The 116118-nt window shown below is 41.0% G+C and overlaps 3 protein-coding genes across 6 annotated transcripts; all 3 read right to left on the bottom strand.

The window, feature by feature from the left end:
• Positions 1-8921: 8921 nt before the first annotated feature.
• REEP2 (receptor accessory protein 2) lies at positions 8922-29218 on the bottom strand. 4 transcript variants are annotated; one of them, XM_072347900.1, is made up of 8 exons: positions 29070-29218; positions 28652-28724; positions 24566-24642; positions 23153-23273; positions 22441-22554; positions 21897-22044; positions 21410-21567; positions 8922-20491 (listed from the first exon to the last, which is right to left on the bottom strand). In XM_072347900.1, exons 1-8 carry the CDS (start codon positions 29099-29101, stop codon positions 20417-20419), a joined length of 798 nt encoding a protein of 265 aa, XP_072204001.1. In that variant the 5' UTR covers positions 29102-29218; the 3' UTR covers positions 8922-20416. The 4 variants fall into 4 exon arrangements, with proteins under 4 accessions (XP_072204001.1, XP_072204002.1, XP_072204003.1 ...); XM_072347901.1 differs by lacking the exon at positions 29070-29218 and adding an exon at positions 28797-28927 and having other exon boundaries at positions 23153-23209; XM_072347902.1 differs by lacking the exons at positions 23153-23273; positions 29070-29218 and adding an exon at positions 28797-28927.
• An 8851-nt stretch (positions 29219-38069) lies between these two features.
• KDM3B (lysine demethylase 3B) lies at positions 38070-91082 on the bottom strand. The gene is made up of 24 exons (XM_072347889.1): positions 90790-91082; positions 78809-78976; positions 76456-76569; positions 75967-76072; positions 72505-72629; positions 71387-71455; positions 69890-70468; positions 64993-66220; positions 64220-64421; positions 61732-61946; positions 60556-60708; positions 59189-59296; positions 58528-58655; positions 57610-57889; positions 55528-55784; positions 54588-54854; positions 48916-49087; positions 45764-45854; positions 45527-45657; positions 42935-43054; positions 42309-42448; positions 41782-41958; positions 41111-41245; positions 38070-39412 (listed from the first exon to the last, which is right to left on the bottom strand). Exons 1-24 carry the CDS (start codon positions 90958-90960, stop codon positions 39332-39334), a joined length of 5217 nt encoding a protein of 1738 aa, XP_072203990.1. The 5' UTR covers positions 90961-91082; the 3' UTR covers positions 38070-39331.
• Positions 91083-94435: 3353 nt separating this feature from the next.
• LOC140258023 (C-terminal-binding protein 2) lies at positions 94436-106359 on the bottom strand. Its single transcript, XM_072347890.1, has 9 exons — positions 106062-106359; positions 105302-105456; positions 105069-105213; positions 101761-101967; positions 100951-101165; positions 100039-100169; positions 99764-99891; positions 99060-99180; positions 94436-98001 (listed from the first exon to the last, which is right to left on the bottom strand). Exons 1-9 carry the CDS (start codon positions 106108-106110, stop codon positions 97830-97832), a joined length of 1323 nt encoding a protein of 440 aa, XP_072203991.1. The 5' UTR covers positions 106111-106359; the 3' UTR covers positions 94436-97829.
• Between the last annotated feature and the right edge of the window lie 9759 nt (positions 106360-116118).

Below are 116118 nucleotides of genomic sequence, written 5' to 3' on the forward strand. Positions count from 1 at the left end.
TGAACGAAATAATGAAGCTAGCTAGTGCTATTTTATGTGAGTCTAGAGTGAAAGGGCTAACACGGTGAAACAATGAGGTAGCTAAAAAAAAATAAAAATAAAAAAATAAAAACCCACCAATTTTCTGTGTTAATGCTCACATAGTGCAATTTAAAGCTAGGTAATGCTATGGAAGCCACAAATATAAATTATTACAAAACAGGCTACCCAAACTAATGAAAAATTATCTATTGGTTGCTATTAAACAATGTTGAGAAGTAGCTCCTGGCTCAGGAATCATAGTCTTAAATGATACAATGGAGAACAGAAGAAAGTAAAATTACTCTCTGCTTGTTCCCTTTGTTCCCCATTGTCAGCATCTACTATGAAATCAGAGCCAGGAATTAGATGGGTTAAAGAGATCTGATCTGGCGATTTTTCCCACAGCAAAACTGTACAGAAGAATTCTCAAAACATTCCGAAGCCTTTCTTTTACAAAAGGAGTAATTAAGAAGCACCCTGATGATTTTAAGAAGTGTTGTAGGATGCAAATAAGAGATCTAAATATATCATCCTCAGAATCTAAGAATAGGAACATAAAGGAAATACATTCGCACAATATCTAACCCATGGAACTGCCACAAAATACCATAGAGACACACATCCAGCAGGTGAAGGAAACACTGAACACCACACCTAGTTAACAACATGTTTTAAACTGGGTTTGTTTTAAAGACAGACTTTTCCCTCTCTGACTGCGACTACTTCTATATGGCATAGTCCACTCTACTGATTTTAAGTATTTACAATTCCAAGATTTAAAAAGAAGCCATGTTATTCAAGTCAAGAGAGTTAACAGCCCCTGCGATTATCTACCTCTGAATCACATGGTACAACCAGAGATATGAACCTGGATTGGCTTAAACATGTATCTAGTTAATCCAGTAATTCTGAGTCAAAGAAACTATAACTTTGTTCACAAACTTTACGGAGGAACACAGAAACCACTGGAATGTGAGGTTCCTGTGAGGTTCCTCATGGTGAAGTCCATGAAGATAAGGCAGAGCTGACAATGGAATGGAGGGGCCAAGGAAGATAAGCAGAGTTGCTGTATGCAACTCAAATGAAGGTCCTGTGAAGATAAGGAGGCAGTTGCTGTTGCCTCCCAATGCAACCCCCTAAAGGTTTTGCAATAGCCTTCATCCAGCAACCACCAGATGGGCCCAAAGAACCTCCCCATATCTAAAGACACATGCTCGGGGGCCAGGATGGACACATACAGTGCACGTGCAATGAATTTCTTGGAAACATGATGAATACGTATACACTATGCCTACAGATTTGCAGTTGCTGCTTTCCTTGGTTTACAAGTGTCTTAAGTTTTCTGCAGAGGTTATTGCTTGCCATAGGAACAATACAAAATGGAAATGTTGTGGGCTTCAGATAAAAATTTAAAATCGATAACCTTTTATACAGTTGACCTTAAGGAGAAGAAAAGAAGAAATAGCTGTTCTGTTACAACAGAAATTTCAAACCCATGATTTCAAATCCAAAAAGCCCATGAGAAAATTTTGTTGCTACTAAATACTACCCACAGTGTTCTGGTGTGCCTCCTATAATAAGCCACACTTCCTGTAAGTGGATTAGGTGGTGTCATAACCACTTTTCTGCATTCATTTCCATTACTTTTTTTCTTTCATCCTTAACAGCTCAACAGAGGTTGATTCTCTAGAAGTTATCAACTAATTCTAACAGCGGGGCTCTGTTTGCCTGTATTTGTCTATTAGGCCAGACAACACCATCACTGGAGTTTCAGATTATAAGGTGAAAAAATACAAAAGATGGTAATAACACAAGAAGGATGGCGATAAATATCTAAGAAGTTATCCATAGGAAAAACTCACCAACATGGATACCTTCAGCCTGGCTAGAGAACACTGAAGCTAGCTATCCCATCTCCACAAAGGAATGATCTCAAAGAGATGCCACCTTAGTGGTGGTCAGCCCTTAAATGAAGTCTAGGAGAGGTGTAGCCAAGCTCCACCCCTTCCGGGAGTACAGCTGAATTACCCTCACCTGTGCTCCCACAGCTGACCCGACACTTGCCTCAGCTGATTAATCAGAGGTTCAGCTGTGATTACCAGTTTCCCATACACAGACCTTTTATAAACAATGTCTTAACTTTTAGTAGCTTTTACTTCTCTACAATGTTTTAGAACCACTGAAGGGCCAACCAGACTAACCAGTCAACAACCTAAACCAAGTCCCACTGTTTCTCATGTGCTCCCTCTTATTTCACCTTACTTTGTTTTTTTTTTTTTTGTTTTTTTGTTTGTTTGTTTGTTTGTTTGTTTTTAAATTTCATAATCTACCTCCTTTTCTGGAGAATCAAACATTGAGCATTTTCACTATTCTGCAAGTATTTAAAAAAAAAAAAAAAAAAAAAAAAAAAAAAAAAAAAAAAGTCTTTGGGTCTTTTGGTGCAGAAAGGACCCAAACTGATTCCAAATCTTCCAGAAGCAAAAAGAAGAGTACTGCCAAATTTCTTCTGCTTACTAATGCATTTTCTCCACTACAAAACTCCCATAAAAAGCCACTGAAGTGATGGGGGAAAAAAAAAATAAATTAAAAATTGCATTTTCCAGTTTATGGAGCACAGGATCTGTTTCTGTGGCTTGCTTGAAGGACAACTTAATCAGAGATTAGCACATTGGAGAATGAGAAGGTGTGAAGGAGTTTTTCTTGATAAATTACTTACTGGGAATAGAAGCTTCTGCTAATGAGGGGAACAGTGTAATCCTTAAAAGAAAAAAGAAAAGAAAAGGAAATTCAGAGCAGGTCAGCTTTGGTTTGTTATACCAGTTTCATTAAGGATAAAGCTGTAATCCAATGAAATCTGTCATATCTAGGATAAGTCCTCAAGGTTTCAATGAGTGTTTCAGAACATCCATGCTGGCACGCTCCTTTTGTCAGGCTACAAAGTTCACCCCAACCCATTATTTCACAAAATTAAGCATGCTCATAAAACAATCAGTGGCTTCTACTTTGGTTTTCGTATTGAGTAAAACCCCAAAGCATTTAAACAGAAGGGTTTACAGAATATAGAAGTACATCAATAGACAGCATCTAAAGCTTCAGAAATACAGCATATTTATCCTCATGGAGTCATGTCCCTGCCCCATTTTTGGTTACATGCAACATTTAACTGTCTTTTTTTTTTTTTTTTTTTTTTTTTTTTTTTTTTTTTTTTTCATGTAGATCTTCAAAGCATGCATATCTTTTCATATTTGCACTTGGCAATGGGACAGTCAGCTCCAGTTCAATTCTGAGAATGAAAAAGCAGGTAAAACTATTTCCAAGTAGGGCTGCTTTGAGTTAGACTGGAAACTGTAGTAGTCCTAAATGGTATTGCTAGTGTTACCTTCTGATTTTAACATATGCTAAATTCTTTAGTTATTTTACTTCATGAGAATTCATTTGTTAAATATTCTACAAGCCTATTTCTTGGAAATAAAGTATACTTCATTTACTATTTCATACAGCTGAATTAAAGTAATTCTATGAGATTAATATATGAGGGTTCGTATCAGTTTTGTCTCTTTACACAGCAGCAATATTACTCACAGACAGCGCAAGACTGTCAAGTTCATCTCTGAATTGATTAAACATTCAGTAAACAAAGAACACAACAGGTATCTCCAGTGTACAAGAATGAGGCTACTGTTGCCTAGTGCTTAAAGTAAGCTGTACAGAAAGTTTGCATCTATACTCTTTAATAGCATCAAGGATTTATTATAATAGACCAATGAGTCTTGCAGTTGGAAAGAGACATTCTACCTACTTTGTGTTGTATATGTACAGCACACAGAAGAGATAAGAGGACTGATTGGCCTGGCCACAGCTGACACAAAGGAGGCTGAGGTACTTAATGACATTACGTCAGCCTCCACCTGTGCACACTCCAGCCACAACACCCAAGTATCTGCTGGTTTACAGAGGACACCAAGCTGTGTTGTGCAATCAACACGCTGGAGGGAAGGGTTGCCATCCAGAGAGAGCTGGGCAGGCCTCAGAGCTGGGTCCTCACAAATGCCATAGCGTTCAACAAGGCCAAGCACAAGGTCCTGCATCTGGGCCAGGGCAATCCCAAACATGAATACAGGCTGGGCAGCAAGTGGATTGAGAGCAGCACTGTGGAGGATTTGGGGGGCACTGGTGGACAAAAAAAACCTGTTGCAGAAACCTGATACTTTTGATTAACAAGTTGATATCGTTTGAGGCAAGAATGGTATTTAATACAGTGTAGCTATATTGTATGAAGACAGTACTGAAACTTTCTACTCAACTTAGTTGTCACTGTGTTGGCTCCTCTGGGGCTGGGGGACAGAAATTGTTACCCTGCTTTTTTCCAGTCATCAGGAACAACTAGTGTGCTGACACCAGCTGTGGCCACACAGGTGTTTTACACTTTTTCTTGCTTGATACCATCAGCGCTTTCAGGCAAATGCTGTGTTAAGTACTTGCAGAGTACAAAGGTTACATTGGTATGTTCCTGTTGGTTATGCATCTGTGGTGTACTAAGCGCACAATGGGCCAGGTCTATTGCCTATTATGGGACTGCAGCAATAAGATAAAATTGCTTCTAGCAAATTCTACAAGTTGCTGAGGATGGAAAAGGAAGGAAAAAGGAGCAGCTGTAGTTTCCTTCATGATTTACCTAAATATTCTACCTCTGAATAATCACGTATGCCATAAAACAAATCAAATGTTTAACTTGAAAGCTCATTTTTAGATATTTTTCAGCAATGACTTCTACAGGTTAGCAATTATAATGTTAAAAACTCCTGTGTTTTGGAAACAACCTTCGGTTGTTGCAATGGAAATAGGTGTTAACTTTTTCTTATTCATGGTAATTTGCATATTATGTAAATTTAATTGTATCTTCCTTTGTTCGCTTTTGTTAACACAGAATTAAATGCAATGCGGCTCTTTCACAATCTGTTAACCTCCACATTTGCATTTCCCAAGACTTAATTTTAGCCATTCAATTTTTATTTTTAAACAGTATGTGAACAGAAGCTTTTTTCATTGCATTCAATAGCATCTTAAGCACTTTAAAAAATAAATGTCACAGACAATTTAGCTAGCTCTCCATCCATATTTCTCAACAGGTTATTGCTTATTTACTTTTTATTTCCCAAGATTAAGCTATGCTGAAGACTCCAAAAGAAAACACAGCTTTCCTTCAAGGAAAATCTGAAAGCAAAAAAATCAGCATCTAAGCCTAGAGTAAGTTAAAAACCATTATCTCTGGATAAAACAAGTCTTACAGATATGATACAGATATGAGACTAGAGGTAGACTTACAGGTTTCACTGAGTCCACCAAGTGCAAGAACACCCAAGACTGAAATAACCCAGTCCTGGATTGTATGCATAGAGATATTCAAGCTTCGCCTGATGCCTACTTGTGTGAGCTCCTGTAGGGTACCTTCTGTAGCAGAAGGGTTGGACTTGACCTCTTGAGGTCCCTTTCCAACCCCTGTGATTCTGTATCGTTATCTTAATCCTGAGTTCACTTAAACTGTCCTATTACTGAAGGCTGGACAGGAACTTTAGAATTAACCTGAGTGAAAGAGGGAGCTCATTGCTGTTTTCTGATTAATATGCCAGAAGGTGTGTGTGACATTTCTGTGGAATGCCTTTGTGCTCTTGGGACTTGATGATTCAGTGCAGAGCTGCCTGGAATTTCTACAAAACTTCAGCCCTTCTCACTTCTCAAAATGGTTTCCTATTACCAGCCTGTCAAGTTAAACTAAAAATAATTATTTTGTCTGCAATAATAAGGGGAACATCAGCATTTCACAGCACAATGTGTGCTGTGCAGCTTACTAGAAAGTGGCAACTATGTTTTCAAAGAGCAGCATGAAATGTTCCTTTTGCTTTTTTTCCTGGAGAAACAAACAAACAAACAAACAAACAAAAAAACAAAAAACAAAAACCCCACAAAGTTTCAGTTGTAAACTTGACAATGTAAATGGTTTTTAATGGGAAAGACCAACCTCAATATGAAACACCTCACTGGACCTCTTGGAGTCCAGAAACTGTCACTACCTGCCTAAAGATAGGTGGATGCTGATCTCTATTTTGTACATGTGCTATTCTGCAACACATTGTTCTTAACTTAGCAGCAAAACAGAATGAGGACAAAAACAAAATAAATTGTGTGATCTACAGGTAAACAGCAGTGAAAAACTTTACTAATATTCTTCCTATATGAAATTCTTTTGAAGCAGGAGATAGAAATGCAATTACAAAAGCAACTGGAGTAGGTGGGAACTGAAATCGTTTGCTTTTACTGAATGCAGGAGAAAACAAATGGAGAAAATGTAATGCATAGAAGAGACCAAGAGTACCTTCACAGACATAGAAGAAGACATGATACTGCTGTCTCCTAAAGTTCAGTCACAGAATAAGCACCTACCGCATTAAAGAAAATGCCTGGGAATACCAGTGTACGTGCATCATATGCATATTTAATACAACATCAAATTACATACTTTAGGAACCCTTAAAGGCTATTTCAGAGGGAAAGTAACAGATCATTACTTAAGTTTCTTGAGAGTTTTTAATCATATTCAATTATATCTTGGAAAATTAAAAATCTGGATATAACACTTTCATTGATAAAGACCTACAAACACAATAGGTTGAAAAGGTGCTAGCTTTTAAGTATTCTACTCAGTTTGTTGTGGAGTAACTAGTGAATCTTAAATCCACAAAATCTGCAAGTTGAGGTGCAGTGTAAAAGCTATTGGATACAGATATGATAAACAAAGGATTCTACTATATACGTAACACTTAAATTCCTTTTGATTTCAGGAATGCAGGATTGTATCAGAAAGCTGAAGGAAATTGCAATAAGAATTGAATTTAAAAAAAAAAAATAAATGTGAGGCTGCAGAGCAGAAGGGGAATAAAAGGTTGAAAGTACTATTCTAAGTAGAAATAGCATCTTTAATAACCTGAAAAGAACACTAGAAAACAAGATAGAAGAGAGCAGTAAGAAACTGCCAAATTCATATTGGGGATGCATCACAGCAGCAGCAAAAGATTACTGTATGCAGTTTTTTCTTCCTATAATCTCACACACAAGAAAGAAGGTCATTCCACTTTCAAAGAGTGTATTTTCTGCAAGAACTTTTAAAGGACTAAGTATGTAAGGTTTAGTACAATATTCCCAGTGTAGTCTAACCTGTGTATTCAGTGACATCTTCCTTCTCTGAAAAGTTCTATTTTGAACTTTTAGGTCACGATTTTCCAGATGTCATAGTTTCTGTCTATGCTTAACATCTTCAAGTTCACAGACTCAGAGAACTGCAGAAGTTGGCAGGGACCTCAATAAATCTTTGAGTTCAGCATCCCTGCTAAAGCAGGTTCTCCACAATAGGTTGCATGCAGCATGCAGACAGATTTTGAATATCTCCATAGAAAGAGACTCCACCACCTCTCTAAGCAACTGTACTGGTGCTCCATCACCCAGACTGTCAAGAAATTCTTCTGCATGTAGGTATGGAACTTCCTATGTTCAAGTTTTAGGCCATTGCTCCTGGTCCTAGTGCTGCACACTGTGGAGGAGAGCCTGGGCTCATCCATTTGCCTTCCACCTCCCTTTAGAGTTACAAACATTAATCAGATATCCTCACACTTCTTTTCCCCAGGCTGAACAGACCCAGATTACTCATCCTTTCCTCATACAGGAGATGTTCCACAGGCCCTTTATCATCTTCATTGCCCTTTGCTGGACTCATTCTAGGAAATCTCAGTTATTTATTTGTTTGTTTGTTTAAACAGGGGAGCCCAGAACGGGATATAGTGTTCTAAACGTGGCCTCAACCAGGCAGGGCAGAGGGAGGAGGATTGCCTCCCTCGACCTGCTGGCCCGGCTTTTTTAAAATGTACCCCAGGATACCACTGACTCTTGGCCACCAGGGCGCGCTGCTGGCTTGTGGCCAACCTGTTGTTCACCAGGACATCCAGGTCCTTCCCTGCAAAGCTCTCCTCCAGCTGTACTGAGATGCATGTGGTTATTCCTTCACAGGTGCAAGACTCTGCACTTGCTCCTGTTAAACGTCATCAGGTTCCTCCGTCTCCAACTCTCCAGTCTGTCCAGGTCTTGTTGGGTGGTAGCACAGCCTTCTGGTGTGTCAGCCACACCTCCCAGCTTTGTATCACCAGCAAACTTGTCGAGTGTGGACACTATCCATCCCTTCATCCAGATTGCCAATGGAGATGTTGAACATGACCATCCCTGGCACCGACCCCTGGGAATACTGTTAGTTACAGGTCTCCAACCAGACTCTGCACCTGTGATGACAACGTTATACCAGTCAGCCAGTTCACAAACCACAGAGTTACTTCAGAGTGGATGTTTTCTTCTACCACAGATGTGTACACCTGTGTACAACATGTACCTGCGTGCAATGACTTTGCTCACCCAGTGTACTTTCCTCTTAGTTATTTGCTTGGTTGCACCTCTGCTAATTATTACCAATTAGACTCTTCTTTCTCCACTTCCGGTTTTTGCTCTTTTGCTGCGTGGAAATTTACTGTAATCCCAGTGTATGAGTTAGCTCACTTTCTGAAAGTAATCTGAATTACTTTAGCAGGACTGTATCGCCGGCTTCACTTCTAGAACATAGATTTAATTAAGCCTGTAGAAATCAATTAAGGTTATGTCTGGTACCTTTTTTTTTTTTTTTTTCCTTCTGTAAGCTGAATACTGGTAGCTTTTGCAGTGTTCTACTGTGATGGTGGCAGAATCTCCATGGCAACAGCACGTTTGCATTCCTACAGACATCATATTGTGCCTATATGCTCTATCTGAAAAAGCTTTTTTTTTTTTTTTTTTTTAAATAAATATAATCACAGTTATTTAGTTTATGTGCTGAAGGATTTATTCTCATTAAGATAATAAAATTGTAACTAAAAAGCTTTGCTTATTTGCTTCACATTTTCACTGTTCCATCTTTATTGGGGTTTAGAATAACAATATTTCTTTGATGCTAAGTAATTGGAAGCTTTTACCTTCTTCCCCTGTAATTCACTAGCGCACAAACATGTACAAGAGCTGTCTGGACTGTTTAAACAAACTTTCTCTCAAATAATCCTTTGTTTCTTCTGAAGAATCTCCGATTCTTTTCTCCAGATGTACCATTTCAAGAAGGTCTTCACTCACTTAACATCATCCAAGAAAATATTCTCATGAAGTACACACAAGCAAAACAGAACAGATTAGAAAAAAAAAAAGCAGCCAAAGGGTGAGGTACAATTACATGAAATACAACAATTCACGCACGACACATATACATTTTGAGACTGAAATCAGAACATCATGGATACCACTTTACCCTAAATTCTACCACTTCTAGCAACTGGACTGAGACTTTAAAACAAAGCTACCTTATTTTTTCCTTTATCATCATCTGTAGCATGATCCAATAGAAAGCAGTTCTGGCTTCACATGTCAAATCCAGGACAGAAGCACAGAGACATTACATTCAAGTCATTTCATTGGTTGGTAGCCTCATTTTCATTTTGATCCCCTATGTGGCTAAATGACATCTGTGATTAGAAAAAACAACTCCAATAGTTTCTAGATATTTCAAGAACACAGATTATTTCCCTTTCCAACCGGTAGAAAAACAGCTCAGGATAGGCTGAATTTTAGCTAAGGATTTCAACTCGAATCAAACACAGAGACTCAGCCAGTTCATTACTGCAGTTACTAAGTTCAGACACAAACCACAGTCCTTCAGCTCAAGAACTCAGTACTGTTCAAAACACAAAGCAGAAAGACGCCAAGAGAACCCTGCAGATTGAATGCATCTCTTATCAGATTCACTATAACTGCTTGCCCTCATTATCCCTGATTACTGACTAGCAGGGCTGACAAAGAACCAACCATTGATGTCAACCACTGAAAGTTATTCCCATGGTCCTTCAAAACCCCTTCCCACCCTCCTCCCTGCCCCCATTAATTTCACATACCCTCTCTACCTATTTGTTAGTAACATGGGTATCTCAGAAAATTTGCTGAGTTCTTGCTACCTGTTCTGTGGTATGGCAGATTTTTTCACCAATCTTACACAAGTAAATATTCTAGCTATGTAACACTGACTAATAAATCGTCTCTGCATATGATATTCACCACTCTCCAACTCTGCATTATTAATCCTTTTATTCCTTTATACTCCCTCCTCCCCAAGATGTTATTTGTAGTTGTAGCTGAGGTGGGTCTCTCAGACATCTCAGTAATAGTACTTGATCTTACCATGATCCATACCCACACAAGCAAAAAGGCCATGTGGATTCAAAACACAACTACATATACAAGTCCTCATTTAACAGTTAGAAACTGGAAACAACCTAATTATCAAATGGCAGCATCTAAATGAGGAAACAAACCAGACTCTTTAGATTTGCCTTGATTTTTACATGGCAGAAATAGCAGGGCTTTGTATTAATTTTTATATCTTCATTCAACAATGGAGGAGAAAACATAGTAAACTAAACACAAATGAAGGACAAAGAGAAATTAAAACTATTTAAGATAATGCTTTGAGAAACTAATAAAACATTAGCTTTTTAAAGAAAAATACTCAGGCATAGAAGGAGGAACTTGGGGGAAGAGAGGGAGAGGAGGGCAAGGAAAAAAATAGGAAATACATAAGCTCAGTAGCAAAGAGCAGAGGGGACTGCAGTTATCTGTAAACTTTTTCTAACGACAGATGGAATTTTCAGTTTAAGTTATCCAAAACATTTAACTGACAAAATAAATTACAAGTGGAAAGAAAGTAAATCACTTCTAGAACCTCATCCTCTTCCCCTAAATCAAATAAATAACTTAGTCTCTTTCAAAGCAACATTTATTGACACAATGCCACCTTATACTTCTGCTTGAAGCACCACTTAGAAAAGAGACTCATTTAAAACAATAGCAATATGTAATATTCAAAATTTAGTCTTTGATGATTCCTCTTTGTCTTGTCTGCTTGTCCACCTTCAGCAAATTAATACAGCTTGAACAGTGTCACAAAGACTCTTTAACCCTAGCAGAAGGGCTGTATTTACAGATTCATAATCCTTATTGCCAGGGAGGAGGACCTGACCAGGAAAACTGCTTTTAAAAGTATATCTAACTGAATTAAGATTTAGTTAGTACCTTCTTGAATGAAAGCATACTCTCTCTCTCTCACACACACACGAAGTACAGTACTCTTGGAGAGAAAATGAAGGAAAACAAGTCCTTTGGAACAGGAGGGAAAAAAAGAGAGAGCAAAAGAACAAGACATTGAAGTGATAATATACAATTATCTTCCTTGAACGAGCCTGGGTATGAAAGCAAGTATGACACAAGACCTTGATTGCCTTAGGGTTTTGATATTTAATAAAATAATTGTAGAATCCAGCAATGGCTTGACTTGGAAGACACTGAAAGACCATTTAGTTCCAACCCTCCTACCCTCCTGCCATCATTACTTTGCAGCAATTGACCAAACATTTTATGACTCTGCAAAAAAAAAAAAAAAAAAAAAAAAATCTAGAGAATTAAAAACAAACAAACAAACAAAAAAAACCCCTCTGTCATAAAAACAAATCAAAACAGCAACCCAGTCCTTAAACATCACAATGATTTAGAGCACAAGTATAAAGATAACAGTGTCAGGAAGTAGCTTTCCCAAGATGTGTGTTACTTCCTTACTACCCACTGGTCATCACACGGAGCAAGCAGTACCAGAGAGAAGACTGGGCTATCTGAACCAATTCAGTTTGTCCTGGTGTTTTGTTTTTTTTTTCTCCCCAACCATTTTCTAACTTAATGGCCTGAGAGCACCTCAGTGACTCCACTGAGGAGCTGGTGCAACCCTGTGGCAAATGCAAGTCTAGTCAGAACAGCATCGCTTCTATTCAATTAAAGACATTCCCAATATTTATGGGTGAAAATAGCAATATCATAATTTCCAATCAGTTTTCAGACAAAGGCCTAGGAAAAAAAGGAGTAAGCTTAAAAATTCCTCAGTATGGCTTTGACCAAACTCATATCCAGCATATTTCCCTTCAAAAGTTAGGCTAAATGTTAGCAGTACAGAGATTTTACATTATGCTATCAGAGAGCCATTTGCTACATACAAGATTTAGTTGTGAGAGCCCACTTCCACCTCCTTTAATATTTAGTTACTGTAAATATCATTCTTAAAAATCATTATTTCTTCTTATAATGGCTTATAATGTCTCCTGGGGTCTCAACTGCTTCAGAGCAGCCAAAACTTAGCACTGATCTGAAAGTGCTACATTGTTTAACTCTCTGATCTCATGATGGAAAAGTGGAACAGAAACATATCAAACCTATGTTACACATTTAACAACAGCCTCTCTCTCTTCTAAACTATTCTTCCTGCAGCAGCTTCCTGATATGTCCTTCACCTGTTGTGAATTTAAGTTCCTATCTGTGACGTAGCAGATAAGGGAACTCTTCTTTCTCAAAATCACAAAGATTGCATGTAGTTTCACTCTGTACCTATTAAAATTCCAATGTATTTTGAAATTGAAATCCCTTCTATTCATGCAATCTTACACAGTTAAAACAAAGTCATTGTATTTCCTGAAATACTTGTGCTGTTAATTAGCTTGTTGACTGAGAACAAAACAAACATACAAGAAACCTTAATATCTATCAGTTTTTCAGTGCTATCTCTCTGTTGCCATGGTCACAAGTTACCATAGAAACTATTAGACTCATCTGTATTTTTAGATTAAACTTACTTTACTTTCACAAAACATCGATTCAATTGATAGAAATGGCCAATTCTGACCAGAACATACTACAAAATTCAAACATTACATTGGAGTGACACTGATGAGGCACAAAGACAGAACAAAATGGTTCAATTTCAGGAGAAACAAAAGGAGTTGCAAACACTAATGTTTACAGAGCTCCTTCATGAGCTAGGAAACAGGTTGAATGGACAGTTAAAAGATCTGAGGACAGTTACTGTCTAATACTGTTGTATCCATAAGCTTGGCTAGAAAATATTTAAATTAAAAATCTCAGCAAGTTTAAGCAGCCTTTTTAGATAGGAGATACCTGCAGCATTGCTTAGTATTTGTCTGCTAAAGCCTCTTTTTTTTTTTTTTTTAAATTAATTAATTAATTAATTTTTAAGGCCGATTTTACCTATTTATGTCATCTCTTTCTAAGCAGGAAGTTCACTCACAAGAAGCTCGATCAGTCACACTCAAGCTACTTTCAGGCAGGTCGTTGCTCTCGCGCGCTGAGATTTTATGCTGCATTGCGCCCTCTGGTGGACAAATAAATTCACAATCCTGCGGATTAAATACTGTTAGATCAGCACTACGCTAATGGAAACTATCACGAAGGTGTTATATCAGAAACAAGCATTACTACGTAATCTTCAATTTGTGCACTTCCAGGAAGGTTTTTCAGCGACCTTTTCCCGGCTAGATTCATCTCAGCTTTTTCATTTTCTCTCTGGACAATTCAAACGATGCTAACTCACACATAGCTCAGCACTCCTGAATTTAGGTGCAAATTTGGGGTCAAATGTCAAAATAAAAGTTTCATCTACCTGTGCCATTCACATTTGAGAAATAATACGTACAGGAAAGTCAGAAGGGAGGAGTCCATTAATGCAGTGATTTTGATGGCAGGCATAGCCATGAATACAAAATAAGGTTTGAGGATCTGTGTTGTTTAATTAAAGAAAGTCACCGAAAGAAATTCAGCTTGCTTTCTTGTTACTAAGTCACCAAGCTTTACTTAAGATAAAAAGCTTAGTTTCTGTGAGAAAACACCACCTAACTTGTAAAATCTGGAACTATGTGAAGCAGGTGATGGCACAGGCAATCCAACAACAAAATACATACATGATCGACTGCCAATTTCCCCATTTATTAATTGAATCCTGCTTCTCCTTAACATTTTATTGACTGTAAACAAACTTAATTCTCTATTTTAAATCCTTACTGCATATTGTTGTCATCATTCCTCAAGGTAACCTGCCACAGTTCTCCCAGTTGCATCTTCACACAACCACTTTACTGACTTTCTAATTTTCCAACAGAATCTTCTCTTTCTATACTTTATATCTCCACTGAGACGTAGTGACCAATAGTAACTCAAGATTGCAATTAAGGCTTGATAGGAGAGCATCCTGGGTGCTGACCTGTGTTCTGAGTAGAAGTTTGCCTTACAACACTTTGTGCGTGCAGCACTGTCTGCACTCTGGCTCCTGAAAGCTCTAAGGATCAGTTGGAATCAACAAGTAAATAATGCAAAACATTCTCTCAAATGAATCCTCTCAGGTCCCTTTTTGGCAAGGTTCCTCTGACACTCCATGCGGTTTTGTCTGGCTTTGACAGAATTAATTTTTGAAAATTTACAGTCAAACCCTCTTGCACTCTGGTGGAAAATGCTCTTTGATAGACTCACAGAATGATAGTATATTGCAAGTTGGGTGGGACCCACAAGTTGAGTCTAACTTCTGGCTCCACACAGGGCCAACCCCCCAAAAAAATCAAACACTGCATCTGAGCGTTGTCCCAGTACTTCTTGATCTCCAGTAGCCTGGGGCCATGACTATTGCCAGGGCACACTGCTGACTCATGTTCAACTTGCTGTCAGCCAGAACCCTCAGATCCCTTAGGACAGGCAGTCAAGTGCACAAGCAGAAGTGATAAGCTGTGTAAAAAGTGATATTCAGTAAAATACTGAATTAAGATGGTAAAATATTGTTGAATACCTTAAACACTGTCTATTTGAAGGAATTTGTCTTGCAGAGGCTATCGAACTGGCTTTTCATCCACACACAAAAGCTAATAATTTGTTTGGGAGTAACCATTCTGTTCTTACAGTCCCTGACATAGTTTTCTCTCTAGAAAACTATAACAGACTGAAAATGTTCATAGTTTAACTTACCTCTCATGAAATGCGCCAGCTGGGCAGTAGAAATGTATTTCTGATGTCCATTGCCATGAATACAGATATCACAATTCTGATATATGGTGAGTCAAAAATCTTCATTACCTCATGCAAATTATAAGCAAACAAGACAAACTACATACAAGTAGAAGTGCTTCTAACTCTCAATTTTAGAATATTTCTCAATGCATTTTAAACACACACATGATCTGTGTGCCAATGAGGCATTTCCAACAAAGCTTCAAGAGAAGCGTCTCCCACCCTTGACAGCATTACACTGTCATGCTTGAGACCCATCTCCTGTATGATGGAGAACGTCCAAACTCAGGATGTTAACCAGAAAACTTATTTTCTCCTGCTGTTACCAAAGCAATGAAAACTATAGGAAATCTCTGGGTTTTTGTTTTGTTTTGTTTTTTGTTTTGTTTGTTTTCATCATTTGTCTGAATGGGTGGAGAGGAAAAAAAAAGTTTCTTTAAGCACGTTGTATTGCCCATTGCTTAAATACATATAGTATAGACACTCATACATGGCTCATTCACATAAATGAGCCAGGCTAATCTTCCTTGTCAAGAAAGAAGGCAAATCAGCAGGTCAAATTTTGCTGCAAGCTGACTACTGCGTATTGATACCCACTTACACACACCCGAGCTGTTATCCCCACAATACTGCTATGAAACGCAGTCTGGCAGCACTGCCTATATTTATGTTTGCCATCTAGCAAAACTTCCCCTTTCTGACCTGCTGCAAAGACTGTAGCTAAATTTCTTACCTTTGATTAATCAGTCTAGCTCTGCATTTCAGCTGTAACAGCAAACATTTCTGATACAGTCTCAGAAAGTTGCAATTATAGGAGACTGCCTATAGGTCACTGAGAATGTGTTAAATTTTGTGTCTTCTTACAAATGTTACTTCTAGGGTGTTAGAGCTGAGAAACAGAGCAAGAGAATAATGGCTTGCTTGGTATGTGTTTACAGAACAGGTTTAGGAAAAGCAGCAGCTAAAACCTAATTACTAGGGGGGAAAAAAAACACACAAAAGAAAATGGCAAGCATGCCAATCACTATTTCTTTTCACTTTATGTTATTGCGATTCCAGTTTTTCTTTATAAACAGAACACTGACAATCATGACAAAGAAGATAGCTGGTACGTGACTGTAGCAAAATCCAGCATTTAGTAGGTACAAAATATATGTTTTGATTGTGCATTCAATTTCCCCTGGAGCTCCTTACTAGCATTTCCCCAGTATAAGATGTCTACTACAAAGCACTTGATATTTATCAGGTACTTTCCACAGCTCGACTGACCAGGGAGGAAAAATTCAAACTCTGTGGTTCTGAAGTGATGAAAGGTTCAAGAATCTAAATATACATAGGTCAGGCCCAGCTTAGAAGGGTGGATGGTTTCTGTATGAGAGAAATCAGATTCCAATCTGTAGTATGTAGAGCTGAAGTAAGGTCAGAGGTTCAGAAAAAAACTGTCAGTATTTCCTAGACAAATCTGTACTGCGCATAGCCCATTTTCCACCCTACCCTATCTCACAAGACAGGTTCTTTGCTGCTGTGAAAGCTTACTGTCTTCATTAGTCTTCATACTGCTTGTTCCCTCAAGTTACCCCACACGCTCCTTAAGATCTCTTCTCATCTGAAGCTGTTAGACTTTATAGCAGTACCCTAGGAACAACTGAGTTGTTTACAACATCTTGCAATAGTGCCAAATTCCAGATGGAAGGTGACCCTTCCCCAGTCCTTCTTCCTTGGTAACCTTAAAGAACATCTCCATGCTGCCTGTGCATTTGTGCATATACAAAAACATTAAATTTAACCATTAACAAAATTAAATTCAATAGGCTCCAGACCACATACAACATGAGAACTCTTGGGCAACCAGCTCTAGGTAGCCCTGCTCGAGCAGGCCAGTTAGACCAGACAACCTGCAGAGACCCCCTTCCAAACTCAACTACCCTCTGAATTTACAAAGCTTCAAGAATACTTTGCAGGTTCTCCACGTGTGTTTACAGGGCAATTCAGAGAGCAACACAAGATGTGTCAGCCTGGTGGCAGGTTACAAATGCCCAAAAGGAATCTAAGAAAACCTGTTATTTCCCAACAGATAGCAGAGTAGTACGTCAATGCAATGTCTCCATCAGGAAGAAGACTTTCATTCCTTTTCCTAGACTTCTCTCTTAGACAATAACCCATACTTTCTAAAATTGCATGCAAGTTTGGAAGACAGAAAGAAAAACTCAGTACAGCTCAACAGTTGCTCTCAGGCTCACTGACACTACAGTTAACACACAAGCTGCCTTCATACAACACTGTGCAGCCAGAGGACTTGCAGAACATCCCATAACCACCTCGCTTTCCTCCTCAGGCACATATTCCCTGCTGATTAAGATGGAGATAGAGAAATAAAATTCAAAAGTATAAATTTCTGGAAATTCAGGGTTCTCTAGAAATCTCTTCCTGTGCTTCTTTCTGTGTCCAGATGTTACGAGGGAAGAGGTATAAACACTCACTGAACTCAGTGGGTTCTACTGCTAGGTACAGATTTAACCATTTGCTTAACTGCACAATCAAGCTCAGAAGACACTGAATAGAAACTACATTCCAGCATTGCCTGCTGAAAACATCAAACAACAGCTGTTAAAAACATTTTGCCAAAACAGCACATTCAACGTTATTGTTAAGAAGAGAATTTCTATGCAAGACCATGTCATCCAATGCAGAACTGTATCTAGGAACTCACCAAGAATGGTGGCAGATCTGTAGAGGCTCTGAATCAAGCAGAGTGAAATCTAGCACTCACATTTGCACCAGAAATGTCCACAGCAAGACATCCTCTTGCTCTGGGTTAAGTTCCGTTGCCTAACATCATCAGCTTTGCATATCACACACTCCACACAGCCTGTAATGACTCCAGATTCTCAATTTAAAAAAGAAACCACTTAATTTCCCTATACAAGAAGTCAGGGTGATTGACTTACGGGTCAATCAATGATATTGATATCACTGATATCAAGCATCAATGTTAAGTAAAAGATACATGATATAACATCTAGTACAGGAGGACAAAAGCAAATCCAAATTTGAATCTTCAGAAATTCTTCTTGCAATTAAAAGCAGGAGAAGTTACTGCAGATAAACTGAATTTAGATAGCATTCTGGAAAGTCACAGTATGAAATTAATAGTAAGTAATCAGAAACTATCAAAGCATATGTACAAGAAGGCAGAAAGATTAGCATATGGACAGCCTAACTAATCCTTTGCTTCCAAATCAACTCCCTCACAATGATCTAGATAAACAATTTGCCATGGAGATTTCTAGTTGGAAAAGAAGAATACAGAAGTACGGTTATAGAGGTATTTTGAGTAAAGAGAATAGCAGTTTGTCTTGTGTCCTAGACTTTCTTGCACTGAACAATTCCTCACAACTTCATTTTCCTCATATTCAGTAAGGAGAGGTATTTCCACTGGGAACAGAGAGAATTCTTTCTGTAGTACTTGTTATTCCATGTACTAGTGAGGCATGTATACAATGTTCTCTAACAGAAATAAAAAATGAACAGTTTCTACTTCCCCCTTCCACCCTCTGCCTCTCAAACTCAAATCCCAAAGTCAAATCAGATTTTCTACTGATCCTAGGTAAGAATTTCTGCATACTTTGGGACAAATACTTATGACAAGATAGAAGTTTTTAACATGGTCAGATGGTCAGTCAAGGTTTAAAATCTTAAAAGTGACAAAAAAAAAAAAAAAAAAAAAAAAAAAAAGAAACAAAAACCAAAAAGTAAAAACCACTTAATTGTTTTCCCCAAACACCAGATAATTCATAACAATTTGCCACCAAGATGACACAAAATAAAGAATTCAGCCTCAATCTTCAACTTTACAAACTTCTGAAGGCCTACACTTTTGGACAAAAATATTGGTGGAATCTTACAGTATAGCTTCTATACATTGTCAATAACAAAATGCTGGGCTCTGTGACAAATCTACTGTAATTTGAGAAATACACAGCAAGAGACATAAGCAAACATGAATGTCTGTGTCATGAGCTCTCTGTGATGGTGCTCCCCCATTACAGATCTCAACAGCAGAAGAACTACTCATTTCTATTCATCCTTTCTCTGCAGTTTCACTCCCACAACATATATTCTACATACAATGTAATTATGCGATAAGCAGTGGATGCTGCTCAGGTCTCAGGACACTGATAAATGTGGTTAATGGTAAAAAAAAAAAAATTAAAAAAAAAATTAAAAAAAATCTGTGCAAGAGCTGAAGCAGGATAAAGCAAGAGGACTGATAAAGCAGAACAGTCCCCACTCTTTTACCCTCCACAAATTGAATTCTGCTATTAGACAAGGTTGTACATCAGCCGTTTGTCTGCTCTTGTACTCTGAGTACAGATCTCCTACAGCTGAAAGACAAAGACTTCTGGAATTCTCTAGTACATCTGCAGACTGCAACAAGTCAGACTTTCCTCAGAAATCTGCTAGAACGAAAAAATTGGTCTGTAGGAAAACATCATCATGACACGGAATTCAGTAAATGGCAAATTCAGTAAATGTCCCACTATACAGAAATCCTCTCACGCTGATGCTTTTCCCAGAATCCAAGTGAAGAACAGAAATAAAATTCAAGTACCTTTAAAGGACAAACAAAAACAAAACAAACAAACAAAAGTTGCAAAATTCTTACAGATGACCACCTTTCCTTCTCAGCAGTTACCTCCCAGGGATATCTGTATCTGCTCCTTTGTGCATGCAGACAATAGCACATTTTCTTCATAACTAAGCTTACTAATTTCCTCACTTAACCTTTTAGAAAAATAAAAACAAGCTTATCTTCCAGTACTAAAATGTATAATCTGGTTTACTCCTCCCATGAGTGAGTCCTTTACATTCAAAAGCACTCAGCATACATCGTTTAAGTCACCTTCTGGAAGGGGCCATCCCCTTCCACATGACAGTTGTGGTCCATTCTTAAGACAGATGAATCATTGTGGGCACACAGCTGCAGAAGGATACCCAGAGCAAAATAAGACAATCTGGGGAGCCACCCAACCCTGAGCAACTCCATTGTCTAACTATTTTTCCAGCATCTGTGCAATGGTTATCACTAACCCTAGTCAGTTCTCCCCATCGATATTCTCTCCAGCTAGGGTTATACAGAGGGAATTTCAAAGCAACAGGTTATGTACAAACACATTAGCACTTCCTCCAAGAGGGGGGTGAAAAGGAGAAAATTCCTAAGGATGTGCATCCTCTATTCCACGTTCTGAATCCCAGCTTCCCCCCTTGACCTTAGAATGAGCTCTACAAAGCAGTATCTGTTATGTACATTAATCTCAGCTCCCTTCCTTAGGAGAGTTCCCACTCAAAAGTTACAGGCAAATCCTGGGACAGAGATGGGTGTTGAGGAGAGGTCTCCTTAGGATGACTCTCCAGAAGTAAGAGAACCTGCAGTTTTCTTCTTAGGGCGGGCTTTCATGCTTTTTACAGGCAGCTGAGGAGAAAGAAAGAGGTATCTTACATTAGTTTACTACAACACCTAGATGCCTACTAGGAAGAGACAAAGATACAGAATGAAAGTAGGACAAAAGAGCTACAGCACAGTGACCTTATTCACATCATCTGTTATTTCAGACTATTTAAATATTCATTTTGTTTCTAATCAAATTACTCTGAGCATATCCTTGAGAAAACAGTAAGGAGAGGAAGACATTATAAAACAGGAAATGCAATAGCAAATTGAAGTCAGCTGTCTTGACAAAACTTCAGACATCACAAAAGCCGTAAGCAGTAACACTGATATAGCATTTCATTGCCATTAATTCTTCTGCTTTTTGATGACCATTCCTAACAGCCCAAATTGTAGAAACATCTTGAATTAGTAATTCAAACTAAAGAATAGGCCACGTATGAAAACCAATATGCTTACAATGGGCTTTGTTGGAATTTCTCTATTCACAGTGAATTGCACTGAGTCATTACAGCCTTTTCACAACTTTGGAGTCACTTCAACAATTCCTCACTAGAAACCATGGGAACAAATCTTTTTTCCCTGTTTCCCTGCCCATTTCCACTATACTATGGAAGAAAGTAGAAGGGTCAAAACAGAAGTAAGCCTCAGAGATTTAAAAAATATCCAGACCTATTTTAAATACTTTAAAAATATCTACTGCCTAAATATGAAAGCAAAGCTAGGTCCTGGCTTATGACAGAGGCAGGCAATAAAAATACAAAAATTATAGAGACCAAGACAACAAGCAGATGGCAAGTCCTCTGATGTAGGACTTCGGCAGCAAACTATCTGATAATGTTTATAGTGAACAGCTTTTAAACACAGAGACTATGAAGCCAGAGCCTTCTGACAAAACCCAGGAATTGATGTCCGCATTGAAACAATTTATCCCCTGCTCACCTCAGATTTTGTCATCTTCTTAGGAGCTTTGAGGCTCTGTACACGTTTTGGCAGTTTGTCCCCTGTATCTTCATCTGATGGGTCTGTTCTAATCTCTGATGGGGTTCCGTTGGGTCTCTGTGCAGTGCTGCTCTCCTCTCCTGAGGAGTAACAGGACACTAAGAAATAAGAAAAAGGTTTTTTCAAATATTTTTGAAAAAACATGTCCAGATGTGATTTTTAGACTTTATGTGCTGACATCTAGTCTAATATGGCCCATACTTAAGGACCACATGGAAGAGAGATGTCAAAAATCCTTAAGAAGGACAGGGATTTATTAGTAGTTGGGAAGGAACAAGGAGGAAGAACAGTTTCTCCCAGATAATTTGCAAACTTGTGGTCCTTCAGAGACCTGGTGCATGAAGTCCAGGTATTCTCTCCTCACCTGCTTGCTTACCAAGTGAGGCCTTGTGAGATCACATAGTGACCCAGCATGGATGTTCTGTACCTGAATCTTCAATAGTTTCAAGGAGGCTTCCTCCAGAGGGTCGAAGCTGTGACTCATGGCTTTGCAAATGCACAGCATCTTCGTCCCGGATCAGAGTGAGATCCTGCATGCTGAAACTTCGTAGCTTCTCAGACAAAACTCCTTGGCCCTAAGGACATAAAAATTAGGGTCAAAGACACTTCACCTTCACCAAAATCATCTCATTCAGAAAAAGGAAGGGGCCACACTCCCCACTACAATACTCTAAAACAAGCACAAATAAACCAACATCACCTGAAAAAGAAGGAAAAAAAAAACAACGCTCCCAAGGCCCATGGGGAAGTGGTTAGAGCAAAATCCATTCCACTCTACCTCTACTCCCCAAAAATCAAAGGATGAGATTTACTGCAAGGCAAATGGGTTTTAAGGTAAAACAGACCGTTGAGTAGTAGCACTCCTAACAGACTCACATAAGTAATTCCAGGCATACAAAGCTAAAGTATTATGGAATTCCAGAATGTCACAGAAGGTTAAACTGTGTTTGTAGTGCAAGTTGTTGCATTACCTTTGCAGCTGCAGTAACTGCTGCATTGGCAGCCAGGTTTAATCCTCTTTTACCAACTCTCATCATGGTTTCATAGCTTTTGTCACGTGCCTGAGTAATGTATTCATCGATTTCCTAAGAAGACAACATGAACCACATCATTTAGCTACCAATGAAAAGCAAACCAACCAACAAATACAAACACTTGATCAGTCTTCTCCATCATCATCTTTAAAACTCACGGCTCATCAGGGCACCTTTTTTTTTTTTTTTTTTTTTTTTCAAGCTGCCAGACTAATCTGTCATAGATCAAATAATTCTATTTTTTTCCCCCACTACTTACAGGAAGCTTGCAAATGCAACTGTAATTTAAAGAATGCAATCTCCAAATTATCACATCTGAAACAAAGCAATTACTTACAATGAGAATGTGAAGAAACAGCCAGGCTACAGAACATACGGCTACTAACATGACCAAAAAATGTAACTACCGATAGTGGCTATAAGGGCTAAAGATAATGGGATAGTCAAACATTAACTCTAAGCATTAGGCAAAGTACTGATTACATCATAGCCTTCAGTAGGCTGCAGAACGACAGCACTGACAATCATTCTATGCCTACACATGTCAGCAGAAGCTCAAATCGTGCATTTGAGTTTTCATTAAGATTCACGGCTGAACCAAAATTCAGTCAACTTCCAGACAGGTCAATATCTTCCAATGAGCAAGTACCTTCTCTTTATTGGAAAGCGTTGGGTGCACAAACTTCCTGTAGAGGACACTGGAGCCCTTGGTGTAAGGAGAGAGCAGCCAAATCACAAATGCGATTTTCAACTCGAAATAAAAGGGAAACCTGAGAGAAAGAGGGAAGGGAAGAAAAGGAGGAAAAAAAAAAACCAAAAAAACAGAAAAGAGGGAGAAAGATGGAGAATTGGAATCAAGATCATCACAGAGACAGAGGAGACAGCTGGTAGAGAGCAGCATGGGCAGAAAGAGTAAAGAGAAAGCAAGAACTCAAGCATAAAAGAATAATAATAATCAGTATAATAGATCAGAATAGCAAAATCCTCTCTGGAATCCTAGGGCACACCTCCTTGGAATTTCATTTAGTCTGGCACGCATACCCATGAAAACTCCATAAGCTGGGTACCTCTAGCCCTGATCTGATTGCTGCTCTCATCATTCTTAAGTTTGCTTGAAGACCATCTGACAGATGCTACTATTACAGCAGTTCCATTTATCGGAGTTTTCAGTTACATATCTCTAGAGCTCCCTGGTTGTTACTAATGCTGGTGGCTAAGAACAGGCAGCATATAAGCCTTTCATTGCTATTTCTTACTCAGTAAAGTCTCTGGAAAGATACAATAGCAGAGATTCAAATAAGCAAATGCAAAATTTCTCCTGTCTCTGCTAGTATTAAGAGACTTCTGTTATCAGCAGTTCATTTTTAAGCCAAAGCTTTTATACTTTTCAGATCTTTGCTTTCCAAAGTTTTATGCAGGAGGGGGCAAAACAGTGGAGCACAATCATAAAGCATACATAGCCACTTTTTATTTCTTTTAAAGACATAACTGACTAGACCGTATTCTTCCAGACCTGTGCAAGGTACAGACACTAAAGCAATTAAGAAAACGATGATACTCTGTTGTCATTGTTGAAGGCCTCTGTTTGAATAGTGCCATGAATGACACATAGTACTGAGGGATAAAAAACTGCCTCACTCCACCCCAGTAGTGGAAGACATTTTCATCATCTCAGAGCAAAGGCATGCATCCAATCTGCTCCTCTGTACAACAGGCTTGCAAAGCAAAACAGGTCCTTTCCTTCTACCATCCTCCCTCCCCACTCCCTTTATTTTTGTGCCTCTAACTTCATCACTTCATGTAACAGCATCTCAAAAATGTTTCTTGTTGTAAACGGATGAAACCCTCTTAAAGAGGATGCGTCTATCCTAGTTGTCTTAACTGTTTCATAATCTGTGATTTCAGACAGCATCTTAGACACAATGTTTACAAACCTGCATACTTCATAGGGATTGAAAACTCCTACACAAGAGAGAAACCTTATTCATAGCACTACCCTGAAAAAAAAACAAACAAAAACCCAAAAACAAGCAAAACCACCACATGCTACCAAAGAACTCACCAGGAAAGAACAATGTCTGTGAGCGTTTCTGCAGTGGTGAAAAAGGCAAAAACAATCCAGTACATCATCCATTTCACCTGCAAAATAGCAATCAGTCACATCAGAAAAGAAAAAAAAATAGCAAACTGTCCTCTCAGTAAAGATGACTCATCATTTCCACACACTAAGATGAAGTCAGCAGAAAAAAAACCCAACACACACATCAGCAGTATAGATGCCAAATGTTACATTTAGTACAGAAAGACATGTAATATGAATGTACACTAAACACATAAATATTATATAAACAATAATATAAAATAGCATTGGATATATAACAGAATAACGGCGGGTGGCTCTGCTCAGGGTCTGTATAAGGGATGGAACTATTTAACATTATTATCAGTGACACCAGTGAAGCAGCACTGAATGCACTCCCAGAATTTTTACAGAGGACACCAAGCTGTGTGGTGTAGTCAACACACTGCAGGGAATGGTTGTCATCCAGAGGGACCTGGACAGACCTCAGAGCTGGGTCATCGCAAATGCCACAGAGTTCAACAAGGCCAAGCACAAGGTCCTGCATCTGGGCCAGGGCAATCCCAAACATGAATACAGGCTGGGCAGCGAGTGGATTGAGAGCAGCACTGTGCATCACAAAAAGCTGATGATGAGCCAGCAGAGCACACTTGTAGCCTAGAAACCCAATCATGTCCTGAGCTGTGTCAAAGGGTGCACATAGGGTAGGCTGAGGGAGGTGATTCTCCCCTTCTCCACTCTCATGAGAACCTACGTAGGTGCTGCATTCATCTCCCAAGCCCCCAGCACAAGAGAGACAAACAACTTGTTTGAGCAGGCTCAGAGAGAGGTCTCAGTCTGTCTTTGTGGCCAAACAGTGGCCTTCCAGTACTTACAGGGGGTTGACAGGAAAGAATGGGAAATACTCTTTCTGGAGTGCAGTGGTAGGACATAGGGTCATGATTTTAAGCTACTTGACGGGTAGGTTGAGATTAGCAGTTAGGAGGAAACTCTCTGTGGTGAGGGTTGTGAAGCACTGGAACACGTTACCCAGAGGGATGCCGCATACCTGAAAGTGTTCAAAGCTGGGTTGGGTGGGTCTTTAGGCAGCCATATCTAGTATCAGGTGTCCTTCCCCACGGCAGGGGAGTTGGAACAATACAATCTTTAAGGTCTCTTCCATCCCAAGCTATTTTATCATTCAATGATCATACTTGTTCTTAAAGAGTCAAAGTTAATTTGCAGTTGATGCCCAAAGTATCAAACAGACTTACTGTGCTGCTAGAAAGACACAAATTATTTACTTATCCGCAAGCTCTTGCTACACTGCTTCCCTAATATGGGCTACAGAGTCACTACAAAGTTTCCAATAAGCTTATATAAACATTAAAATATACTGAAATGTTAAAGATGAAAGGTAAAAGGCTCTTGAGGATTAACAGTTGGCTCAAAGACGCAAAAGGAAGCATAAAAATAGAAGGAAAAAGACAAAAGAAAGAATTAAAAAAAAAATCATTTTCAGAATGAAAACAATATCGGGAAGAGATAAGTACCATGGTTACGTAAGTTGCTCATAACACCCAGAAATAGTCACAGTAGACAGCCTGATAAAACTAAGTTCCACCTTACACAGTCTTCTTAGTAGTAACGCACTGCTCAAGAGAGCTGAGTTAAAGCGTGAAGAAGTAAAAAACATTGCTATGTTACTGTTCAAATGTGTGGTACATTCAAATGTATGGCATATTCACATTTTCAGTAAGAGGCATGGATCTGGATCTTGCTGTCTCCTCTTCATTCATTCTAGCCCTCTACCCCAGATGAAAAAGAAATACAGTTAAATATGGCAGTGGGACTGAAGTTCTAGAAGGTCTAGAAGTCACTGAAGCGCAGATTCTCAGGAGCTAGAAAAGCAGAAAGCATGGGGAGTGCCAGAGGGGGAAGAATATTTTTTTCTTTTCCTTATAGTTCTAACTCACAGATCACTAACAGCTTCAAAAACTGACAGTCAAGCTAAGCTATATTTGTTCTTCAATAGATTAAAGAGAAGTCAGGTCCTTGTTGCTCAACAGATGAGCAAACACCTGTTTCATCACCATGTTCACATTTGCACATACATCATTTCCCCACTTTGCACCATGAACCTAAATAAAGTCACTAAGTACAACAGCGTAATTGAAACGTAGATTTATCAAAGTCACACACCGCATGTGAAAGGACAAAATATATACATTTAAAGTGGTGTAAGGTACTAGAGGCAGTCTGTCAAGGTTGGTTGATGACATGAATCTTTATCATGGTGGGCTAAGAGTGATTGCTCTGTACTCTAACGCTGTTGCTGAACTGCTTCTGGTGTCTCAATCTGTATCACGGTGGCCTTCAATACATCACACTCCAGCACAGACACACACCTGTAAGGTCTTCCCCTAGCACCTGTATTGGTTCTTCAGCACTATGAGCAAGCCGTAGTGCACAGACACAGCTGGCTCTGTAACCACGTATCACAGCAAACAAGTTTCCCACTGACATTTCACATGAGTAGTTTGAACAGATTCACTCTCCCCTTTACTATGTTTAAACAAAACTTCTTTGTTCTACTCTCTCTGCTTCTGTTGAAAAACACAAAGCACTCTGAAGGTTAATGAATTGGACAGCTGGAATCCATCATATACATGTTTAGTTCTTATATATTTCTCTTAAGAATAAATAATTTAAAGTGAGGATGAATTTTGGTACTTCAAATGCATTTTCTTGAATCAAAGATCAAGTTAATAACATGTAATTATCTGCCATTTTGACTCTAAAAGCTTAATGAGACTAGTACTGTATCTCATTTCTTCTTCATTGCCTGATTAAGAAAGACCTACTGCAATTTAGGTAACATCTACCAAAAGAAAATCAGATCAATACACGGTTTATATTCTGCAAGAATATAACCTCAGCAGCCAACCTACCTACAGCAAATAGGCAAGTTTTTACAGTAAAGTGTATCTACAAATTCAAAGACTGTTTGGACCACGAATTCTATAACCCTAACTCCAAGTTCAGTAAGGTTCAAAGTATTCCTGACTAATACCTTTTATACTTGCTCCTCTTTTGGTTATCAGTATACACTGAACACTGACATTTTTACTTCTCTGTGGAAGGAAAGCAAGGAAAAGTAAAAATCAGATGAGCTAACTGTTGTTTTTACAGCTTTGCTCTATGAGACAGTTTCACCTCAGCCACCGTCACATTCTAAACCCTGTGGGCTGAATTTTAAGCCAACGCACAGGAAGTGCCTAGGCAGTTCTACAGGACTGAAGCAGCATAAGATCCCGCAACATTTATCACTGACATGCTATTTTGTAAGCAGCAGAGTTGGCTGGATGAAGAGTCTCAGACTATACCACAAAGCAACAGCAGCAAATTACATCTCACTCAGCCACATTACCTCTTCTGTACCTGATTATTCATCACCCTAAACAGAAAGAAATTTGTCCTACCCCTAAGCCAAATAACTCACCTCCACTAATCAACTTCGAACAGCACTTCTCTAAAGGTGGCATATATCATCACTGAAAACTACCAGGTGCATTAAATAAGGCAACTGCAACAATAGCATAGGCAGAGAGAGGGAAATTATCTCAGGAAGGAATGAGAATGAAGTCTTGACCATTGCTGATAACAGCGAGGAAGATAAGAAAACACAAACCAAGCAAGATTGCTCAGGCTTTTAGAAGAAAACAGAAGCAGTACTAAAAGAGCTGTAAAACGATGCTGTGCGAGTTCAAGAAATAACTTGTCCTTGGACTTCCATGTGCTTCCAGACTGCAGTGTTTCCTCCCGCTTCTCCTTCTTCAGACACTTCCTGGGAAAACAAAAAATAAACCTACAACCCGCATTTAAAGCTTGAAGCCTCCCATTTCAGTACGCATCCTCCACCGCAACTTCTCCAAGGGCCGTCGGGGCTGCTCTTCAGGCAGCCTGGCCGACCCGACGGCACTGCGGGGCGGGCAGCTCCCGGCGCCACCGGGCCGAGCCGTGGATTCACAGGGCAGCCGCGAAGGAACGCGCAGGAGAGCGCTGGTCACACGGCGAACCCATACTCACATATTCCTTCACGTTTTTCGTCTTCACGGCCTTGTAGGAGGAGTAGGCGGGGTAGAGCGTGCCGAATATCAGCCTGCAAGAAGAGCCGACCCCTCAGCAATTCGCGGCTCCCCTGCGCCCTGCACCGCCGCTGTCCCCTGCCCACCTCCACGGCCGGGAGCCCCCGGCGGCTCCCACTCCTCCGCAGCCGCATCAGGGAGGGCTCGGCCGCCCGCATCGCCGCTGCGCTGCCCTTATAGAAGGCCGCCGCTCCCGGGCCGCGGAAGCTTACGCAGAGCCGTCAGGACGCGGGGTTCTTCGCCGGGCTGGAATCTGCGGCACGGCTGCAGCTCCGCTACGGGCGGCGGCCGCGCCCCAAGTGGGGCGACCCGGCCCGAGAAAGCCCCGCGCATCCCTCCTCCCAGGCTGCGCTACTCACACCACGAGACGGGAGATGATCCAGGAGACCATGGCGGCGCCGGGCAGGGTCGGGCGGCGACGCAGGGCTCCGCGGCGGCAGGAGGCGGCTCCTAAAGGGCGGGTTCCTGCAGCAAGCACCGTGCAGCCCCGCCCCGGCTTCTTACGGGGGAGGAGTCGACGGGCCGCATCGCACCCAGAACCTCACCGCCCCGTTCGGGCAGCACGCGGCACTGGGGCGGTTCCCGCAGCGGTTCGCTCCAGCCGCGAGAACGGTGCGCTCCGCGGGGTACGGAGCGGCCTCTCCCCCGGGCGGAGAAAGGTTATGGTAGCGTGGCTGAAAAGAGGAGCTATCGGAAAGATGGCAGGGAGTAACGTGTGCAATGTAAGAAAAACTACAGGAGAGGGAGTGATGAATTAGGTGACAGACACTTCAGGAGGCAGGAAAAGAGCCCGCAGACAAAGCAGCCTTCCAAAGTTACCTGCTCTGCAGTCCATCACAACAGCCAAAACACTGCTAACAAACAGATTACTTTAAAACCTTTCCAAGACTCCTGCTTCCCTGGAAATGAAATCAAATTAGCTAACAGGCACAGGTCAGTGTTATCAAACTTAAGGGATAGAGGCTGTTTCCAGGATAACTACATGTTGTCTGGTGCTCTTGCTCTTGAGAATTGCACTAAGGCCTAGAATTGCCTAGCTACACAAATAAAACTGAAGAGGAGGGAAGTAAATATTATCCATCTGCATATTTAGACACAACAGCCTACCAGAAAACAGAATAGTAAAGATTGTTTCAACAACTCAACCAAGAGCACTGTCCAGAGAATCCTCCCCTTCAGCCATTGCAAGAGTTAATTAATGGACTGCTTTGCACCCCCTGAGTAAACTAGAGACAAAGACTGACCAGGCTCAGCACACTGATCTTTGAATCACATTAAGATGATCATTACATAAGCTATTTTTTAATTAACAAAACAAAAACAAAAAAAAAGAAAGAACAATTTGCTAGAAAGCCTAATGTGCAACAAACAAAAAGAACTCAAAAAAAAAAAAAAGGAAGGAAGGTGGAAGGTACTATGGCAGGATCCCATTACTTGTACAAATAGCCCTTCTGAAAAGGGAATAAACCAAAGAAAGATCAAACAATGAGTTGCCAGGGAATAATTTTCTCATGGATGCATGAACCTCAGCATAATGAGCAATGATGAAAAACGCAAAACATCAGCAAGTTTCTGTCACATGTAAGAGCTGGAAACAAAACTGTTGCTACAGACAGTGACAAAGAGCATCCTGTCGTGGATGTGAATGGCCACAAAATGATTACATAAGGGACTTCACAATTTACAATGCCGGCAGCACAAATTACCTACAAATAGAACAAAAGGAATATCCTATCACAAGTCCAAGGAACACAAACGTGCATGTCCCCCACGAGAATAACTGTGTGTTTATTCCCACCAGTTTCCTATCAGCTGACAACAGCTCTGGTACCTGAATAACATGTTCACATCTGGGTGAGCAGAAGATGCTGACAGAACAGGGAAAATTTGGAGACATCTTGGGTACAATGTATGAAGAGAATGCAGCATGGGTAAGCAGCAGACAAAGGAAGCATGCCTCAGTGTTTCACACAGTTCAATGCGTCAAGGAACACTCTGAACATTTGCAGCATATTACAAATAGTGACATAAACAACAAAATGCAAATATCAATATTAGTAAAGCAGTAAAGCAAGCGGACTTATGAATGTCTTAAGTGGGAGCTCACTGTTACGTGGCAAACTGAGCTGTAGAACAAGTCTAGCAGAAGCACTGTAAGAAAGCAGCATACAGTTAGCAACAAGAAGCTCCATTTCTTTCAGAAGAATTGTAGACTTTAAGACCCTAGAAGTCCGCAGCTGGGCCAATTACCGAAATAACACCAAGAGGGTGAGCGGTAAAATGGCGATTTCTTAAAGCAAACACACACTTATATAACCTATGCCCTTCGTGTACGCCTCTCTTGTACGCGTCATCGATCCTTCCAGAAATTAGGGAGGGCCTGTCGCGTGACAGCCCGATATCCCCGTATTTCGCCTAATACAACATCTCCCCCTCCCCATGCTAAGAAAACTTAACCCGTTACAATACGCAACACTACAGATTCCTAACAAACCCTTAACTAAATCTTAACAAACTCTCTATAATATAATTAGTAGCATAAGGCACAACCATGTTATGAAAACACCACCACAACTGTGTGGAGCAAGTGATTGAATAGTCCTCTTCTTGTCAGGAACCTTTCGAGAAGCAATTCTCATCCGCGATGTTTTCCATCCCTCTTCATTCTTCTTACGCCTGATGTATCTTCTCTGTATGGTGAACATCCCTCAAAGTCTTTCTGTCCATATCCTCGATAGCGTCCATCAGCTCATCAGCACACGGCAGCATGCACCTTCATTGCATTAATGCGTACTCGATATGTAGTGACTAGGTAACTAGAATCTCAACCTATAGGATAAGAAGATCACACCTTAAGAGATAAGTGAAGTTGCAACCACAGATTAAGCGTGAATCTACTGTTGGCTGAGACCCAACAATTCCACACTGAATCCCAAAGGTCCCTGCACTTGTTGTTCGAGCGATACTTATCACTGAGACCAACAGGAGCAGAACAACCTCAGGTACCAGATTCCCCATCGACTGCTCCTGTAAAGGAAGAACTCTTATCCCACTTCCCATAGTCAGTAAAGCGAGAAATGAAGCAGGACCCATTGTGAGTCCTAACGTGGCTGGGCAAACCAACCACAGCAACAGCGATTGTCCAATGGTATCGGACTGCAGTCGAGCCAGACCTGACATGCTGAGTGGCCATAATGACAGTAGAGGAGGTACTCACAGCAATAACCCACCATTGGCAGGGAGACAAGCAAGGCTCCCAGGTGACATCCATTTGCCAGATCTGCAGCGATCCCAGGCCAATGACAGGTGTGCTGGTAACTTTATCTGCTGTTGCATTACCTGTGGCAAAAAGGCTTGGCACCCCAGAGTGATCACACACACGTAAGGGTGCAACAGGAGCTGTGCGGAAGACCAAGGCCTCTTCCAGAGTTCCAGCAGCCTCTGTACTTGAGAGACCTTCCTGGCCCATCCGGGCCAACTGCTTGACTGCAAAGATGGAATCTGCAACAATGTTAGAGGGTATCATTCGCCAGAGGTGCACTGCAGCTGTTGCAGCCATCACCTCAAGCATCTGCACGCTGACCTTTCTGTTTGTGAAGACAGCAGCCTGCCAACTACTGTTGGAATCCTGCCAAACCATCGCCCTGAGACTAAGAGTCTCATGCTGCACAAGCGATCCTTCCATGCAGCTCTGTACGATCTTTTGCCAAACTGCAGGCCTTTCGTTAGACCGATTTTTGAGTTCTTCTGCATCGGATCCCTTTAGCTGACCATACAAGGGTTTCCTCAATCCTGAAGGCATTCCCAAAGCACTCCGAACCCACTGGAGGGTTCCTACCATATTCTGCACATCCCATAGTGTCTTTACATGTGGTTGAATATCAAGACCTACCAGCTGCATTATCTCAGGACTAAACTTATATCCCAAGCACTCTGCTCTAATCCTCCCCTGCATGCCTATACCATGCACAGGGTGAAAGGAATCATCCTGCTCAGCTGCCAACACTCTCCCAAGCTCTGTCATCCACCCTTCTTTCCAGAGTGTGTATTGCACCCACTTGAGAATCACGCATGCGAGGCTTTCAGTGTCATGAGAGAGCACAGGGCCATGCACCGTCAAAGTTTCCGCTGTGTTTAAAGCTAGAGGCAAACGAAACTCTCGGCAGCAGCCAGCAGCCCGATGCCGGAAGGCGGAGCGGCTCCGCGCCGGCGAATCGAGCCCCGGTCCCCTGCATGACAGGCAGGCAGCAGGAGCCACAGCGAGCGAACAACTTGCAGCTGCGGGCCCTGTCGGTCCCCTTTGGACCTGGCTGCTCCCCCCCCCGGGATAGCACCACGTTTGCGCTCCCCCCGGGTCTGGAACATGCCTACTTCTCCAACCACTTGAATTAACCGCGCGCCCGCACTCCCCGCCCCCCAATGACAAAGGAGAGGGGTCGAGAGGGGATGCGGTCGACTGGAATTCGCCATCTCCCTGTGGGGGTGCAGCCAGCACCCTTAAAGCAACAGCTGACTGCAACTTTTTTCCCTCTCCGGGAGGTGCAGCTAGCACTGGAGCAGCGACTGGCTGTAATACTTGCTCTCCCTGATCCAATCTCTCAGCTGCTTTTCCCGGCTGGTCCCGGTCAAGTACAAGCCCAAGCGACAAACACGCTTCAACAAGCTTCCCCTCCATCCTGGAGGCTTTAAGAGAACCCAAAATCAGACCCCAGGTCGCAAAACTCTCACTAGTCAGTGGGGTGCTTTTCTGATGGTCTAACACATACTTAATAATTTGCCCTGGGGTGGTCAAAGTCCCAGGCGCCGCTCTAATTATCTGTTGAATCTCCGGAAGCGATCTCTGCTTGAGGCAATCTATCACGACCAAGGACTGAACGTCCTCGGGCAGGTCAGACCCCTCAACAGCACGAAGCAAACGATTTGCAAAATCAGAGAATGACTCAGAGGGCTCCTGTTTGATGTCAGTCCATGGGAGCACAGGCTCTGCGACCTTAGCCACTGTCCGCAGGGCTGTGAGGGCTGCAGTTGTAAGCGCAGCCAGCTCCCCTGCTCTAAGCGTCCTTGCCTGGCCATCAGGAGATCCCACCATACCTTCTGCTAAACCCAGAAGGCGAGGGAGAGTGGTCCAGGTGACTCTAGCCCCTCGGCCCTCACCTTCACGTTCATTGGCTGGGTGGTCAGCATTGCGATTCGCCTCTGCCACCACAACCTGAAGCAATCTATTCCATTCATCATACCACAGAGTATACTGCACGGGTTCAAGAATGACCCGCATCAGATTGGTCACATCATACGGTAAAAGACTTGAGGCCATAAGAGCCTCAGCAGCCGACATAGTCACCGGAGAACGCAGACCCTTGTTCTTAACTAATTCAGCAAGGCGAGTAATCGCCTTGGTATCCAGAGGGGTCCACGCTGAACCCTCCTGCTTTACAACTATCGGAAGGGCAAACGTTGTTGTTGCCGGGTCGGCTGCCTGGAGATCTTCTGTCGCCCGAGCCCAATCAGTGAGTGTGGGCGGGCTCACGAGGGGGGGTGCTGTGGGGCCACATCCCCCCTGGGCGGGCTCTTGGGCTGCCCGCTTCAGATCACCACACCCACAGCCATGCTCACTATCTTGTGGGGCGGAGTGATCCACCCCCTTTTGGGAGGGAACACTTTGGCAGGCAGAACCTGACGGTGGGGAGGTACCGCCCACCCGCTGCCCGCTGTTATCAGCTCCATTACTGACATCACCACATTCCTCAGGGGGCCGTCCTCCCCCTTCGTCCCTAAAAGGTTTCAAGGAAGGATATAGGTTCCGAGCAGGATAAGGAGGTGGGGGCTGGGTGTCGTCCTGGTCAGAGCGGTCTTGCGCAACTTCCTTCTGGATTGTTCTCGAAGGTGAAGCATTGGGTGGAGACGAGGAGGTCGGCGCCATCTTGGCCCCTTCCGAACCTGCAGAAGAGACAAGATTCCCCCCCGCCTCCAACCCCAATAGCTCCCTAGCGCGCTGGATTGCGAGTTTCTCCTCCCGAGCCGCTTTCAACGCCTCTAAGATAAATCCCCAGACCTTGAATTCCGACACCCTACGGATGGCTAGCGTTCGCTGAGATAACGCGGTCGTAATTCTATCCCAGTTGTCAGGGTTATATAAATCAGAGGGGGATACTAATAGTCCTTCTTTCTCCAGCAGCAAGAGGACTGCTGTAACCTCCTTCTTAGAAGGAGTCTGTTTTCCACAGTGAAGTTTACAGGCATGAAGAATTACCTTAATAACGGCTTCCATGTCGCCCCGGCCCACGTCTCCGGCCGCCCCCGGGCGCTTCCCAGACAGATCCTGGGGATTCTGAGCGCTCTCTGTCTCTCCCCCGACGAAGAATCTTGGCCACGATCTCTCCGTCCCGGGCTTCTACCACCCGCGGCAAAGGAAAATGAACCGCCGCCCGTGGTAGGATCCTTGCCGTTATGCTAACAGCTGCCCCCGTCTCTTCTAGGTCTTCTAAGTCTCCTTATCAGTCTACACTGTTATAAATCGCAGCTTATCACGTCGGTGGGTCACCATTTGTAGACTTTAAGACCCTAGAAGTCCGCAGCTGGGCCAATTACCGAAATAACACCAAGAGGGTGAGCGGTAAAATGGCGATTTCTTAAAGCAAACACACACTTATATAACCTATGCCCTTCGTGTACGCCTCTCTTGTACGCGTCATCGATCCTTCCAGAAATTAGGGAGGGCCTGTCGCGTGACAGCCCGATATCCCCGTATTTCGCCTAATACAACAAAGAATGATAAATTAATCCATTAACTTACCTTCTCACAAGGAGAAACTGTTGGTACTGAAAGGCTATTTTTTGTAACAAAATCTAGCTGCAAGTCAAACGTAAAAAACAGTATGATTTATTGCAGTAGTATTTTATTAAGTTACTACTTATATAGTATCATGTTGTATAACCAAGACTGGAATACTTATCTAAGGGAGGAAGAAAAACTGTTTTCAAATTCAGGCTGTTTTTCTACCAGAAATACTACTGCTAGAGCAACTTGTGACAAATGTGTTCTACAAATGGTTAAAATAGGTTATTATTGGCCATTATGGCCCAAACAACCAGGCAAGGAAATAAAATCCTCCCTGAGTTGAGAAACCTGAGCAAAGCTACATTTAGACCAATGCCAGGTCAGGTGTGGAGATTCTGCCAAACAGAAGTTCATGCAGAAGCTGCTGTAATTAAGAGAAATAGCAACTACTCAGCGTCATGAACACAAGAGTAGCTTTGGATGAAACCTGCAGAACAACTGAGAGTCTTAGTAAGAAACTCCTGGTGAAAGTGTGCAGCTGGTTTCCAAAAGTTGAGAGATGGGATCTTAAGAGGCACTGCTACTTAAGGAGAAAAAGAAGCTGTGGGCTGATTTCAGGCTGTGAGATGCAACTGGGGAGAATGACCACAAACGGTTCTATGCAATTCCAGACAGACATGGGATATCAGGGAAAATGCTGAGGGTGCCAATAAGATGTGGTTGCTCACTGTAACCAAAGACTCTAAGATGCACTGTTCACAAGTGCTTTCACAGTGTGCTCCACTCGCATGTAATGTAGCTCCAGACACATTTTCCACCTAAGCAATACTACAATGATACACTAGATGGCTGAGCAAGTCACTTGTGTGTATTATACATTTGAACCATTACTTCTTAACTGAAAATGTGAGAAAAAGGGGGAAGTCCTATACGCACTGGAGTAATACATTTTAAAGAACATTTGTGCCCAATAACTTCTTTCACTGTATTTTTATTGCAGGTAAATCCAAATTACTGTATGACACCCAACTTTTCCACTGCAGTTCTGATTCCGCAGCCTCGGGTTCTAGAATAGATTACCTCAGCACCTAGCTGAGGATTAGCAAATGGGTCACAGCCATCAACATTTTAGTTGCTTTTTTTCCATATTTATTTTGCCTCAGGATACAGTTTATAAACAGTGATGTTATTAAGTCTTGTAAAGTTAACCTTTGCAGATTGTTACATTTTTTAATCAACATCAAATCAGGGAGCTGTTGAGTTAATAAGAAGAGATATCTTCAGACTGGAGATATATATACTTTTTAATCTGAGACCAAAAGAGATGCGTACATCCATGTAACATTTTGAAGACTGTGAAACAGCGAAATGACAGCACTGAGCATGCCCCTGTGTGGCTGAACACACATCAAACCTTCTGCACTGTGTATGCATTCTAAATTCACTTGGGCAGGTAAGTAGCTGTAAAAGCTTGAATCCCTGCTTCCATTTGATTGAAGTATCACAGGATTCTGGCTAAAAGACAGGCAGAGTGTAAAGTCAATATTAAAAACGTTGCCTGCCCACCATCTTATGCAGCTGCATTCTGAAACAGAAAGTCAGCATGTATGTCATGACTGCAGCAAACTACCACATGCAACCAAAATGTTTATTTCAGCCTTGGCTCAAAAATGTCTCCTTATATTTGCTTATGATTCCACGTTTCACAGATGCGGCTTCTAAGAAAGATCATAAACAGAAAACCCTGTGATAAAACTGCTGTTTGCACATCCTAAAACAACTTCATAATCACTTCAGTTTGCTAGTTTTGCTCTCTATATGAAGCAGTTATGGGAGAGCACAAAATCACTGAATGGCTTAGTTTGGAAGGGACCTTAAAAACCATCTAACTTCGACTCCAGGCAGACTTGACAATCACCAGATCAAGCTGCCCAGGATCCCATCCAACCTGGCCTTGAATATGCCTCCAGAGATGGAGCATCCACAACTCCTCTGCACAAACTGTTCCAGCACCTCATCACCCTGTCAGTTAAAAATGTATTCCCAACATCTAACCCTCTTTTAGTTAAAAGCCATTCCCCCTTGTCCTGTCATTACCATACAGTACTAAAAGTCATTCTTCCTCCTGCTTGCAAGCTCCCTTCAAGTACCAGAAGCCCTTTGATGATTTGTGTGAGTCCTCTGGACTCGCTTCAACAGATCTGCATCCTTCCTGTATTGGGGGGTCCCAGGCTTGGACACAGTATTCCAGATGGGGCCTCACCAGGGCAGAACAGAGGGGGACAATCCAAATCCCAAACTGGTATGAAGACAAGAGGCAGGGAGCACTGCACAACAGATGAGATTTACGATGAAACAGATTCTCTTCCCAAACTACCTCTGAGAAAAAAAAGAATCTGCAGGTAGCCTGGTAAGCTCCCATCCAGTATTTGGGGCTCCAGACATAAAAATACCCCAGCCTTCAAGTCAGACACGTGGCAAGAAGTTATCAGGCAGTTTACAGTACTCAGAGGCAGAAGCTGAGGTAACTTCACAGCATGAATACCAGTGTCCAAGTCTGAAAGAAACTGCCCAGACTGTTACAGTAAATGACTTTTATTTAAAAAAATGAAATAACCGTGAACATATTAACAGGCCTGCAGGTGGCACTACAGTACAGCTGGATATAAGGTAGATATATTTCCCCACGTACCCAGACAATGAAATCCATTGCATCAACGCTGACATTAGTAAAATCTGAATACGGTTCTATCAAGCAGGAACATTTTACTTAAAATAGTTCTGGATAAAGTTGATACCTGAAGGATAACTTTTCCTTCACTTTTGGAAAGGATAAATGTTTTCAGCTAGCACTGATATTGGAAAAACTATTGCCTGTAGTTACCAGTGCGGGTAGAGATGTACAACATCTCTACATGAGAACAGAGTTCCAACTCCTTTTTACTTCTCATTCTGTGGAAGCAGCAGGGAGACAGAAGAAGATGAGTGAGGAATATGGGTAAGGAAGGTGGCTTGTCAATTTCTATTCACTCTCCTTTGGCTGTTTTTGTGCTATTTTGGACTGCTTTCTAAAAATCGCTTCTTGATTTTATTAAAAGGAAGACTAAATGTAATATGCCTTTCCTTGAAAATCCAAGAACAGTTGTGGTACTTCAAAAATACTAAAAATATCTACTTTCATGAAATATTAACTGTTTAACTACAAACCTAGTTTTTCACTAAATACACAATTCTCCTGTTTCTGGAATCTCCTGGGAGAAAAAAAAACAAAAAAAATGTGGGTTCTCCCTTTAGTTCTGCAACTCTACAGTGTATAGGGAAATGGCTGCAAGAAGGGGAGTGCAGAGAATAGCTCTGTCTGTTTCCTTGGCCTGTATCTCACATGGGAAATTTACTTAAATTTCTTCAGTTGGGCTACTGTTACTCACACTCTTTCAGCAGCTACCAGCTAAGTTTGCAGTAGGATGACCCACCTCCAGCAAACTTTGCTACCTTCAGAGACTAACTAGGCATGAGGAAAAACATCCACACTCTTTTCACCACTTCTGACCATAATATGTAGGAACACCAAGTGGTTTCCATGTTCTTCCAATTTGCAAAAGGCCACAAGAAAAGGACATGGCACCTTTCATTAGAATCTGAAATTCCACATGTAGAAGTGCAACCTTCCATTAGACCTTCAGTGTTGAGGCAGCGTAGAAAACAGTAGCTGAAGAGTGTATAATACGAACCACACCAGCTCTCAGTGTGAAGCCTCTACTCCTGCAGAGGCAGACAGGTGTAGTACCTGTATATACTGTGAGTAAAAGGCTTACTTCACAGGGTGCTTGGACTTAGCAGTTCCTATGATCTAGCTAGTTTGGATTCATGAGCTTTCAGTGTGCCAACAGCATCTTTCACTGCATGGTAGATAATGTTCTTCACCTGTAAGTAGGAGAAAAAAAAAAAATAATCAACTTCTCCACACTAACAAGGAGACAACTCCGGTAGCTGAATTTGTGATTAGTTAGCAAGTATACATTAAGTATACTACGACTGCTTCAGGATATCAACAGCACAAAATTCAAACTGTCCTTGCAGAAATATTTCAGAGACCCGCACTGATTTATTTATGGGACTTTTGGTCAGCAACTCATTTACCTATGTGACAATAAATCATATGGTTAAACTCTGTCTAAATTAAGAAAATGCAACAAATTATCCTCTTGTTTTTGCATGGAGCCTGGAGAATCTTTTAATTTGTGCATTTCCCAGAAGGTCAAACAGGATCAGAGGTGAAAAATCCACTAGTGCCCGGAGCATTCTGTTCCACATTTAGCTATCTAAAGCTATATCTTATTTCTTACTTTTCTGATTTACATTTACCTGAATTTAGTTTCTAACTACTGAACAGAACTGCTTCATCTCTAAATGAGTAGCTTAACTTTGCTTGCTCTACTATTTCCAAAGCACTACTATGTGCAAAACACCACCAGTGACGTACCTAGGATCTCACAGTATTTTGTATTGGATATGTGACAGTTTAAGGACTTACTCTAGTTATTCTGTCTCATATATCTATAAAATATAAACACATAGAAACAAGTTATGAAAAATGCATGTAGCGCTATATGAAAACTGATTACAAACTAATTACAAAGATGTAAAACCAATCCATTTACAGGAACACTTCCATGTGTGTATAACTACAGCTGAACAGTGTTAGAAGTTGGATTCTTCAAAAACAGAGCTGAGTTATCTGCTCTACTTAAAGAACCTATGCCAAAAAAAAACAACAAAAAAACTCTACAGCAAATCTTCACTGAACTCTTTGAGAGAATTAACACACAAGTTCTGATGTTAATTGGTGAAAATCCTGGGAGAATGTCTGGCTCAATACCAAGTATTCATTTTCCCAAGAATGGTCATTTGGCAGATCTTCACCTCCCTTTCACTCTACATGCATGAGATTATAAATAAACAAATATGCTGACAACATTCACAAACAACGCAGATAATTAGAAGCATACATCGGTGAATTCAAGAAAGGTTTCTTTACAGTCTTCTACGTTTTCAAGGCAGTAAGTTCTACAGTGTACTTCTTCTGTTCATTGAGTATAATATTTTGTGCAGAATTACTGGTTTAAGGAGTTGCATTTCTTTAAAGTTGAAGCACATTCCACTTTCCTTTTCAGGACTGATCTAAATAAGTAATTCTTCACTTCCAAAGCAAGTTTTAGGCAATACAGAAACAAATACAAGTTTCCTCAGTGAAATAAACATTTCTTCAAAACACAGAATTGTCATCTTCCTTTTTTTTTTTAGTGAGGACTTGTTTCCTGCTCAGTGTCACCATTATTCAGGATTCATCCAGTTCGCGCCTAAAACTGACACGTGCACTAGTCTAATAGTGGGAAGTGTTCTGGAAGGTCAGAAGTTAATTTTTGTTTCTATAATACTGTGGACATGGATATACTAATTACTTTTTGAAATATTTACCGAATAAGAACCTCCAAAGTTGCGCAAAGTTGTTTTTGGTTTACTTTCCCCCCCCCCCCAAATCATTAGTCACAAGTTTCAAATGCCAAACAAACTTGGTGAAACACAGGATATATTTAACGACTGTCATCCTAAAATGGTTACCTGTAGTTTATCCTCATGGTTTGTATGAGTATTAGACAGGTGCCTGAACTCCTGGGTCAGACGGAAGCAGTGCTTCACATGTTCTGGAGATACAAAATCTTCTGCCACTTTAATACAACTGTACAAATTATGAACCTAGAGCAAGCCACACAGAATTAGTAAAAAACCAAACCAGAACACCTACAAACACAAATTAAGTTCTTCTGCACTGACTCATGAGAAAAATGAACTAACCTATTTTTCTTTCATACAGAACTGTATGTCTAACACTGACAACACAGCAAAAGACCTGACATCCCAACTGTCCTATTATCCTCTCTCATGTATTACTATATACTATTGTTTCCTAAAGTCATTCTCTTCTAATCTCCACAGTTTTTCAGAATTCTGTTCCCCAGGCTGAAGATTTACAACACAAACGTTTTCCAACAATTCATCCTAAGTACTTTTTCCTTAATTCTATCACACTACTGTAAATGTAATTCAGGTATTTCCACTGTTTTTACTAAGGTTACAATGAAGATTCAATTCATATAGTTCCTGTAAGAACCGCACAAGCCCAGAAAAACCTTTATGTCAGCAATGATAACTACATTATTTGGAAGTCCAAGTTCTACTGTGCTTCAAATTCAATTATATCTGTCAGCATGTCCTACAGTTAACATTATTACCTGATGGGGAGCACCTGCGGGAATGAACACAGCATCTCCTAGGAACTGCACTATTGCCCAGCCTTGTACACCGTACTCATCATACAGTCTCTTACGTAAGATCTGGTCCAAGTACCAACTTTGGTCATGAATAGGGTCATGATCCGGGGGATTTTCTTGGCCTTGTTCTTCTCCAACCTAGGGCAAAGATACAAACAGCAAAAAAACATCATGACATAGCACTTTTATACTGTTAGCTCATAAAAAGCTCGGTGCCAAAAAACACAACACAACCTTAGGCTATTTTAAAATGGGACACTACTGGCAACAAGTTCTTTTAGTTCTTACTTAGTGAGATGTGTGATAGCATGAAGACCCTAGACTAAACTAAAGTCCTGAGAAAAAATAAACTACTTACTTACACTCTCAAAGACAGCATTAGAATGTCTTTGCACTTGATGTCAATAATGATTTGTAACATTTGGCTGGTATAATTAAGCTTATCAAGAAATCCTTGAAGGCTCAAGCCTCCTTTGTCAGAAACACACCTTCCGGAGAAGTTCTCGTATCTTTTCAGCATCCTTGGCAGCATAGATATGCCACAACGCTCCAGGTTTTTCCCTTCCTTCATGGATTCGCTGCTTTGTTACGTCATCAGCATCACCCTCGTCAATTGTTTTCAAAACTTCTGCAAGAGGAGCCCACATGAAAGCAGTATTACGATGAAGCTTCTGATTTCTCACACACGGAACAGGAAGCAGCCTTTTAAAACACTAAATTGCAGCAGTTGCAGCATGGTGAATTGTAGAGTACAACAAGTGCCTCAGGTTTTATCTTGACAAAATTCAAAAAAGCATGCACACTGACAGTTAATCAGAAGCCTCAGCCAATTAATTCAAATCAAACTAGCTACAAGTAATAAAATATAAGGAGAAAGAATAATTCTTCTCCTACTTTATAGAGGCAAGTCTACCTAATTTCTAACAAAATTCTGCTCCTTCCACAGCCAGGAACCAATTCAAGGGTACTGCACTTTTAAATATGCACTACAGACACATCAAACTGCCTTGCATATCTGGATAATGTCTCTCTGTTATGAAAAGCTTAAGCAATAAAATAGTCTTTCTCAACAACATAATTGATTGGACAGAAAGCAGCTTTGCCCAAACATTACCATCATCATGAGTCCCTTCCCCAATGGGAATTCCAACATACACCATGACATTCACAGCATCAGACACATCCAAATGCAGATTTGTTGTACCAACTCGTCTGTCTTCTGCAGTGATTAAACCTATAAGAGTGTGTAAAATAAAATCAAATTCTATTTGATCTCCGAAAAATTTACCTTCTTAAAAAAATCTTTAATGACTGCTACATTAATGCATCAATAAAAGCAGGAACCAATGTCAAAGAATAGCTCTGATAATTTTCATATCATACACGGAGCTAGTGAAAAAAACAAAACAAAACAAAACAGTGATAATTAGTATTGCTATTTTTTACAGGAAATAGTATAGTTCACCCCATCAAAAGAAAAATATTTCAAAAATAAAGCTTGAATCTATAAAGTAACAATTTCATATAAATGACCCTTAGAGAAGCAATCTATGGTAGGGAACTTTGCACTTACAATACAAAGGTAGTACACAACCTCAGGCACTGTTTTCCTTAGCTCATAGACTAATACAGACTTCCATCAATTAATTAATTTATCATATTTAGCTGTAAAATCCGCATGATCCATTAAGTTCACAGTAGTTACTGCCCAATTAATTATTAACATCACAGATAACAACCAAGTAAAGACAAACATATACAGACTCTCAAGTACTTAAACCTTAATGCACTGGATGATCTCACAACTCTGAAATGGCTATGACTGATGCATAGAAGGAGATCTCGAATGCTTACTGCTTAATTCTTTCACTTTCTCATGTAAGACATTGTCTTCCTCTGATCCTTAAATAGCATTCTCTACTTTTAACACTTCCTCTAACAAGTAACAAAGGAAAGAAATCTAAGAGATTACAAAAACTGCAAACACTAACAGATGCATGACCACTAGACTACCACTACATTTCAGGACCACCATCACCATAATCTCTTTCCTATTTAAAATATAACTTTTTTGGAACAGGATTTCAACTTGCTGTAAAGTACTTATCAGAAACAACCACAGCTAATTTAGACAGTTTGTAACGCTGTAAAATTGTGCTTTAAGAAAGCACAATTGAAATAAAAATATACATAAACAACACAAAAACCAGTCAGTTAATTACTGACCTTAAGTAAGAGCCCTTACAGCCCCCAGGCTCCCCAAACCCCTGGTGTTTTGCTAGATATAGCAGGTAATTCTTTCCTTAAATACTTTCTACTTGTCTAAATCACAAAAAATGTGCTGGGAAATATATCATCAATAGCAAGTCTTATGTTAAACATTTTTAGGTATCTACTTACAAAATTTGTGAAAATTTAAGGGTGTTATACACACAAAACCTGTTGAACAGAACAGGAATTCTTCATGGTTAGCTTCTATAAATGTGTACTTTTATTTAGGTAACTGATTTCATTCACAGTTTTCTTATCTCAATGCTTGAAAATACTAAGCACATAAAAGCCTCTACCTCACAACTTTTCTCCACCACACATTCAATAAGCAAAGCCAAATATTTATGATTGTGACATATTTAATAAACTAGATAAGCGACTCTCATTCACCACGGACAAAAGTGCTGTTCTTATTCCTAGTTTCACCCTTCGTTTTATAATGGAGCTATAAAGTCAAAAGGATAAACAAAAATCACCTCTGAACACATACCTAGCTGATTTTCTTATTATTTGAAAATAAACAGAATGTCATGCTTTCTTTGTTTGGACCAAGATCTGTATCTTTAAGGAAGATCAAATACTGGAGAGTTACATTCCATACTAAGAAATACCATCAGCATTCCCTCTGCAAACTCTTATGTATTGGAAAAGAAAACTTGACATTTCAGATAAATTTAACAAAATGTACTGTTAGCAACCAGCAGCACACAAAAACAAGTTAACTGTCACTGATTACTTTGCTTCTTGATGCACTGTTGTTTGTGTATTTTTTTTTTTACTAAATAAGCTCTTCAACAGAGCCTACTCTATTCAGCTTATGTGTCAAGTAATACACAAATCAAAACACTGGACACTTTTCAATATTAAAAAAACCTGCCCATGTTCATCATACCTCCTCATTTGTTCTTTCTTCTGAATCCCTTACTTGTAACTACAGTGATGTCATGTTGATGTACAAAAAAATTATACAAATTTCACCTCAAATGCTTTCTCAGAAATTCTTACAGAAATTGCTTACAGTTTAAGGTTAATCCATACCTGGTTACTGAGTTACAAATCTTATTTTTAGACACAACAGTTCCAGTCAGCTCCAAGACAGTCCTGCTGCAAGCCAAAGCTGAGCCCATTTAGCCACTGGCTTATTTTAACTGTATCAGCTAGTCTCAAAAAACATATGAACTTTTCATTGAACCATGCCTCAGTATTATTCTTATTACAGGTATTGAATAATAACTGTAAATTAACTTATCACACATGAATTGCTTGAAAACTACCATGCAAAAAAGGGTACATATGAGACGGAGAGAACTAGCATTGGTATTGATTGTGGGACCAACCCAAAAACACAAGTGTGACCTAGGATAAGTTCTTAGTTTTGATAATGCCTCTTCCTTCCATGAAGTCATTAAAAATCTGCAGACCTATTCTCACGTACCATAGGCATTGTACATTTTGGGACCTAAGTCAGGACGGACAAAGTAGCTTGGCAGCCTAGAAGCCAAATTTAATCTGCCATCTCTCTTCGTATATTCAGGGAGAGGAAGATTTTCCATCAAGTCCTCAAACCTAGAGAGCAAAAAGAAAACAAAAGTGTATTTTCCTCAGTTCTATGACCAACGTATCTCTAGTGTCTATAGCACTCCTGTAGGCACTGATGTTAAGATTTACGTACCTTGTAGGCATCATATCTCTGAAGTCCTCCCCTGGCGGCCAATCCTTTAATTTTAGTACCATTGGCTGACCATCCTCTGACCTGAGCCTCTCTGCAAGAAAAAAAAAATAAGATTTACTCACGTTATATACTTCACCACAACCCATTACCTTCTTTAAGCTACATGTGGGGGGTGGGGGTGGGGGTGTCCCCTTTATCAAGAACTCCTACAATGCACAGCTAAATCAGTCCTGATTTTTTTGGGAAGCTCTCAAATGTTATTGTAATATGATCAAATAGCAGTTTAGCAATTAGACAGCTTATACCACTGTCTGCTGCAAAGTCTCACAGACCTTGCACAACTGCTAAGTTTTTATTCAACTCTGAAAACAAGCATTTCCAGATTATTCTGCCTTACTACTTTCAGTGAAGTCTAAAAGAGTTTTATTCCCCATTTCAAGAGAGTGTTTTCTATAAAATTAAAACTATTGGCTAATTATCTGAATGAATCCTAACTTATGTATAAAGTACAAACCACGATACATCATACGCCAAAAGCTAAATGGCAGATGGTTACTAAAGAGGACAGCCTACAGCTTCAACACCAACTGCTATTCTGGCTCAGAATGGCTATAGAAATACCTGGAAGCATGTACACACAACAACTCCAAAGACTAAGCATAACAAGTAGAGAGAAATGGAGTTCACTCTTCTAACAGATTTGACAACTCTGCAAGAAACCATCAAACGGAAAACAGGAAAGACTGCAGCTTGCCACCTGCATATATCTTTTCCCCAGAAAATAACATTCTTCACCACTTTCTACCACAGCAATGACTGTCAGCAAAAATGCAGCTAGCTTCATTCAGACTGTGGAACCTAACAGAGCTGCTGAGAGCACCAATGGAGAAAATACATAGAAGAAACTAGAACTTAGAAACCTGTGAATCACTTCTGCATTAGAAATCAACAGGCTACAGAAGACAGCTCTACTTTGCAATGTGAAATAAAAAGAAGTTATTTAAATTAAAAGGAATGAAGAGTTGAAGGTATCATAGTATCATAGTATTGTGCAAGTTGGAAGGGACCTTAGAGATCATCGAGTCCAACTCCCGGGATTCGAACCCTCTGTGTAGCAGAGCGGCACTTCTACCCCCTGCTCCACAGGAGGGGATTCGAACCCGGGCCCCCTGGTGTTGCAAACGGGAATTCTACCGCTGCGCCACCGGAGGCACACAGGTACATTAAACAAAAGGTCTGATGTAAACAGAGCAAACCTTGATGAGCTAGGCATTTCAGAAATGGACTGTAAAGTGGACTGAAAAGCTCAGGAACTTAAATTTAAAGATGTTTCAGAACTTGTATTCAAGATTGTGAACTCATCAAGGACCTTTTATCCAAAGCAGTACAAGAAACTTATAGGAAGGTTACTCATAAATGACAGAAGGTAAAGCTACTTAGAGAGAAGAGCTTAAAAGAACTGACTAAGCCACAAAAATCCAGAGAACTGGCAAAGAAAGACAGGTCTGAGAGCAATCTAAACAATTAAAACTGCCAGAAGTCCACTTTGAACTCACAGATGTTAAAAGTAAGCAGCACAAGATTAAGTCTAAAACTAACTTAATTAAAGTATCATACACCATAATTTAGAGACCATCTCAATACCACCTCCAAATCAAGAGGCTGCTCTGTAACTCTTCAATAAGTAAGTGACTATCTGGTAAAAACATAAAAATAAAAATAAAAAAAATCCACAAATTTGAGAAAGCAAAAATTTATTTAAAGAAATCAGAATCTTTATATAATTCCCAAACAATTTTCACATGACTTTGTGAAATCTTGGGACTAGCATAAAATAATACTTTAATTTAGAGATTGCACATAGCTGAAAAAACACTACACAAAATGTATTTTAAATACATTTGCAAAATTGATAATGTTTTCCATCCTGGAATCTGAATGTTTCTCAAACAAAGAGCAGTAAGGGCACTGTCTAAAAGGAATTAAATAGCTGATTTTGCTGAAAGGGGCATAATTGGAGACAAATCACATATAACATTTCTCAAGAATAACCTGACTCACAAATTCATTATTTTTATGAATGGCCCCTGCAAAAAAGCATTCATGAAGTTTGCCAATTACAGTTAATGCAGAAAAAGACCACACTTATATCCTCCTAGATGGTTTATTTCTGAGTAAAAATAGAAACAGTATGAAAATTAACAGTACAAAACACAATATCGTGTACTTGGAATGACATAAATACATGTCAAAGCCTGGGATTTCTTTGACTAAACATGATTATTGATGTGAATATTGTTGATTTAAAAATCTGTCATCTTAGTTGATATTGAACAAACATTCACCCCATTAAATTGTGCAGTAGTTCACCATTTTTCTTATGTGCACATAGCAATAAACACAGAATCCATTTTATAGACAACACTTCCAAAAAATCAGCAACACTGCAATGAACTGTCAAAAATGTACAATCTTAACATTTGTGAATGTAAGAGCATTCTGTTGGAAGTGTGTACAATCCAAAACAGTGCTCCCTGATTTTCAGTATCTTCTTAATTTGACCAGCACAAAACAGATCAGTTTAATCCCCAGTAATTTAAACTGGTTAACTTGCACATCCACACTTGACAGAAGGGTTTCTCAAAGCAGATCTCAAGCATTAGCAATGAGTTTTCAGACAAAGTATGCATACAGCATTGCTATTCATTATTCATACAAAAATATAAAATATATCTGCTATAGAATTACTTTGTAACTTCCAATTTATTTACTGGAGGTTCCCTTCAGTTTTACATTAAATGGTGATGCTGGAAGGAGAGCAAGGAAAACCAAATTACTTAGCATCTTGATAATAACAATGGATTTCTCTCAGTAAAGTTCAAAAAATAGATTCCCCTTAAATGAATCATCTTTTGACACCTCAAAATAACGCACCAAAGTTTTCTTCAGTAGTCTGGCTTTCATCTTCCCCAATAGAATTCTTTCTACGGTGCGCAACAGTTAAGGAGAAATGGCTTCTTTGGATGATACTGATAACTCACAGGACATTTTTTTTCTTATTTTGAGAAAAAATATTGAAAAAGGAGAAGTTGAAGACAGGAATATGTACTTCTCAGTTGAACTAGAACTAATCAGCTGTAAGTATTACTTACTAGATATTATTTCAAAGCCATCCCAGAAGTCACGCACTTTCACGTCTGAAATTATGGCACAGTTCCTGCAGTTCACCAAATCTACATCTTGGTCTCCAAATTCCAGGCTGAAAGCTTCTGGTTTCCAAAGCTCTGACTTCAACTTCTTATGGACACCAGATACCAGCACGGGCTGAGAATACAAAGATGCATGCTTACTCCATCATAACCAAATTTCTTTACACATGCAGCCAAAATTTAAGACCTCTGGCTACTTTACACAAAAGACATGATAAACCTATTTTCATTCACTTCTGTTTTTTGTGCATCAAACATATAGCCAGAATCAAAGAAAACTTGCCTTATAAGTTATATCTTATATAACTTTACAGTTATCACTTATAAGCAATTGCCTTATAAGTGATACTGCATTAGGCAAGTGCTTGGGGGTTTATGGGTCAAGGTTTTGGTAGCTGGGCCAGCTCCATGAGATGAGTTTCAGTCAACTTCAAGACAGACCCACCATGGACCCATTACTGATGCTGGTACCATTCCTTTGATAACATGTTTAAGAAAGCACGCAAAGCAGCAGTTCTAAGAGAGAGGGGGAAGGAAAAACTTTGAAGGAAACTACACTGCAGACCATCAAGGTCAGTGAAGGAGGATGAGGTCCTTCAGGTGCTGGATCAGAGATTCCCACGCAGCAAATGGAAAGGACCATCTGTGATTGCAAGCTGTCCTCCAACAGCCTATGGACAGCCAATGCCAGAGTGGATCTCCACACTGTACCTGTACCTTGTTTAAAAGCTCATGATGAAGCAGGTAGATCTAACCTAAGGGAAGCAATAGCCTATGGAGAGTCCAGGCAGCAGAAGGCTCCTGGTGGGAAATGCAGCCTCGTGGAGAGATCACAGGAGCAGGCTTTCTGGCAGGACTTGTAAATGTGGGGGACACACAATGGAGCAGCCTACTCCTTAAAGATTGCATCCCATGGAAAAGACCATGGTGGAGAAATTTATGAACATCTGCATTTTGTGGGAGGGACCACACACTGGAGCAAGGGAAAAGCGCAAGGAGAAAGGAACAGCGCAGTAACTGTTATGATTGCAATCCCATTTCCTATAGCTCCACATCACTCAGTGGGGGAAAGGTGGCAGGAGTGGAGAAAGGTGGAAAAGAAGGGAATGAAGGAGTGAAAGTCAGACTGGGAAGTCGAAAGAGTGAGTGCAGTTAATGTATTTCATTTGCTTTTTGTTTGTTAATAAATTAATTTTGCACAAGTTACATCCATTTTTGTCAATAACTGATAAGTGATCTCCCTGTATTTATCTTGACTCACAGGCTTCTCTGTATTCCTTTCTCCTCCTGTTCCATTGCGGGAGTGAGAGCAGCAAAGTGGGAGTCTGGCAACCCAAGTTCAATCTCTGTAGAACTGTATCTCCCCAGTATCCTCCTTTTTAAGCAAAAATGTAACTACACTAGAAACCACATTTGTATTAAAACACACACATTTTCATATTCCAGTATGTTTGTTTGGTTTTTTTTTAATTATTTCCCTCATTTTTATATACAATTATGGTTCATCATTAACTCTTTAATACAAAACCAAGGAACGGAAAAGTGGCTATCTACAATAAAGAGGTACACCAGGCAATCCTCCCCAACACTGGCCAGAGACTTGTAAGTTTATGATGACTTGAGTCTCTACTACCTTTTAACTTCTGTGATCTCAAGAGAGTTAAGACTCTGAGAGAAGGAAAACAAAAAAAAAAGCAAAAAAACCTTCATGTTTAGCCACTGCTAACTGTTCAAATGACAATTCACTTGTCTGTATAAGCTTGAATCAGCTTCAAACTGTGCCTTATATATTAGCAATGATTTAAAGGTGAATCTCTGTTTTATTTGCATGAATAAAGAGCTCCGTACAATTCCGAGGAGAACATCTTAGTATTATCAGAGGTATATGCAAAGAAAACTGGAGAAGGTAGACAGTGATAGAACTAGAGGCAATGGTTTCAAGCTGCGCCTGGGGAGATTCAGGCTGGACATTAGGAAATATTACTTCTCAGAAAGGGTAGTCAGGCACTGGAATGCACTGCTCAGGGAGGTGGTGGAGTCACCAACCATGGGGGTGTTCAAGAAATGTTTGGATGTTGTGTTGAGGGATATGATTTAGCTGAGAAGTATTGGTAATGGTTGGACTGGATGATCTTTTAGGTTTTTTCCAACCTTGATAATTCTGTGATTCTGAAATAAGTGATTTTGAAAATACATCGTTTAAAAAACACTCCAGTTACTATCTCTGCTTCACCTGGATTTGTCTGCAAAGGCCTACAAGATCCATCCTGTTCACATTACCTCACACTGCTTGCTTGCCTACCCAGTCAGCTAATTCCTTTGCGGACTGCTTGTCATCCTCTCCCTGCATTGTTGTTCAGTAGTTTGTAGCTCTCCTAATCAGGGTCATCAGCCTGTTCGCAAAGGTGTTTTTATCCCACCTAGACTGATCTTATCACTCCCAAGCAATCACTGATGCTCAAAAATTTTCCTACAACAACACTCCAAGACTCTGCTGCCAAAACCTGATGCACAAACAACAGCTGACATGGAGCCCAATCTCTCTTTGAGACCTCTGGCCTCACTCACAAGACTGAGAAAACCAGCTGCCCCCTGTGTCTTAGACCACTACTTCCAGAGCCATATAATAACTCTTGATACTGTCTGTCCAAGTTTCCTCCCCAGCAGAATCGTATGCGCCAATACAGAAGAGCAGTAGGTGGTAAATGTCTGAGGGCCAGATAAGATTGGGCAGTCTTTCCACCATGTTACAAACACACACCTCTGACAAGCAGCAAAGCTTTCTAAGATGACAGAGGAGATGCACTGATCCCAAGGTTAACTACATTCTGATCTCAATAGAAATTTTAACTTTAAAGTAATGGAAACCCATTAATCATATTCTACAACAAAAAGAAAAACAAAAAAAGAAAAAGAAAAAAAAGGTTAAGGATGAGGGAAAAAAATACATTAAAAAAAAAATCACAGTACCTTTAGCAGGATGGGTAGGCACTCCTGCCAGGTGGACTTTAAGCTGCCAGATAAGTTATTCTTCTTCAGGCCAGGTAAGTAACATCACATTTTGTTGCCTGCTGTATTCACTTGACCAACTGAATGTTAACAATATCAAAAATGTACTACAAACCTAGCAGAACCCTTTCAGCTACTAAACAGAGAATTTCCCATGCAAGAAAGAGAATGCTGTCCCTCTAGTGAATAATGCAGCTAGAGTTGCAAGATAAAAACAAACAAAAAAACAGTACAGACTTGTTTGCCAGACATCTACCCTCAGAAAGTAGGAAGAAAACAAATGAAAACCTCCAACAGCAACCTAAATTTTAAGTATCACAAAAAGGTGAGAAATCCTAGCTCAAAAAGTCAAAAAACAACAGGTTTCTATCAGATAAAAATCATGTAACGGTATTCCTAAACAAGCAATAACCACATACAGGATAGCAAAATGCTCTTGGAGAACAGCTCCAGAAAGAAATAATCCTATGGCCTCTCAGCAAAATCTGGGTTATGTAAAAATTTAAGTCAAGAATTTTACTTATTAACCTCCTTCAATCTACACGAGGGGGAAGGTGGAAGGTGATTTTTCAGGGGTAAAAATCATGCTGACTTCAAAGGTGCAACTGGACCGTATATGGGAATTCAGCTGATAGAGAAATGTGATACAGTAGAGTGTGCTGAGAGAATCTCTGCTTGAACAAATTCTGTTTGCAACAGCCTAGCCAAGACAGCAGCACCTAGGAATGAAAGTTCCAGAAAGCTTGCTGTCTGCAGCAGTAAACGCAAGTGAGTGTAACATCATTGGAGAACCCTTGAACCAGCAAGGAGTTCAACTTGGTTGTTGCTATGTCATCTGAATGATAAAATCATGTAAAAACATTCCTACCATACCCTGGGAAAAAGGCTAAAAACAGAGGCTTACTAAGTGTACATAAATATGACATGATCAGAGCCTCAAAATCAACACTGTCTTGGAAGGTGACGCACACTGCAAGCTACACCTCTGACAGAAAATTCAGTAATTTCATGACTAGATTCTGTAAGTCTCAAGATTCATTAAGCATCTCACAGCCACATGCTGCACCTTGTGCCTAGTGACTAGCTAGCCTCATCTGCAGAGGTACTAATGAGCAAGTCTTTTGTCCAATTACTCAGGATCTTCCTCCAAGTGAGAATATTATTTGCTGACAAAGAAGACTGAAAAAATTATGAGCATTCTGACCAGAAATTTAAGAGCTCTTAGCCAAGACAAATGACTGACACCGCAGCAGTGTCAAAGACTGAACTGAAATCCTTCAAAAATCAAAAGAGAGATCAGGTTAAAGAAGAGATCCCTGTGTCCTGTGAATGAGGAGGATAAGAAAACTGCTACAGTTTGAGGGAAAGCTGTCAATACCAGCTGTAGTCTACATTTCTAGACAGACAACAGAAGCACAGTGACCTTAAGCATCTATTAGAGAGCTGTCTATGGGAGTCAGCAACAGGAACAGCAGATCTGTAGTTGGCAGTGCTACATCCCTGCAGATTTCATGGGTATCTGATAGTTATGCTTGTGTCAAAGGGATGCAAAGAACATCAAGTTTCACGTGACATGCTAAAGTTAACTGAAAAGCACTCTTCCACTGGCAGGAGCAGATCCTGAGCTACAAAGCAGCTCAGAGTACTCCGCCATTACAGCTCAGTAGCATGCATGGCTTGTGAACAATCCAAAATAAGGCACAACAGTGCCAAGAATGTTAGCATAATAACAATAGTACTGCTAGCAACAAGGACTTCACCAGAATAGAACATGAGGGACATATCTGCCTAGCATGGATGGTCTTAGTTCTGAGTAGTCAGTGAAGGTAACAGTAGCAGAGGTAGTTGAAGAATCCAAATGCTAAGAACATATATGTTGAACACTGATGGACATCAGATTCTGTCATGTTTATTGGTACACTTCCTCTGCAGCAGCAGATGCGCATCAATTTCTTAAGCTTTAGCTTGTCAGATTAGGCCAATCTTAATGGCTCCGGAGAAGTTTAAGAGCTGTAGCACTACAAACTGGGATTTGAAGAGATGGCTATACTGAAAGCAGGTCTAAGGTCCTGCTCACTTGATTGCAGATCTAACTCATCGCTGACCACTAAGACAATCCAACTGAGAGCTCAATGCATGAAATGACGAGCCCAAAACAACACTCAGGTTCATATAAGTTGCAGGTTCAGGATAAGATACTGCCAGCAACCCACCACAAAATTTTAGCAGAAGTTACTTTATGGAACACTGGTACTCTTGTACATGCTGCAGCTGGAAGGAATGGACCTTTCCTTGAGACTAAAAAAGCATCAAGTATCAGGTAGATGCTAGGATGAAAGCAGGAATCATAATGGATTCACTAATGGGCTATGGCAGAGCAGATATAGCACAAATCACACAGTAAGCACATGCATCTGAGTCAGTACAGCATGGAATGGACAGGACCACTGCATCCCCTGTTTACATTACTACAGCTGAAATCTTTGCTCATTACATGCACCCAAGAGCAATGGTCCAAAGTTTGAATGGACACAATAAACAAGGTGCAGGTTAAACTGTCAGAACACTTTCAAGCAATAATGGGTTTGCAATATGTAATCACCCACCTGGCCTTGTTTCCAGCACTCCCTGAAGATCTTCCAGTTGTTTTTGTTACTAGGATCATGAAGGCAAAGGAGTCTACCATCACACAGCCAAGAGTGTGAAGTATGTGGATCCAGCACATTCAAGCCCATTACCATTTCTTTCACATCTCTTTGTGTGTCAGCTAAATTACTAGCACGTTTCGCAGCATCAGATGTCTTTTTATTTTCCACCACAGAAGCAATTATATGGTCCAAGAAGTTAGGCAGACTGGCTTTACCCTTGGCCCCCTAGAAGATGTAAAACCAGATGTAAGTTTAGCTTTGCAACAGTGTACACACTAACACACAGCAGCTCTGACTCAGCTTTTAGTCATTAACACTTTGCTACCAAAAAACCACGCAGAAGTAATAAAATCAGCAGAGACAGGCATGTATCCAGTAAGAACAAAACCAGATATCTTGTTTTATTATGGTGAAATTTAATTAAGAGCTGCTCTAGGCTACCTAGAAAAATATTACAGAAAACAGTTATGAGAGAAAAATTCAGTAGACCTAGCCTCTGCTACTTTAATGCTACGGATAGATCATACTGTTCATACTCACAAGGTTTTCCCTTTTTGGGGGTGCAGTCTTGCAGTGTTTTCAAAAATGGAGAATATAAGCGAGCTTTTATAGGGAAGTAGATCATCAATTAAACAATTTAAAGGCTATACTTAATTTACTTTCTTGGTCTCTCAGAAGGAACAGCTTCTCCACAGCTATTGCAAACCAAATTGCAAACTAACAATTAGCATCAAAATAATCTACAACTTTCTGGGATGGTAGACTTTGCTAAATACTGCATTTGTTTCAATATTTGAGAATAAGATACTATTAAAAAAAAAAAAAGTAAATGAAAACTGTTAGATCATCGTGAAATTCTTTCCTAGGACACTGTTGAAGGAATTAGAAAACTACTTACCGTAGAAGCTGCAGAAAAGACTGGAGGAAAGGGGATTCCTGCGTCTAATGGAACCTGAGGAAGCTTTCCTGGCCCTGTGTGTAGGAGATCTCTGAGGCTGGAGCCTTCAGCTTTGTTGCTAGTTGTCACTGGGCCCAACAACAGACTATTAAACAGCTTTGGGGTCAGCGGGGAAACCTTTGTACCAGTGTTGAAGGAATCCAATCCAAAGGGTGAGTGGGATTCTTTATTAAGCACTGACCTCAGAGACCCTGATTCTGTGAGAAAAAAATGAAAGGCAAAGTTCAAATGATCACAAAGTTCTCTGAGATAAGCTGTTCTTGCAACAAATATGATACTGGCAGCATCCTGCGGTAAACTATACTTCCAACAGTGAATAGCCACCTCAAAGTGAATCACAAAAGCATCATGTATTTCAGACATGTTTTACCCTTAGTGCGCTGTTAGTTAATGTTTTGAGCAGCACAGTAGATTATCTGATTTGAAAGCAATGTTCAATGAGCCACAACTTTATAATCTGCTTAATTATAAAAAAACTGCCTTTATCTTCTGAATCCAATATAAATTATTTCAAACGTTAACTGCTAAGCCATTCAAAACTAGTCAGAAATTCAAGAACATTTAATACCAACATATGAAGTAATTTTTGCTAGACACGTGGGCAAGAATAAATTCTGTTAGTTGTGCTATCTGCGGCAACTGGACAGTACATATAGTAAACAGCTATTTTCAGACTGGTAATCACACTGTTAATCTACTGAATACTAAAAGAATTTCTAAACTTTCATTTAACTCTTCAAGTAGGCTCTAGTTGCTCTCTTCATACCACTCACTGAGCAGATTTGTTTACTTCAATAATTAATAAATAGACAAATCTGTATCTGAAATGAATCACTACCATTTTACATCCAGATACCAGCTGGTTATTACTTAGAAAGTAAACACGCTGGCAATTAAATAAACCGGGAGTCAAAAGACTATATTTTTATCTTCAGCTATATCATTATCACCCTAGCCTTCCATGTTCCTATGCCTTTAAGAAAACAAACAATTTCAGGTTTTTTGAAGAAAAATGTTTCCTTCTTTCAACAAGAAATGAAAAAAACACAAGTTAGTGAGGGTTTATGAATGGTGGATCCTGTTTAACAAACCTGATTTCATTCTATGACAGGTGACCCACTTAGTGGATGAGGATAAGGCTGTCAATGTGGTCTACCTGGACTTCAGTAAGGCCTTTGACACTGACCCCCTCCAGCATTCTTGTGAAGAAGCTGGCTGCCCACGGTTTGGATGGGTGCACACTCCACTGGGTAAAACACTGGCTGGATGGCCATGCCCAAGGAGCTGGGGTCAGTGGAGTTAAACTCAGTTGGCGGCCAGCCACAAGTGGTGCCCCCCCAGGGCTCAGTACATGGGGCCACTTCTATTGAACATCTTCATTAACAATCTTGATGAGGGGATTGAGTGCACCCTCAGTAAGTTTACAGATGGCACCAAGTTGGGTGGGAGTGTTGATCTGCCTGAGAAGGGCACTACAGAGGGACCTGGATAGATGAGTAAACTGTGCGAGTTTCAATAGGGCCAAGTGTCAGGTCCTGCATTTTGGTTATGATGACCCCAGACAGCCTCACAGGCTTGGGGAGGAGTGGCTGAAAGCTGCCTGTTGGAAAGTGTTCATTTTTGGACACCTCAGTACAGACAGGACATGGAGATGCTTGAGCAGGTCCAAAGAAGGGCAGCAAGGCTGGGGAAGTGCTTGGAGAATATGGCCTACAAGGAGAGACTGAGGGAACTCAGGCTGTTTGGTCTGAGGAAGAAGAGGCTGAGCACTGTCTCTGGATGTGTTTAAAAACCACTTAGATGTGCTCAGGGACATGAACAGGGTTGTTAAGAGTAGGATGGTTGGGCTGTGGTTGGGCTTGATGATCTTAAAGGCCTTTTCCAACATATGCAATTCTATAACTTTTTTTTTTTTTTTAATACTAAGACTCTCACTAATACTCACACTCTCACAAAGAATAGTAACCAAGCAGCACATTAACACTTATTTTTTATTTCCATCCCCAGAAGGCATCTGCTCACCTTTTGTTTCTTCTTTAGCTTTTTGTGTTGCTAAGTCTGCAAGCCAGTGTAAGGCTGATGATGGGGCTGTTTCTGAGCAAAGTGGTCTATTGGTCTTTGTTTCAGTAGTGTTACTGACTGGTAATGTCTCTGTTTTTGCAGGCTCTTCTATCCTGCTATCATTTGCTTCAGATTTTGGAACACTGTCCATTTCTAACTGCCCCACTCCTGCTGTTCCTGCTCCAGTGGAAAAGATGCTCTCATTTCCAGAGACTGATGCACTGGGATTAACAGTTGGAAGCTAAAACAAAAACAAACATCTGCTAAAAGCTGAATAAAGGGAAGAATTCACCTTGAAAACATACATCTTATTTATTCAATGCACTGGGCTTCAGTTGGTCAGCTGTTTCAAGTGTACAGCAATGTTCCTTTGTGCTTACAGTAACAGAGTACAGAAGCTTGTTCTCTGTGTATGACTTTGTGCTGTGGCCTCAACTTTTTTCATTTACTGCTTAGCAAGTTTTTTGTTGTTTTGTTTTGACACAAGCACTCTTTTTTTTTCCCCCTCCAGGAAGCTGTGGGCTTCGCCCCCCATCCCTCTCTAGTGTGTGTGAACAATAACAAAACTTCTCTAGCTTCAGCATAATTTTCAGGAACTGTAACAAAATAAATGCACATGCTGCAAGCTATTTGTACTGGTTTGTTCTAATTTATGGATGGCTTTTTATTCCCACTTCTGCTTAAAGAGTATTATCCCTAATATCCCCTTGGATAACAATTGCAGCACACAGTCCTGAAGTTTTCTGGAAGATTTTTTGCCAAAACACAACATGTACTGAGAAAATAAAAGTATATATTTCACAACAGATAAGCCTAAATGATTTAACATCAATAGATCTTAATGTTATGCCAAAGTGATTTCAGTCCAAAATAACATACCTGTGATATTCCATTAGTGACAGCTGGTCTCAATACAGATTTATTCTGTCGATTAATACATGGACAATTGGCTTTTATACCCCATTTGCCTCGTGCTGCATGAACCATATCTCCGATATTGTAAAGGGCTGGAATAACATTTAAATCTTTAAAATCACACAAAGAAATCTAAAAACATGGCCTTGACTATCAAGTTCAATGCCTTTTATTTCTGAGTTATATGTATCTTTAAAACCGTATGTTGTAACATGACATTCATCAGTGAACAGTGCAGAAAATCGCGCTAACTCTAGCTTCTAGGACTAGTTATGTGAAGAGTCAGCACCAACTGTTTACTTTCCTATGCCACCTCCCAAAAGAAAAAGATCTTTCTTGAAAACTAATCAAGAATAGTCTTGAAAATTATCAGTCAATTATTGATGAAACTGAAAATAGCTGAGCATGAGTAGTCTAAGTTATTACCAGAAAGTATGACTCTGAATTCACTTGCATGGCTTCACTTGTACTACCATTTCTTCAACACTTCTGCCTATAGAAAATGGAAGCCTACTCCGCATCTAAGCTAGACAATGCAACAGCTAGAAAACAAATGATTTAATTGTGTTTCCACTTGTTTGCTCAGAACTAGATGAAATTGCTTCTTTCAGCCTTCAAGCATTACCTGTACCAGGAATGATCTGTGTTGGCATAAGGTTTTCTGGTTCATGAGACTGACCCTTTGCACATTTCAGCCATGAGAAGACTTCCTCATCACCAATCTCCTCTGTCTCTGAAATAAAGACCAAAAAAACACCCAAATTTATTTGAATATATTTTAAGAGGTTAGAACTGGAACTACAGCAACTTCTATTTCTCCAGGTTATATAAATACCAAATTAAATTTCATTTTATCTCTAGTAGTATCTTATTTCCTATCACCTAAAAACGTTCCCTTCTTGCCTCAACTTTTGAAGATCATATTACTGTTCTCATACTGCTTTTTTAAATTATAGGGTAATTTTAACTTTCCTGATAACCATCTCACATGTTTTTTCACAAAGAATACCTGCAGATCAGAAAAACTTTTTTTGGTTTTCTGTGACAACATCTACTTAATAAAGCTAAAAAGTTACAAATGATTGAAAAGTAGTCGACAAATTCATATTTCCTCATATTTTAAACTGGGTTGAGTCCCTGAATACAGAAAAAATTCTTTCAACTACTTCCATTACATCCTGGTTAAGAACATCTTGAAGAACGCTATGCTCTTTTCTGGTACATTCTGGCAGTAATTTAATAGGTTGCAATATGTAAAAATAGTGAAAGTTTAATCTATTTTAAAAACATGTTACTTTTATAATTCATTTATCCTTGGCAACTTATTACAACAAGTAGACAGCAGTACTCATGTTTACTAACACCCTATGTTTTGTACATCTGCTTCATAAAGCAATGTAACTGCCATTAGTAGACCTACCTTTATTAAGATGGTCCACTGTCAGCATACGTTCTACCAAAGCTGTCGCAATGCAGATACACGCAAAAGCACTAGATAACCACTTCTGTAAATATCTTTATTTTTCAGCAATGTTTGCTTTCCTGAATCACAAACCTAACTGTATCAAGGAACCAAAACAAACAAACAAAAAAAACTTTCCAACAACTCCTTTCTACCAGAAGCAGTTCTCTGCAGTGTCTGCTTACTAGTCCATCCTGTGATGGCTCAGAACAGGCACAGCATTATTTTACTCTCATACCTTCCCTAAGGAAAAGACAGAACTACACAGCAATTTGTTTCAGTACATACTATCAGTACTATGCCTGCCGATGTTAAAATTTTAATATAAGAAAACACAGGCATTTAAGGAAACATAAAATGAAACAACATCATGTAAGACTACACTGCTAAAATTCCAAGCCTATAGATCCCCATGCAGACACTTACCAACTTCTGCAAAGCCTTCAGCAACTTCCTAGAAACTATCCCCACTGAAAGCCAGCTATTCCCTAGATTATAGTACGGGGGAAAAAAAAAAATCTAGTACTTACCACTACGTGGACGATTCTTCCTCAGCCGGTAACAGTCCAGACAGACCCCAAAGCCACACTTGCGACAAACCCAATGAATATTGAACAGAGTTGTCTCACATACATCACACATTTCCCGCACACCGCGTACTGCTCGCTTCCACGCCACTTTCTCTATAAGCAGAAGGAACATTAGGAATTATTACTTTGACATTCTGTATTTCTCCCATCTAATGAGAACATCACAACACTGATAAACAATTCACATATACACAACTTGAGGGCAAAACATAAAAACACTTTTTTTTTTTTTTAATATCCAGAGACATTTTTTGAGTCGGTAGTCTCTTGACACTACTAACATCACCATTTCTAAGTTGTAAGGCCAAGTCCCAAAAGACATGCTACAGGGAAATTAAGCTTTTCACAGTGTTCTGTTGAAACTGAAATTCAAGTAGCACTTAAGGAATTCACAGGAAAATGGGAAAAAAAAAAAAAAAAAAAAAAAAAAACCTGCTATTTTTATGAACAAATAATGTGAACTTATAAAGACTGAGTATTTAATTTTATTAACTGGATGAATGTCAGTTGTTTGGATTTTGAACACATTTGGTAAAGAATGGCTCCTGCTGCACACTTGAAAAATGAAAAATCAGAGCCATGCATGAGATAAGCTGAATTGAATACACTGAAGAAACTTGTTTCAAAATCACTTTCCCTCCTAGTGGCAACAGCTGTCAACTAGTTGAACAGGTGAATCACTGCAAGCTGAATGTCCAAGTTGTTTCTTACATGTTAAAGTATGTTTAAAAAAAAAAAAAAGTTGACCATTAAAAGAAAGTTGCTCCATGTGATAAGTGTTCCTAAGTGCTCACTTCCATTTTCAAAAAAAAAAACAACAAAAAAAAAAACCAAAAACAACAACAAAAAAAACAACAATAAAAATTAAAAAAAAAAAAATGTAACAATGTCTGGGAAAGTTACCATTAGCTTCCTTGGTAGAAATACCACACTAATCCAAAAGACAAATCTCAAACATCAGACCAACTCTTACACACACCTTTAAAAAGTGAGTGTAGATGCTCTTTTGGGGAAGAGAATCATTTTTAACAAGAAACAGCATTACTTTATTTCACTGCATTATATACATATTACATAGAGAAGATGGATTAAAAACACGCCAAAAGCCCTGCTTACGATGTGGTTCCACCATCATCATTGCTTCCTTTTCTGACATAACGAGCTGGCAAAACTGGTCTCCAACATTCGCAAGGATGTATTTTGAAGTCTCCAGGTCAATACCCTCTGCAGGAGAGGAGGAAGGAATCCACAGACTCATGGCATCAGGGTCACTCTGCTGTGGGTTCAAGAAACCCTCTACTCTTAAAATGCCTTTCCGGGTAAATATAAGCCTGCAGAAAACAGGATGAAGTAACTGGGAATCTGCTCAACAACCTTTAATTACTTTAATTACTGCCACCAACTTCAGAATATAAACACAAAAGGAAACAAAAAAGGCTTGAGGTACAGCATTATAGTGCTAAAACTGTTATGTAAATCCAAATAAAGCAGGGAATAAGATACACAAAGGCAACGGCAGCAAAACCCACCAGAATAAATTTCTTGGTCTCAATACATGTTGGTGGGAAATTCCACACACAAGAGACTGTTACAGCTTGCCACATTTCTATGCTATTAATAGAGCAAAATGACAAAACCCAGATTACTTGGGCTGCTGAAGATACTGCCTATAAAATCATGTATGGTTCACACTATATTTACACTCAGTAGACAGCTGTTTCCCAGCTTTTGGGGATTTCAGATTTCAGTTCTGGCTAGTGCTGCTAGCACTTCACAGCTGTTTAAGCCACTCACGCTACAAGACATACAAAAATATTTATCATACCTACTCTTCTTGAGACCACTCTTCAAACAGAACTATTTTTTTTCAGTAGCAGTTGACACCATGTTGTTAAACTTTTGACAAATTAGGAAAGCCTGAATAACTTCAGCCATTATTAAAAGTAACTGTCTTCTTTGGCAAAGATAATCTACACTTTAACTTCAATGCAAATTAATTTTTAACAAGTCCATGATGCAAACTACAGAATCACAGAACAGCCCGGGTTGGAAAGGACCTCAAGGATCATGAAGCTCCAACATCCCTGCCTTGCAGGGCCACCAAACTTCCACGTATACTAGATCAGTTTGCCCAGGGCCCCATCCAACCTGGCCTTGAACACCTCTAGAGATGGGGCTTTCACAACGTCCCTGGGCAGACTGTTCCAGGACCTCACCACTCTCCTAGTAAAGAACTTCCCCCTAACATCCAACCTAAATCTTCCCTCTTTCAACTTAAAACCACTTCCCCTTGTCCTACTATTATTGGCCCTTTCAAAGAGTTTACTCCCCTCCTGATTATAGGTACCCTTCAGGTACCTATATATATGCAGATATAATCACTTCAATGCCCAAAAGCAAGCAAAAGTCATTTTCAAATGATGCCTTGCACTCACTAGAATGGGCAGATAAAGAAGTAGAAGAGAAACTGACTAGTCAAAGATCCAAAAGGAGCATAACATTGACAGGAAACTGGACACAAGCCAGCAGTGTGTGTTTAGAGCCCAGAAGGCCAACTGTATCCTGGGCTAAATTAAAAGAGAAGCAGCCAGCAGGGAGAGGGAGATGATTTTCCCCCTCTACTCAGCCCTTGTGAGGCCCCATATGCAGTCCTGTGTCCAGGGGCCCCTAGCACAAGAAAGATGTGGAACTCTTGGTACAGGTCCAGAGGAGGGCCACTAAGATGATAAGCACCTCTCCTATGAGGAAAGGTTAAGGGAACTGGGCTGGTTTAGCTTGAACAATGAGGTATCTTGGGAGACCTCATTGCAGTCTTCCAATACTTGAAGGGAGCATACAAACAGGAAGGGGAATGGCTGTTTGTGAGTGTGGCCAGTGATGGGACAAAGGGGGAATGGTTTTAAACTAAGATTGGGAGGTTTAGGTTAGGTATTAGGAAGAAGATTTTCACCCAGAGGGTGGTGACACACTGGAACAGGTTGCCCCAGGAGGCTGTGGATGCCCCATCCCTGCAGGCATTCAAGGCCAGGCTGGATGTGGCTCTGGGCAGCCTGGGCTGCTGGTTGGCAACCCTACACATGACAGGGGGGATGAAACCAGATAACCATTGTGGCCTGGGTTGAAAAGGACCATTCTATGACTCCATGATGATTCTATAATAAGCACTACAGAGAGAAAACACACGAGACAACCTATTCCTCCTATAAATCAATTCTGTACTCAACTTAGAAAACCTAGTAAAACACTAGCCTCATGATAACAATATTTTCACTTGTTAAGTTAAAATTTTATCTCTATTCTGAACTCCTTACGATGGAGCAAAAGAAAAGCTACTGCATACAAACTGCTATCCAAAAATTAAACCACTCAAGGCTAAGCATTGCAGCCTCCATGGTGCCATCCATACCTTCTAACAGCAGCTCTTCTCTCACCTCTCCAACTGAGAGTGAGGGAATTCCAGGCAGGTGATGCAAATAAACACAAACTAGTCAAAATCTTAATTACTGTACCCAAGAAAATTAAGTAAGAAATAATCACTTTGTGCTTGGACCTGAACCAAGCTCTACAGTTAGACTATGTATGAAGGAAGAAAGGATTTGAGCACCTCCGGAAATGGAAGAAGCGACACGCTACAGTTGAGTCATCTTGCTCTTGCTCCTTAAATTTGCGGTATCGCTCCAGACGGCACTCCCGGCACTTGTGCAGATGTGGGGCTACATTGATGCAAGAACCATCTTGAAGAAAAGGCTCACCTGACTGCTTCAGTTTCCTCACCTTACTCATATCTTTCAGCACAGACTGGCCAACTAAGTAAGACAGAGCAGAAGTAAAAATATATATATATTTTAAAAAATAATAATAAAAAAACAGTTAACTGCAAAAGGATACTGGCCCTAACATATCCATATGTTCATCAGACAATCTATCAGTCTTCCACATACCACTAGAACCAGAGTTGCTATAAAGTAAAAAGCCTCCAGAAAATGAAGGGTTACCTGGTTAAACTGGACTACAGAAATAAATTACTTAACATCATTTATTAATAGACAATTCAGCTTTTGCTCTCAGTCTCAACAATCAGCTATTTTGAACAACACCCATAGCCTGTCCTCATCAATTAATGATAGCAGGCACTTTCTGTTAGGATGCAAACTGCCAATAAAATTAACAAATTCACACCAAAAAGATAAATCTGATGTTTTCAAGTCCACAGGCTACCACAATTTTATCCTGACATATATATTCTTGAATAATTCTTAAGACAAATATGCTACTCCCCATAAACAAGCTTCATATCAAGCTGTTTCACAGAGTTCATTATAGAGAAGAAATCCTAGCATCCTACCCCTTTGTATTTCTAAGACACCATGCATTCACCTTTTAGGGGAGCTGTGCGAGGCCGGCCCTTCGGGGCTTGCTTCCCTTTTCCCTTCCCCAGCAGCAATTCAGCATTGCGTTCTGCATTGGGACCTAGTTTCGCCATCAAGTGGTCTGGGATGCCCTTCATACAAGCCTTGGCTTGCAACTGCTCTTCAGAGTCACTTAAATCTGAGAGGTCACTATTGGTACTGGAGTCTGAATCCTGTTTAGATGTCAAGCTCCGCTCATCTAGTGAGAATCTTTTCACAGCTTCAAAGGGGGCTTTGCTATCCTGTGGAAACTCAGCCTGTGAAGAGAAAAAGCCAGGTGGATGCCTGCCAAACACATTAGAAAAAGTTTTCAGAAGGGGATTGTCCTGCTGGCCAGGCCCAACAACTGGCTTTTCTTCTGTTGGGCTGGAAGAAAGAGTGGGCATCTCAATAGGCTGTGTCAGGCTGCTGGTTGGTGAGCTGGAACGGCCATTCCCTGTAGTGGAAGGACTTTGAACACCAACAGAAGCTGCAGAACCAGGATGACTGGACATCACCTTTGAGGAGTCAGTTGTTATAAACAAGGTTTTCTTCTTAGCTAGAGAGTCTGTAGCTGTGATCGATTCTGGCCAGCCAGAAGCAGTCTTATGACCCACAGATGTAGACAGAGTAGAAACCCCTGTCTGGGATGATGCAAAGCCACTGAAAGGACTAAGTTCTGTTTTCTCAGCAAATGCCAGGAAAGGGTTTGAGGGTTCCTCCCTTGATAGTTTTGGGGGCTGTAAAAATAAGTTTTCATGACTATCTGGGGGGCGAACATTCAACAAGCTTCGTGAAAAAGCTGGAGTAAGGGTAGGCATACATTCCACAGGCAGTTTCCGCTCCACAGAACTGCCAGACTGTGTGTCCGTTGGAAGAACTTTACCTTTGCAGACCCCAGCACCCATGCTTTCTGTGCACTGCTTGAATGAGTCCCGACTAGAGGCATCTTCAGATAAGCTTTCTGAAATGACTGTGAAGTAGTTACTGGAAGGTAGGTTTTGGGTCATGCATTGAAAAAACAAGTTCTTAGACAGATCAGAATCTTTCTGAGCCTCTTGTCCAGTACTACAACCAAAAATAAATCCAGAAGGCTTGCTTTCTGGAGTCACCACTCCATTTGACTGGCTTCTTCCACCTCCAAATGCCAAAGACTGGGAAGCACCTGGGAGAGAGATTCCAAATCCAGAGGAAGCTGAAAGTGAATTTCGAGAATTCTGAAACAAAATTAAGAAGCATTAGCCTGTTAAAGGATTTTTATATGATTCAGCAAAACTTTGTTGTTTTTTTTTTTATACTATTTATTTTTTATTTAATTGTACAACTGCCAGCCTTGAAAAACTTGTAGCAGAAATACTGCTAGATATTCTTAATGTTTCTGTTAGGATAGCTTTTTCTACCTAAAAGGTACTGAAAATGTTGAGCTATTATTAACAAATAATAATTTAATGTGCCTATTATTACTGAAGACAAAAAAAAAAAAAAAAAACAAAAAAAAAAAAACAACCAACACTTAATGACTTACCATGCTTTAAAACAAAACTGCCACACAAGACAAAGTGGTCTAATTCACTGGAACACAAGCATCTTGAGATGCTATTTGTTTTAGTTCCATCAGATAAGCAAAAAGATAAGAAAAGCAACTGATATTGCTTTTCAGTCATACACTCTCTCTTGTAGCAAACTCATCCCCAGAGTCTTTTGACATTTTAGTATTTGCCCCCCCCTAAACTCATCCTGATGAGTCTCTCCTACTTAACCAGCATTCTTAAGACAGTTAAATTAGTTTGTGAAGTTAATTAAACAAAGAAAGTTGTCCAGCAGTTACTGAAGAGGGCTCCAAATGACTGGAGTTCACACCAGCTGACAGGCACACAGATGCATAAGAAATGGTGTCTGTTCAATGTAAAGCACAAACTGCTTGAGATTTTTTAAAATATAGTGAATTTTCTTTTTCCTGCAGGTTTCCATCACTGTTATGATAGATTTTCATTTGTTCTCAATTTATTCAGATTTGGTAATTCTCACAGCCAATCCTACTGTAACTGACTGTATTGTATAATTAATTCATCAGTTCTCTTCCTTTTCTTCAAATTTCCACCTAGAAATCTTCACATAGGGAATACTCATAATAAGGGTGATACTCATAATAAGGGTAATAAGGGTGATAAAGGTAATAATACTCTTCCTTTAAGCATCAAGGTCCTTTTTCAGTCCTACAAGGGACAGTAAGAAAGAGGGGAAGAGGGAAAGCCATAAAAACAAACAAACAAACAAACAACAAAACCCACAACAATATGAGAGACATAGACCTGGCCAACACACAAGGTTGCATGATGAATGAGACTACAAAAGACTTGAGTTTTGTGAGGTTATCTGACTGAGCTATGCCAATTTGTTATAAAAATGAAAAAGAGAAAGCTAGAAAATAAAATACATGAAGACACAGATCCAACAACAACAACAAAACACAAAACATGGGCACAAGAACAAGAAACAAACTTCCCACTCCCACTAATTGACAGGCTATCGAGAAACTGCAGGCACTGCTTCCAGCATGATCAAGATGCGCTTTGCAACTGATAAGACCAAACTTAGCAAACTTAGACAGGGGGCAGGCTGAGAGGAGTGTAGGAGTCAACAAGTCAACATCGCTCTGAAAATTCCTGAGGGCGCTGTATAGGGAAAGGATGGAACAAACAATTGAGGTAGGCAGAAAAAGTGTGCAAAAGGGGGCTGCTAGTGTACTTTTCTGGCTCACTGCAGAGCCTGATCACAGCAGTCTTCCTTCTTACTAAATCTGAATTATTCATTTCTCCCCCTTATCTGTGTGCAGTGTAAGAATCAAATGCTACCTTACTTGCAGGACCCACATAGGAGTGAAAACTGGTGTCAACTACCAAAACCAGACCAGAGGAGTTGGACAGCCTTATCTTCTGGTGCTCCTGGAGCAAGTGGGGGTCTTTTACTGGGGCAGGCGTTCTGTGCATTTCTAAAACCAGATGTGGGATGGAAAGATGACCAGCAGGAGTGAGGACTCAGGCAGGCATGCCTGGTGCCAGCTGCTGGGGATAAGCTGGTGCAGGATGGGCATCATTAGCACCTAATATACTGCATAATCACACTTAGATTGTTCCTTGCAATCAACTTCTTAAGTACTAACTTTAGCAATATATCAACGCACCCATGCTAGTTCTTCCAGATACCAGAATTTCAGATTTTTCTTTTTAAAGCCAAACAAGAATCCTCCTTCTCTCCCTCACTCCCTCTCACTTAGAGCAGAAGCAAGTGGGGGATACATACAGAAATAACTTGTCTCAATAGAAGTTGTCTTTGCCAGCACTTAGAATTACTAAATTAAACATTCTAAAAGTTTCTAAACAGCCTATACAGCATGTGAATATGAATGCAAGCCAAGTTTATTAAGCAAGCTCAAGGACTAGATCACGCTGTGATAAAGTGGATAGCCCAACAACAAAAAAACAAAACAAAAAAAAAAAAAACAAACAAACACAAAAACAAAAAAACAAACAAACAAAAAAAACACCTTGTTCGCACTATATTTCCTCCCTTAAAAAAAATACTGTTTGATATACTGCTTCATTTCTGGCCTAGTCGTCTACCTGCAAATTATGATGCCAGAATGTTATTATTAATTTAAAACAAGTAATCTGGGGCTATGGAGAATAAGGAAAGGACATGCAGTACGAAAATTTCTCAGCACAATTAAAGTTTTTCTTTAATAACAATAGTGATAGATACAATTCCAACCACTCACACAGTGGGAACTCACAACTGATTTTTATTCCTCTGGGCAGAGAACAGGGGTGAAAATGAACAATGGCTATGCTGTTACACAAAAATTTCATTATGCAACTTTCCTGACTTCGAACATCTAATTTTTGCTTTATATTTTTAAATACTTATCTCAAGGTAAACACCTTGCTTTTATCTCCATTCATTAGCTAACACAAAAGACATGAAAGTAACCCACTTAACCTCTGGCAATCACCTTGTAATTTCCAACTTATCTCCTACATTATTAACTTCTTTATACAATAGAAAACAAGTTTCTTTTTTTCCTGTCCTCCTTTCAGAGATGGGGCTTCGTGTTTGTCTTTTTTTGTTTGGTCAGTTGTTTTTTATTTTCTTAAATAGGCCTTCCTCTGATTACCTAAATATTCCTTTTTTTCCTCCCTGAAAAGCAAAAGCAAAACTTCAAAGGATTTCCCTTCAATTATTCCCACTGAAAATAAGGATACATAAGTAGAAGATCCTTAAGCCTCTACCATACCAAGCTCCTTAAACAAACTGTTTCTGAAGGTACCCATCTTAATTCTTTGAATTACTTTGTTTTCAACCTTACACAGCATATTATGCTATTAGCTCATTTTTCTCATATGGAGATATCTTTTCTGTAAGAGAAACTGGGAATCTATCAAAGGTCCTCCAAATACAGCTTCATATAACTTAAAAGCTCAACTGAAAGCATATTCTCATGCGTATTTGTCAATATGAAGGCAAGAAATTTTAAGAAGGCTACCTTCCATGTGACACAGCCAAACTGATTACATTAAGCGCAGTGCTCTACATCACTTTAAAGCTGCATTGTGTAAAAAGTTACTCTTAAGAGATTAAAGCTGAATAAAGAACAGAGTGCTAAAAAGTTGTCTCCTAAATGTTTTCTATTAAATACTATTTTCTTTTGGACACTTTCTTAGATCAAATGATTGAAAGATCATTGTCTCTGGAAGGGATAGGTTTAAGAAAGAAAAAAAATAGTTTTCAGTTCCATGGACACGCTTAGTACTAGAAACAAGCTGTAAAAGATCTAATGCTGAAGGCATATTTCTTTCTTGAATATGGCAGGATTGTAGTCTACTCACCTCTCCCTGGTTTTGCATTCGGCCTGTTTTCAGTTTTTCCTGTCCAGTAATTGCTGGCAAACTAGTATCAGAGATTCTCACAGTTGTTGGTGTCAAAGCAGTTGTACTAACTGTAGCTGCAGAAGTCTCTGTGCCTTGGCCAATCTGTTCCAGTGATTTTCCAGCCTCTTTACATCCAGATCCAACTAGCAATGTTTGTCCAGTCACAGAGGAAAATGGAATGAATGGCACTGGTGTGTCACCTCCAACTGGCTCATCTTGGACTACTAATGTTCGACCATTCTCTTTGGTGTAAGTAGCAAAGCGAATATTGCGATTAATTTGAGGAACAAATGAAGGCAACTGTTTGGCCCTTGGATCCGGTCCTGTTTCACTACTGGAGACTCCTTTCCAAGGACCTCTGCTTGCCTCACCTCCATCACTACCACTGCCATCCACCTCACCCCTCTCCTTTAGCTTCTTTGTTGCAGGATCACATCCAGAATCTTGAACATTTTTCCTCCTCCGTCCATCTTTTCCCTCAAAACTTTCTCTCTTCTTCTTCCCTTTAGATGACTTAGCTGCTTTCAGGCCCCCCCCCTATAATTAAAAAAAAAAAAACCAACAACATTCAATCAGTAAACAGAACAAAAGAACAAACAAGTCTACTTCTTTTAAGAGCATTTTCTTTGTTAGAATAAGGATTACAGTATTCTAAAGCATAAAAACAAGCTGACAGATCTGAAGAAAAACAAAACGTAAGCAACAAAAATAAGAAGTCTTTTTGGTGGTTGCTGAAGGAGGCTCTACATTTTTGCATTAGCATAGGATCTCCAAAATAAGCTTGTTAGGTGAGCTATTGCTATACCACGTACCATATCATTGCAAACTTCAGGAAACATGCAATATGTTATGTTATGTCCAACATAATTCTTGCTCATGTAAGGCAGATATCTGCACACCAAATAGTACAAGTCTAATAACTGGTTCTTTTCAAGGGCAGACTTCCTGACCACTACCCAAAGCCTATAATTTTCAACCGTAGGATATACCATATCCTTTAGCCTAGGGTAAAAGCACAGATCCAGATGTTATTGTGACACCTCTCAACTCCAGCAATGAAATGCCACGAGTGTACCAACCTGCTTTCGAGAGGCCAAAAAATACTTTTTAGAAATGCCTAGTAGGGTCTGTGGAGAAGCATAGGGTGATCCTCTTAAAAGAAAGCTGTGAGCATAGAGACATTCTCTAGCAGAGCATTAACTCTTAAAAAGGAACACAATAATGCTGATTACTGAAACCTCTCAAGAGCCATGCTGAAATTCATTAAACAGCCCTGAACTAGAAAGAAAGATTGTTTAAAGAAAACCGTGTCCATTGTTTAAAGTGGTAACTAAAAGGGGAAAACTTTCTTCACATTACCAAAAGCCCACAGCAAACACAGCATCAGTGTACAGTTATTCTCATGTTTTCTTTTTCCAACACTGTATATAAATAAGACCTGAAATATTACAGTACCTCACTTGGAGAAGTGTTATCCATCACAACATGAATCAGACGAGGATCCACTGACTTTATTTCACCTGTCTAATTTTTATGCAAATGAATATTAAGGGGGTAGAAGGAAGAAGAAGCGGTTATTTTTTATTTCAGTACACGGTATCAACATTAAAAGACCTTAAACACATGCTTGAATTCCTTAGCAATAACTAAAGGCTTTCAGTTTACCTTTAATTTATCCCATCTCTCTAGTCCAACAACTTTCAGATTTGATTGCTACCATTGTTGACTTATATATTTGTTGTACTGAGCATTCTAGGTGCATCTCACTACATTAAGCACAACTGTCTAAATCTGCTTTAGTCTTATTCTAGCATTCTGCAAATTCATGCTGTTAGACATAAAAAAAGACTACATCAGTTTATGCTAGCAATCCTCATCAGTACCTCTGCTAAAGCAATTTTTATAGCAGTGCATGGAGGTTACCATTTTACCTGACATTAGATACACAGTAACTTTGCTTCGTTCCTGGTATGCATCTGCCTAAAGCCTATACTCCACAATTTCCATCTCTCCGAAGTACCAGAATTATTAACCATACACAGTACATTTCTTTCCTGTGAATTAGCAATAGATACATTATTCAAAGCATAAGATTACTGTACATATGTATAGGACTCACTGGGCACACTCAGTGCATCTGTTCTGCATGAAGAAAAGGCTACAAGTTAAAAAAAACACTGCTATAGAAATTCCATGCAGACTTACAGATTTGTTCCTAAGTGTTCCTGAAAAAGGAAGCCATTAGAAGCAGGCTGCTGGTAAGGCTGAACTACCTGTCAAACTCCACACAATCACATAACAAAACAAAAACTGATTGGAAGAGCCTAAGCTAAAGTACCTCAACCAATTCAGTTTAGACTAAGACTTCATCTTCTATAACGCGCTTATTTCAAACCAATTCCCTAGTCTGTCAGACAGAAGCTGAGAAACAGCACAGGAAAACCACAGCATAAATGACCCAGGAAGAAGCTTTCTTACTTCTTTCTCATGGAGAATAACAGCTTCATTGAAACTTGAGCTTCTGGGAAGAAACCGTATTTCAGAAAACTTAAAGCAGCACTTCATATTTTTACCTCAGTCACAGACACCTCCATAAGACGCGTTATTGGGTCTTGATGGCTCACAACACCACAGAGCCAGCTGTTTTCATCTTCTGGTTGGTAAACTTTAACTCTTTGGCCTTGGATACTGTAAGGAACTGAAAAAGAAGCACTTTGAGTTTATTTTCAAGACAAGTTCAGCATCATGCAAGTATCATACAATAAAAAAGAGTTCAGGCCCTAACTACGTGCACAGAAGTGTCAGCTTTCTAGTGGAACAAAATTAAAATGCTAAGTCTCCTGCTGCAAGTTGTCCAAGCCAAGCATTCTGCTCTTTTAGTAACTGCAAACAACCATAAAGAAAAACTCTTTCAGTTTATTAAGAGGGGAAAAAAAAAAAAAAAAAAAAGTGAAAGATCAAAATGAACTTGCTCCTTTCAAAAAAAAAAAAAAAAAGTACCTACTAACTGTATTCTTTTCCTTTCTAAGCTACAGGTCAGTAATTATGAGACATCAACTCAGAAACTCAGTTCAGATGCATTAAATCCCTGAATAAACAGTATGTAGTTCAGAGCAGGAACACATTTCTAACTGTGAAAATAATAATAGAAAAATTAATATAGTTGCATAAATACCCAGTATCTCTAGATAACAATCTCAGTTCCTTGACCTGTGTGTGTGCCTCCGGTGGCGCAGCGGTAGAATTCCCGTTTGCAACACCAGGGGGCCCGGGTTCGAATCCCCCCTGTGGAGCAGGGGGTAGAAGTGCCGCTCTGCTACACAGAGGGCTCGAATCCCGGGAGTTGGACTCGATGATCTCTAAGGTCCCTTCCAACTCGCACGAAACTATGATACTATGATGATATGATGACCTGGGGAACATGCCATCTACAGAAAGGTTTACTCCCAACCTACTTCCACTATCCAAAATAGCATGCAAAATGTTCTCCCTGCAGATTGAAAAAAGTTAGGTAAATAAAATTATCACAATCTACCAGTCTGTACCTGCAGGAAGAAAATCAGAAGCCTAACTGGAACTCTACTTGCCTAGTATAGTAGAAGACTAAGGAGAATCTTCTAAGACTAGAAAAAGAATCTTCTAAGACTAAGGAGAATCTAAGGAGAATCTCTAACCTTAACTGTACATGAGGGCAACTGCAGTGACAAAACATATTGGCAATTCCCAAGTACTTAATACCTCTTTAGCCTTGGTCTGTATCACTAGGATCAATTTTCTCAGGTACCCAGCCCATCAGTTCAGATTATGGTGACAGGGAACAAGATGAAGGGCCTATGGATTTTCAGAAGTCTACATAGACAGATGAGATTCATCCAAGGGTACTGAACAACCTAAGCCACTTTAAATAATTAGCCACCCTAGCTAACTGGGAAGGTTGCAATGACAAGAGGTTAGAGAACATGAATCCAATCTACTAGAAGGGTAAAAAGTAGGACCCAGTGAATTACAGGCCTGTCAATTTGATCTGAGTCCCAGGCAAAGTGACAGAGCAGATAATCTTGAGTGTCACCACATAACCCATACAGGACACTCAAGTGATCAGAAGCAGCTAGCAAGGGTTTATGAATGGCATGTCCAGCCTGACCACCTTCTATAAGACAACCTGCTTAGTAGATGAGAGAAAGGCTGTGGATGGAGTTTATCTTGATTTTAGTGAAGTGTTAGGCACTGGGTCCCCACTGTATTCTCCTGGAGAAAATAGCTGCCTAAAGTATAGACAGGTGTATTCACTGGATAAAGAACTGACTGGACAAGCCAGGCTCAAAGCATCACTTCAGTGGAGTTCAATCAAGTGGCATATCCCAGGTCTCACTATTTGGGTCTGTTCTGATTAACATTTTTGTCAGCAATCTGGATGAGGGGATTGAGTGCACCCTCAGTAAGTCTGCAGACAATAGTTAGGCAAGACCACTGATCTGCTTTAAGGTGGGAAAGGTCTGTAGAGGGACCTGGAGAGGCTAGATTGATGAGCTGAGTCAGGCACATTACATTCAACAAGACTAAGTACAGGCTCCTGCTCTTGAGTCGTTAACAAGTCTATGCAGCAGTACAAACCAGGAAAAGTGTGGCTGAAAAGCTGTTGAGCAGTAAAGGACATGGGGACACTGGTCTTTAGCAGGCTGAATGCAGGCCAGCAGTGTGCCCAAGTAGCTAAGGCCGAACGCCATCCTGGTCTGCATCAGAAACAGCATTTCCACCAGGACTAGGGAATTGACTGACTGACCTTTTGTTTTGGGTCTCTCACTACAATAAGGATATGGAGTTACTCAGGTGTGTGCAAAGGAGAGCAACAAAGTTGGCAAAGGGACTAGAAAACAAGATATAAGGAATGGCCAAATAATTTGAATTGTTTAGTTTGGAGAAGAGGCTGAGAGAAAACCACATTGTTCTCTGTAACTATCTGAAAGGAGCTGCAGCAAGGAAGGCATCGGCCTTTTTTCTCCAGTAAAGAGTCATAGAACAAGGGGAAAGGATCTCAAGTTGTGTCAGGGGAGGTTTAAACAGGACATTAGGGAGAATTTCTTCATGGACAGATGCCCTTACCTCCACTGCCAACCCTTACAAATGAGAGCTGGGAAGGGGTTGACCCTGGCACCCCCTTCCAATCACTCATGCATTGCTTGCACTTGGTTGGCCCTGCCTTTCACACCAGGCGCTCAATCACTGTTTTAGGCTGTGACTTAGCATTTTCACTGTCCTTGGTCACTCATATAATTTATATCTATACACATTTTATTAAAGCTAAAGGAACCAGAATCCTTTAAATCTCCATTAATTGTATTTCCCCTCAAATGTAATTACCACTAAGGGGGCCACCTGACCAACAGACCCAAATTCTGGATGAAAAAAATCATTTTAGCACTAGAAGACCACAACATGACAAGCAAAACCTATCAACAGAATTAAATCCTAGACCACAATCTAGGTAACGACTACAGTAGCAACACTGTGCTGAACAGCCACAGTCACACAGTAATTTAAACTTCTATGATTCATGCATTAAATATCAAAACAGCAGAATGTGAATTTGATGCAACAAGGAAAATTTTCTCCAATCAAAATATCAATGAATACAGAGTAACTTAATCTCTAGATTTCCAGAATTAAAGAGCAGAACCATAGAACAGCACCAAAACTTAAAACAAGCTTTAAAAAAAAAATAAATAAATGGAAAAAAAAAATATATATATCAAGAAAGTTGTAAATACATGAAAGTTACCAATAGCATTCTATGCTACTTTAACTACATCTTCAGTGATAAAATACAGTATTTTTAGTTTATCTTAGCAACATACTTATTGGTATCTGTCACAAGATAATGCTCCTTTAAGTAAAGAACTTAGAAGAATAGAGAAAACTGATCTTCCAAACCAAACAGCAACAGCTACTACTATTTTTCTCCTTCACAAATCCCAGAATAATCCAAATGTTACACAACAGTCATAGTAGCTCCAAGCAACAAAAACTAGTCTTACCTCTACTAAATATCTCCTGAAGTTTCTGGTCACTGAACAATGAATTGACAGATTCTCTTAGCAAAGGCTGTTCCTGCAGAATCTGATTCTGACTCTCTGTTCCCATCTGCCAACGATAAACAATTTTAACATACAAGTAGAGTGTTTTAAGGTAAGAAAATCTTCAGTTTTTGAGGGACAGATCATCTTGGACTGCTTCCACAAAAACAAAACAACAACAACAAAAAATGTAGCTGCGAAACTTCTGTTGCAGTTATCAGCTATGCAGTGCTTAACTTCTAGCTCGTCAGGTGAGCAACATGGGCAGGATTAGGGCTTCTATAAAGCAGATAGAGAAAAGTATAAGTACCTGGAAAAGCATGGAAAGAAGCCAAAAACACGTTAGAGCAGCGAAAGAAGACAGACAGTAATATGGAAGTGGATGAGTACAAAGTTAAAAAATGAAATGCAGAGCGTAAAGTTAAATTTTCACTATATCTGAACAAATACCTGAAACAATCGCAATCCACTGGCATCAGACAGGAAACGTAAGTGTTTGTCCAGAAGAAACTCCACTGGGACCACAGAGCCTAGACCCAGCTTATCTACCAGAGGAGTAAAGGTCTGTAATGAACAAACAAACAAACAAAAAAAAAAAAAAAAACAAAAAAAAAAACCAACCAAGATTATAAAAACAACTGAGCACACACATAGACCAACAACAGTTGTCATCATCTATTATTTAAATATGACAAAAAAATAACAAGTTTGATTTCTAAATCTGCACTTACTAGTGCCTGAATTTTAGTACAAGTTATTACTCATTATGCCTCAGCCAGTATTTCTTGCAAGTGTGGCACTGCACAAAATTAGCTCCACTTCTTCACTAAAACTCAAAGCAGAACTGAAAATATGTTTTAGTGTATTTGATTTTCCATAGGTAAGTGTCAGGGTAAAAAACAACACACCTTCATATACACAGCTTCCTCTAAAAGTAACACCTTCTGCTTGTTTCCATGGAAACAACAGATACAAAAAAGCACGGCAAATTCCGTTACAAAACACTATTTTTTAACACAGTCACCACCATTAGCTATACATTTCTGCTACTTTTTTTTTTTTTTTTTTCCTTCCTGCATGAAGGAATTCAATTGAACACCTTTGCTTAATATGCACTTCATGTCAGAGGCCATTTTGACAAACTGCCCCTCTACTGCCATCTGTCACATGGCAACAAAACATAATGCAATACTGACAGGAAGGTTCAATCTCTGCTGTCATACCACCAACATCTGCCTTCGACATCATAAGCAAATATCGTCAAATAGGAAGTATTACTTTTGGAGAAACCCATATATCTCAGGTATAGCCTCTGGAACAGAGATTTTTATTCCTGCACAAAAGTTACATGTAAGCACTTAGTGGACACGTAAGTGAAGGGAAGAGTTTCTTACTACTGCTTTATGCAAATCTGAAGCTCATATCAGGTGTACTATTGACAAAAACTGCAGAATACGTTACAAATGGAAGAATATGAAGCAGACTCAGAACGATAACCTGACAATGTAATTTGCTGACAGAAGAAATTACTAACCCCTGGAGTCTTAGAAATGTGTAATCTGTCTCATGAATGCGCTTACATGATTTTAACATAAATTTATTTATGACTTCTTTTTGTCTTTACTGCTCATCAAGTTTATTCACACTCCATTCTCTTGTTCATGATACTGACAATGCACATTTATTTTCCCATTGAAAGTTCCACCTACAGAAAAAACAAAACAAAACAAAACAAACAAACAAAAAAACACACACATTCTGTTTACAGAATCTCTACTGTGAAGGACTGGTTTTATTCTGCCTTCAGGCAACTGTGGGGGAAAAAAAAAAAATCCCTGAGAGAGATGCAGCACCAAACTTTCTGCTTTGAGTTCAAGCATTCATTTAAGATATCAAGTTCAGATTCTACCAAGGTAAAAGGTTTTTGTTTGGAAAAAACATTCCAATGGGCTCGTGCATAAGACGTAGTATTAAAAAGTGGACAGTAGCATCCCAAGTAGTTCAAGGACGACAGAAAAAGAACAAAAGGTGAAATAATAAAAATCAGACCACATAAAAACTTGAGCGAGATTCTTATGTATGACCTTTCCTCTTCAAAAGGCACTACAACAAGAAACAAGGACATAAGGAATCCTCTTCACTGTATGCTACTCATCAGGATGTCGAAGGATGGATATACTGGCAATTCTGGCTAAAAGACAGTCTCCAGTCTCATGGCATCTAAATGCCACGTGAAGAGCAACATGGATTACCACTCCATGTAACAAGAAAAGGATCTGCACATCATGTTAATTAACACTGACAAAACAGAAACAAATTTTTGTAGTTTAGATTAGGAGTATACAATCTATACTGCTAATAGATCAGGCACAGGCCAGAGCCTCTTTTTTTTCCCCCAAGGACTTTCAGGAATGCCTGTTAATATGATGTAGCAAACTCTATCATATAGAGCTCTACCAAGTCCATAATAAGACCCAAAGGCTTATTCTTATAATTTTAGAAAAGCCTCCAAGTTTTAAATTGGAAAAAGTAATCAACCTTGTACATAATACATTTCCTCAGACAAATGTATTATTTCATTCCTGTAGGCTTCTCATTTCTAGAGTAGGACCTATAAATAACTGTCTTCACAAGGGCACTACAACTCCCAGTTACTCTCCTCTTTACAAAAGACAAAAATCTGTCTTAAATCAAGTTTTAGTACCTGCACAGTGGAGTCCTGTACTATACCCACATCTTGTGATTCATGGTCATGCTGATGTAGATCTCTGAAGAATATGAAAACCTTCTGCCAAATACTCACCAGAGCGGGCCACTGTTTTGGTGAGACTCGAGTCCCTTGAAGCAGAACTGGATCATTTCGAGGCGCCCACACCAATGAACCTTCAAGCAACAGCACTATAACTTCTTCAGCGTGGACTTTTACCCAGGCATGTTGCTTCCAGTTGCAGCCATCAAATTCAACAAAGATCTGATTTAGTTAAGAAAAAAAAAAAAAAAAAAAGAAAAAAAAGAAAAAAAAGAAAAATATACATCATTTAATTTTTTTCAGACACTGAGTAGAATATATGAGATCCCACAATCTATCAAAAGGGGAACAGCAGCTTTAGTCAGAAAAAATAAATAAATCAGGATTAGTATTTTAAATGTAACCCTGAGAACATCACATCTACATGGCTATTGTATTTCAAAACAGAAAGAAATTTATAGCAATTACTAAACCATGGAAGGTGACTTACTGCCAAAAAACGCATCACTGGCATCAAATACTACCTTCTTCCATACACGACTAAAGATGCAAAACTTGTTTATCTCAAAGTATAACTGCTGACCCAATGTAACTTTCCTGCATACCGGGAATGGCAGGGGATTTAGAGACAACTACTTGTCACTTCAACAGCCAGCCTGTATCAGAATGGATAATTTTACATCTGAAATGCACCAATATCCTTCAGCCAGGTAAGCTGGTGTTTGTGAAATCCACTCTATATAAGAAGTTTTGTGCTATCTTACACATTACACTGAGCTCTCTGAACCAAATGCAGATCTTTCTGGCATGAGATTATCCAGAAATAACTACTCACCAGACTTTTCACGACCTGATAAGTATGTACGACAGTATAAACTGCACTACAGTTCTAAATCATTCTTCTCAGATATCTTCCCCCTTTCCCCCCCCATCACAAAGGGCACACATTAAAGCTACATGCAAATGCCCTACAAGAATGCTAAGCAAAGGAGCAAGTTACAAGCCTCACTTCATGCCCTAACAGTAAGGACTGTTAAGGATTAAAGCATTCACCCTCCAGTCTGTAGCTGAAGCTACAGAACTTAGCTACTACACATATACAATCAAACAGTAGAAAGGTAAAGGGCAGGAAATTCCTAGTAAGTTAAGAAATACCTTAATCAGGATAGTCAAAATATACTTTATATTAAAGTACATACAAGACCACTGAGGATAATTGGGCACTAACCAGAAACAACAAATTTTCTGCTTTACCAGCAACCTGTATTAGGAGTCGTCTCCTCTTGCCACTTTTCCTCTTTTTTTTTTCAGATGCAAAAGATACCCAGAGAGAAGGGAAGAATGTGAAGCATCTCTCCTGAAGTCTTCAACTCTATTACTGCCTAAACTGCCCTTCTTAGAAAAAAAGACTGAGTTTCTCAAGGTATCCCTTCCTCAAATTCAACAAATTCCAGAAATATAGTGAAAATTCAACTTAACACCTTTCCTGTTTCATGATCTGTATCTTTCTTAATATTATATGCATAAAACATGACAAAGAAAGGACTATCATATTATGACTCTGTTATCATTAAGATTACATGAAAAAGGTGGTCAAAATGAAATACAGAAACATTGTCAACTTTGAAATGTCTTTTCACAAGGTACTTATGAATTTTATTAAAAGGAGGATTTTACAAGCAACTACAAAGAGACTACCTCTCTGTAGCTCGTACTCTTGAACTACTTGGCAAAGATCACTGAAAGCAGACAACAAATTCAACAGCCATTAATTAATTCAAACAACAAAGCACAGCTTGCCACTCAACCCCCAAAAGTAATAATCTATAAGCTTAATTTCTAATTTATTGCTTTATACACAACTCAAGGTAATTTATCACATTACAGACGTGAAATCAAGTCTGTATGGAAATTTATTCCAGTCTTAAACTATAATACATCTCACACTTCTAACAATTACTACAAATCAACCAAGTGGAAAAGCTCTACTTTAGCTGCAAATTTAACAAGTTACTTCCTGGTTTAAAAACAAAAACAAACAAGACTCCACAATCCTAGAGGAAATAAACTGTGTCTCTGATGAACTTCAGGATGGACATTCCACATTACTTTAAGGCTTTAAGGTGCTCACTAGATATTGTGAAAGGAGCCGTGATTGCCAGCAGCAGCAATGCCTTCTGTTACTTAACTCAAAAAAACAGATCTAAGCTTTCCTTATTGAAATCTCAGATCCGGAACTGGAGCTGAGAGAAACTTCTTCTAAAGCTATCACACCAAGCTCACCCCTCTTCCCTGTAACACAGAAAAGTTGTAGCAAGTTTGTTTTACACAATTCATGTCCAATACTCAGTTTTATTCCATGCATAAGAAACTGAGTCTCTCTAAACTTTGATTTACTATCATGGAAAGCCATAATTAATTCTAAACTAATAACACGTAGAGTTCTTTCCTGAACAGAAATGTGTAGAGCAGTCATTCCAAGCCTATGCAAGACAGTATATTGTATCAGGAGAAATTACCACTGTTGTTTTCAACAAATCATATCAAAATACAAGGGTTACAAACCTCAAGAACAATAGCTGTGTTCTCAGCTTCTGCAATAGAAACAGCCTTCCTGCATAATGGGAGCAGCAACAAGCAGAAGATGACTTGCACAAAGTATTGTTTGTGCATGTACTGCCTTGTATGACTACAGGAAACAACTACACAATTCGTAAGCAGAGGCCCAACACATTCAGCATAAGAAAAGTCCTAGGGGAATCCTGAAATATAGGTCTAAAGCAAGGGAACTGTTGAGTAAATAATACTTATTTGCTTTTGCCACATAAAGCAGCAAAGAAAAGTTCTACCTTTGTTGTAAAACTCAGAAGCTACAAGCAAAGCAGTCACACTATACCTCCTCTTTTTTTTCCCCATCTTAACTTGAAAATTACGTAGTTCTGAGTCAAAGGGAAATGATAAAGCCACAGCTACACCAGAATTACCTCTCCAATGAACCAATGGTCCTATAATTCATGTGATCACAGATGCCATCACCTGCTGATCCTTCTAACTTTACTTGCAACCAGTTTAGACAGTCCATTGATAACAGCAATGGTGCTTCACTAATACCAATGCTTTTGAACAGTGTTATTGATGATGACAAGTAGGTATAAAACAAGTGCAGATGTATCCACATAAAATAGTAATTAAAAAAAAGAAGACACTACTTAGATAAAATGCTTCTGTGGGATTTCCCCAGTTCTTCTGTGGCGAAAATGCCTTCCTGAAGCAGTATCTAACTACAAAGAATCTTGGGTTTTATTAATATTATTTAAAATCTAGAAAAGTTCTCTTGCAACATAAAAAGGGCCACAAAGATGATAAAGAGTCTGAAGCATCTCCTGTACAAGGAAAGGCCGAGTAACCTGGGTCTGTTCAGCCTGGGGAAAAGAAGATTGAGAGGGGATCTGATAATTGTTTATAACTATCTAAAGGGAGGTGGGAGGCAAACAGATGAGGCCAGGCTCTTCTCCACGGCGTGCAGCACTAAGACAAGGAGCAATGGCCTAAAACTTGAACATAGGAAATTCCATACAAATGTGGAAGAATTTCTTCACAGTCAGGGTGATGGAGCACTGGTACAGGCTGCCCAGAGAGGTGGTGGAGTCTCCTTGTTCAGGTATATGCCAGACCCATCTGAACACTGACCCGTGCTACTCACTGCAGGGAACCTGTATTAGCTAGGGAGTTGGACTCAATGATCTCTTGAGATCCCTTCCAGCTCCTGCAATGTTGTGATTCTGTGAAAATACAGAGGGTGTTTTGTAAACACATCTGTAATTTTCCCAATCCATCTCCTTACTTTTTCCTTTTTTTTTTTTTTTTTTGGCCAAGCCCAATAAAATGTAACACTGAAAAGTAGAGCTGTTGCTCTGTTTTATTTGATATACAAAGACAATCTAATATGCTTGCCCAGAAGATACTTTTCCCTCTACATGTTACACTAACATTCAGGTCTTCATACATTACAAATAACTACAGGCTGGTGCAAACAGAATTCCTCCAAGTCTTCCAAAGTCAGTTCCTCCAGAAAAGCAGTAACAAAACAAAAGTAGTACTACAGACATATTGGTCTTTTTCATCACATGACAGGCTCCGAGCATGATTTCTAATACAAAAACTACTAGAATTTGCTTCATTACAAATTGTACAAAGGACTAACATAGATGCCAAGTAGGAAAAATGTAAGAAAAACTTCACATTTTAGGGGTTTATATTCTTTACAAAAAATTAAAAAAAAAAAAAAAAAGGCAAAAAATACTTCAGAAGTATCCCTTAAGTGGTCTTAAATTTTATCTACTTTTGAAAGGAAAGATCGTCAGTTGCTAGAGAGTAGACAGAGACACAGGTTCAGTTCCTTGCTCCATCGGAATCTTCCTGCATGACCCTGGACAAGCCATTTAATCTCACTGGTTGCATTTCCACATTGGGAAACTGGAATAACTGTACTTATGCCCAGACAGGAGGCACCTGTTGCAGATTACAAAGTAAGTCTGGGTAAGAAGTTTATCCAAGACCTGTTACTCTAAGATGCAGAAAGAACCACATTGTCAACAAGTAAGGAAATCTAAAAAAAAAAAAAAAAAAAAAAAAGGAAGGTAGATACTAATATTACAACTTTGAGACATCTGAGATCTCATTCAGCTAACACCTGCATTAAATTAGATTTAAAAAATTAAAAAATTGAACTACAAAAGCTTTCAAATTGCTAATGCATCCAAAGAACTAATTTGAAATCCATAACAGCAAACTACAATGAAGTTCATGCCTGTGCACAGAAAACTTTCAGCTTCAAGTCCAACCTGAAACACACATATCCTAGGTGTTTTAGAATGGCTCCTGAAACTAAGAAAACAAAGCGGAATGCAAATAAGGAGAAAATCCTTTTTCTGTAGTAATTTATAATCAAGCCAGATTAAATACATATATATATATATATACGTACATATATATATATATCAATCATCATATGGCCAAAAAGAATCTCAGCACAATTACGACAAGGATCTACTATGCTTAAAGGCTGGCACTGACTAACAGGTATCACAGAAAGGTTGAGGTTGAAAGGAACCTCTAAGGGGCATTTGATCCAACCCACCTGCTCAGGAAAGGCTACCCAGAGCCAACTGCTCAGGACTACAATTACATAGCTTCTGAGCATGTCTAGCAATTGGACAGACCAGTATGATGGGAAAAGGTGTTGCACCTGAGATGTAAAAACAGGAAGGATCAGCACAATGAAAGGTGCTATAAAAGAGGGGAAGAAGATTGCTTACCCATATCAGAAGATCCCAGGTTCACAGGGAAAGTGCTACCAAAGAGGAATCTTCAACCAGAGATCCTTCCCCAGTGTCAGTCAGCCCTTAAATGGGGTCTAAGTGAGACGCAGCCAGGCTCCATCCCTTCCTACTACATAAACTGCCTTCACCTGTGCTCCCAGGGCTGACTGGGTCCTTTCCCCAGGCGCTCAATCAGTAGTTCAGGCTGTGACTCAACAGTTCCTATACACCATGGAGAGAGATTTCACCACCTCTGCAAGAAATCTGTTTTCAGTTACCCTCACCCTGCCCTCTATTCCTGTCGCCTGGCTTCATCCTCACTGCACTCTCCCATTAGGTATTTGTTTATACTCATAAAATTTCAGTATGAACTCTTGTAATAGTGAGGGGAGCAGACCATGCATGTGTCAGAACTAGATCCAGCACTCCAGCTGTGACCAGTACTGAGCAGAGGGAAAGCATCACCTGCATCAAACTGCTCAGAATATTCTGCCTAATGCAGCCCAGAATACTGTTAGAGTTATTCATACCACGGGTACATTGTTGACTCATTAACTACTTGGAGCCCCCCCACATCACAGTATCACAGTATCGTGCGAGTTGGAAGGGACGAGTTGAGTCCAACTCCCGGGATTCGAGCCTTCTGTGTAGCGAAGCGGCACTTCTACCCCATGCTCCACAGGGGGAATTTGAACCCTGGGCCTCCAGTGTTGCAAGCAGCAATTCTACAACTGCGCCACCGGGGCACACTTCTTCTGTACACACATCTTCTTCTGTAAAGCCACTTTCCAGTTGGGTGATCCGCAATACTTTCTGGTTGTTCTTTCCCAGCTGGAGGACTTTTGATCTTCTCCCTGTTGAACTTTTATGAGGTTCACATCAGCTCATTTGTCAAGTCCATTAAGGTCCTTCTGGATGGCTATTTGACACTCCAGTACATCAATGACTTGCCTAGATTTTGGGTCATCTACTAACTTGCTGAGAATATACTCTGCTTTTATCATCCAGATCAGTAATGAAAATGTAAAACAAGACTAGACTCAGTGCTGACACCTGGGATACTCCACTCATCACTTGGTGTTGACTATACTTTGCACCACCACCAATTACTACACTCTGGTAGTAACCATTGTGCCCCTTTTTGATCTACCTCACTGTCTGCCTGTCCAGTTCATACATCAAGATCTTCTCTACAAGGATCTTATGGGGTAAAATGTCAAAGGCCTTAATGAGGTCACTAAAGACAGCGTCCACTGCTCTTCCATCAGTCAGGCCTGTAAGTTCATTGTAGAAACTCATGAAGTTAGTCAAATATGACTCCTCTTTGGTAAATTCACACTGGCTATTCCTGATTTTCTTTTCTTTCACATGTCTGGAAAGGCCTCATCTCCTTCCCAGTGTTGATAGACAGACCAACATGTACTTCTTGAAGAAAGCAGGGACACTGTCTTTCCTTCAGTCACCAAGCTCTTCGCCATAGTTTCCATGATTGACCAGGGATCACCAACAACAGCCTCACAGCAACATTTGCCAGTTCCCTCAGTACTTGTGGGTACATCCCATTGGGGCCCATGGACTTACGTCCAGTTTGTATACTCACTGCCTGACCTGATTCTTGCTCCATACTTTCCCCTAGTCTATCTCCAGGACCTGGGATTACAGAGGGTCAGTATAGCTGGTACAGACCGAGACAAAAAAAGCATTCACTTCACCAACATTCTCTCTGTTCCAGGTATCCAGGTCCCCTGTTTTATTCAACAGTAGGTCCACGTCTTCCCTAGTCTTCCTTTCGTCACTGTCATATTTACAGAAGATTTTTTTGTTTTGTTTTTTGTCCTTGAAATCCCTGGACAGATTCATTTCCATCAAGGCTTTAGTGTTCCTAACTTCATCTCTGGAAGTTCAGACAATATCTCCGCATTCTTCCTAGGCTATCCATTACAGCTTCCATCCTCTGTACTCTTCCATTTGTATTTGAGTTTGGTAAGGAGTTCCTTGTTCAGTCATACAGGCCCCACAGCATTTCTGCCTGACTTCTTTGTTGAGTTACACCACCCGTGGAGGAAGTGATCCTTGAATATTAACTAGCTTTCCTAAGCCTCTCCTTCCTCTAGGGCCTTCTCCCACAGTACTCTTACCACACAGATCCTTGAAGATGCTCTTCTGAAGTCCAAGGTCGTAAGTTTGCTATTCGTTCTTCTCGCTGCCCTAAGAATTCTTAACCTAGAAGTCTTTTCCAGCCTTGGTAATTCTATTTTATGATCTTCACATTCCCAAATTCCACTAATTACTGGTGAGAATGAGGTCCAGAAGAGCCCCTCTCTTCATCAGCTCCTCTGTCACTTATTAGAGAAAGAAGTTATCACCAATGCCTTTCAGGAACTTCTTTGATTGCTTATGTCCTGCCAACGCTGTTCCTCCAACAGGTATCAGGATTGTTGAAGTCCCCCATAAGGATCAGGGCCAGCAAATGGAAGGCTGATCCTATCAATCTGTAGAGAGCCTCATCTGTTAACTCCACTTGGTCAAGTGGTCTGCAGCAGACCTCTAATGTACATTACCTAATCCTCCCTTTAAGCCTAAGGACTATACAAGGAAACCTCAAATTTCTGTTTCACAAAAGAAGCACTATAACCTAATGCAGTCAAGACACAAAAAGGGACTTTTTACAGCAAGTACTGGCAATACAAGGCAGTCACTACTAAGCAGCACTACCTCACAAGAGCAAGATTAGTCAGTGATAACGACAGGGAAGTAGAAAGAATATTTTTTATATAAAACAGGCTTAGAAATTGCAGAAGAAAGAAATCCAGTTACGGATTGAAAAGTTAAATGCTTTGATTAGATAGAGCATCTAAACAAAAGGAGGTGGCACAAACTATTAAATGCAGGGAAAAGCCTGAAGCATTGTGCAACTGGAGTCACAAGAACAGTAACCTCAGGAAAAGAGCTATACAGAGATAAAAAACAGAATTTTGTTTGAGTTCTTGAGGAAGTAGTGAGTATTTTGCTTTGCTTGTGCATGTAGCTTTTGCTCTACTTAATATGTCATGTTTATCTCAGTCCTCAAGTTTTCAGTTTTACCTTAACAATTTTTATCCTGATCCAGCTAGAAGGGAAAACAAGCAACTTACATAAGCTACAACTGCAGAGAGGTATTCCATCTCCCTTGTAACATCCCCGTTCCTTGCATTTCACCGTAAGTAGTTACAGAACTGCTCGACGCTTTTGATTCTTGATAAAAGCAGTCACGGGAAGCACAAAAGACACTGTGACGGAGCACTGGAACAGGCTGCCTGGGGGGGAGCGGGGGTTTGGAGTCTCCTCTGGAGATATTCAAGTCCTGCCTGGACACCTACCTGTGCAACCTGGCATAGGGAACCTGCTCTGGCAGGGGAATTGGACTCGATCTCTGGAGGTCCCTTCCAACCCCATGATTCTGTGATTGCTCACAGAATGAATAGAAATTGACACGGAAAAATTTGCATCTCACATGTTGGAAGACAGTGGGAAAAAAAAAAAAAAACAAAAAAAAAAAAACAAGACACAACAAGAATTCATAATACTTTGTACTAAGACACCAAAAATTATCGTACAGTAAGCGGGGAAAGTGTATACCCACTGCTTTGCAATCAGCTCTCTTTCAAAGAGCAGTATTTTACTTACCAAGTAAATAAATTATTTTTAAAAAAATGTTCAATATCCTGTTGGTCCTCAAATATTTATTTCATAACAAGAAGCATTATAGGTATGCTCTACCTACTGGCCTGAAGAACATCCATCCAGGCCAGCATTCTACCTTCAACTGCAACAATAGGAGACAGTGAATGAAACACATCAGACACTTTTGGGGCTCTATATATTACTTCATAAGACCTTCCAACATGCTATCTCATGTATACGTCTTGCTGACAGGAAGAACGATCCAAGATTATTACTATCCTTGCAGGACAGAATGAAGCAATGACAAGTAGTAGAGAAAGCAGTGTGGATACCATACGACTCTCCTAGGTTGTTGTGAACATTCCCACCACTTCCAGAGTCCCTATTTCAACTACTTATCAGCCAACTCATCTTGCAACGCTTACTGCAATCTGAATGCCTCTACAAACTTCCCATTCAGTCTCAGACAAATAACACCAAATTCCACAGCAGATGTAAACCTGACTACTGCATTTGGGCAGCATGCGTGCTTTTTCTCCACATTTTTTCCTATTGCCAAGAAGGCTTTCAAGTAACATCTCAAAAGTGATAGAAAGCACACAAACATAAATCCAGCTCTGTAGAGTTGCCGCATCCTTACTTAAAAAAAAAAAAAAATTACTCCCATAAAATCCCTTACAAATAAGACACTTTAGACTACAACATGCTTTTGTAGTAATACTGCATTTCCAGTATTAAAATACTATTTCAACAACTTTCTGAATTGTTTGAAACTCCATACTTTTTGACTGTTCTCCATCTTCCTGCTTTGAAAAGGCAGAGATATAAAACTGTTCTGTGTTTCTCAAAAGTGAACATGAGACTATGGGCTACTAAGAAAAACCATCTTTACAGGATATCATGAGAAAACACAGTCTGAATTTGAAGAGTAGATTAGATATTTTTTTCCTAGCCTTCTTCAGACCTAGTTATCTCAGAACAGTAATTCCTGAACTGGTACCAAGTCCTCATTTCTGGCTGAATTAATTTTGAAAGATGACTTTTTCCTAACAGGACAGAATGGAAAAGTTCTGTTAGAATAGACCTTGGAAGATCATCTAGTCAAACTGCCTGACCACCTCAGAACTAAGTAAAAGTTAAAGGACATTACTGAGGGCATTATCCAAATGTCTCTTCAACAACAGGCATGGGGACATCAACGACTTCCCTAGACACTTGATCATCCTCACAGAAAAGAGGCTTTCCCTGATGCCCAGTTTGAACTTTCCCTAGAGAAGCTTTGTGTCATTCCCACACATCTTTTCATTAAATACAAGGGAAAAGAGACCAGGACCTCTCTCTACAAACTTGCAGGGAAATGAGGTTGCTTCTGAGCCCTCTCTCCAGACTGGACAGCTCAAGTGTCCTCAGCTTCTCATCGTTCCAGCCCTTTTTATTGATTAACAATGTCAAAGCAGTGTTCATTATAAACAGAAAGAGCAATTACAACACTAAATGTTCCACAGTACAAAACTATGAGAAATTCACCTTGTGTATTTTGGACAGTTTGTATTCAGTAGTTCTTGTACAGATTTAGAAAATACAATATTTAGCAACAACTGCATCATTAGAACAGTATGAAACAGAAGTTATTCATGAAAAAAAGTGGGCTGAGAACAGCAGCATTACAGGAATGCTATGAATTCAAATAAGTCAAGGAAACAACAAATTATTTTCTATGCTATCAAGCATAGAATTTGATTTTTTTTTCTTTGTTAAAGTAGTTTAACGTGTCACACGACTGACAACAACACAAATGAGTTATTTTTAGTAGTCTGAGCAACACACCTCCAGGTCATATAGCTAAATAGCAGTAGGAATGGGTATTGCAAACACTCCTGACATCATAATCACATCTGCATTGAGTGGAACCATAACATAAGGGTACCAATACACATTGCAGGATCAATAATCTCCAGAGAGACTCTTCCTCAGTGGCAGTCAGCCCTTAAATGGGGTCTAGGAGAGGTGGAGCCAGACTCCACCCCTTCTGATCACACAGGAGAACTGCCTTCACCTGTGCTCCCGCAGCTGACTCAGTGCTCACCTCAGGTGATCAATCAGGGGTCCAGGCCGTGATCCAACGGTTCCCATACACACGTCAAATCCAGTTTGTTACAAAAGTGGCTTTCCAGACCAGGTCACAGCCCTAATGTGTTTCCACATTTCAGACAGTCTCATACACATCTAATTTCTTTCTCAATATCCCCTCTTCTATACACTTATTTATTTGCCTCCAGCTTAAATAAACAAGGGAGCAGCAATTGTGCATCAGCCTGTTCTCTGACACGGTTGGTAAACGCCAGGCCACAGGGGTTTGCAAAGCATTCCGTCACTCACAATAAATACTAGAAGTGGCACACACAAAGAGAAACAACTAGGATGCCTGTCCAGAGTTCTTTCCACAATCTCCACCCACGCATCTCACTGCGCTACACCAGACAGAAGAAAAACAAAACCAAAAGCATTTAAATGCATTACGCGAAATGCAAATTGCTGCAGATGAAAACAGAATCCAAGACCTAAAACCACCAACCACAACACAGAAGAACAAATTTAAACAAGGGACCTCACTTAGCCTGATCAAGTATACTTAACATCTTCCCAGGAAACAGCACCGGAAAGTTGTGCACACAAGCAGCAGTTCTGTACTTCAGCTATCAGAAATCACAGCAGCTGAGGCGGCCGGTTCCCCTCCACCCGACGCACGCCACAGCAGCGCGCTCCCGCAGGCTAGGCCCGCCGTTCCCGACCCGAAGCGCGTCCCGGCAGGCCCAGGGAGCAGCGCGGGCAGAGCTCTATAGAGAAGGGTAGCCAGCACGGTGCCACCGAGACCGACCGGGAGGAAGGCAACGTTCCACAGCCCCGGCCGCAGGCCCGCTCGCCCCGCAGCCCTGCCCTGCCCAGCCCGCGCTGCCGGCGGGAGGCCGCAGCACACGCGCGGGCAGCCCGGCCCGGCCCGCGACCCCCGCCCGCGCCCCGTCACCACCGCCGCCGCCGCCGGGTCCTCACCGCCAGGTCCTGGGGCACCGCTCCGCTCATAGCCCGCACCGTGCCGCTCCGCCAGGCCCGGGAGGGCAGCGCAGGCCCAGAGTCCGGCCCCGCCGCCTCGCCGTCGCCCGGCGCCGCCGCCAGCAGCAACAGGAGCCGCTTTCCCACGGGGGAAGCCGCCACGTCCGCCATCCCCGCCGGACAGAAGCTTCCTCCACCGCCGGCCCGAGCCCACCAACCGACGCGGCCCCGAGTCACCGACGGAACGACTGCCCCTCTCCAGGCCTCCGAGCGCCGCCCGCCCCGATCCCGGCATGCACCTCGCTAGGACGGTCTTCCCTCCCTCCTTCCTCTCCCCCAGAATGCTCCGCGCAACCCGTGCCAGGTTCGCTGCGGTTGCGCGTCAGGCTGTGCTGGAGCGGCGGCGGCCGGCCGGGCTGTTCTGCGGCGGAGGAACGGGGAGCCCTCCGGCCGTAGAGCTGCAGCGGCCACGGACAGAGCCTGGAGCAGTCGCGGAGCCGAGGGCCGATCGGCGGCCAGGTGCCGTAGAAGGAGGCCTTCCTGCGGCAGAGCTGCTTATGAACTCCAGGTTCAGTGTCTGAAATAACAGAAATTAAGGAGTTTTTACCTAAATTTCGAGGTAAATGGACATTATAAATAAGATACAGTAACAGCTGCACAAGTGGGGTTTGAGTTGCTTTAGATGGCTCTGAGTAAAAGTAGTAAAAGCAATATCGCTAGTCTGGGTTCTTCTCAGTTGATGCAGTTTTTTAATGGTATTTATTAGGGGATAATTATGATATATCATAGTATGTGGAGGTGGGGTCAGGAAACCCAAAGCACAGATGGAACTCTGCTTGGCAAGGGATGTGAAAAATAACTAGGGATTCTGCAGATGCATTGGTTAGAAGAGACAGGCCAAGAAGAGTGCGCCTCTTCTGACAAATGAGAAGCGAAAACCGGAAATAGACACAAAGAAGGCTGAGGTACCCCACTAGTTCTGTGCCTTCACAGGCAGACAGAATTCATGTGTCCCTCACATCCCTGGACCTCTAGGTGGGAACTGGGGAAGCAAAATCCCTCCCACTGTAAGAGAAAAGCAATTCGGAGGCTGTCTTATGAGAATAAATGTGTACAAGTCTGTGAGGCCTGATTACATGCATCCCAGGGACTTGGAGAACCAACAGATGTGGCTGCCAATCCATTGGCTTTGAAATCCATCATATTTGGAAAGTTGCAGCTCTCAGGTGAAGTCCCCCATGACTGGAAAAAGGAAAACATCGCTCATTTTTAAGGGAGAATTGAAGATCTGGGGAACTACATGCCAGTAAGCCTCATGTCAGTGTCTGAGAACATAATGAAACACATCCTCCTGGAAGATGTGTTGAAGCACATGAGGGACAAGCAGGTGATCTGACAGAGCCAACACAACTTCACCAGGGGCAGATCATTCCTGACCAATCTGGTGGCCTTCTATGATGGAACGACAGCATCGGTAAACAAAGAAAAGGGCAACTGATGGACTTGGGCAACTACCTGGACTTGTGCAAGGCCTTTCACATGGTCCCACACCACACTTCCATCTCTAAACTGAAGAGAGATATGAGTTTGAAGGCTGAACTACTCAGTGGATAAGGAATTGGTTGGAAGGCCAAAGCCAGAGAGTTGTGGTCAGCACCTCTATGTTCAGGTGAAGGCCAGTGACTGGTGGTGTCCTCCAAGGACAAGGTCAGTCTTAAGACCGGTACTCCTTAACATCTTTATCATACAACAGAAGGGATGCCATCCAGAAGGACCTGAACAAGCTCAAAAAGCAGACCCGTGTGAGCCTAATGAGGTTCAACAAAGCCATGGGTAAGGGCAATCACGGATACATATACAGACTGGGAGAAGAACCTGCTAAGAGCAGCCCTGCCAAGAAGGACTTAGGGGCTTGCAGACCAGAAGGCCGACAATATCCTGGGCTGCATCAAGAGGGGTGGCAGCAGAGTGACGGAGGGGATTGTCCCTGTCTACTCCACCATTGTGAGGCCCCACACAGAGTACTGCATCCAGGTCAGGGGCCCCCAGCACAAGAAAGATGTGGAGCTGCTGGAGAGGGTCCAGAGGAGGGCTACAAAGATGATCTGAGGGCTGGAGCACCTCTCCTACAATGAGAGACTGAAGAAGCGTGGCTTGTTCAGTCTCGAGAAGGCTCCAGGGATGCCTCACTGCAGCCTTCTAGTACTTAGAGGGAGATTATAAACAGGAGGGAGACTGACTTTTTACATAAGTCTGGTAGCAATAGGACAAGAGGAATAATTTTAAACTAGAATAGGGGAGATTTAAATAAGCTGTGAGGGGGAAGCTTTTCATTGAGAGGGTGGTGAGGTGCTGGAACAGGTTGCCCAGAGAGGTTACTGATGCCCCATCCCTAGACATGTTCAAGGCCAGGTTGAATGGGGCCATGGGCAACGCGATCTAGTGCTTGATCTAGCAATTGGCAACCCTGCCCACAGCAGGGTGGTTGGAACCAGATGATCTTCCAACCCAAAACATTCTGTAATTTTGATGTTAATGGAATGCTATTGTCATGATTACCTGCTCCATTTCAACAGTCCTCATGTAGAACAGTACAGTGCCCCAACCCTAGTCCTTTTCAACGTGCTTGTAAAACGACTTAGTTCTTCAGAATTCTACGTGCAGCTTTTCACTTCTTTCTGCTTCTGCATTCAAGACACAGTAGCACTGATGGAAACTGGATTGAGAAATAGATGCTACACTTGATATCAGAACAGGGATGTTTTTGTGAAAATCATTTGTTCTTTACTGTTTTCTCAGAGTCACAGTTGACAGTGAGTCACCATCAGCAAAGACAAGTTGCTTTCACCTACATCTACTAAGAATGATTGTGCCATGTTGATTTCACTAAACGGCAGTATTTCATCTTAGTTACTTTCTGGTTACAGGGATACAATTGATTTTAATAGGAGATGGGTATGGTGATGCCCAAATACCAGTTTGTAGAATGCCTGTCCTCAGAATTGTATTTCTTTATCCCCTTATCTGCGCTCCTTATAAGTTGCCTGATATTAATCCTGATGTGGGATGCTGATAAAATAGCAGACAGATTTCAAGACAGATTATTATAGAGAGTTATTTAGAGAGACGCTCACAATACTTTTTTGGAAGCTGTATCTGCCCTAGATATTTTAAAGAACTATGAAGAACTTAGGAATTTCCAAGATAAGACACAAAACCCATAACTGTCTCAAAGAGGAACTGGTTATTTCTCAGCCTGCTCAAAACATCTGTTTAACCCAATACTTTGGGGGGGAGAGAGGGAGGGAAAAAAAAAAAAAAGCCACACTTTCAACATGTGAGAAGGCAAATAAGCAAGTACTAAGTACTGAGCTGCACCCAACGCTGTCTCTTAACCCCAAAGATGACTGTTTCTTCATTTTGTCACCTCCAGTCTTTGCTGATTGCGAGTTCTCCAGAATCCTAAGAAAGTCCTTCACCATTGGGATCTAACTGTGGGAAATCCAACGCTTCTATTGTGAGAAAAGTGGGACTGATGAAAACAATCACATGTACATGCTTGTTTTTTGTTTTGTTTTATTTTACACCACCCCAACCCCCTTCAACGTATGCTGTATTTCAGGCCACCACTACCACAGACAGCAGCCACATTCTTTGGAGAAGTTTATTAAAATATATCCAATAAGTAATCAAACATTATCTAATAAGTAAGGAGAGAACTGGAGTGAGAGAAACATCTGTACAGAGGACAGTGCTGTAAGCTTTTGTTTTACATGCTTTATTTCAATGTTTCACAGTTTAGTTATTGTCTACAAAAATATATTTCTGAAACTCTTGAGTCCTCTATAAAAAAAAGCTGGTCAGCAGCAGTGACCCTGACAAACAGAATCTACCTTGGGACAGTATAAGCACCTCCTGTAAGCAGGTTAGTGAAGGTAGGGCACTCCTGCCTCACCCTAGGAAACTTCTGTTCTTTGGGAATAAAGCTCTGCACTAGTTCGGATGGAAGGTATTTTAAGATGGAAAAAAAAAAATAAATAAAAAAATCCTTCCACTTCTGTGTACTTCACTAAAGTTGAGGAGGAGCTGTGAGTCAGTTTATCACTCATGAGAGGGTGCTGTTGAAAGGACTTGGCACTCATGGGATGGAGAAGACCACAGTATACTTCAGTACTGTTCTTTTTTTTTTTCTTTGAGCTGTCTGTTCAGAACAGCCTTTGGTCTGGTGATGGCAAGTTCAGTCTACACACAGAGGTACAAATGGCATACAAGCAGAGTAATTCTACAAGCAGAAAGAGAGCCCTTCACTGAAGTCGCGGTCAAGGTTCTGTTCAATTTTTACCTCAGCATTTTCTGCTGAGGCTCTCATCAAGGGAAACACCTTCATATCCAAGCACTTTGCATGGTGTTGGATAAAGCAGAGCCACTATCGCTGTCACATTCCACCCGTACAAGAGAAGGGATGCCTAGATTCACAAATACAATCACTGGTGCTGTCAGCTTTAACTCCTCAGTACCCATAACAAAGTATTTCTTACAACATCAATTAGCCACTCCTACATTTACTAGTCACCAAATAAAAAGAAAATGAGAAACTCAAAACATCCCCTAAATGAGATCTTCCCACTCTTCTTCAGAGTGCACAGAGCTGCCTGATCTTAAATATATAGATGGATATGCTGCCTTTAACGAAAAACATCTACCTTTCATTGTGCTCTGAAATGGGGAAGATGAATATACTCTGATTATCCATACTCACAAAAGTCATACCTAGAAGCACCATACCATAAAATAATCTGCAGACATGAACCTCTATGCAGAGTAGGAATTTTTAACAGCAAATAAGGAAACAGTATTTATGGACGGACTGCTTCCCTAATGCAGTAATAGATCAGCTCAGTCCCTGAATGAAGGATCTTCCCCCCAATCCATCTGTCAGAAGAACAGCTTTCTGATTTAACAGTTTGCAAGATGTAGGCTACCTAAAAATTAAAGAAATCAGAAAAAAGCTGCTGGTTATTTTAGGTACGGCTCAAACTGAAGTGCTTCTGAGCTCTAAGCTTCCATTCAGAAGAAATTTCCTGTAACTTGCACCTAACACCAATCCCAGTCTGACCTGGTAAACCTGAGCAGCCAAGGAGGTATATGGATTTTAATTAGAATCAGCATCATCCATGAAACACAGAAGCCAATCTTCATTCACACAAATACCTTATCAAAAAAAGACACTCAACACTAAATAATATCTCGCTAATGCTGAACAGTTAAAAACAGATCTGCAAAGATACACCTGAAGCTTACAACTTGTCTATTTTTCTTCCTTGAATTGCCAAAGTTTTGTTGTTTTTGTGTGGTTGGAGGGACAGTGACAATGCAGAGAGGCAGGCACATACGGGGAAAGGAATGAATCACTTCACCGTATCAATAGTAAGCCAGATAGTAGGCTATTATATAAACACAGTGTTGGAGAATAATATAAAAACAGGGAAGAGCCTGAAACCTTTGCTACTCTGAAAGCTTTGTTCAACTTCTTCAACTGCAAACAGCCTAAGTAGATTATTTTTGTCCACTCCTCAAAGTGTATTTCCAATCTGTTCCCACCTATTCATCTCCCAGTCACAGGCATTCAAAAGGAATCAAGCAAGGCAAATAAAAATCACACATAAGGTATGCCTCCTGTAGCACCTAGTATAACAAGATGAAAGGAATATTTAGAATTAAGGAAAATCCCCTGGGGAATCTATTTTACTGAAGGCTCCACCCCCCTCTCTAAGACATGAATCAACTGTTTGGGACAGAGAAACACGAAAAAGCTTCAGAGTAACAATTTTGCCTTGGCTTTAGGTGATAACGTAATTGCGTTCTCTTCTCCCTTGGATGAATAAGCCTATGCAAACAGCCTTTATCCTAAATGAACAAGCATTGAGATTAAAAAACAAAAACAAAACAAACAAAAAAAAAGCTCAATTTTACTTTGCCCTCTACTGAAAATGCAACATATGCTAGCTATACTAACTAGACTAATTTGGTCAAGCCTTAAAAGCTTTCTCCATCAACACCAACTAGTGTCACTAGCACTACTACGTTGCTTCTTACTGGTGCAGTTCTGTAGAGCAATTTTAACATCATATACTCTGCAAATAAACAGCATCATTAGACTGAGGTACACACGTGCAAGGAACCAGCAACCACAGCTATTATTGCTACTTGCTGTCTCCCAGTGCAATTTTTTCCTATTTCTGCATTTTCTCATCTTCTCTGAGGTACATTCACATAGGTAAATTTTTGAAGCCTTGCAAACACAGCGGCCACTGGAACACATTTGATGACTTTTTAAATTCATTTCAAATTATTTACAAGGCTGACTTTGAAACTGTTATTTTTATCTTCAGGCCTAGTACTGCATAGACAAAACTTACAGTCATGAACAAGCACTGCTTGTGCTGTCCGTTCTCACAGATTAATTCATTAAAATTAATTATTTTAATTAAAACAAGCAAGGTAATTCACAAAGCTGAAGTTGCATTTTACTGACAGCATAATACAGACAAGTCACAACTTCTCCAATTTATTCGTCTTTTTCTGGTATTCCCCATGTCTACACTTTGAGAGGTACAGCCAAAAGGAACTTACACTGCTACAACTGAAAAACGTGTCCTGAAGTCTGTGGTTAGGGACACTAAAGGCCATCCCTGATCAGGCAGCATTACCTCTTCTATATTCAAGTGCACTAGAACAGTTCCCTGTCACAGACAACTGAGGCAGACATATAGGAAAAAAACACTGGTTAAACCAAGTATTTCTAAGGGGAGGTAAGGTCACTACTGTCCTACCCCAGAGAAGGAAAAGATTCACCAAGAGATTATAACTAAAAGAATTACAAAAATAAAGGCAAGACCTGAAGTTTGCCAGTAATGAAATGCATTGTCCTGTCCTGCATTAACAGGAAATGGTCTCTGCAGGGTGCTTAAGAAAGTCCTAGCAGAAGATTCTTTTTGTTTGTTTTTCCTGCTGACAGAAAAGAGAAGATAAAGATGCTGCTACTGATCAGCAGGAATCTCTCTGTCTGCATCCAGTTTGCTTGTCTCTCCTGGGGAAGGGGTACGCGGTGCAGAGTGGGAAACAGAAGGGATCCCATGAGCTACAATCCCTTCCACTACTGGTGGTTCTGGTAGCCCAGGAGTGGTTACTCCCACTACTCCTGGTGGAAACCTGAAACCAATAGAAACAACATAGAAGTTACATGCTGGTCTAGCAGTTATGCAAGGGGAAAAGAGATGTGTGTGCCCTCAGGCAACTGCTGAAAACAGATCCCTCTTTTGAGCAGAGCTGCCCCAAAACAGAATGCAGGGAAAGTCTCCAGAGCTGAAGAGTAGCATTTACCACCCATTACCAAATTGTTCTCAGACAGACAGAGGCACTTCTAAGTCATGTACTAAGCATTTGGAAGACAGGTGCAAAATTTGTAACCAGTGGGAAATAGCATGGGTAACAGTGTGGGTGTAGCCTGAAGAGCTGGCCTCTCCAACAGAAAGAATGCAGTCTACCAGCTATCCTTCACTGGGCTCCAACAGAAAAGTAAAGAGCCAGACTAGAAAATCAGTTAAAATAAGATGAAAAATAGTAAAGACACCTATGAATTGTTAATGAACCCTTTACTTCTATGTGGCCTCCTTGTACCTTTCTTCTCCATTAATACATCAGGATCTCTGCAGATATCTCATAGAAAGGAAGAGAATATATTTCTTAGTCCACAGACAGGAAAAAAACAGATGGAAGAGAAGCTATCCACAATCACTTGGCAGGTCTGTAACAGCCTGAAATATAACCCATTGAGGCCACTGACTGAAACTACTGGCTGATGTTTTTGTTTTGTTTTTTAAAAAGGCCTCATCTGTGATGCAGGTAAGAACCATGTTTTATTTGTACAGCCACAGCAATACACACAGCTGATGCATGTTAAGATCCAGACCTCTTTTCAGGCATCCAGCAGACTTTTTTATACCCATTGGAAAGGTCTTGCAAGAATTAGGAAAAATTTATCAGCACCCAGCTGGAACTAAGCATACTCAGGAAAATGTTAAATCCTAGAACGGTCTCAAGAGTGCTGCTGTTATGTTTCTGCAAAAAGCTCATTTACACTGTAAAAAGGCACAAAAAGCACACCTGCTTGCAGGTACAAGCAGTTCTCAAACCCCAACAGTGATGACTGACCTACTGCAGCAGAAAGATGTTTGGAAGCAATAACTTGGACAACCTACATATCTCACCTGTACGCTGCAGCTCCATTGAGTTCTGGGTGGATACCTGCAGGATCAATACCAGACCACTGAGCTGCTAACAGCAAATACTCCTTATTAACACAGTTCCTCAAAGCATCAGGAATATGACCTGTGGGAACACCAAGAATGACAAACAAAACAGACGAACAAGTAAAAACAGGAGACAAACAGCAGGGAAACAGGAGACAAACAGAAGAAAAGTATGAAGGAAATGTTCAGTATCTTTTCCATCTACTCCCATATGATAACGATGCTCAGAGGAGTCTACCTTGCCCAACACAGGAAACCGATCATCCCTTACCGCTTCGGTGACCTTGGGGAAATCATTGCAAACATAAACTGCAATGCCAAGGCTTACTTTCCCTAAGAGACAACATGTGCTACTCCAAAAAAAAGTGTACAAATTAACTGACAAAGGAATTATTGCAAAGGATTTAGAAAATGTAGTAAGTAAAAGACTGCAACTCTTATGCCTTCCAAAGGAAGGAAAGTGCCACTCCAGCATTAGTTACTAGATTCTCAAAAGGCAAAGAGACAACTATCACCTCACACTCCAGTTCCAGAAACTAGTTAATAAGCCTAATACTTAAAGAACAATTAGCAGTTCCAAATCCATAACCCTTGCAGTGAACTAACAAAAAGACACCTAAACATCCATCAGCAGCTGCAGAGCACAGAGTCTTCCTCATTACCTGTAATAGCTCTGCGGATCTCTTTAGCTGCATCTTCTCTGGATTCAATGGAAGCCTGCTCACTGTACCAGGCAGTGTGTGGGGTGCAGATCACATTGGGTGCATCTTTTAAGGGCCCCTGAGCAAAGCTGTGGGGGGGAGGAAAAAAAAAAAGGGTTTATCTCCAGAAGTGATAATCCCACCTGTCCTCTCAAGTATCACTGTAATTTAAATTAAAAAAGAATTAGCTGGTGCATGAATCACAGGATAACACAGGTATGCAGGCACAGCTTTACCTGAAAGGCTCAGATTCATGTACATCCAGTGCCGTTCCTCTGATTCTCCCCTCTTTCAAGGCTTGTGCTAAGGCTTTCTCATCGACCAGACCTCCCCGGGCTGTGTTCACTAGGAAGCAGCCCTGGCGCATCTGGAAGAAGAAAAACATTAAGCGCGTTGATAAAGAGATTTTTCAAGGGAACAAAGTGAATCTTGGGAAGTCTACTGGAAATGAGCAGCAGCCTGCAGTGATTAGATGAGGCCCGGATGAACTAGGAGTGCTCTCACTGCAAAGCTAACAATAGGGGAAATGCCTGCAAGCGATGCTTGAGAAATTTGCCTTTAAAATGAACAAAAACCACAAGACAATAAGGGCAAAAGTGGAACTCTCAAGTTTTGCACTCTGCATTCATCCTACTATTTTAGAGAAGAAAGAGGACACAAATCAAGTACACAGCTATACAAAATTGGACTGTTCTATCCAGGTGTCTCTAATGAAAGCACAGTAAAGCATTCACAAACTACTGGAGTAGAGCCCAAGACTGGCTTTGCAGTGGGCTTGGGCAGAAAGACCTTGGCAGAGCAGCGTAAAGAAGCTCACAGTCCCAGCCACACCAGATCTGGCTGTAACCAGTAAAGCCACTTATGAATTTTAAAGGTAATTAGAAATTATTTAATCACTTAAAACATTCTTAATAATTCTTAACAGATTACTTCGCAAGAAAAGATAGTCCTATTTTTCTCTTGACAAGAAATTCTATAAGCACAAAGCACAGGCACCCAGATCCACATGCTTCCAGCCTCCAAAGGCAGCAGGAGGCACACGGTAGAGGCAGCAGGATTCACACGCTCTCAGCCTCTGTGAAAGCAGCAGTTTCTGTTTGCATTCATTTCCACAGTGTTCTGTGGAGGAAATCAAGCTCCTGCTGCACCTGTTTAATAGTGAAGTCATTGATGAGGTGATGGTTATGTTCATTCAGGCTGCAGTGCAATGTGATGCAATCGCTGTGCATTAGTAGATCCTGCAGGGTTCCTACTCGTTGTAAACCCAAGGATCGCTCCACTCCATCCGGCAGATAGGGATCATAGAAAATCACGTTGAAGCCAAAGGACTTGGCTCGCAGAGCCACTGCCTGTCCAACTCGGCCTTCACAAAAGAAAACCCACAATCATCAAGGAAAGGTAAAACAAACTTTAAAGACAAGATACTGGGGTAGACTGGGAGCCTACACTGGAGTTTACCACCAAGGCCCAAGGTAATGCAGCCCTGGACATTCCTAGGATTGCCATAGCAACCCACAATAGGCAATTCAGTGTTGAGCCCATGTGGCTAATTCTAGCTCTTCCCCATGCAATAGCCTAAAAAGGAGCTCTGTTTTTCAAATCAAGCCTGTACCTTGATTCAGAGGCAGTAAAAACTCGAAGGAAATGGAAGCTTCCAGGCAGCTGTGTTACTGATAGAGAGCCTAGTATATAAGGGAAACAATCACTGAGAATAGCTGCCTGAAAATTCCAATTCTAACAATAAGGAAAAAAAAATTCCCAAACCCATGACACATACCCAACTCTTCAAGATGTTCATCATCACAGAATAGGGCACTAGCATTTCTTATGAGTCAGTGTGTTTCACAATGAACAGATGTAGAATCATCTTTTTTTTTTCCCCCCTCTCTAGTCTGCAACTTCTTTAGTTCCCAAAGACATTCAGTTTACTTCTCAGTCCAAAGATTCCCATCACTTACCTAGTCCAATGATGCCCAAAGTCTCCCCACGGATACGCACAGCACCTCCAGCCACTTCTCGAATCTGCTCTACACTTGAGGCTCGATTCCCTTCCCGCATAGCCTGATGTAGCCAAGTAACACGTCGATAGAGGTTCAAGATGTGGCAGAGAGTAGAGTCAGCAGTTTCCTCAACTGAGGAGGAAGGGATGTTGCAAACTGCAATGCCTACAAAGCCATAGAGTTCATGAGATTATTACCATCACAGCACTAAACCAAAATACAGCTCCCTAGGCAGAAGTACTGAAACATAATTTGGTGCTCCAGAACTACTACCAAGAATAGTACCCAAGGAAATGGTTGCAAGTTGTACCAGAAGAGGTTTAGACTGGACATAAGAAGGAACTTTTTCTCTCAAGAGAGTGGTCAGGCACTGGAATGGCTGCCCAGGGAGTGGTGGAGTCTCTGTCCCTGGCAGTGTTCAAGAGGCATCTCAATGAGGAGCTACAAGAGATGTTTTAGAGGTTTGTTATAGCTATGGTAATGGGAGGACGGTTGGACTGGATGATCTTGTAGGTCCTTTCCAACCTTGTGATTCTATAAAATGCAGAATTCATTTCAAAAAGTAGTTCTACAGCAACATACATAGGACCAGACAGCTTTTTAACCCCAAGGAAATATAATCCCTTCCTTATATACAGATATTAATTTGACACCCTAACCAGCTAAAATAAACAAAAAACTTAAAAGACAAAACCGCCAACCAACCACCAACCAACCGCCTGAAATGAGGACAAGTGGATCACACCAGTGACACAAGAAAACTTTGTAAGGTCTACATTGAAAGATACACTCTTCCCAGAGATACTCTTGGACAGACTGTAGAAGAATTAAGGTGACAGATTGTTAGGTTCTTTCATGCCTCACTGACCAGATGCTAACTGCAACTAACAGCTTCTGCAGGAGCAATACTAATAAATTAATTAACTGTAGAGAAAAACCACAAAAGTTTGAAATTACATTTAAAAATAGTGACACAATCATACTCCAGAAAAACACGGAGCCAGAAGGGACCATAAAACAAAGGCTAGAGCCATCAGGTATGTTGTACCAACAGAGTTAAGGTGCTGGAAACACAGATTAATGTCAAAAAACAGAAAGACATCAGAGCATTGTAAACAAAACCTGATCGTTCCTGAACAAGCTGCCCCTCCCCCCAAGAAAACAAAACAAAAGTCACAGATAGGCAGGCAGCATACAGCTTCACTGCTACCATCCTCCATTCCACAGCCTCCCAATAGGGATAATACCTCTTTTTAAGATTTTTTTTTTTTTTAATCTGACAACATTTTTAGCAGTCAAGAAACAAAAATAACTTGATTAAAATAAAGCGGGCCTATTCTGAACTGTGACCTTAGCCACTTGTCAAAACAAGCAAACTTTTTCTCCTCAGAAGTCCACCAGCTATCTAAAAATTAGGGGCAAAATTCAGGTAATGGTTGGAAATTCAGCAGTGCATCACAGGAGACATTCAACTAACTTTAGATCACAGTTTCATTCCTAGCCAATTAGGAAAGCAAAAGCTATGCACAATCCCAGATATGACTTCTTTTATCTATCAAACACTTTATATTTGTGTCACAATGCCACACATTGTGTTTGGAAGAGATAAATAGAGCAGACAGGAAAACCCAACTAACTTCTTTTAATTTCACTAGTTACCAGCTCATTCATCTTCAGAAAAGCCACATGCATTCATCTCTTACATAACTAGGCACATATCTGTGTTTACATGCAATACGATATTTGAGTGGAAGAAAGCACACACACAACCCTTTGGACCAATCAAAGGATTGGGAACAGGTTAGAAACAGCACCGTACCTAAGAATGAATTAAAGGGACTGGCTAAGCATGGAAATAATCATGAGTTGTCCACTGAAAAGAAAAATTGGCTATGAATAAGAAGCATCACACTAGCTGTCCAAAGCAAAAATGGCAAGAAGCAATTTGATGGCAAAAAGAACTATGCCTGCTTTGGTTCAGTGCAGAATGAGAAAGGAAAGCTTTGAATCTAAATCAAAGACATGCAGGGTAACACTAAGTAGAGAATCCCAAGAGATTACTAGGTTTGGAATGCAGCCCTGAAGAATAATGACTGGGTAAGAGGCAGATACCCTGCAAGGAAATCAGCAATCTTTAGCCAAGTGGTTCAGCTGAAAACACTCTTTAGGCTTCAATCAGGCACTAGACAAACTTGCATTCTTCATTTATTTACAATTCATCTGTTCCTACAGATCTTGGAACTGAATAGTCTATTACAATTTTATATATAAATACTTGCACTTAGTTTAAGCTTAATTTTATTTGTATTAAGAAAGCTTTCAAAACATTGAAACAGCCTCAAGAAAGAAGGTAAGGGATTCTTAGCTGATCCATCTCCCTAAGGAAACTACAAAGTTCAAAAGCCAAGCTGCCATATCTTTGGTAACAAAAATATAAAGATGATAGTAAATATCCAAAAGGTTACTTACAGGAAAAACTCACCTGTATGGAAGCCTTCAGCCTGCTGGGAAACACTGAGGCAATCTCCACCTAGGAGCAATCTCCAAGAGATGCTACCTTAGTGGTGGTCAGCCCTTAAATGGGGTCTAGAAGAGGTAGAGTCAAGCTCCACCCCTTCCAGGAGCACAGCTACATTACTCTCACCTGTGCTCCCACAGCTGACCCGACACTTGCCTCAGCTGATTACTCAGAGATTCAGGCTGTGATTACCAATTTCCCATACAAACAAATAGCCACTTTTGTCACCTGATACTGAGACTCTTCCCATGCCTAAACTTCAAAGTTCTTAAGTAACCTGTAAAATGTTGTATTAAAATCTACCTGCTATAAAAACATTTAAAAAACAAATGAATAAATAGATCACTAAACTACCATCTACAATGAGCTTACCCTGCATCAGCACTTAAAGGCTGCTTTCAGACATCTGTTTGCACAATCACTTTCCCACAACCAATCCAAAACTGCCTCTCTGAGAAGTTATGCAGACATTGTATTTCAAGCTCCTAAACTCCAGACAATTTCAAAGAACCCACCTCTACAGCAGAAAAGTTTGAGATCTGAGAATCTTCCTTTCAGGCCACCTAACAGCTCAGACATTTCCTGCAACCTAAATATGCAGCTCCATGGGAGCTCCCACTAAACAGCTCCAAATCTTTTTGTGTAAAGGTTTACAAATGTATTCAGTTATAAAGGCAGAAAAAAACATACAGTTTTCCACTCCTCATTCAATCCTGATCACAAAAGAGCCCACATGGCATCATCGTACCTAATTCTGCAGCAGATTTGATGTCAACATTGTCATAGCCACTGCCAATACGCACAATGACCCTGAGGGCTTTGAATTTCTCCAAATCCTGACGAGACAGGGTAATGGTGTGATACATCAGAGCTCCTACTGCCTCATTCAGCACCTACAAGAGAAAGTCCAAATCAATTTCTGGTTCCTTACTCAAAGAGACAGAGCTTTACATTTAAATACTCTCACGTTTTCTTCCCTACCTTCTCATGGATTTCCTGAGTTGACTGAGCATCACAAAATGCAACTGTAGCAACATCTTTCAGGATGGGCATCTCCACAGTGCAATCTCTTCCATCCAGGAGCGCAACCAGTGGCCGTGATGGCATTGGGCCATTCACAGTAGGAGGCCGTATGCCTATTAAGAAAGTCAACAGGAGTGGTTACATGAAAGATAAGAACTCTGGAGTCCTCATCTGAGGTCCACTAAGTCCCTCAACAACAAGGAAATGAATCTAAGAGGAAAAATAAATAATACTCCCATACCATCATTGATTCAAATCTTTATTTTTTTTTTTTTTCTTTTATAAAGCTCAATCATTTATAAGGTTACAGAAACGACATAATCTCAAACACATCATCTTACTCCAGAATCCTAAAACCAATATCAGTCGACTCAGGCCCAGTGTGCGTTACACCGCCTCCTTCCGGCTCAGCAATCCCATGGAGCGGTTCCGTTCCCTTCTTACGTGTGCAGACGGACCTCCGAGTTCACGGCGCCCCTGACAGCCAACCCCTGCCGCCCCTTTCCGGGAGAACCGCTGCCTGCGGCTCAGCGCCAGGCACGCCAACGGCGCCGCAGAGCACCGCGCCGCAGGAGGAGCGCGCCGGGAAGCGGCCGGAGGGGATCCGCTCGGGCGGGGAGCGCCGAGGCCGGATCCCCGCCGCGCAGGGGCGGCCACAGTACGGGGCGGGACCGCCCACGCGGCACCGCCACGGCCGAGGGGCTCCCGCCCGCCTCACCTTCACAGATCCGGTCCAGCCGCTGCCGCTTCACTTTGTGCCGGTCCATGGGCCGCAACGCGCCGACGCTCCGTGCCGCAGAGGAACGCCGCCGGCTCCGGCGGGAAAGCAGAAGGGCCGGGCCGCAGCCCCCCGCCGCGCGGCACAGCAGCCGCAGGAGCGTCGCAGACGGGGCGCCCCTCTCTTCCGCTTCCGCCTGCCGTCGGCGCGGGACGCCGCGCCCCGCCCCACAAACCTTTGCGGCGCGGCCGGGAGGGACGCCCTGCGCGGCCGAGGGCGGCGGCTGCTGCGCTGGGAGCTCCCGCTGCTCACCGCCCGGCCCCTGGCTGTGCTCGAGCCCTGAGCCGACCGAGCTCTGCGGGAGCGGCGCCCGCCGTCGAGCCGGGAATCGGCGCCCTTCCCGCACAGCCGCCGCGTCTGGGCCCTGCCGGGAGTCAGCCCCCTCGCGGGTAGTGAAGGGCCGCCCCGCGCACCGGCCGTGAGCTGCGCGGCTTGCGGCGCTGCCCGATAAGGGCCGGGCGGGGTCAGAGGCACCTCCAGAGAGCGGAACTACCGCCTCGGCTCCGCTGGGAGGACGATGGCGGTGGCGAAGGCCCCACGTCGTTCCTTGTGGGGCGGCGTGGTTGGGCTGCCCCGTACTTCGTACCCCGGTAGCACCAGGAGGAAGGACTCAGTGCTTTGCTTTTCTAGAGCCAGAAAAGGGTCTGAGCACTTCTCTCTACTGCATAAATGCGTGTCCCCCACATTTGGAAATCACTGGCCATATCCATTTTGCAGTCATATTCATGTTACCTCATAACTCTTTAAATATTTATTTTTTTTTTTTAAAGACCAAAAAAAGGAGGGGGGGAGGGGGAAGGCTGAGGGTGGAGACTAAAATCCATACAGATACTGACCCAGATGCATGTGGAGGGACCGCCAGCACAGTGTGCCTTCAGCATTCAGAGAAGGGGAAAACATGGAGTCACCAGAAAGCCCTCACACATCACAGCAGTGATGGCCAGCTGCACAAATGCTAAGCAGTGATGCATGCCACGCCAGCTGTCACCATACACCCTTCAGGAAGCATAATTTTTGCTCCACACAGAGCACTTGGCCAAAGCCAGTCTTCTCAGAGCACACCTCTGTCCTGCCCACAGTTTCTCAGTTGGTGAACTGACTCTTTTCCAATAAGTAAGATTCTTTCCTCCCCCATGCCATCCATGGGACGGACAGTTTGTGTGGATAAGGGCCGCTATCCAGAGCGACCCAAACAAGCTCAAAAGGCAGACCCAAGTAAACCTAATAAAGTTCAGTAAAGCCAAGTGCAAGGTGTAGCACGTGGGTCAGGGCAATCACAGATACATATACAGACTGGGAGAAGAACTTGCTAAGAGCAGCCCTGCCAAGAAGGACTTAGGGGCTTGCAGACCAGAAGGCCGACAATATCCTGGGCTGCATCAAGAGGGGTGGCAGCAGAGTGACGGAGGGGATTGTCCCTGTCTACTCCACCATTGTGAGGCCCCACACAGAGTACTGCATCCAGGTCAGGGGCCCCCAGCACAAGAAAGATGTGGAGCTGCTGGAGAGGGTCCAGAGGAGGGCTACAAAGATGATCTGAGGGCTGGAGCACCTCTCCTACAATGACAGACTGAAGAAGCGTGGCTTGTTCAGTCTCGAGAAGGCTCCAGGGATGCCTCACTGCAGCCTTCTAGTACTTAGAGGGAAGCTGACTTTTTACACAAGTCTGGTAGCAATAGGACAAGGTGGAATGGTGGTTAGAAGCAGCTCCGTCTGTGTCTGTGCCGCAAATGCACACAAAAATTAGCTCACACAGTATTGGGTGAAACAGCCTGACAGCCTACAAATGGGCACTGTGGAGCTACAGAGTAGAGCTGCTGTGCATGCATATTGCAGCTGGTACTTGCTTTGTAGCAGGGTATGATCCTTGAGAAAGCTTCACTCCCAGAAGATGGTTCCACATTAATTTATCAGATCTTATGTAGCAAAATCCATCTGAGAGCAACAGAGTCTGAAGATCATGCTTGTTAGAAAAAAGTAAAAATGAAATTAAAAAAATCACCTTTTATGTGCGTCCTCTGGAGACAGTAGGTAAACATAGTATTGTTCCTCATAGTATTATCCAGGCAGTCCTGTTAGACACCTCTAGGCTGAGGTGACTGTCAGGTAAGCCCTCCCCTGCCACGCACCTAGCAAGGCTCAGGGCTTCTGTGCACATGTGGGGAAGGGACCCACCAGATGGCACTCCTGCAACAATACTGAGGACCATATTCAATATCTGGTGCAGCCAACTGCTATTGCAGCATATCCCACTTCAAGAAAAAAAAAAAAAAAAAAAAAAAGAAAAAAAAAAAAAAGGAAATAAAGACAGTTCTTTCTTGAGAGATGGCACAAACAGAAACTTCAGAGTGCAGCAGAATATCCAGTGTTCCTGAGCCGCCTTAGGGCTGCATGATGGGATTCTCTTCTCCCCCACAGGGCTTTAGCTAGGCTACAGACTCCAGCACAGGCACCCACTTGTACATGTTCATCAAGCAGACTTGGTTCAGTACTCATTTAATGTTTTACTTCCAGGTATCTGTCCTTCCCAACCACTTGGCCTCCCAGTGTGCAGGGCCCTAAGGATCTAACTCAAGTATCTTCCATTTTACTACAATGAGGTGCATGAGCATACCTATGATGGTGCCTCAGCTATTGACACAGCTTCCTTTTAGCACAGCATTGTTTTAAAGAACAAAAGAAAAAACTGCCTACATATTGCAATTAAAAAATAAGATGGACAGCTTCTTTACCCCTTTGGCTTACATGTAGAATCTTACCTTAACTTCTCACCTACTAGCTAAACAGCCTTAGTGTTAGGGATCACATTTAACATGCAATGCAGTCTCTCTCTACATTTATGCTGACTGACCTTCACCTCTATGTAGAAACCTTATTTTAAAGGTCTGTGAATAGTGTGCATGGTAAGTTATCCTCCTAGGCTGCCAACATTACCTTGCTGATAGTTTTTAAGGCCATTAAATAGTCAGATCCTTAAAAAGAATACGAGAGAAAGGAGGAAAACTGTGAAGGAGAGGGTTTTTTGAGGGCAAAGAAAGAAACCAGAAATCACAGAAACCTTGTTACCAGGGTCAGAACAGGCAGAGCCATATGGACACAGAAGCTCTGCTGTAGTCCAAAGTCCTGCCATGTGGGAGTGGCTCATACCTAGGCCTTTCCTGTTAGACTCTAAAGTACCTAATGTTGTTGATAAGATGTAGAGTAAACATTAGACCCTGTGCAGCTGCCCTGCCATTTTCCCATTTGTTTTACAAGCAAAGAGGAGAAAAGGTAGATGAGTACTGAAAATAAAGCCCTGCTGCATGGCACAGGAGACTGCCACCTCCAATGCTGTCTTCCACAGTGCTGAGGGCAATGAAGGTGGCAGCAGGGTGCTATCACTGATCTTTCCTACTAGGGTGCTTGGGAGTCCTGTCTCATAGTTTGATGCAGAAACCCAGCCAATTTTCTTGTGGAAAGTAGAAGCAGGGCTGCTAAGGAATCAAGGGAAAATAGTTTAATACATGTTCTTTCACTTCTTCTCATATCTGTTTAAGTACTTTGCCAACCTACACAAACAGTAAAATACTTAGATCCCATTATTTTTCTGTAACAATATTCAATATATGTGCCTCTAGACAGCTGCTACCCCTAAGGCATTACAATGTCTTCCTGGTTCTGTCTTGCCATTGCCACATCCGCAGTTCTGCATGTTAATTCACCTTCACTTGGGAGAAAGAGAAAGCAAGCAGCTGCTGTGACAACATGTGGCATTATTAAAGTTAATTGTTTGTTCCGTGTTCTTGTCTCTGGAAAAATAAAGGAGACGTAAGGTGGAAGGAAGGACGTAAGGTCAGAAGGAGCTCCTTTGCTCACTTGAAAAATTTTAGCTTTCCTCTTACAAAGAGGAAAAAGAGCTTCTTAAGAGCTGCTCATTACTCAGGTTGCTCTAGAGTCTGTCACTTAGACACATGCACTCTAAGCACTGCCGTGACTAGCCGGTGGGAAGGGCCTCATAGTCTCTAGCCCAACATCTGTTCAAGGCAGTACTACCACCAATACAAAAGAAAGTTGCTACAGCTTTTCCTACAAGTTTTGAAAGTGTTTGAGAATACAATGCACCTCTAACACATCTGCAGATAACCTATTCCAGCACTGCACCAACTTTGTTTTTGCACAAAAAATACTGAACAGTAACAAGCAAGTTGAACGCCTATGGGTGACAGTCACTGAGACAGCAAAAGGAGTCTTATGATTGGTATCTACTACAGGCCACCAGGTCAGTCAGAGCCTGTTGATGGGGCTTCCTACCTCCAGTTCCACAAATCTCCACAATCACAAGTGCTCACCCTGCTGAAGGTCTTCAGCCACCCAGAGATCTGCTGGAAAAGTAACACAGCAAGCTGCAGGCAATCTGGAAAGCTCCTGGAATGCGTGAGGATAACTTCCTGAGTCAAGAAAATGACAGCCCCACTGGGGGGGGATGCAACATTGGAGCTGTTGCTCACCAGTGTAAAGGAGCTGATTGATGACATCAGGATTGGAGGCTGCCTGGGCTGTAGCAACCATGCTATGGTTGAGTTCATGCTTCAAAAAGACATGGGACAGGTGAAGAGTAAAACTAGGAAGCTAAACTTCAGGAAAGCTAACTTCCAGCCCTCCAGGGAGTTAATCACCAAAGCACACTAGAAAACTGTTCTCATGGGCATGGGTGTGGAGCAGAGCTCACAGATCTTTGATGAGGGCACAAGAGCACTCCACCCCCAGGTATGGCAAGTCAGGAAAGACAAGCAAGAGACTAACAAAGCTGAACTGCACCTGCTGGACAAGCTGAAGAGTAAGTAGAAAATTTGCAGTCAGGGAAAACAGGTATCATGGGAAGAATATAAGGAGGCAGCTACGCTGTGTAGGAATGGGGTCAGGAAAGCCAAGGCCCAGCTTGAACTGAACTTGGCAATGGATGCCAAAAAGCAAGAAAGGCTTCTACAGATACCTCAACCAGAAAGGAAAAGTCCAAGAGAGCATACCCCACCTAGTGAGTGACACAGACAGGCTGGTAACAACAGACAAGATGAAAGCTGAGGTACTTAACCAGATTTTTTTGCCAGAGTCTGGAGGGAATTAGCTGATGTAGGTGCCAAGCCACTCTCTATATTACTTGAAAAGTTGTGGCAATCAGGTGAAGTCCCTCGTAGCTAGGAAAAGAGGAAACATCACACTCAATTTTTAAAAGGGTATAAAAGAATGACCCTAGAAACTACTGATCTGTCAGTCTCACCTCTGTGCCACAGAATATCACAAAACAGATCCTTTGTGAAGCAATACTAAAACACATGAAAGATAGGAAGACCATATAGGAGAATCAGTATAGCTCAACCAAGAGCAAATCCTGCTTGACCAAATGTAGCAATTGGACAGATCCATACAACGGAAAAGGTGCTACAACTGAAGTGCAATGATAGAAGGACTTGCACAACAGAATGGTGCTATAAAGAAAAGACTACTCACACATATCAAATGACACAAGGTTTGCAGGAGAAAACCCCACCAAAGAGAAATTTCCAGAAAGAGACCTTTCCCCAGTGCCAGTCAGCCCTCAAATGAGGTCTAAGAGAGGTGCAGCCCTTCCGGTCACACAGCTGAATTGCCTTCACCTGTGCTTCCAGGGCTGACCTGGTCCTTTCCCCAGGTGCTAAGTGTTTCAGGCTCTGTTTGTGACTCAACAGTTCCCATACAACCAACCCAGCAGCCTTCTCTGATGATGTAATTGCATCAACAGACACTGCAAGAGACACTGATGATTCTATGATTCCTGGCAAAAATAATTTTCATAGTATCCAGTCTGAACCACACACATTACCAACTGTAGCCATGATCACTTCATAAGTCATCTGCCCATTATCAGCATGGGTATTTTTGTCATTGTAGCAGAAATGTTGAGTCATGGCCTGAAGCAGTGATTGGGCACCTGGTGGGAAGTCGGGGTCAATTATTTTTACTGAAGATGCAGTCTATATGTTGAGTTATATGACTCTTTATCCACACCTAAATGCCTCTGATATTCTCACTGGGAATGATACTGAGGCAAAAATACAAGAGCAGATTTGAATGTTTTCTTTGTTGGAACAAAAGAGTAAAACTATATGAGCCATAAGTGGCCAAATACTATAGGTACAGAGGCAGAAAACTGTACACAACTGCGTTGTCTGTCAAGATTGAACCATAATCAACCATGAGTAGCCAGAGCTGTTTAGGGAACCAACACTCATGCTAGGAAATGGAAGAGGTTTTTGTTTGGTTTTCTATGAATACAGACATTAACTTTTACAGAACTGTTTACTTTGGGTTAATATTTCTGTAGTGTACAGATGTTGATATGCGCTGTGAGTGTCTGCTGTCTGTCACCAGTCCGGCAAAGAGAAGAGTGTGGCGCTGTAAATATTAGCCCAGGCAGAGAAGTGTTTGCACAGCCTTCCTCTGTGCTGCCTCTTGCAGTAGTACTCCAGTATGATAGCACTCCTCACAAACAGTCTGGGCTTCAGCTGCTGGAGTCTCAGCATCTTCTGTATTGTGAAGTGGCATGCTCTAACTCTGACTCAAAAAGCATTGCAGTGATCAAATCTTGCAAAATGCAGTGAAATCACCAGTGTGCATCTCCTGCAGAAGATTGGTACTACATAAAATAAGGTATGCTAAGTGCCTTGGTGTAGCAAAACAAGAAAAACTAGTTAGAGCAGCAGTTGTGGAGCAAGATAAACAGCATGAGAACCAAGGACACACAGAAGAGCAAAAGCAATGGCTCATAGCTCCGACTGGATTAGTGCCCGCATGCATGTTAAGGAGTGTTTGTAGAATACTCCATTGCCACATAAAGGTGGATGGGAAAGTTGTAGGGGTGAGTGGGAAAGCTAAAAAAGGAAACTTGTGAACATATGTAAGTGATGTGAGAACTTGTAATAAATGATTTGGATCATTCACATCTGAATCCATACATCAGACATTGCACCTCAGCATACAGAACAAACTTGTTTAGTCAGTCTCACTCTTCATTGGCAGTGGTAGTCCCAGATGCAGAGAAGAAATGGCTAGCACATCACTGAAACACTGTGCATGTTCTAGTACAGTGCTACACAGTCATCTCAGAAGGAAATTAAGAAGTTGTGCTCTTGGTTTGTTCAAAAGGGCTCCCCAGTAAAGAAAAGAAAGGTCCATTACTGTCAATTTAAACAGATGAGTGTGAAACAATATCCTCCTGCAGATACCACAGGGATTTTCCAGACACCAAAGAGAGGAACAACAGATGAGAAAATGGCACCAGCATGGTAAATGAATTCCCTGTTCCACACATGATTAGAATTCTATGATTAGAATTAGCATAGATGTATCCAAACCTTGATAGAGGAAAAAACTTGTGCTATGCCTAGTTCTTCATAAGCTGAAAGCAAAATGGAGAAGACTGAGGTCTTTTTAATGAATTTCAAGGAACATCAGAAAGGTCTGTCTGGATTTTTCTTGTCTAAAATGTGGAGAAGCATGGAAACTGAGTTGTACAGCTATTGCAATGACCAGACATCCATCAGGACTACTCTGTTCAACCTGAAATATGCAATCACTGACATCAGAATCCTCATCAAAGTTCTTGTTGCCACAGGAAGTGCAGCGAAAGGCCTTTCTTCATGCTCTGATCCTGACTTCCTGGAAGTTTCTTTATAAACTGTTCAACACAAATACAACAGGTAGGCAAGTGGTATGTCAGAGTTGCTAGTTAATAGTTATAAATAGTTATAAAGTTCATCAACATCGTCAGCCACCCTCACAACTACAGACATGAAGGCATTTGTCTGCCTTAGGGTGAAAGTGGATCAACACCATCCATTCCTTTATGGGCCCCAAAGTAGATAATACAAAAGCCCTTTTCCCCAAGGTGAAGCACACCAGGCTTTTTTTTATTTTCCCAATCCAATACTAAGCCAAGTGGATTGGAAAAGCTGAAACATTCCAGTTTTCAGAGCTGATGTTTGTAGAAAGAAGAAAGCAAATGCAGTATTAGACAAAGACAATACAGAATGTACTATAAAAAGTATTTGGATAAAGTGCATGTGGTACATGCAGTACGCAGAATAGACATTCACTCTAAGATCAGCAGCTCGTCAGATATCCCCCTTTACTCCAAAGCATGTTGAAGCTTTGAAGATGTAACAAGTTGGTGTGAATGCCAGTAAGTATCTATTATACTGAAGTGAAAAGCAAATAGACACTTCAGAGAAAAGGAGTAATGTTCAGAATTCTTAGCTTTTACGGTGAACTCTTATCAGAGATTCATGGAATGACCTTGGAGTAGACATTGCTCTATGTCCCAGTTCAGCAATCTGTTAACAGCATATTGATTTCTCAGTAGTAATGTAACAGTAAACTAACTTCAGTAATATCCTTTTTTCTATTTAGCTGTAGGCTCTAAGATTTATTTTTACAGAGTTCATTTTATATTAATCCATTTATTCTAATAGCTGCCACCAAAATGTTAGGAAAGTCACTTCTACTTCTTAACAATAAGTCAGTTGGTTCATAGAAAAAAACAGTTGAGATAATGTGTGTTCAGGTACATACAGGAAGTAAAATTATTTCTATTGGGGTGGTTTGAGATGTCTTCTGCATGAGGTTAGGTGTTAATATTTTCCACTAGAGGCTGTTGGATTGCAATCTGCATTGCAAAGACCAGAGGATCCTCCATACTCATGAATGATGAAACAAAAATGAGAAGCAAAGTATGGCTGTATTCCAGAGGGAAGGTAAGGTGGTGAGAAGAGGAAAACCAGCATGTGTTAGTTTTGCTGCCCGTAGTGTACCAGGGTAGTGAGAGAGTTCCTGTGACTGCTGTAAAAGCATTTGCTCTCTTTGACTGATGATTTTCAGTGTAACGATCAAAACCACACAACATCCCCGAGGATGAAATAATGATGAAATGGGCAATGCAAATCTGATGCCCAATCAGCTTGTATATAGCTGTCCTCTTCAGTCTCAGTGCACATCAGGAAGGGCATCATTTACCTCTGAGAATAAAAGCTGAGGAAATGTTTTTTTCCTGGAGTCAGAAGTCTACCTTCATGGGATCAGGGCTCAGAAGAAGGGGAATGCAGCTTTTATAATAACACTGGTTCTGGTTGAAAAGGAACTTTGTGTCTACTTGACCATAACATTACCGAACGTTTCCTTTAGCTCTTCTGTCATAAGATCCCATTACAAATACATGTGCAGAGATGACACACTCCAACCAGTTTCTGGGGAGTAAATGCTCTCTAGACTATGAAGAGTGTGACTGCACAGCTCTGAACTCAAAGAATTCACAAGCAAGTTGACTTCCTTTATGAATTTGAGCACATTTGTTCCTCGAGATCCCATATGTAAATAGTAGCAGTTATCTAGAGCTTGTGTTTGAGAGAAAGTACCTGAGTGATGGTAAAGTCTTATGCATAGAACAGTGCTTACTGCAGGAGGCACTGACAAGACATTAAGTACAAATCCATGAGGACAAAAAGGAAAGGAACAAGGTGACCAATTTCTGCATGTGTTTAACTCCTATACAACCCTGTATATGGGTTTCATTTTGGGCAAGATAAGATATTGACAAAGATCTGAGAAGAATTTACTTCCTATGTTCCACAGTTCTGTCAGTTTCATTTCAGGATGTTGCGGTTTTCTAATTTGGTTCGTGTTGCTATTCCACATCAGAACATCATGTGGGATAATGGGAGTTAAGGAGACTTCCTTCCTTCCTTCCTTCCTTCCTTCCTTCCTTCCTTCCTTCCTTCCTTCCTTCCTTCCTTCCTTCCTTCCTTCCTTCCTTCCTTCCTTCCTCCCTTCCTCCCTTCCTCCCTTCCTCCCTTCCTCCCTTCCTCCCTTCCTCCTTTCCTTCCTTCCTTCCTTCCTTCCTTCCTTCCTTCCTTCCTTCCTTCCTTCCTTCCTTCCTTCCTTCCTTCCTTCCTTCCTTCCTCCCTCCCTCCCTCCCTCCCTCCCTCCC

Source organism: Excalfactoria chinensis, chromosome 13 (assembly GCF_039878825.1).
Source record: "Excalfactoria chinensis isolate bCotChi1 chromosome 13, bCotChi1.hap2, whole genome shotgun sequence".
NCBI lineage: Eukaryota > Metazoa > Chordata > Aves > Galliformes > Phasianidae > Excalfactoria > Excalfactoria chinensis.

Excerpts from the sequence above, each read along its gene's own strand:
- REEP2 (XM_072347900.1), bottom strand. The coding sequence starts at position 29,101 with ATGGTCTCCTGGATCATCTCCCGTCTCGTGGT. Across the intron at positions 24,643-28,651 it reads CGAAAAACGTGAAGGAATAT|GTGAAATGGATGATGTACTG; the intron begins GTGAGTATGGGT and ends GCTATTTTGCAG. Across the intron at positions 20,492-21,409 it reads AGAAGATGACAAAATCTGAG|CTGCCTGTAAAAAGCATGAA; the intron begins GTGAGCAGGGGA and ends CTTTCTCCTCAG.
- KDM3B (XM_072347889.1), bottom strand. The coding sequence starts at position 90,960 with ATGGCGGACGTGGCGGCTTCCCCCGTGGGAAAGCGGCTCCTGTTGCTG. Across the intron at positions 66,221-69,889 it reads GAATGCAAAACCAGGGAGAG|AATTCTCGAAATTCACTTTC; the intron begins GTGAGTAGACTA and ends ATTTTGTTTCAG. Across the intron at positions 59,297-60,555 it reads GAAGAATCGTCCACGTAGTG|AGACAGAGGAGATTGGTGAT; the intron begins GTAAGTACTAGA and ends TCTTTATTTCAG.
- LOC140258023 (XM_072347890.1), bottom strand. The coding sequence starts at position 106,110 with ATGGACCGGCACAAAGTGAAGCGGCAGCGGCTGGACCGGATCTGTGAA. Across the intron at positions 105,214-105,301 it reads CTCAGGAAATCCATGAGAAG|GTGCTGAATGAGGCAGTAGG; the intron begins GTAGGGAAGAAA and ends TTTCTCTTGTAG. Across the intron at positions 101,166-101,760 it reads TTTGGGCATCATTGGACTAG|GCCGAGTTGGACAGGCAGTG; the intron begins GTAAGTGATGGG and ends TCTTTTGTGAAG.